Source organism: Petromyzon marinus, chromosome 39, assembly GCF_048934315.1.
Source record: "Petromyzon marinus isolate PM22_M1 ecotype Great Lakes invasive population chromosome 39, UKy_Petmar_22M1.pri1.0, whole genome shotgun sequence".
NCBI lineage: Eukaryota > Metazoa > Chordata > Hyperoartia > Petromyzontiformes > Petromyzontidae > Petromyzon > Petromyzon marinus.
In genome coordinates, this window is record NC_133705.1 from 5,057,019 (window position 1) to 5,201,197 (window position 144,179).

General features: G+C 49.0%; 2 protein-coding genes across 3 annotated transcripts; both read right to left on the minus strand.

Annotated features, from left to right (window-relative positions):
- Positions 1-22,957: 22,957 nt before the first annotated feature.
- On the minus strand, positions 22,958-118,093 carry LOC116950553 (segment polarity protein dishevelled homolog DVL-3-like). Of its 2 annotated transcripts, none has more exons than XM_032968430.2 (15): positions 117,627-118,093; positions 100,419-100,488; positions 77,346-77,461; positions 76,078-76,196; positions 74,950-75,187; positions 73,018-73,111; positions 35,589-35,658; positions 33,754-33,893; positions 32,997-33,073; positions 31,350-31,417; positions 29,382-29,531; positions 28,306-28,437; positions 27,492-27,659; positions 24,645-24,899; positions 22,958-23,934 (listed from the first exon to the last, which is right to left on the minus strand). In XM_032968430.2, the coding sequence occupies exons 1-15, from the start codon at positions 117,785-117,787 to the stop codon at positions 23,288-23,290; spliced, it is 2,505 nt and encodes an 834-aa protein (XP_032824321.1). In that variant the 5' UTR covers positions 117,788-118,093; the 3' UTR covers positions 22,958-23,287. The 2 variants fall into 2 exon arrangements, with proteins under 2 accessions (XP_032824321.1, XP_032824320.1); XM_032968429.2 differs by having other exon boundaries at positions 29,367-29,531.
- A 2,809-nt stretch (positions 118,094-120,902) lies between these two features.
- PDE6D (phosphodiesterase 6D) lies at positions 120,903-144,098 on the minus strand. The gene is made up of 5 exons (XM_032968428.2): positions 143,786-144,098; positions 133,773-133,861; positions 132,639-132,764; positions 132,074-132,179; positions 120,903-126,413 (listed from the first exon to the last, which is right to left on the minus strand). Exons 1-5 carry the CDS (start codon positions 143,833-143,835, stop codon positions 126,332-126,334), a joined length of 453 nt encoding a protein of 150 aa, XP_032824319.1. The 5' UTR covers positions 143,836-144,098; the 3' UTR covers positions 120,903-126,331.
- Positions 144,099-144,179: the final 81 nt, after the last annotated feature.

Here is a 144,179-nt window from a genome sequence, read left to right on the forward strand (position 1 = left end):
AGAGTGTGTGTATAACTCTCATGTGGTAGAGTGTGTGTGTATAACTCGCATGTGGTAGTGTGTGTGTGTAACTCACACGTGGTAGTGTGTGTGTATAACTCACATGTAGAGTGTGTGTGTATAACTCACAAGTGGTAGAGTGTGTGTATAACTCACATGTGGTAGAGTGTGTGTATAACTCACATGTGGTAGAGTGTGTGTATAACTCACATGTAGAGTGTGTGTATAACTCACATGTGGTAGAGTGTGTGTATAACTCGCATGTGGTAGAGTGTGTGTATAACTCACATGTGGTAGAGTGTGTGTAACTCACATGTGGTAGAGTGTGTGTGTAACTCACATGTGGTAGAGTGTGTGTATAGCTCACATGTGGTAGAGAGTGTGTATAACTCGCATGTGGTAGAGTGTGTGTATAACTCTCATGTGGTAGAGTGTGTGTGTATAACTCGCATGTGGTAGAGTGTGTGTATAACTCTCATGTGGTAGAATGTGTGTGTAGTGTAGCGGTTAGCGCGCTGCGCTATAAACCTGGCGACCCGGGTTCGATTCCCGCTCACGGCCAACACCAGTGACGATTATCTGAACCGGTCCCGGGCCTCCCCTAGGTCGACTCAGCCTCAAATTACTACCATTAGGGAGACAAAGGCGGTCGGGCGTGGTGCTGGCCACCCACCCCCTCGTGTACTGTTCCGGCCTTCATAGGTGCTCGCTAACAACACTTGCCCTTACAGTCTGTTAAGGCTATATGGGGGATCTTTATCTTTGTGTATAACCCACGTGGTAGAGTGTGTGGGTATAACTCTGGCAAAACAACCCCCTACCTCTTGGTTTGTGCCAGACGGTAACGCTGTAGAGAGGCAGTGCCATGGGGGGAGGGCCAATTTCAATTCGCCATTCCCCTCATGGGGTGGTAAACCCTCCACCTTCAATCTAAGTACCACTAAACCACGGAATAAAAATCGAATTAAGCTTGTGCCGGAGGCCCCAGGGGAACAGGCATCCATGACGTTTCCTGGCCAAACCCCAGGAGAAATAGCAAAAAGCCAGGTGGCCATGTGGAATTTCGGGAGCTGGACCAGTACCGCCTGGATCTCTGTGGTATTCAGGAGGTCCGGTGGACCGGCTCTGGCTCCTGCCACCATGACGGGTGAACAGTCCTCTACTCGGGGCAGGAGACTCCCAAACAACAGGGAGTGGCTCTTCTTCTGAACAAAAGAATGAAGGGGGCATGGGAGCATTGCGGTGAGGTTTAGGAAGCTTTAAGCCCCAGGCTACTTTGGGCTCGCCTTCCCATCAACCAGAGGTGAGGAGTGGTGGTCGTGGTTACTTATGCCCCCACCAAAGACGAACATCCGCGGAGGGATGAAGGCAAGGTCCATGAGTCAGATGCCTTCTATGACCTGTCACAAGTGCTAGCTAAAGTGGCCCCTCGGGATAGTCATCTTATTGGGTGACTTTAATGCCCGAGTTGGTCATGATGCTTGCACCTGTTTTGGAGTGATTGGAAGGCATGGGGCAGATCAGCTCAATAACAATGGTAGGAAGCTGCTAGACTTTTGTGCAGCCCATGGGGCTTGTAATTACCAACACGCTGTTGTGGCATCGGCGCATCCACACAACATAATGGATGCATGCCCGGGTCCAAGCAAGAACATCTGCTGGACCATATAGTGATGGAACAGCGGATGCGGGCACATGCCCTTGACACCAAGACCTGCTGTGGAGCTGATCTGCCCACTGACCATAGACTTGTCATCTGTAAGAAACGCCTGCCATTTTCTCCACTCCGGTGGTGGGTGTACACCCAGGACCCCATTCAAACCCATAGTGGCCTGGTCTCAGCTAGCTGATGAAAGTTGCAAGCGAGAATGTCATCATCACTTGCGGCTAGGGTTGGCATTGTCCCCCACTCCTGATGTCGAGGGGAAATGGAAGAAGTTTAGGACTGTGGCTCATGCAGCTGCAATGGCTGCGTTGGATACATGGTCCAGACTCTGGCTGATAGAGGAGGTGTTCAGGCTGGCTGAGAAAAAGCGACAGGCCCACTCTCATCGTTTACAGCAGCGGTCCCCAACCTTTTTAGCACCAGGGACCGGTTTCGTGGAAGACAATTTTTTCACGGACCGGGGGGGGGGGGGGGGGGGGCGGTTCATCATTGGGTCTTTCCCCCTTTTCAATGAAGCTCTCCAGCGATGTTTGTTTTTTACTCATTTTGACTACTAGGGGTTAGCTTGTAGGCTTACCAAAACTGTGACTGAGACAAATGCTCAGTGCGGGAAAGAGGCGTGGACGGAAGTGGTAAATAAAATAATGGGCGGGCCACGCGCAGACTCACCGTTCACCTCCTGCTGTGCGACCTGGTTCCTAACAGGCCACGGACCGGTACCGTTTTGCAGCCCGGGGGTTGGGGACCCCTGGTCTATAGCATCCCACGTCAGATAATAAGGCTTACCGCAGCCTTTGCTCGGAGGTTCGGAGAGCCGTGGGGCGCTGCAAGGAAGGGTGGTGATCGCGGGTTGCTGAGGAGATGGAATCTGCTTCAGTGGCCCGTGATCACAAATCGCTCAATTCCATCAAAAAAGTAACTTGCAACGCCAGACCTATTACCATCATTAGGGGAAAGAATGATAATACAATCTCCGACCCCCCAGGAATGGGTTTGCAGATTTTTTAAGCATTTCTGTGAGGATACACTTGGGCTACGCCCATCCCCAAACCCTTATAAACAGTTTGCCTTTAGAGGCACCCCTTTGCCTGATGACGACCGCTTGTGTTGCGATCGAAACGTTGCGGTTTGTTTTATTGTATTTTATTTCTAACTACGTGACTTTACCGAAAGAACCAAAGAGTATGGATTCCTGCAGTCACGAAAGCTTCAAATCAAGATTGAACCACCTTTACGGGGAGGGTTTTCACACATCTGTTAGAGCTTTAACAGACTACGAGACAAGAAGGCTCACATGATCGAGTCTCTCACCTTTCTGAAGAGATGCCGAGACAACAAAGTAATACCGACCATATTTACACTCACATCTGCTTCTGCCACTTCTAACGCCAAACGGATCTTACTCAGAGCTAGCCTTTCTCTAATCTCAGAGAGAATAATACTACTCCGTCTTGAACTTGATAATTTAGACAAATGTCTCCTACAATCACACTTAACATTAACAGATAAAATGTCCGCATCTGATTGGAACCTTGTAGATAACATGACTGCTTCTTCTGCCGCAACAATGTCCTCCAAATGTAAGGTTAACCTTATTGCTAAAGTCAATAACTTGTCAAAAAAGAAACCAGAAACCAGACATTAAAAAGATAGATGTTAACAAGACTGTTATCAATCAGAGTAGCAGCACAATCTCCGATAGCCTAAAATCGGTACTAGCTAGAGGGCTGAATTTTCCTGTCACCCCCAAACACATCCCAGTGGATGATATAATTGCCCAGGTAGGTGTAACCCTCAAAGGCTTGGGACACATCCAGGCAGACGTGGCAATATCTGAAATTGCCACCATCATTAAAAATGCTAAGAAACCCATTAGTAACATCAGCAAAGACGAGCGCTCTGAACTCACAAAATTGAAAAAGAGATGACATCATCATCCTCTCAGCTGACAAGGGCAATGCTACTGTCATCATTGATAAAACCACATACAACAACATAATCCAGGAACTTCTTAATGATGGCAATTACACCAAAATCAACAAAGATCCTACCAACCGCCTGGCTACAAAAACCAACAATATAATTACCAGTTCGACTTCTCTGATCGAACCATGCAAACGGCTCTCCCTAAAACCTTCTGCTACTAGACCACCCAGATTATATGGTCTTCCAAAAATCCATAAAGAAAGCACTCCACTTCGGCCCATCGTTTCCACTATCAACTCACCTATCTACAAACTGGCCCGTTTTCTGTCTGATACCTTGCTTCCATTCACGGGCAAGACTATCTCAGCAGTACGTAACTCAGCTCACTTGGTCTGTCTAATCAAGGGAATCTCACTGTCTCCAGATGATTTGCTTGTCAGCTTTGATGTAGTTTCTCTGTTCACCAAGGTTCCTATACCTGACACCTTAGCAATAATTGAAGATTTAGTCCAATATGGACTGAATCCTGATGTGCCTACTCTGATTAGGCACTGCCTTACCAACACTTACTTCACCTGGAATTGTACTTTCTACAAACAAAATCCGTGATCTAATCCCATCTGTGAAGGATGTCATTCCTGACATGCAATATTCTGGAGTCTACAAACTGAGTTGTACCTGTGATAGCGAATGTTGTCATGGAGAAATTTGAAACGGATGCCATCCAGACATCCACCCTACATCCTTCATTGTGAAAGAGATATGTGGATGACACTTTTGTCATTTGGCCACATGGCCTGCCAGCATTGAACCAATTCCTCAACCACATCAATACCATACACCCATCCATCAAATTCGCCATGGAAGTGGAGAAGGATAGTAAGCTACCATTCCTGGGACACACAGTCTACAGGAAAACCACCCACACAGATTCCTATCTGAAACCTGATTCCCACCACCATCCGGCACAGAAGAATTCCCTCATCAAAACACTACACCATAGGGCCCACTGCATCTCCGACCAACACCACCTAGCCAGTGAACTGGAACACGTACACCAGGCCCTCAAGATGAATGGGTACTCGGACCGCATTATTCGCAAAGTTGTTTCTCCATGGTTGGAGAAACAGCTCCAACCATGGAGAAACAATCCCCTGAGAAGCCGATCAAAACCATCACGTTACCATACATAGCACATGTTACCAAAAATATGTCTTAAATCTTAAACAAACACAAGATCCAGGTCCGATTCAATACAGTACACAAAATCCGTGATCTAATCCCATATGTGAAGAATGTCATTCCTGACATGCAATATTCTGGAGTCTACAAACTGAGTTGTACAGTGAGGGAAAAAAATATTTGATCCCCTGCTGATTTTATACGTTTGCCCACAGACAAAGAAATGATCAGTCTATAATTTTAATGGTAGGTTTATTTGAACAGTGAGAGACAGAGTAACAATAACAAAATCCAGAAAAACGCATGTCAAAAATGTTATACATTTATTTGCATTTTAATGAGGGAAATAAGTATTTGACCCCCTCTCAATCAGAAAGATTTCTGGCTCCCAGGTGTCTTTTATACAGGTAACGAGCTGAGATTTGGTGCACACTCTTAAAGGGAGTGCTCCTAATCTCAGCTTGTTACCTGTATAAAAGACACCTGTCCACAGAAACAATCAATCAATCAGATTCCAAACTCTCCACCATGGCCAAGACCAAAGAGCTCTCCAATGATGTCAGGGACAAGAGTGTAAACCTACACAAGGCTGGAATGGGCTACAAGACCATTGCCAAGCAGCTTGGTGAGAAGGTGACAACATATTCTTAGTTTTTTCGGTAAAGTCACGTTGAAGAGAAACAACAAAATAATGAAATATATATAAAACAATAAAAAATTCTCACGACGTTTCGACCATAACTCAAACGGTCATCTTCAGGTGTGTTGGTTTGCATAAATTTATTTTTAAACGGCGCATTTATTTATTTAAAAAAAACGTTGGCGCCACGCGCAGCGATTTGGCAGTTTACCCAGGACTAGTCCATCTATATTCTGAAAAGAGGAGGGGGGAGACGAATTTTTTTTATAATGTATGCTGTCTGAAAGCCACTGTAAGCGTGAACAATCAATTAAGAACTGAAATGGTTTATCAAATCTTTCCAATGATTGCTAAGATAGAATCCATCTTCTCGGTTGAAATTGTTTCTGTGCTTGTATATGTGGATAGCCTCATGAACGAATCTCTCATGGAAGCCAGATGGCTTACAAAGAACCTCTGTCTTGGAAAAGTCAATGGCATGTGAGCCTACTGAATTAGAACAATGATCTGCTACGGCCGAGGTGTTGGTCCTACCGTGTTTAAGGTCTGCTTTGTGTTCACGAATGCGTCCCGAGACATGGCGTTTGGTTTCTCCAATGTAACTACTACCACAGAGGCAACTTAGTTTGTAGACACCAGGGTATTGTATGTCCGGAATCACATCTTTTACAGACGGAACCAGATCACGGATTTTATGTAATGTGTTGAAACGGACCTGGATCTTGTGTTTATTCAAGATTTTGGAGATCTTTTTTGTGATCCCAGCAATGTAGGGTAAAGTGATGGTTTTGAAAGGCTCCTCAAGAGGGTTCTTCTTCATGGTTTGAGTGATAGCTTTGCGGATTGTATAGTCGGAGTAACCATTAGCCCTAAGAGCTTGGTGTACGTGCTTGAGTTCACTGCTTATGTGTTCCTGGTCGGATATGCATTGGGCTCTATGATACAGAGTCTTGATGAGATAATTCTTCTGTGATGGATGGTGGTGGGAATCCGGTTTCAGATAAGCATCCGTATGGGTAGCTTTCCTGTAGACAGAGTGGCTCATTGAACCATCAGGTCTCTTTTTAATTAGGACATCCAAAAAAGGTATCTTGCCATCTATTTCGACTTCCATGGTAAATCTGATGGCTGGGTGTATGGAATTGATGTGGTCGAAGAATTGGTCTAGAGCAGGCCGGCCATGTGGCCAGATGACAAAAGTGTCATCCACGTACCTCTTCCATAAGGTTGGGCGCAGAGTGGCAGTCTGGATGGCGTCAGTCTCAAATTTCTCCATGAAAATGTTAGCTATAACTGGAGAAAGGGGGGAGCCCATTGGGGTGCCCTCAGTTTGTTTGTAGAAAGTTCCATTCCAAGTGAAGTATGTATTGGTTAAACAGTGTCTCACCAGGGGGGGTACCTCAGTGTTTAGTCCTTGATGAACCAAGTCTTCAATGATTGCAATGGTGTCAGGTACAGGAACCTTGGTGAATAAGGAAACTACATCAAAACTGACAAGCAGGTCGTCTGGGGACAGGGAAATACCCTTGATTGTCGATACCAGGTGAGTAGAATTTTGTACCGCAGAGGTGGTCTTTCCAGTGAAAGGACGCAGGATTTCAGATAAAAAACGAGCTAGTTTGTAGGTGGGGGAGCTGATAGTAGAGACTATGGGACGAAGAGGTGTATCTACTTTATGTATTTTTGGTAAGCCGTATAATCTTGGTGGCCTGGCAGCAGAAGGTTTCAACGAAAACTGTTTAGATTGATCAATTAATGCGGTTGAATCAGAAATTATTTTGTTGGTTTGTGTGACGAGGCTGTTGGTGGGATCTCTTTTTATTTTTGTATAACTACCATCGTCGAGTAATTCTTTAATTTTGTTGTTGTATTCTATTTTATCCATGATGACAGTAGCATTGCCTTTGTCAGCTGAGAGGACTACAATATCATTCCTCTTTTTTAATTTATATAATTCAAAACGCTCATCTTTGCTGAGGTTGCTAGCTGGCATCTTAGCGTTTTTGAGGGTTGCAGCGATTTCAGATCTTGCTACGTCTGCAGCGATGTGACCCAGGCCCCTGAGAGCAACGTCTACTTGGGCAATTCTATCATTAACTGGTATGTGTTTAGGTGTGACTGCAAAGTTTAGACCTTTAGCTAAAACGGATTTCAGACCATCGGAAATAGAACTGTTACTGCGATTAATTACGACTTTATTAACGTCTAACTTTTTGGTGTGTGGGTCCGGTCTTTTGTTGAAGAGGAGGTTAAATTTGGAAATCAGGTTTTCCTTACATTTTGTCGACATAGTAGCAGCTGAAGAGGCAGTCATATTGTCTACATGTTCCCAATCCGATGTGGACATTATTGCCGTCAATGATAAGTGTGATTTGTAGAGTGTCTTGTCTAACTGATCTAGTTCTGTGCGCATAAGTCTGATTTTTTCTGAGATAAGAGCTAAGCTAGTTTTGAAAAGAATTCGTTTCGCATTAGAAGAAGTTACAGCAGCAGAGGTCAGTGTAAATGCGATTGGTATTACCCCAGAGTCGCGGCATATCTTCAGGAAGGTGAGAGACTCGATCAGCTGAGCTTTCTTATCCCGGAGTTTGTTGAAGGATCTTAAAGTTATGTGAAAACCCTCCCCGTAGAGGCGATTAAATTTTGATTTAAAGCTTTCGTGACTGCAGTAATTCATATTCTTAGTTTTTTCGGTAAAGTCACGTTGAAGAGAAACAACAAAATAATAATATATATAAAACAATAAAAAATGCTCACGACGTTTCGACCATAACTCAAACGGTCATCTTCAGGTGTGTTGGTTTGCATAAATTTATTTTTAAACGGCGCATTTATTTATTTATAAAAAAACGTTAGCGCCACGCGCAGCGATTTGGCAGTTTACCCAGGACTAGTCCATCTATATTTTGAAAAGAGGAGGGGGGAGACGAAATTTTTTATAATGTATGCTGTCTGAAAGCCACTGTAAGTGTGAACAATCAATTAAGAACTGAAATGGTTTATCAAATCTTTCCAATGATTGCTAAGATAGAATCCATCTTCTCGGTTGAAATTGTTTCTGTGCTTGTATATGTGGATAGCCTCATGAACGAATCTCTCATGGAAGCCAGATGGCTTACAAAGAACCTCTGTCTTGGAAAAGTCAATGGCATGTGAGCCTACTGAATTAGAACAATGATCTACTACGGCCGAGGTGTTGGTCCTACCGTGTTTAAGGTCTGCTTTGTGTTCACGAATGCGGTCCGAGACATGGCGTTTGGTTTCTCCAATGTAACTACAACCACAGAGGCAACTTAGTTTGTAGACACCAGGGTATTGTAGACCAATTCTTCGACCACATCAATTCCATACACCCAGCCATCAGATTTACCATGGAAGTCGAAATAGATGGCAAGATACCTTTTTTGGATGTCCTAATTAAAAAGAGACCTGATGGTTCAATGAGCCACTCTGTCTACAGGAAAGCTACCCATACGGATGCTTATCTGAAACCGGATTCCCACCACCATCCATCACAGAAGAATTATCTCATCAAGACTCTGTATCATAGAGCCCAATGCATATCCGACCAGGAACACATAAGCAGTGAACTCAAGCACGTACACCAAGCTCTTAGGGCTAATGGTTACTCCGACTATACAATCCGCAAAGCTATCACTCAAACCATGAAGAAGAACCCTCTTGAGGAGCCTTTCAAAACCATCACTTTACCCTACATTGCTGGGATCACAAAAAAAATCTCCAAAATCTTGAATAAACACAAGATCCAGGTCCGTTTCAACATATTACATAAAATCCGTGATCTGGTTCCGTCTGTAAAAGATGTGATTCCGGACATACAATACCCTGGTGTCTACAAACTAAGTTGCCTCTGTGGTAGTAGTTACATTGGAGAAACCAAACGCCATGTCTCGGACCGCATTCGTGAACACAAAGCAGACCTTAAACACGGTAGGACCAACACCTCGGCCGTAGCAGATCATTGTTCTAATTCAGTAGGCTCACATGCCATTGACTTTTCCAAGACAGAGGTTCTTTGTAAGCCATCTGGCTTCCATGAGAGATTCGTTCATGAGGCTATCCACATATACAAGCACAGAAACAATTTCAACCGAGAAGATGGATTCTATCTTAGCAATCATTGGAAAGATTTGATAAACCATTTCAGTTCTTAATTGATTGTTCACGCTTACAGTGGCTTTCAGACAGCATACATTATAAAAAATTTCGTCTCCCCCCTCCTCTTTTCAAAATATAGATGGACTAGTCCTGGGTAAACTGCCAAATCGCTGCGCGTGGCGCTAACGTTTTTTTATAACTAAATAAATGCGCCGTTTAAAAATAAATTTATGCAAACCAACACACCTGAAGATGACCGTTTGAGTTATGGTCGAAACGTCGTGAGAATTTTTTTATTGTTTTATATATATATTTTATTATTTTGTTGTTTCTCTTCAACGTGACTTTACCGAAAAAACTAAGAATATGAATTACTGCAGTCACGAAAGCTTTAAATCAAAATTTAATCGCCTCTACGGGGAGGGTTTTCACATAACTTTAAGATCCTTCAACAAACTCCGGGATAAGAAAGCTCAGCTGATCGAGTCTCTCACCTTCCTGAAGAGATGCCGCGACTCTGGGGTAATACCAATCGCATTTACACTGACCTCTGCTGCTGTAACTTCTTCTAATGCGAAACAAATTCTTTTCAAAACTAGCTTAGCTCTTATCTCAGAAAAAATCAGACTTATACGCACAGAACTAGATCAGTTAGACAAGACACTCTACAAATCACACTTATCATTGACGGCAATAATGTCCACATCGGATTGGGAACATGTAGACAATATGACTGCCTCTTCAGCTGCTACTATGTCGACCAAATGTAAGGAAAACCTGATTTCCAAATTTAACCTCCTCTTCAACAAAAGACCGGACCCACACACCAAAAAGTTAGACGTTAATAAAGTCGTAATTAATCGCAGTAACAGTTCTATTTCCGATGGTCTGAAATCCGTTTTAGCTAAAGGTCTAAACTTTGCAGTCACACCTAAACACATACCAGTTAATGATAGAATTGCCCAAGTAGACGTTGCTCTCAGGGGCCTGGGTCACATCGCTGCAGACGTAGCAAGATCTGAAATCGCTGCAACCCTCAAAAACGCTAAGATGCCAGCTAGCAACCTCAGCAAAGATGAGCGTTTTGAATTATATAAATTAAAAAAGAGGAATGATATTGTAGTCCTCTCAGCTGATAAAGGCAATGCTACTGTCATCGTGGATAAAATAGAATACAACAACAAAATTAAAGAATTACTCGACGATGGTAGTTATACAAAAATAAAAAGAGATCCCACCAACAGCCTCGTCACACAAACCAACAAAATAATTTCTGATTCAACCGCATTAATTGATCAATCTAAACAGTTTTCGTTGAAACCTTCTGCTGCCAGGCCACCAAGATTATACGGCTTACCAAAAATACATAAAGTAGATACACCTCTTCGTCCCATAGTCTCTACTATCAGCTCCCCCACCTACAAACTAGCTCGTTTTTTGTCTGAAATCCTGCGTCCTTTCACTGGAAAGACCACCTCTGCGGTACAAAATTCTACTCACCTGGTATCGACAATCAAGGGTATTTCCCTGTCCCCAGACAACCTGCTTGTCAGTTTTGATGTAGTTTCCTTATTCACCAAGGTTCCTGTACCTGACACCATTGCAATCATTGAAGACTTGGTTCATCAAGGACTAAACACTGAGGTACCCCCCCTGGTGAGACACTGTTTAACCAATACATACTTCACTTGGAATGGAACTTTCTACAAACAAACTGAGGGCACCCCAATGGGCTCCCCCCTTTCTCCAGTTATAGCTAACATTTTCATGGAGAAATTTGAGACTGACGCCATCCAGACTGCCACTCTGCGCCCAACCTTATGGAAGAGGTACGTGGATGACACTTTTGTCATCTGGCCACATGGCCGGCCTGCTCTAGACCAATTCTTCGACCACATCAATTCCATACACCCAGCCATCAGATTTACCATGGAAGTCGAAATAGATGGCAAGATACCTTTTTTGGATGTCCTAATTAAAAAGAGACCTGATGGTTCAATGAGCCACTCTGTCTACAGGAAAGCTACCCATACGGATGCTTATCTGAAACCGGATTCCCACCACCATCCATCACAGAAGAATTATCTCATCAAGACTCTGTATCATAGAGCCCAATGCATATCCGACCAGGAACACATAAGCAGTGAACTCAAGCACGTACACCAAGCTCTTAGGGCTAATGGTTACTCCGACTATACAATCCGCAAAGCTATCACTCAAACCATGAAGAAGAACCCTCTTGAGGAGCCTTTCAAAACCATCACTTTACCCTACATTGCTGGGATCACAAAAAAAGATCTCCAAAATCTTGAATAAACACAAGATCCAGGTCCGTTTCAACATATTACATAAAATCCGTGATCTGGTTCCGTCTGTAAAAGATGTGATTCCGGACATACAATACCCTGGTGTCTACAAACTAAGTTGCCTCTGTGGTAGTAGTTACATTGGAGAAACCAAACGCCATGTCTCGGGACGCATTCGTGAACACAAAGCAGACCTTAAACACGGTAGGACCAACACCTCGGCCGTAGCAGATCATTGTTCTAATTCAGTAGGCTCACATGCCATTGACTTTTCCAAGACAGAGGTTCTTTGTAAGCCATCTGGCTTCCATGAGAGATTCGTTCATGAGGCTATCCACATATACAAGCACAGAAACAATTTCAACCGAGAAGATGGATTCTATCTTAGCAATCATTGGAAAGATTTGATAAACCATTTCAGTTCTTAATTGATTGTTCACGCTTACAGTGGCTTTCAGACAGCGTACATTATAAAAAAATTTCGTCTCGCCCCTCCTCTTTTCAGAATATAGATGGACTAGTCCTGGGTAAACTGCCAAATCGCTGCGCGTGGCGCTAACGTTTTTTATAAATAAATAAATGCGGCGTTTAAAAATAAATTTATGCAAACCAACACACCTGAAGATGACCGTTTGAGTTATGGTCGAAACGTCGTGAGAATTTTTTATTGTTTTATATATATTTTATTATTTTGTTGTTTCTCTTCAACGTGACTTTACCGAAAAAACTAAGAATATGAATTACTGCAGTAAGGAAAGCTTTAAATCAAAATTTAAGGTGACAACAGTTGGTGCGATTATTCGCAAATGGAAGAAACACAACAGAACTGTCAATCTCCCTCGGCCTGGGGCTCCATGCAAGATCTCACCTCGTGGAGTTGCAATGATCATGAGAACGGTGAGGAATCAGCCCAGAACTACACGGGAGGATCTTGTCAATGATCTCAAGGCAGCTAGGACCATAGTCACCAAGAAAACAATTGGTAACACACTACGCCGTGAAGGACTGAAATCCTGCAGCGCCCGCAAGGTCCCCCTGCTCAAGAAAGCACATATACATGCCCGTCTGAAGTTTGCAAATGAGCATCTGAATGATTCAGAGGACAACTGGGTGAAAGTGTTGTGGTCAGATGAGACCAAAATTGAGCTCTTTGGCATCAACTCAACTCGCCGTGTTTGGAGGAGGAGGAATGCTGCCTATGACCCCAAGAACACCATCCCCACCGTCAAACACGGAGGTGGAAACATTATGCTTTGGGGGTGTTTTTCTGCTAACGGGACAGGACAACTTCACCGCATCAAAGGGACGATGGACGGGGCCATTTACCATTAAATCTTGGGTGAGAACCTCCTTCGCTCAGCCAGGGCATTGAAAATGGGTCGTGGATGGGTATTCCAGCATGACAATGACCAAAAATACACGGCCAAGGCAACAAAGGAGTGGCTCAAGAAGAAGCACATTAACATCCTGGAGTGGCCTAGCCAGTCTACAGATCTCAATCCCATAGAAAATCTGTGGAGGGAGCTGAAGGTTCGAGTTGCCAAACGTCAGCCTCGAAACCTTAATGACTTGGAGAAGATCTGCAAAGAGGAGTGGGACAAAATCCCTCCTGAGATGTGTGCAAACCTGGTGGCCAATTACAACAAACGTCTGACCTCTGTGATTGCCAACAAGGGTTTTGCCACCAAGTAATAAGTCATATTTTGCAGAGGGGTCAAATACTTATTTCCCTAATTAAAATGCAAATCAATTTATAACATTTTTGACATGGGTTTTTCTGGATTTTTGTTGTTGTTATTCTGTCTCTCACTGTTCAAATAAACCTACCATTGAAATTATAGACTGATGATTTCTTTGTCAGTGGGCAAACGTACAAAATCAGCAGGGGATCAAATACTTTTTTCCCTCACTCTACCTGTGGTAGCAGTTGCATTGGGGAAACGAAACGATATGTCTCGGACCGTGTTCGCGAACACAAGGCAGATCTGAAACACGGCAGAACCAATACCTCTGCCGTGGCTGATCATTGTTATAACGCTGTGGGCTCGCATGATATTGTTTTTTTCCGAGACAAAGGTGCTCTGCAAGCCTTCGGGCTACTATCAAAGGTTTGTTCATGAAGCCATCCAGATATATAAACATAGACATAACTTCAACCGAGAAGATGGGTACAAATTGAGCAATCATTGGAAGGATTTTTAAATTTTGATTTAAAGCTTTCGTGACTGCAGGGATTCATATTCTTGGTTCTTTCAGTAAAGTCACGTAGAAGAGAAACAATAAAATAATAAGGTTTTACCTGGTTAATAACATCCTTCCAATGTATTCTTGGTTCTTTCGGTAAAGTCACGTAGAAGGGAAGCAATAAAATAAAAAAATATATTATTGTTTCCCTTCTACGTGATTTTACCGAAAGAACCAAGAATACATTAGAAGGATGTTATTATTAAAATAATAAAAAATATTATTTTATTGTTTCCCTTCTACGTGACTTTACCGAAAGAACCAACAATACATTGGAAGGATGTTATTAACCAGGTAAAACCTTAACTGTTTATGGTTGTTCCATCATATCTGCCAGGTACCCGTCTATTTTTTCGAGTTAATTTCCCCCCGCATCCCTAGAGTTTAGCATTGCTGCTGCATAGGCATTATTGCTTCATTGGCATTGCTGCTGCATTGGCATTGTTGCTGCATTGACACTCGTGCACCGCCCATGCTCCTGGTACTGTGATACACTTGGTCTACGCCCATCCCCAAACCTTTATAAACAGTTTGCCATTAGAGGCTGACCCATTTGCCTGATGACGACCGCTTGTGTTGCGATCGAAACGTCGTGATTTATTATATTTGATTTTATTTCTAACTACGTGACTTCACCGAAAGAACCAAAGAGTAACAAAAGAGTAATGATTATAAGGTGACGTCCTCCAAATGGACACCCCCCCCATTAATATTAATTAGCGGGTGACGTCACTCCACATGGGGGGCCGAGGCGCCTCCTCTCCTCTCCTCGGCGTCAACTTACAGCCCTCACTACGAAGGCAGAACCCTCACGTCACGCGATCTCCGTAACGCTGTTGAGATATCAAAGTAAAAAGGACGTCATGATGAACACGCAATTATAACCTTAAAATGAAATAGGCCTGTGTCACCACGCCCTTACAAATTGCACGCGAATTGATGCAATGAATATCACGTCGCGGTCTGATTTTCACTTGCAAGTTTCAGATTTACTGCAATATACCCGTACCTTGGACGGGCAAAAGGCTAGTGGTAAAGATACACTTAATTAATTTCTAAATCATCTCATTTCACAAAACCCGGCCATCCAGTTCACCATGGAAATGGAGGTGAATAACACACTCCCTTTCCTAGAAATTTTGCTCAAACGCGGCCTAAATAGTAAAATAACACGGCATTCGAAAGCAAACGCACACTGATGCCTACATGAATGCAGATTCGCATCATCACCCTGCACAGAAACCCTCTCTCATCATACATCGGGCTAAAACAGTGTCAGATGGTGAAAGTCTGAGGAGAGAGATTAAACATGTTAAAGAAGCACTACAATTTAATGGCTACAATAATGCACAAATTGACAGAGCATTGAATGCCAAACCAGCAATACTGCTGAAAGCGATCAGATTGTTAAAATGATTATAATACCATATATATCGCGGGAGTCACTGACAAATTAGCTTTAGTTTTGCAAAAGCAGAACATCAAATTACGATTTCGCACGGTACACAAATAAAAAAAAACTAGTATCTTGTACTAAAGAAACATTGCCTAAGTTCTTGGTTCTTTCGGTAAAGTCACGAAGAAGGGAAATAATAAAATAATAAAAATAAAACAATAACATTCTCACGACGTTTCGATTGCAACACAAGCAATCATCATCAGGTGTGAAAACCACAGCAATCTATGCATTGTCTTTGAAACTGATTGGTCCACACCAGAGACAGCTTTCTTTTGAGCCTAGTCTCAAACGTTGTTAGACCAGAGGACGCGTCTCTGGTGAGGACCAATCAGTTTCAAAGACAATGCATATATTATATATTATCACTGTGTTTTTTGTTTGCATTCTGACCACAAGTATTGTGGTTAATGCAGACATGATTCCTTGTAAAAGGTTTCAGTTTGGTGTTTTAACATCTTAACACCTGTTTTGTTGCCATAAAAAGGGGAAAACCTATTCTCATAATTATTACTGGCCAAGACGAATTCGAGAATCCATTGATATTGAGAGAAATAAAAAATATTTTCTACCGCTCTGACAGCTACAGGCTTAGTGCAGCCCGGAAGCATATTATTAAGTAATACATCTTACAATTCCTTAAAGAGGAAACACATACTAATTAACTGATTACTAATTTATTATGTAATTGCAATACCCCCCCCCCCTTCCTCCGCCTCTGATCTCTGCACCTGATGGGTTCAATGATGACGTCGTCCTGCTGCTCTATTTAAGACCGGAAGCAGATGGATTGCTTCACTAATCTGGCAAATCGCCCGATGATGCTGGATGTAATTACCAGCGAAATGTTGTGGATTTACTCTTAAACACACCGGTGGGCTGAAGTAGTAACTAATTAGCGTTTTGTTAACATGACAAATCCCTTACTAATTGGCTGTGTCGGGTGGTGGAGGGTTACGACACATTTATACTTCGCATAAAACCTTTATTATGAAGCCTTCGATGGCTGTACCGGAGGAATTTTCATCTGGTACAGATACAATGGGAGGCTGATCGATGCCCGGGTGCGGTCAAGGGATGGCTCCCTATTGGTCAATCATGTTATGTATGCCGATGATCTGGTAATTACTGCTCACTCAGAGGAGGAGTTGGAGGCGCTGCTGCTGAACCTGTAGCATGCCACGAAGCAGAGGTCTCACTCCGAATCAGTCGAGCGGCAATATCTTTTCATCGGTTGCATAAGTGTGTGGAAGCTACCTGGTCTGTCGCTCCGCACGAAGCTTCAGGTCTTCTCGGCCACAGTCATTCCCTCCCTTCTCTACGCTTGCGAAACATGGACCCCCCTAATAAAACATCTTCGCCAGTTAGAAACATTTAGGCTGGACTGCCTACGATCCATCCTGGGTTCAACCAGGCTGGATTGTGTGAGGAGTTGAAAAATCCTTGAAAGATCTGGACAAAGTCCCATCGGTGAGCTCCTCCAGCACGCAAGGCTTTGTTGGCTGGGTCATGTAGCCCGCATGCCCAGCCACCGCATGCTGAAACAGCTTTTGTTTGGAATAAAACGGGCGCGGCACGGGCTAGAGAAGAGATGGAGTGATGTGGTACAGGAGGACGTGGAGCTGAGTGGACTTGCCGATGACTGGTACCAGCAGTGTCAAGATCGGCCTCTGTGGAGGAGGCTCATAAAGGACGCTACTGGGCAGTTGGACGCAGTCGCCCTCCAACAACAAAGCGACGCTCACAACAATGAGCGGAGCTGTGCCCCCTTACTGTGCCACATTAAATTGGCACAGTAGGGGGCACAGGTGGTGCAACAGCCAGTCGTCTCAGTCAGTCGACCCGTGGCACCTGGGTCTGCCCCGTGACCTCCTGCCGGCGGGCGTTCGACACTTCACGTGGCCTCAACGTGCACATGGCCTGGCACAAGCGTCGTGGTGACGTCACCGCCACTTAGTGGCGAATGGCGGTTGTTGTTGTGTGTGTAACCCATAGTGTGTAACCCATAGTTAGTGTGTAACCCAAAGTGAGTGTGTAACCCATAGTGTGTGTGTGTAACACATAGTGAGTGTGTGTGTAACACATAGTGAGTGTGTAACTCAGTGTGTGTGTGTAACCCAGTGTGTGTGTAACCCATAGTAAGTGTGTAACCCATAGTGTGTGTAACCCATAGTGAGTGTGTAACCCATAGTGTGTAACCCATAGTGTGTGTGTAACCCATAGTGAGTGTGTAACCCATAGTAAGTGTGTAACCCATAGTGTGTGTGTAACCCATAGTGTGTGTGTAACCCATAGTGTGTAACCCATAGTGAGTAACCCATAGTGTGTAACCCATAGTAAGTGTGTAACCCATAGTGAGTGTGTAACCCTTAGTGTGCGTGTAACCCATAGTGAGTGTGTAACCCATAGTGAGTGTGTAACCCATAGTGTGTAACCCATAGTGAGTGTGTAACCCTTAGTGTGTAACCCAGTGTGTGTGTGTAACCCATAATGAGTGTGTGTAACCCAGTGAGTGTGTAACCCATAGTGTGCGTGAAACCCATAGTGTGTGTGTGTAACCCATAGTGAGTGTGTAACCCATAGTGTGTAACTCAGTGTGTGTGTATAACCCATAGTGAGTGTGTAACCCATATTGAGTGTGTGTGTAACCCATACTGAGTGTGTAACCCAGTGTGTGTGTGTAACCTATAGTGTGCGTGTAACCCATAGTGTGTGTGTGTGTGTAACCCAGTGTGTGTGTGTAATCCAGTGTGTGTAATCCATAGTGTGTATCCCATAGTGTTTGTGTAACCCATAGTGAGTGTGTAACCCATAATGAGTGTGTAACCCATAGTGTGTGTGTAACCCATAGTGAGTGTGTAACTCATAGTGTATGTGTGTAATCCATAGTGAGTAACTCATAGTGTGTAACCCATGGTGTGTGCGTAACTCAGTGTGTGTGTAACACAGTGTGTGTGTAACCCAGTGACTGTGTAACTCATAGTGAGTGTGTAACCCATGGTGTGTGTGTAACTCAGTGTGTGTGTAACACATAGTGAGTGTGTGTGTAACCCAGTGTGTGTAACACACAGTGTGTAACTCAGTGTGTAACTCAGTGTGTGTGTGTAACCCATAGTGAGTGTGTAACCCATAGTGTGTAACTCAGTGTGTGTGTATAACCCATAGTGAGTGTGTAACCCATATTGAGTGTGTGTGTAACCCATAGTGTGTGTGTAACCCATAGTGTGTGTAACCCAGTGTGTGTGTGTAACCCAGAGTGTGTGTGTAACCTATAGTGTGCGTGTAACCCATAGTGTGTGTGTGTAACCCAGTGTGTGTGTAATCCATAGTGTGTATCCCATAGTGTTTGTGTAACCCATAGTGAGTGTGTAACCCATAGTGAGTGTGTAACCCATAGTGTGTGTGTAACCCATAGTGAGTGTGTAACTCATAGTGTATGTGTGTAATCCAGTGAGTAACTCATAGTGTGTAACCCATGGTGTGTGCGTAACTCAGTGTGTGTGTAACACAGTGTGTGTGTAACCCAGTGACTGTGTAACTCATAGTGAGTGTGCTACCCATGGTGTGTGTGTAACTCAGTGTGTGTGTAACACATAGTGTGTGTGTAACCCAGTGTGTGTAACACAGTGTGCAACTCAGTGTGTAACTCAGTGTGTGTGTGTAACCCATAGTGAGTGTGTAACACAGTGTAACCCATAGTGTGTGTGTGTAACTCGGTGTGTGAGTGTGTAACTTAGTGTGTGTGTAACTCAGTGCGTGTGTAACACATAGTGAGTGTGTGTGTAACACATAGTGAGTGTGTGTGTAACCCAGTGTGTGTGTAACACACACTGTATGTAACTCAGTGTGTGTGTGTAACCCATAGTGTGTGTGTAACCCATAGTGAGTGTGTAACACAGTGTGTGTAACCCATAGTGTGTGTGTAACCCATAGTGTGTGTGTAACTCGGTGTGAGTGTGTAACTCAGTGTGTGTAACTCAGTGTGTGTGTAACACATAGTGTGTGTGTAACCCATAGTGTGTAACTCGGTGTGTGAGTGTGTAACTAAGTGTGTGTGTGTAACCCATAGTGTGTGTGTAACCCATAGTGAGTGTGTAACCCAGTGAGTGTGTAACACAGTGTGTGTAACCCATAGTGTGTGTGTAACTCAGTGTGTGAGTGTGTAACTCAGTGTGTGTGTGTGTAACCCACATCTGGACGGGATTAACCACACGGCCTTCGGTCGTCCAGCGGGGGCCCGAGTCGGCCTCGTCTCGGCAGTGCGTGCCAATTGAGGAGTGCGAAAGCTTCCGCTCTTCCGCTGTCCACGTGACACCGCACGAGGCCGAGTGTCCGAATGAGAACCTTCATTCAGGCTGGAAGAATCCGATGATCTATGAAGCTCTTTTCGCGTCAGATGTCCGGTTGTCGGTGCCCCCCCCCCCCGCCGAAGTGTCGTGCCCACAGCGACCAAATCACTCTTCTGATCGTAAACTAATCAACAGCATCGTCGTGGAAATACATTTATCTAACAGAGCGACAGCACGACTTGCACTGCCCGCCTGGGAGCGACTACATTTGGTGGTTTCAAGACGAGGAAACGCTGCACCGGTTGTTGCGACTCGCCGATGAGGGACTGCGAGAGCGAGGTTTGAATCGTCAATGCTAGCGAGCTGCCGATGGGTTTCTCGAGACGTCGCGGTACAATGGATCCACCGTGCCAGAATCCGGCCCGTGGCCAAAATCACCCCGAAAGCCAAGCAGGAGCTGAGCCTGGACAGGACAGGCGGTGTAGAGGGCGGTTTCAGCAAAACCCATTGTGCACTTTCCCCGTCACCACCAACCATTGGGCATTAATTGGCGTGGTGTGAACCACGTGGAGGTGTGAAGCGGTGGGGGCGCGTGGTGTGGACCACGTGGTGGGGTGGTGCGTGGTGTGTGCCACGTGGTGGTGTCGACCACGTGGTGGTGTGGTTCTTGTAATCACAAGAACCACCCCACCACCGTCACGGCCCACTCTTGCACGACCATTCACGCCAGCACAAATCGCTGCTTACTGAATTTTTTTTTAATAATCTGACATAAAATACATTTCTTTGCGAGAGAGAAAAACGAAAGCTAAATTTACTTAAGTTCTAAAAAAAGAAAGTTTGTTACGCATGTACCAACAAAACAAAATACAAAACGATAACGAAGGGGAAGCCGTCAACAACGGCCGAACATCACGGAGCGGAGAGAGCACATTTAGTGTTCACGAGACGGCGCCCGAGGCCAAAATGTAGACGTTTCAAACCGTTTATTAACAGATTAAAAAATATAATAAAGTAAATCAGCTCGGACCTTTGTCATTTATGTTAGCGAGCACCTATTAAGGCCAGCAGTGGTGCCAGTAATAGACCGTTTACGCTCTTGTAGAAAGAAATATCCCAGTCATTAAAAAAGGTGAATTGCGATGTCTCACCAACTCCGCCTTGCAGCGGTAAATTCCAAATGACCATTTGGCAGATGTCTTGTGCAGCCCTCCGATGTGTGTTGGGTTGCGGTGCACCGACGACGTTTCGTGTACTTGAGCTTCTCCGGGTGAACCGAAACATTCGCTACAAAACCACGGACGGGGCGGAGAGCCATCGGACCGTGGACGTCGGCGCCCATGGAAGTGTTTGGGGTCTTTGTCTCCGGGGGCACTCCCACTCTGTCCTCTCACACGAAACCACTCCTCGATGAATGGTCTTAAACCATCTCAAGGTTGCAAGGGCACCCTTAGCAATGTCTCAAGACTCTGGGAGGATTTCCAGAGTTAAATCAACTCATCTCATTTTTTCCACCGACCATGCCAAACGGGAATCGAACCATGATATGCTGGTTCGGGGGGCCAAGCAGGGCCAGGGATGGAGGGGGAAGGCGAACAACAAGTTAATTGCAGTGTGAGAAGAAAACGCATCTGTAAACTCCTTTCAGCAATGGATGTGCCACAAATGCACTCACGAACGTGCCACTCTATTGCTCGACTTCTATAGCTGCATAATTTTAGCTGCACTTGCGCCAGGGGGCCGCGTGCCGTTGTCGGCGAGCCCCAAAGGGAACATCGGAGCAGAGACCCCCTTGCTTCTAACAGCACCTTGACGACGTCGTCATTGTTAAGACCTCGGCGAGCCACGCTCGAGTGGGGCCTCCTCGGGTTTACACCGCAGATCCTCAGTCCCTCCTCGCGTCTGTTCATCTCCCCCCCCACCCTCCCCCCCACCCTCTACCCCCCACCCTCTACTCCCCCCCCCCCCCCAGTTTCTAGCAAAATGAGCATTCGTCGGGCAGTGAAGGCAGCGGAGTGGATTGTCTGAGCGAAGCGCCACCCGCCCAAGGCCTTCAAGCGGTGGAGCCCGTTGCCCTCCTCCATTGGGCTACGACGTTCGGTTGTCACCTATTTCTATTTTTGTTCTCCACGCGCGGGCAGGAGCGTGGTTGCACGCCCGCACGCGTAACTTCTTTCGCACCGTACGTAGCCAACCGTGCTAATCGTCGGGAGGCGCTTTAAACCGGGCACGGCAGTGACTGCCCCTGAGCGGAGCCTCAACCGTTCGCCACACTCCCCCCCCCCCCCCCCTCCTTGACGGCCGCGCGAGCCTCGCGCCTCCGTGCGGCGAGTTCAAGCGTCGAGTTTAGAACGCGTGGGTTCCTCCCCGGCGAGCGAACCGCACGGTAACGCGCTTCACACGGCGGCTCGCGCCCTGGTGGCAGCGGTCCGTGGTCGGCAGCCGACTTGCTCCGTTGACCCCAAACGCACGTGGAGGGCTTCGCACCGCGACCGCTCCCGAGCGAGCGGCGCCACCGCCGCTGACGATTCGAGCCTCTTGCGGCATCCCAACAACGAACTTGAGGAGCGATCGCCGGTGACGGGCCGGCCACGCCGCAAGCTCTGTAGCCTCTCCCGAGTGTTGTCTGTCACGTGCTTGTAGCGTCTCCCCAGTGCACCGCATCTCATTAGTTCCAAGTTAGCCTTTACTTACATGTTGCAGAAATGGCGAACGACCTATTCCTACAGGCACGCTCCCTACGCGTGTAACGATGGCGCGAGTCTAATTCGACGGATCACGAGGGGCGTATCGTTTCGCGGCTTACGCGTGAGTGTTAGGGCACTGGGGTAATGCTCAAGGGGTTCTGGATACGGTGAAGGGGGTGAGGGAAATATCTCTTAGAGGAAGCAGAATTGCACGCCGCATTAATCTCCAACACCGCCAATGGGGAATGGTGACCTGGGCTTAGTGGACAGGGTCGAGGTTACGACGATTGTCGGCACGACTCCACAGCAGCATTGTTGCCGAGGATTTCCACCACACCACCACCAACAACACCACCACAGTCCAGCCACGCCAATCCACTAGCCACAGCGAACGCAGCCCAGGACAGAACGGGGGCTTCCGCTGTGCGTCTCTCTCTATTGCTTTGTTTTGTTCTGTAAGCTTCCAACAGGAAGCATTCTTTGACACCTTAAGGCACTTCGATAGGCCAGCCATGGACGATGGCACCAACCCCAGCGCACTGAGCGAGAGAAAAATCTACGACTGCTGGTGATTAAAAAACTCGCGCGACAAGGCAGCGCTGCCCCGTCGCAGCCACACGTTGAACCCCGAGTCTCCGGTGATGACACCGTAACCCGGTCACCAGATCGTCATTAACCCCCCCCCCCGATCCCCCAAATCCCCCCAACCCCCCCCACCTCGCACGCAAACTCTACTTTGACCTCTGACTGCGGCAGGCGCGTGACGCCGCCGTCACATGACGTCGACGAAGAACTCGCACGGGTTTCCCATGGCCATGTGGAACGACTGGCGGCTGCCCATCAACTCGGGCGGCACAGACCCCAAGTCCCGCACGGGGGGGGCGCCTGGTGGGGGGGGGCCCCCCCCTCCGACCGCGGAGGGGGGCCCCGAGCCCCCGCCCACGCCGCCGGGCATCATCTGCGGCTGCTGCTGGTGCAGCTGGTGCACGTGAATGGGGCCCGGCACGGCGATCATCCCGGGCGGCACCGCGTAGGGCGGCGGGATCCCCGGCGGGCCGTACGCGTGGTGGTAGAACGGGGGGGGCGGCGGGGGCGGCGGGGGGGGCCCCGGCGGGTGGTGGTGGTGGTGCTGGTGGTGCGAGGAGCCGGCGGCGGACGACCCGGCGGAGCTGCGGCGCGCGGAGTGCGCCGAGTGCGCCTCGCTGCCGGGGAAGGAGCGGACGCTGTCGGCGCGCTCGCGCCGCTGCGCCGTGCCGGCGCTGGACACGCCGCTGCGCGTGGACGCGCGGTCCGACTCGCTGCCGCTGCCGGCGCTCGAGCGGCCCTCGTTCGCGCCGCCGCCCGCGGAACCGCTGCCGCCGATGCGGCGGTGGTCACGCTCCTTGCCTCCGCTGCGGTTTGAGCCGCTGCTGTGGCTTCCTGGTGGAGGAGAGCGCGGGAGAGAGAGGAGTAGCGGGGTGGGGAGAGGGTAGGGGGTGGAGAGAGTGGAGGGGCGGGGAGAGAGTGGGGGGGGTGGGGAGAGAATGGGGGGGGAGAGAGTGGGGGGGGCGGTGAGAGAAAGGGGGGGGGCGAGGAAGGCGAGTGCTTAAAATAATGTACAGCTGGTGAGGATCTGGCTCATTTGTTTGAGCGGAAAAGACTCCCAATGAAGGCCCTCATCCAGCAACGGATGGACCACGGCCTGCACAGTTACACGGACGGTGCGCGTGTACTCTCATCACGTTCCCTACAAGGGATAGAAAACCGAGCCCGAATCGAGTCCACGTTTACGCCTCCCACCCCCTCCCGTCCACACAGCGGAAGGGACTGGGCACAACCGGTGTTAGAGTGGGAATAATTGTTCGTGCTGGAGGAATCGGATGAGCTACAAAGCTCTTCTTCACACACGTCCAGTAGGGGGCAGGTCACGCACGGTGGGGTAAATTGTGGGTAAGCCGACCTCTCACAAACCGTACACCGGCAAGCGTGGCCAAGGAGGCTGCCAAATAAAATACCCTCTCCTCTCCCTCTTCTTTCCCTCTCTCTTCTCTCCCTCCCTTGCTCTCTTCTCTCTCTTCTCTTGCGCTCCTTCGCACCAGCGGTGGAGCGAGCAAATCAATCGCCGCGGGCCGGCACCGCCGCCGACTCACCCTCGCTGTGCTGGCTGGGCGCGGCGGCCACGGCATAGGCATATCCGGTGACCTCGTGGTAGCCGGGCGGGTAGGGAGAGTAGGCGTGCGGGTGGGCGGGCACGGCCGGGGGTGGGTAGTGGTGGAACGCGGCGCCGTAAGGGTGGCTCAGAGTGGCCCAGGGACCGCCCGCCGCCAGCGGGAGCGGCGCCAGCGTGTCCTGGTCCGACGAGATGCTGGCGCAGTCGGGCTCCTGCAGGGTCAGCTTGCTGAGGTCTGATGGTGGGGGGGGGGGGGAGGAGACAATGGGGAGGGAGTCGACAGGGGCGGAATGACGTGGTGGCTAGGAGATGTTAACCACCTCGCCTGGTATGCAGGTCGTGAATTCGATCTCGACCCTGACGCCTGCTGTATAATTGGAGTTTGCGTGTTCTCCCCGTGGTCGTGTGGATTTTTCTCCAGGCCCTCCGGTTTTCCCCTCCATATTTAGAAACATGTGTTTAACAGTATTTGGCTAATATAAATTTCGACACTTCAAGCCACTTTGTTGAGCTATCATTTGTGGGCAGGTCGCTTCTAAAAAGAGCTGCGTAGCTCGGTGGGCCTTACTTGGGAAAATAAAAATAGTTATGGCGAGAGCTGAAGTGTCAGGGTTTTGGGGTGTGGGTTTGGTTGGTGAGGACGTGCTGCGTTCAGGGGTAAAGAGGGAGGGGGTTGGTGCAGTGAGAGTCGGCAGTGAGCAATTAAGGATAAGCGGTGAGCGTCACCGGGCTAGAGAAGTACGTCTGTTGAACTTCTTCGGAAGGTACGTTCGCCACTCGCGCTGACCGGAGGTGCGGGGGAAGGACAACAAAACTAAACACAACAAGCAGTTCTAAATACATGAGCAGCGAGGTCACACAAAAACAACCGCCGTTCACCACTAAGTGGCAGTGATGTCACCATAGCGCTTGTGCCATGCTAGGTGCACTTTGAGGCCACGTGAAGTGTCGAAGGCCCACTGGCGGTAGGTCACGGTACAGACCCATGGGATTTAACGACGGTTGAGGCAAGTGCTGTTAGCGAGCACCTGTGAAGGCCGGAACGGCACACGAGAGTGTGGGTGGCCAGCACCACGCCTGGCTGCCTTTGTCTCCCTAGTGGCGAAGTTTTTTACACATCGCACCAGGTACTCATTTGAGGCTAAGTCGACCTAGGGGAGGCCCAGGACTGGTTCAGATAATCGCCACTGACGTTGGTGGCCATAAGCAGGAATTGAACTTGGGTCGCCGGATTCACAGCATAGCACCCTAACCGCTGCACCACTGCTCCCACGACAACACCACGTGCACACAAACACACACACACCACGTGCACACAAACACAAACGCACCACGTGCACACAAACACACCACGTGCACACAAACACACCACGTGCACACAAACACACCACGTGCACACAAACACACCACGTGCACACAAACACACCACGTGCACACAAACACACACACACCACGTGCACACAAACACACACACCACGTGCACACAAACACACACACCACGTGCACACAAACACACCACGTGCACACAAACACACACACACCACGTGCACACAAACACACACACACCACGTGCAAACACACACACACCACGTGCAAACAAACACACACACCACGTGCACAAAAACACATACACACCACGTGCACACAAACACACACACCACGTGCACACAAACACACACCACGTGCACACAAACACAAACACCACGTGCACACAAACACACACACCACGTGCACACAAACACACCACGTGCACACAAACACACACACCACGTGCACACAACCACACAAACACCAAGTGCACACAAACACCACGTGCACACAAACACATACACACCACGTGCACACAAACACACACACACACCACGTGCACACAAACACACACCACGTGCACATAAACACAAACACACACACACACCACGTGCACACAAACACACACCACGTGCACACAAACACACACACACCACGTGCACACAAACACATACACACCACGTGCACACAAACACACACATGCACACCACGTGCACATAAACACACACACATACCACGTGCACGCAAACACACACACACACAAACACACACCACGTGCACACAAACACACCATGTGCACACAAACACACACAACGTGCACACAAACACACACACACAACGTGCACACAAACACACACACACCACGTGCACACAAACACACACACACCACGTGCACACAAACACACACCACGTGCACACAAACACACACCACGTGCACACAAACACACACACACCACGTGCACACAAACACACACACACCACGTGCACACAAACACATACACACCACGTGCACACAAACACATACACACCACGTGCACACAAACACATACACACCACGTGCACACAAACACACACACCACGTGCACACAAACACATACACACCACGTGCACACAAACACATACACACCACGTGCACACAAACACATACACACCACGGGCACACAAACACACACACCACGGGCACACAAACACACACACACCACGGGCACACAAACACACACACACCACGTGCACACAAACACACCACGTGCACACAAACACACCACGTGCACACAAACACACACACACCACGTGCACACAAACACACACCACGTGCACACAAACACACACCACGTGCACACAAACACACACACCACGTGCACACAAACACACACACACACCACGTGCACACAAACACACACACACCACGTGCACACAAACACACACACACACACCACGTGCACACAAACACACACACACACACCACGTGCACACAAACACACACACACACCACGTGCACACAAACACACACACTCGGTACCTGCGGTGAGGTCTCCAAAGATGTAGTAGCACTGCTCCGAGAAGGTGATCTTGTTGACCGTGTGCCGGATGAGGCCAGCCTGCAGCAGGCGAGAGGCAAACTTCCTGGCGTCGCGCCGATCGGCAAAGCCCTCCACGTGGCTGAAGAGCCAGTCCACCACATCCGAGCCTACACACGCGCGCGTGCGCGCGCGCGCACACACACACACACCATCATCATCATCAGCAGCCGTCATCAATCCACCGCTGGGTTTACACGCCCACCGAGCTGTCGCCATCACTCACGGTCCTGAAAAGTATCACTCCACCCGGCACACACGAGCTGATTTTATCACTCCATCCCCACAGTGGACGTCATCTTGTGCCAGGGGTAAGTGTACTTTTGAGGTCACCTGAACTACCAAAAGCTCGCAGATGTAAGGTAAAGAGACAGAATCAGGTGTTTTGGATGAACTGAGATGACTGGCAGATGCACCAGCTGTGATCCACACTTTACAAATTTACTGCGTTTCAGCCATCCGGCACTCTGCTCGTTGTGAGCGTCGCTCCTCTGCCCTCCGCCGTTGCTGGATGGAGACTGCCTCCAATTGCCCAACAGCGTCATTCACAAGCCTCGTCCACGGAGACCAATCTTGACGCCGCTGGTACCGGTCATCGGCAAGTCCACTCAGCTCCATCTCTTCTCCAGTCCATCCCGCGCCAGTTTATCCCCCTCTATCCGGCCAAACACAAGCAGCTTGGGGCACGCGGTGGTTGGGCAGTGTGGACCACGAGACCCGACCACGCGACTCGGCCACCCATACGCTGGGACTCACCGATGAAGGCGTTCTGGATTTTGATCTTGAGCCACATGCGGTCGCGCACCTCCAGGCCGGACTCGGGCGCTGACATGGCCTTGGTGATGGTCACCATGTCGGTGTGCACGCTCAGCTGGTACTCGTCATAGCCTGCCGGGAGAGGGGATTGGCGGGCACGGAGGGTCACGGATGGCCACTGGTCACTAGCAGAGCCTTCAACGGAGCGGGGGGGGGGGGCGGTAACACGTTCACAATTTGTTGTGGAGGTTCACGGTTCGAATCCGGCAGGCCGCCCCTTATTGCAGCGCTTGCGTGTGAACTGTGAAGTCCGACTCGCCGTTTGCTTGGCGGGGGAACGTTTAAAAGTTTAAGATCCCCGTGACGCCGCCGGCAAGGGCAGGGATAACACACAGTAGCACGGCAGGCTAATGCCCACTCGCAGGCCAGTGCTGGGTATCTTGCCGCAGAGGGACAGCTGCCACCAAGGGTGCCCCTTTTGAATGTATAGTGATGAGGCGCTTTGAGTGGCCAACACATTTAAATGCCAAACAAAATTCCACAAACCCCATACCACGCCCATACCTAACCCACATTAAACCTGCGCCACTGTAAACCCAACAGTAACCCCAGAGTGATGTGTAGTAGTCCCAGGGTAAGCCCCGTAGTGACCCCAGGGTGACTTGTGTAGTGTCCCCAGGGTGAGCCCCGTAGTGACCCCAGGGTGACGTGTAGTAGCCCCAGGGTGAGCCCCGTAATAAGCCCAGACTGACTTGTGTAGTAGCCCCAGGGTGAGCCCCATAGTGACCCCAGGGTGACGTGTAGTAGTCCCAGGGTGAGCCCCGAAATAAACCCAGAGTGAGCCCTGTAGTAAGCCCAGGGTGACTTGTGTAGTAGTCCCAGGGTAAGCCCCGTAATAAGCCCAGAGTGAGCCCTGTAGTAAGCCCAGGGTAAGCCCCGTAGTGACCCCAGGGTGACTTGTGTAGTAGTCCCAGGGTAAGCCCCGTAGTGACCCCAGGGTGAACCGTGCAGAGACCCCTGAGTGACCCGTGCAGTGACCCCAGGGTGAGAGCTGTAGTGACCTCTTGGGGACTCACGCTCGGACTCAGGCACAGAGGAGGTGAGCGAGGAGCTGCCGGAGGTCACGGTGCTCATCGAGTGGCTGGGCGGGTAGCGAGGGAACGTGCCCGTCATGGCCGCCGCCTGGGACACCCACACGGCCGGGTCGATGGGGCGCACCGGCTCGTCTGGACACGCGCACACACACACACGCACATTAACACACACAGCATGCTAACATTAACATACACGCACGCAAGTACACGCACGCACGTTAACATACACGCACGCAAGTACACACACGCATGTTAACACACGCACGCAAGTACACGCACGTTAACATACACGCACGCAAGTACACACACGCACGTTAACATACACGCACACAAGTACACACACGCATGTTAACACACACACATGCACATTAACACACATGCATGCTAACATTAACATACACGCACGCAAGTACACACACGCACGTTAACATACACGCACGCAAGTACACACACGCATGTTAACACACACACGCACATTAACACACACGCATGCTAACATTAACATACACGCACGCAAGTACACACACGCACGTTAACATACACGCACGCAAGTACACACACGCATGTTAACATACACGCACGCAAGTACACACACGCACGTTAACACACACGCACGTTAACACACGCACGCACGTTAACACACGCACGCACGTTAACACACACACGCACGTTAACATACACGCACGCAAGTACACACACGCACGTTAACATACATGCACGCAAGTACACACACGCACGTTAACACACACGCACGCAAGTACACACACGCACGTTAACATACACGCACGCAAGTACACACATGCACATTAACACACACGCACGCAAGTACACACACGCACGTTAACACACACGCACGCAAGTACACACACGCACGTTAACATACACGCACGCAAGTACACACACGCACGTTAACACACACGCACGCAAGTACACACACGCACGTTAACATACACGCACGCAAGTACACACACGCACATTAACATACACGCACGCAAGTACACATACGCACATTAACACACACGCACGCAAGTACACACATGCACGTTAACATACATGCACGCAAGTACACACACGCACATTAACATACACGCATGCAAGTACACACACGCACGTTAACATACACGCACGCAAATACGCACGTTAACATACACGCACGCAAGTACACACATGCACGTTAACACACACACACGTTAACATACACGCACGCAAGTAAACACACGCACGTTAACACACACACACGTTAACATACACGCACGCAAGTACACACACGCACGTTAACATACACACATGCAAGTACATACACGCACGTTAACACACACGCATGTTGACACACACGCACGCAAGTACACACACGCACGTTAACACACACGCACGTTAACACACACGCACACAAGTACACACACGCACGTTAACATACACGCCCGCAAGTACACACACGCACATTAACATACACGCACACAAGTACACACACGCGTGCGAGTAATAACACACACACGTGTACGTATGTGTACACACACACACAAACCTGTATAAAAAAGACAAAGATCCCCAGTTTAGTCTTAACAGACTGTTAGGGCAAGTGCTGTTAGCGAGTAGCGCCTACGAAGGCCGGCACGGCGCACGAAGGGGTGGGTGCCTTTGACTCCCCAGCGGTCTGTGTGTGTACGTGTCGACTCACTCCATCTGTGTGTGTGTCGACTCACTCCGTCTGTGTGTGTACATGTCGACTCACTCCGTCTGTGTGTGTACATGTCGACTCACTCAGTCTGTGTGTGTGTCGACTCACTCCGTCTGTGTGTGTGTGTGTCGACTCACTCCTTCTGTGAGTGTACGTGTCGACTCACACGGTCTGTGTGTGTGTCGACTCACTCAGTCTGTGTGTGTGTGTCGACTCACTCCGTCTGTGTGTGCGTGTCGACTCACTCAGTCTGTGTGTGCGTGTCGACTTACTGCGTGGGATGGTGAAGTAGCTGCGGGGAGTTGGGTCCCAGCACTTGGCCACGGTGAGGCTGATGGGCCTGGCGACACCACGGGTTTGTCCGTTCAGACACAAACACACACAATTGTAAATGCACATGGCATGGGTAAGTGTGTGTGTGCGTGCGGGCATGGGGAGCGGTAGCGTAGCTGTCGGCGCGCTGCGCTACGAACCCGGCGACCCAAGTTCGATTCTCGCTCATGGCCACCAACACCGGTGACGATTATCTGAACCGGTCCTGGGCCTCCCCTAGGTCGACTCAGCCTCAAATGAGCACCCGGTGCAGTGTGTAAACATCGCCACGAAGGAGACAAAGGCCGCCGGGCGTGGTGCTGGCCACCCACCCCCTGGTGTGCAGCAGCGCCTTACTTCATAGGTGCTCGCAAACAGCACTTGCCCCTACAGTCTGTTATGGGCTACACGGGGGGAGCTTTGTCGTTTGCGGGCGTGTGTACGAGGCAAGCTTGTCTGTGCGGATGTATGCGTTTGTGAGTGGAGGACACGCACAAGCAACTAATTTGTTGTCCATCCCCCCGCACCTCCGATAAGGACGGCTGGCTACGTACGGTGCGAAAGAAATTCAACGTCCGTACATAGTTTGTTCAATCAGTGATTTCCCGTCCATTGTACCTACTTGGCAGCTCCGATGACCGCCGCTAGACCCACGAGCTAGCCTGGTGTGCGGGGGGCATCGTCTGCGCCGTGTTCCGGGCCTCGTTGGTGCCCCCTCCCCCCACCAATTCTCTGAAGCTGTTCGGCCATCTCCTGCAGGTGGCCTGGCACCACGCGGTTCTCCTGAGGCCAGATGGAAGAGTCTCCGCTACTCGGGGTCTCATCCCCTTAGCAGCCATATATGACCCGAGTCTACTGAGTGCATGACCTGAGTCTACTGAGTGCATGACCTGAGTCTACTGACAGCAAGTGCATGACCTGAGTCTACTGGCAGCAAGTGCATGACCTGATTCTACTGAGTGCATGGCCTGGTTCTACTGGCAGCAAGTGCATGACCTGAGTCTACTGAGTGCATGACCTGAGTCTACTGGCAGCAAGTGTATGACCTGAGTCTACTGAGTGTATGACCTGAGTCTACTGAGTGCTTGACCTGAGTCTACTGGCAGCAAGTGCATGACCTGAGTCTACTGGCAGCAAGTGCTTGACCTGAGTCTACTGGCAGCAAGTGCATGACCTGAGTCTACTGGCAGCAAGTGCATGACCTGAGTCTACTGGCAGCAAGTGCATGACCTGAGTCTACTGAGCACATGACCTGAGTCTACTGAGTGCATGGCCTGGTTCTACTGGCAGCAAGTGCATGACCTGAGTCTACTGGCAGCAAGTGTATGACCTGAGTCTACTGAGTGCATGACCTGAGTCTAGTGAGTGCATGGCCTGAGTCTACTGGCAGCAAGTGCATGACCTGAGTCTACTGAGTGCATGGCCTGGTTCTACTGGCAGCAAGTGCATGACCCGAGTCTACTGAGTGCATGGCTCGAGTCTACTGGCGACTACCAGTCTCATCTTGGCAGCCACCGATGTGGCACGCAGTCATGTGGTGGAGTGCTGCTGTGCCGTGCTGGCGCGTGCGTGTAACACGGTACACGCGTGTAAACGCCGTCACTCACCCGGGCTTGTGCACCACTTCCCGAAGCACACGGACCGCATCGTCATTGCTCAGGTTCTCAAAACTGACCTCGTTAACCTGTGCAGAGAGAAACACATAATCGCCGTGAGCCACGGACAACCCACCGCTGCGCGGCCAAAGGGGCCCTAAGTCATTAAGCATTGCTTTTAAAAGGGTGGTGCAGTGAGGAGGATGATGAGGTCGCACGAGCCTGGTGACGATTTACGAACGGGAATCCCGAGCGCCCGCGTCGATCAGCGCGTGGACCGAGCGACAATTTGGAGTCGACACAAATTGAGGGCAAACATTGCCTTGCGAGGCAACGGGGCGGAAGCGGGCAGTACGAACGTCGTCGACAAACACAAATCAGACGGGCAGCAAAATAAATTTACGACGCAGGCCGATCCGTGAGGTTTGTCACGTGAACACAACGTGGCCAATTGGTTACTACTCCAGCACGCCAGTGTGTGGGAGAGTAGTGAATCATAATTTAAATGTGTAAAGCGAACCTTAAACAATCGTTCTATGTAAACCTCCAACGTTTGCAATTCGAGCATGGACACAATCACATTTACGCGATTTAACCCCAAAAAAAAACTTTATTATGGACACCTATTGGTGGCGAAAGCCTCCTGACAACTCTTACGACGTGTTAAATAGTTTAAATTTAATTATCGTCGGCCTCCCGGCCTGGCTAGCCATGGCAGACTCTGCCCACCCCACCTTCCCCCCAACCTCCCTCCGCCCCCCCACCGCACCTGCAGCAGCATGTCGCCGGGCTCGATGCGCCCGTCGGCTGCAACAGCGCCGCCTTTCATGATGGAGCCGATGTAGATGCCGCCGTCTCCGCGCTCGTTGCTCTGCCCCACGATGCTGATGCCCAGGAAGTTGTACTTCTCTGCAAACGACACGAGGAGTGGGAGGCGGGGGTTGGGTCCCTCGTTCACTGGTGGAGGCAGGGGACTCGTACGACGTGACAAGGCAGCAGTAGCAGCAGTAGGAGCAGCAGCAGTAGCAGCAGTAGGAGCAGCAGCAGTAGCAGCAGGAGTAGCAGCAGTAGCAGAAGAAGCAGTATCAGCAGTAACAGCAGCAGAAGAAACAGTATCAGCAGAAGCAGCTGCAAGAAAAGAAGCAGTAGCAGCAGAAGCAGCTGTAGCAGCAGATGCAGCAGAAGCAAGCAGATGCAGCAGAAACAGTAGCAGCAGAAGCAGCAGTAGTAGCAGAAACAGCAGCAGTATCAGCAGCAGCAGAAACAGCAGCAGCAGTAGCAGAAGAAGCAGTAGCAGCAACTGCAGCAGAAGCAGCAGCAGATGCAGCAGAAGAAGCAGTAGATGCAGCAAAAGAAGAAGCAGCAGCAGATGCAGCAGCAGATGCAGCAGCTTGTGGGCGGCAGGGTTCATGGCGGCGGCGCAGTGCCCACGCAGCAACAAGCGGCCTGCGTTCGATTCCCGACTCGGGCGACTTTCTCCGCGGAGTTTGTATGTCTGTATGTATCTTTGTATGTTCTCCCCCTGTTCTGCGAGGGGTTTTCCTCCGAGTTAGTCCCATTGGCAAAGACAAAACACAACGCGATAGGTATTAGACCAAAAAACCTGGCGGTGCTGAAATAAAAAAAACACTGCCTGGAAACAACTCAATTGGGATCACACAAATCAGCAGAAGCAGCACTCCCCACCCCCTCCTACTGCAGAATGAAAACTTGGCAGATAAAGAGGAATGAGACTCAGTGAGGCTCTCCTGGACAAATTAGCGAAGTAGTAGGAGTAATAATCACAAAAAATACATCACATCCCAATCCCATTGCCCTGCTGCAGTCTCGTACCAAGGTGTACACATTTAGAAACGTGCACTGACACTATTTTAGGATTATTTTGCTGCTATGTAATTGTACAAATGATGAGCCACTTTTGTTGAGATTTTATTTGTGATAGCCAGGCCGCTTCTGAACAATACGTTAATACCTTCAGTGGGATTTGCCTGATGCGATGGGAATGGTTTGTTGTTGTTTTTTTTGTGTTTGGGCGATTTGTTGACCTTTCTTGTACTTTACACTCCTATCACGTGTTTTTCTACTGTTTGTTGTTGTAACATTCTTACTCCGTGCCCCTACTGGACATATGTGAAAAATAGTTTTATAGCTTAGATTCCTCCCGCAGTATAAATATTCTGATTGCGATAGTGATAGTTCTGTCAGCAGGGGGCGATGTTTGCCATGCCAGTTTTTTTTCACCAAATTCCGTAACTCGAGAGCACATTTATGGGATTTGGCAAAAAAATGTGTACCGTGGCGACTCCAACCCACAAGGCCTACGGCCCTTGATCGAATAATCTCCACTCTGAAGCAGCCAAGGCGTCTGTTAACCATGATTCCCGCAGTGTTAACCGGACCAGTCACTGGCCTTGAACCCATAAGCAGCGTACGTGCCACAGAGGGTGGCTTCATGGCTCGACTTGAGAACCCCGTTTAGCCACGGGCAGCTGCTAAGGCGCCAGACTGGAACCGCCCCCCCCCCACCCGGCCAACCCCCCACCCTATACCCCACCACCCGGGGTTCTGGGTCACTTCTCGCGTCCTCCCTCTCTGCCAACGCACCCATGTTGAGGGTCACGGTGATGATGTTGAGCGACATGGTGGAGTCCGTGATGCTGCTGAACGAAGAAGCCTGGGGAAACAGACGCACGGCGGCACGGGGTGGGGGGCACACAAGGCGGTAAATGTAAGAATCCGGGACAGCCCTAGACTCAGATACTGCATTAGTGTTTACCCAAGACTCAGACACAACCCTAGCCCAGACTCAGACACTCCCTGGACTGCCCGAGCCCAGACTCAGACAGAGCCCTAGCCACTACCCTAGACTTAACCCTGGACTCAAGACACTGCCCTAGCCCAGACTCAGACACTGCCCTAGCCCAGACTCAGACACTGCCCTAGCCCAGACTCAGACACTGCCCTAGCCCAGACTCAGACACTGCCCTAGCCAGACTCAGACACTGCCCTAGCCCAGACTCAGACACTGCCCTAGCCTGGACTCAGACACTGCCCTAGCCCAGACTCAGACACTGCCCTAGCCCAGACTCAGACACTGCCCTAGCCCAGACTTAGACACTGCCCTAGCCCAGACTCAGACACTGCCCCAGCCCAGACTCAGACACTGCCCCAGCCCAGACTCAGACACTGCCCCAGCCCAGACTCAGACACTGCCCTAGCCCACACTCAGACACTGCCCTAGCCCAGACTCAGACACTGCCTCAGCCCCGACTCAGACACTGCCCTAGCCTAGACTTAGACACTGCCCTAGCCCAGACTCAGACACTGCCCTAGCCCAGACTCAGACACTGCCCTAGCCCAGACTCAGACACTGCCCTAGCCCAGACTCAGACACTGCCCTAGCCCAGACTCAGACACTGCCCTAGCCCAGACTCAGACACTGCCCTAGCCTAGACTCAGACACTGCCCTAGCCCACACTCAGACACTGCCCTAGCCCAGACTCAGACACTGCCCTAGCCCAGACTCAGACACTGCCCTAGCCCAGACTCAGACACTGCCCCAGCCCAGACTCAGACACTGCCCTAGCCCAGACTCAGACACTGCCCTAGCCCAGACTCAGACACTGCCCTAGCCCAGACTCAGACACTGCCCTAGCCCAGACTCAGACACTGCCCTAGCCCAGACTCAGACACTGCCCTAGCCCAGTCTCAGACACTGCCCTAGCCCAGACTCATACAGAGCCCAAGCCACTGCCCTAGACTTAACCCTGGACTCAAGACACAGCCCTAACCCAGACACAGACAGAGCCCTAGTCTTAACCTGGCAATCAGGCACAACCCAAGGCCAGGGTCAGACACAGCCCTAGTCTTAAACGCGCGGTGAAATGTATCAAAACATGGAATAGCAATGAGACAAAGAGTGTTCTCGTGCGCTCGAGACACAAACAAAACGCTGGGAAGTAAGACCAATGACCTCCCATCTAGACCAGGGGTGAGTGGGGGGAAACCTCTTCGTTCATGAGAGTCACGTAGCAACGGGCAGTGTGAGATGAAGTCGTGGGCCCTGTGAAATGGAGTCCTGGGATACATAAAATGGAGTCCTGGGATACATAAAATGGAGTCATGGGACACGTGAAATGGAGTCATGGGATACGTGAAATGGAGTCATGGGACACGTGAAATGCAGTCCTGGGATACATAAAATGGAGATATGGGACACATGAAATGCAGTCATGGGACACATGAAATGGAGTCGTGGAATACAAAAAATTGAGTCATGGGATACGTGAAATGGAGTCGTGGGATACATGGAATGGAGCCATGGGATACAAAAAATGGAGCCATGGGAAACATAAAATGGAGTCTTGGAACATGAAATGGAGTTGTGGGACACATGAAATGGGGTCATGGGACACGAAATGGAGTCGAGGCATACGTAAAATGGAGTCATGGGATACATGAAATGGAGGCATGGGGCACGTGAAATGCAGTCCTGGGATACATAAAATGGAGTCATGGGACACATGAAATGGAGTCTTGGAATACATGAAATGGAGTCATGGGTCACATGAAATGGAGTCGTGGGATACATAAAATGGAGTCGTGGGACACATGAAATGGAGTCATTTGACACGTGAAATGTTGTAATGGGATACATGAAATGGAGTCCTGGGGTACATAAAATTGAGTCGTTGGACGTGAAATGGATTCATGGGACATGTAATGGAGTCATGTAATCCATGAAATTAAGTCATAGGATACATGAAATGGAGTCCTGAGAAATGTAAAATGGAGTAATGGGAAACATAAAATGGAGTCGTGGGATGTGTAATGGCATCATGGAATCCATGAAATGGAGCCATGGGACACATGAAATGGAGTCCTGGGATACATGAAATGGAGTCATTGGAAACATGAAATGGAGTCGTGGAATACATGAAATGGAGCCATGGGATACGTGAAATGGAGGCATGGGACACGTGAAATGCAGTCCTGGGATTCATAAAATGGAGTTATGGGATACATGAAATGGAGTCGTGGGACACATGAAATGGAGTCGTGGGACACATGAAATGCAGTCATGGGATACGTGAAATGCAGTCATGGGATACATGAAATGGAGTCCTGGTACACATGAAATGGAGTCCTGAGAAGCGTAAAATGGAGTCATGGGATGTAAAAAATGGAGTCGTGGGATGCGTAATGGCATCATGGAATCCATGAAGTGGAGCCATGGGAAACATGAAATGGAGTCGTGGGATACGTAAAATGGAGTCATGGGATATGTGAAATGGAGTTATGGGACACATGAAATGGAGTCATGGAATCCATGAAATGGAGCCATGGGGCACATTAAATGGAGTCCTGGGATACATGAAATGGAGATATGGGACACATGAAATGGAGTCGTAGGATACATGAAATGGAGTCATGGGACACACTCAATGGGGTCGTGGGATACATAAAATGGAGTCATGGGATACATGAAATGGAGTCGTGGGATACATGAAATGGAGTCATGGGTCACATGAAATGGAGTACTGGGATACATAAAATGGAGTCGTGGGACACATGAAATGGAGTCATTTGACACGTGAAATGTTGTCGTGGGATACATGAAATGGTGTCATGGGCACATTAAATGGGGTCATTGGAAACATACACTTGAGTCATGGGATACATGAAATGGAGTCCTGGGGTACATAAAATTGAGTCGTTGGACGTGAAATGGAGTCATGGGACGTGTAATGGAGTCATGTAATTCATGAAATTAAGTCATAGGAAACATGAAATGGAGTCCTGGGAAACGTAAAATGGAGTAATGGGAAACATAAAATGGAGTCGTGGGATGTGTAATGGCATCATGGAATCCATGAAATGGAGCCATGGGACACATGAAATGGAGTCATGGGATACATGAAATTGAGTCATCGGTCACATGAAATGGAGTCCTGGGATACATGAAATGGAGGCATGGGGCACGTGAAATGCGTTCCTGGGATACATAAAATGGACTAATGGGATACATGAAATGGATTCATGGGACACATGAAATGGAGTTCTGGGACACATGAAATGGATTCCTGAGAAACGTAAAATGGAGTCATGGCATACATAAAATGGAGTCGTGGGATGTATAATGGTATCATGGAATCCATGAAGTGGAGCCATGGGACACATGAAATGGAATCGTGGGATACGTAAAATGGAGTCATGGGATACGTGAAATGGAATCATGGGATACATGAAATGGAGTCGTGGGATACATGAAATGGAGTCGTGGGATACATGAAATGGAGGCATGGGACACGTGAAATGCAGTCCAGGGATACATAAAATGGAGTTATGGGACACATAAAATGGAGTTGTGGGACACATGAAATGGAGTCATGAGATACATGAAACGGAGTCATGGGGCACGTGAAATGGAGTCCTGGGATACTTGAAATGGAGTCGTGGGACACATAAAATGGAGTCATAGGATACATGAAATGGAGTCATGGGAGATGAAATGGAGTCGTGGGACACGTGAAATGGGAATTGTGGGATACATGAAATGGAGCCGTGAAACACATTAAATGGAGTCATGGGGGGATACATGAAATGGAGTCATGGGGCACATGAAATGGAGTCCTGGGATACATGAAATGGAGTCATGGGACACATGAAATGGAGTCATGGGGTACATGAACTGGAGTCATGGGATGTGAAATGCAGTCGTGGGACACGTGAAATGGAGTCGTGGGACACGTGAAATGAGTCCTGGGATACATGAAATGGAGTCGTGGGTCACATGAAATGGAGACGTGGGATACATGAAATGGAGTCCTGGGATACATGAAATGGAGTCGTGGGATACATGAAATGGCGTCGTGGGATACATGAAATGGAGGCATGGGGCACGTGAAATGCTGTCCTAGGATACATGAAATGGAGTCGTGGGACACATGAAATGGGAGTTGTGGGACACATGAATTGGAGCTGTGAAACACATTAAGTGGAGTCATTTGACACGTGAAATGTTGTGGGATACATGAAATGGAGTCGTGGGACATGAAATGGAGTCGTGGGACATGAAATGGAGTCGTGGGACATGAAATGGAGTCGTGGGACATGAAATGGACTCGTGGGATACATTAAATGAAGTCGTGGGATACATGAAATGGAGGCATGGGGCACGTGAAATGGAGTCGTGGGATACATAAAATGGAGTTATGGGACACATGAAATGGAGTAATGGGGTACATGAAATGGAGTCATGGGACATGAAATGGAGTCATGGGATACATAAAATGGAGCTGTGGGACACATGAAATGGAGTCATGGGACGTGAAATGGAGTCCTGGGACACATGAAATGGAGTCGTGAGAAACGTAAAATGGAGTCATGGCATACATAAAATGGAGTCGTGGGATGTATAATGGCATCATGGAATCCATGAAGTGGAGCCATGGGACACATGAAATGGAGTCGTGGGATATGTAAAATGGAGTCACGGAATACGTGAAATGGAGTCATGGGATACATGAAATGGAGTCGTGGGATACGTGACATGGAGTCATGGGAAACATGAAATGGAGTCTTGGGAGATGAAATGGAGTCATGGGAGATTAAATGGAGTCGTGGTACACATGAAATGGAGTCATGGGACAAATTCAATGGGGTCATGGGATACATAAAATGGAGTCATGTGATACATAAAATGGAGTCGTGGGATACATGAAATGGAGTCAGGGAACACGTGAAATGGAGTCATGGGATACATGAAATGGAGTCGTGGGATACGTGACATGGAGTCATGGGAAACATGAAATGGAGTCATGGGATAGATGAAATGGAGTCATGGGAGATGAAATGGAGATGTGGTACACATGAAATGGAGTCATGGGACTAATTCAATGGGGTCGTGGGATACATAAAATGGAGTCATGTGATACATGAAATGGAGTCGTGGGATACATGAAATGGAGTCAGGGAACAGGTGAAATGGAGTCATGGGGCACATGAAATGGAGTCATGGGATACATGAAATGGAGTCATGGGACACGTGAAATGGAGTCATGGGACACATGAAATGGAGTCATGGGATACATGAACTGGAGTCATGGGACACGTGAAATGGAGTCATGGGATACATGAAATGGAGTCGTGGGACGTGAAATGGAGTCATGGGACACATGAAATGGAGTCATTGGACACATGAAATGGAGCCGTGGAACACATGAAATGGAGTCATGGGATACATGAAATGGAGTCGTGGGACGTGAAATGGAGTCATGGGATACGTGAAATTAAGTCATGGGATCCATGAAATGGAGTCGTGGGATACGTGAAATGGAGTTGTGAAATGGAGTTGTGGGTCACATGAAATGGAGTCGTGGGATACATGAAATGGAGTCGTGGGATACATGAAATGGAGTCGTGGGATACATGAAATGGAGTCCTGGGATACGTGAAATGGAGTCATGGGATACATGAAATGGAGTCATGGGATACATGAAATGGAGTCGTGGGATACATGAAATGGAGTTATGGGATACGTGAAATGGAGTCCTGGGACACATAAAATGGAGTCATGGGATACATGAAATGGAGTCGTGGGACATGTAATGGAGTCATGGGGTATATGAACTGGAGTCATGGGACATGAAACGGAGTCGTGGGATACATGAAATGGAGTCATGGGATAGGTGAAATGGAGTCATGGGACACATGAAATGGAATCATGGAATCCATGAAATGGAGCCATGGGGCACGTGAACTGCAGTCCTGGGATACATAAAATGGAGTGCTGCGATACATAAAATGGAGTCATAGGACACATGAAATTGAGTCATGGGATACATGAAATGGAGTCGTGGGATACATGAAATGGAGTCCTGGGATACATGAAATGGAGGCATGGGATACATAAAATGGAGCAGTGGGACACATGAAATGGAGTCCTGGGACACATGAAATGGAGTCCTGAGAAACGTAAAATGGAGTCACAGGATACATAAAATGGAGTCGTGGGATGTATAATGGCATCATGGAATCCATGAAGTGGAGCCATGGGACACATGAAATGGAGTCGTGGTATACGTAAAATGGAGTCATGATATACGTGAAATGGAGTCATGGGATACATGAAATGGAGTCGTGGGAAACATGAAATGGAGTCATGGGACATGTGAAATGGAGTCATGGGAAATATGAAATGGACTTGTGGGATGCATGAAATGGAGTCATGGGATACATGACATGGAGTCATGGGAAACATGAAATGGAGTCTTGGAACATGAAATGGAGTTGTGGGACACATGAAATGGGGTCATGGGACATGAAATGGAGTCGAGGCATACGTAAAATGGAGTCATGGGATACATGAAATGGAGTCGTGGGACACATGAAATGGAGTCGTGGGATGGGAAATGGAGTCATGGGATACATGAAATGGAGTCATGGGAGATGAAATGGAGTCGTGGGACACGTGAAATGGAGTCATGGGGCACGTCAAATGGAGTTGTGGGATACATGAAATAGACTTGTGGGTCACATGAAATGGAGTCGTGGGATACGTAAAATGGAGTCATGGGATACATGAAATGGAGTCGTGGGATACATGAAATGGAGTCATGAGGCACATAAAATGGAGTTATGGGACACATGAAATGGAGTCGTGGGACATGAAATGGAAGTCATGGGATACATGAAATGGAGTCATGGGGCACGTGAAATGGAGTCATAGGATACATGAAATGGAGTCATGGGAGATTAAATAGAGTCGTGGGACACATGAAATGGGAGTTGTGGGACACATGAAATGGAGCCATGAAACACATTAAATGGAGTCAAGGGGGGATACATGAAATGGAGTCCTGGGATACATGAAATGGAGTCCTGGGATAAATGAAATGGAGTCGTGGGTCACATGAAATGGAGACGTGGGATACATGAAATGCAGTCCTGGGATACATGAAATGGAGTCGTGGGATACATGAAATGGAGGCATGGGGCACGTGAAATGCTGTCCTAGGATACATGAAATGGAGTCGTGGGACATATGAAATGGGAGTTGTGGGGCACAGGAAATGGAGCTGTGAAACACGTTAAATGGAGTCATTTGACACGTGAAATGTTGTTGTGGAATACATGAAATGGAGTCGTGGGACATGGAATGGAGTCATGGGACACGTTAAATGGAGTCATGGCACATGAAATGGAGTCATGGAATACATGAAATGGAGTCGTGGGACATGAAATGGAGTCAAGGGATACATGAAATGGAGTCATGGGACATGAAATAGAGTCATGGGACATGAAATGGAGTCATGGCACACGTGAAATGGAGTCATGGCACACGTGAAATGGAGTCATGAATTACATGAAATTAAGTCATGGGATACATGAAATGGAGTCGTGATACATGGAATGGAGTCATGGGACACGTTAAATGGAGTCATGGCGCATGAAATGGAGTCATGGGACACATAAAATGGAGTCATTGGAAACATGAAATGGAGTCGTGGGATACATGAAATGGAGCCATGGGATACGTAAAATGGAGGCATGGGGCACGTGACATGCAGTCCTGTGATTCATAAAATGGAGTCGTGGGATACATGAAATGGAGTCATGGGATACATGAACTCGAGTCATGGGACATGAAATGGAGTCGTGGGACACGTGAAATGGAGTCGTGGGGCACGTCAAATGGAGTTGTGGGACACATGAAATAGAGTTGTGGGTCATATGAAATGGAGTCGTGGGATACGTAAAATGGAGTCATGGATACATGAAATGGAGTCGTGGATACATGAAATGGAGTCATGAGGCGCATGAAATGGAGGTATGGGGCAAGTGAAATGCAGTCCTGGGATACATAAAATGGAGTTATGGGAGACATGAAATGGAGTCGTGGGACACGTGAAATGGAGTCATAGGATACATGAAATGGAGTCATGGGAGATTAAATGGAGTCGTGGGACACATGAAATGGGAGTTGTGGGACACATGAAATGGAGCCATGAAACACATTAAATGGAGTCAAGGGGGGATACATGAAATGGAGTCATGGGGCACATGAAATGGAGACGTGGGATACGTGGGATACATGAAATGCAGTCCTGGGATAGATGAAATGGAGTCGTGGGATACATGAAATGGAGGCATGGGGCACGTGGAATGCTGTCCTAGGATACATGAAATGGAGTCGTGGGACACATGAAATGGGAGTTGTGGGGCACAGTAAATGGAGCTGTGAAACACGTTAAATGGAGTCATTTGACACGTGAAATGTTGTTGTGGAATACATGAAATGGAGTCATGGGATACATGAAATGGAGTCGTGGGACATGGAATGGAGTCATGGGACACGTTAAATGGAGTCATGGCACATGAAATGGAGTCATGGGACACATGAAATGGAGTCATGGAATACATGAAATGGAGTCGTGGGACATGAAATGGAGTCGTGGGACATGAAATAGAGTCATGGGATACATGAAATGGAGTCATGGGACATGAAATGGAGACATGGGACACGTGAAATGGAGTCATGGCACACGTGAAATGGAGTCATGGGATACATGAAATTAAGTCATGGGATACATGAAATGGAGTCGTGGGACATGGAATGGAGTCATGGGACACGTTAAATGGAGTCATGGCACATGAAATGGAGTCATGAGACACGTAAAATGGAGTCATTGGAAACATGAAATGGAGTCGTGGGAAACATGAAATGGAGTCATGGGATACATGAAATGGAGCCATCGGATACGTAAAATGGAGGCATGGGGCATGTGATATGCAGTCCTGGGATTCATAAAATGGAGTCATGGGATAAATGAAATGGAGTCATGAGATACGTGAAATGGAGTCATGGGATACATGAACTCGAGTCATGGGACATGAAATGGAGTCGTGGGACACGTGAAATGGAGTCATGGGACACGTGAAATGGAGTCATGGGACACATGAAATGGAGTCATGGGACACATGAAATGGAGTCATTGGACACATGAAATTAAGTCATTTGACACGTGAAATGTTGTCGTGGGATACATGAAATGGAGCCATGGGACAAATTCAATGGGGTCGTGGGATACATAAAATGGAGTCATGTGATACATGAAATGGAGTCGTGGGATACATGAAATGGAGTCAGGGAACACGTGAAATGGAGTCGTGGGAAACATTAAATGGAGTCATGGGACATGAAATGGAGTCATGGGACACATGAAATGGAGTCATGGGACGTGAAATGGAGTCATGGGACACGTGAAATGGAGTCATGGAACACGTGAAATGGAGTCATGGGACACGTGAAATGGAGTCATGGGATACATTCAATGAGGTCGTGGGACACATAAAATGGAGTCATGGGATACATGAAATGGAGTCATGGGATACATAAAATGGAGCCATGGGAAACATAAAATGGAGTCATGGGATACATGAAATGGAGGCATGGGGCAAGTGAAATGCAGTCCTGGGATACATGAAATGGAGTCATGGGATACATGAAATTGAGTCGTGGGACATGGAATGGAGTCAGGGGACACGTTAAATGGAGTCATGGCACATGAAATGGAATCATTGCACATGAAATGGAGTGATGGGACACGTGAAATGGAGTCATGGGATACAAGAAATGGAGTCGTGGGACATGAAATGGAGTCATGGGACATATGAAATGGAGTAATGGGATACATGCAATGGAGTCATGGGACACGTGAAATGGAGTCATGGGATACATGAACTTAAGTCATGGGATACATGAAATGGAGTCATGGGGCACGTGAAATGGAGTCGTGGGAAACATGAAATGGAGTCATTTGACACGTGAAATGTTGTTGTGGAATACATGAAATGGAGTCGTGGGACATGGAATGGAGTCATGGGACACGTTAAATGGAGTCATGGCACATGAAATGGAGTCATGGAATACATGAAATGGAGTCGTGGGACATGAAATGGAGTCATGGGATACATGAAATGGAGTCATGGGACATGAAATAGAGTCATGGGACATGAAATGGAGTCATGGCACACGTGAAATGGAGTCATGGCACACGTGAAATGGAGTCATGAATTACATGAAATTAAGTCATGGGATACATGAAATGGAGTCGTGATACATGGAATGGAGTCATGGGACACGTTAAATGGAGTCATGGCGCATGAAATGGAGTCATGGGACACATAAAATGGAGTCATTGGAAACATGAAATGGAGTCGTGGGATACATGAAATGGAGCCATGGGATACGTAAAATGGAGGCATGGGGCACGTGACATGCAGTCCTGTGATTCATAAAATGGAGTCGTGGGATACATGAAATGGAGTCATGGGATACATGAACTCGAGTCATGGGACATGAAATGGAGTCGTGGGACACGTGAAATGGAGTCGTGGGGCACGTCAAATGGAGTCGTGGGACACATGAAATAGAGTTGTGGGTCATATGAAATGGAGTCGTGGGATACGTAAAATGGAGTCATGGATACATGAAATGGAGTCGTGGATACATGAAATGGAGTCATGAGGCGCATGAAATGGAGGTATGGGGCAAGTGAAATGCAGTCCTGGGATACATAAAATGGAGTTATGGGAGACATGAAATGGAGTCGTGGGACACGTGAAATGGAGTCATAGGATACATGAAATGGAGTCATGGGAGATTAAATGGAGTCGTGGGACACATAAAATGGGAGTTGTGGGACACATGAAATGGAGCCATGAAACACATTAAATGGAGTCAAGGGGGGATACATGAAATGGAGTCATGGGGCACATGAAATGGAGACGTGGGATACATGAAATGCAGTCCTGGGATAGATGAAATGGAGTCGTGGGATACATGAAATGGAGGCATGGGGCACGTGGAATGCTGTCCTAGGATACATGAAATGGAGTCGTGGGACACATGAAATGGGAGTTGTGGGGCACAGTAAATGGAGCTGTGAAACACGTTAAATGGAGTCATTTGACACGTGAAATGTTGTTGTGGAATACATGAAATGGAGTCATGGGATACATGAAATGGAGTCGTGGGACATGGAATGGAGTCATGGGACACGTTAAATGGAGTCATGGCACATGAAATGGAGTCATGGGACACATGAAATGGAGTCATGGAATACATGAAATGGAGTCGTGGGACATGAAATGGAGTCGTGGGACATGAAATAGAGTCATGGGATACATGAAATGGAGTCATGGGACATGAAATGGAGACATGGGACACGTGAAATGGAGTCATGGCACACGTGAAATGGAGTCATGGGATACATGAAATTAAGTCATGGGATACATGAAATGGAGTCGTGGGACATGGAATGGAGTCATGGGACACGTTAAATGGAGTCATGGCACATGAAATGGAGTCATGAGACACGTAAAATGGAGTCATTGGAAACATGAAATGGAGTCGTGGGAAACATGAAATGGAGTCATGGGATACATGAAATGGAGCCATCGGATACGTAAAATGGAGGCATGGGGCATGTGATATGCAGTCCTGGGATTCATAAAATGGAGTCATGGGATAAATGAAATGGAGTCATGAGATACGTGAAATGGAGTCATGGGATACATGAACTCGAGTCATGGGACATGAAATGGAGTCGTGGGACAAGTGAAATGGAGTCATGGGACACGTGAAATGGAGTCATGGGACACATGAAATGGAGTCATGGGACACATGAAATGGAGTCATTGGACACATGAAATTAAGTCATTTGACACGTGAAATGTTGTCGTGGGATACATGAAATGGAGCCATGGGACAAATTCAATGGGGTCGTGGGATACATAAAATGGAGTCATGTGATACATGAAATGGAGTCGTGGGATACATGAAATGGAGTCAGGGAACACGTGAAATGGAGTCGTGGGAAACATTAAATGGAGTCATGGGACACATGAAATGGAGTCATGGGACGTGAAATGGAGTCATGGGACACGTGAAATGGAGTCATGGAACACGTGAAATGGAGTCATGGGATACATGAAATGGAGTCATGGGATACATAAAATGGAGCCATGGGAAACATAAAATGGAGTCATGGGATACATGAAATGGAGGCATGGGGCAAGTGAAATGCAGTCCTGGGATACATGAAATGGAGTCATGGGATACATGAAATTGAGTCGTGGGACATGGAATGGAGTCAGGGGACACGTTAAATGGAGTCATGGCACATGAAATGGAATCATTGCACATGAAATGGAGTGATGGGACACGTGAAATGGAGTCATGGGATACAAGAAATGGAGTCGTGGGACATGAAATGGAGTCATGGGACATATGAAATGGAGTAATGGGATACATGCAATGGAGTCATGGGACACGTGAAATGGAGTCATGGGATACATGAACTTAAGTCATGGGATACATGAAATGGAGTCATGGGGCACGTGAAATGGAGTCGTGGGAAACATGAAATGGAGTCGAAGGTCACATGAAATGGAGTCGTGGGATACGTAAAATGGAGTCATTGCAAACATGAAATGGAGTCGTGGGATACATGAAATGGAGCCATGGGATACGTGAAATGGAGGCATGGGCACGTGAAATGCAGTCCTGGGATTCATAAAATGGAGTTATGGGACACATGAAATGGAGTCGTGGGACACATGAAATGGAGTCCTGGTACACATGAAATGGAGTCCTGAGAAGCGTAAAATGGAGTCATGGGATATATAAAATGGAGTCGTGGGATGTGTAATGGCATCATGGAATCCATGAAGTTGAGCCATGGGACACATGAAATGGAGTCATGGGATATGTAAAATGGAGTCATGGGATACGTGAAATGGAGTCATGGGACACATGAAATGGAGTCATGGAATCCATGAAATGGAGTCATGGGACACATGAAATGGAGTCATGGGACACATGAAATGGAGTCATGGGACGTGAAATGGAGTCATGGGACACGTGAAATGGAGTCATGGGACATGTGAAATGGAGTCATGGGACACGTGAAATGGAGTCATGGGATACATTCAATGAGGTCGTGGGACACATAAAATGGAGTCATGGGATACATGAAATGGAGTCATGGGATACATAAAATGGAGCCATGGGAAACATAAAATGGAGTCATGGGAAACATGAAATGGAGGCATGGGGCAAGTGAAATGCAGTCCTGGGATACATGAAATGGAGTCATGGGATACATGAAATTGAGTCGTGGGACATGGAATGGAGTCAGGGGACACGTTAAATGGAGTCATGGCACATGAAATGGAATCATTGCACATGAAATGGAGTGATGGGACACGTGAAATGGAGTCATGGGATACAAGAAATGGAGTCGTGGGACATGAAATGGAGTCATGGGACATATGAAATGGAGTAATGGGATACATGCAATGGAGTCATGGGACACGTGAAATGGAGTCATGGGATACATGAACTTAAGCCATGGGATACATGAAATGGAGTCATGGGGCACGTGAAATGGAGTCGTGGGAAACATGAAATGGAGTCGAAGGTCACATGAAATGGAGTCGTGGGATACGTAAAATGGAGTCATTGCAAACATGAAATGGAGTCGTGGGATACATGAAATGGAGCCATGGGATACGTGAAATGGAGGCATGGGCACGTGAAATGCAGTCCTGGGATTCATAAAATGGAGTAATGGGACACATGAAATGGAGTCGTGGGACACATGAAATGGAGTCCTGGTACACATGAAATGGAGTCCTGAGAAGCGTAAAATGGAGTCATGGGATATATAAAATGGAGTCGTGGGATGTGTAATGGCATCATGGAATCCATGAAGTTGAGCCATGGGACACATGAAATGGAGTCATGGGATATGTAAAATGGAGTCATGGGATACGTGAAATGGAGTCATGGGACACATGAAATGGAGTCATGGAATCCATGAAATGGAGTCATGGGACACATGAAATGGAGTCATGGGATACATGAAATGGAGTCATGGGACACATTAAATGGAGTCCTGGGATACATGAAATGGAGATATGGGACACATGAAATGGAGTCGTAGGATACATGAAATGGAGTCATGGGAAACACGCAATGGGGTCGTGGGATACATAAAATGGAGTCGTGGGATACATGAAATGGAGTCGTGGAATACATGAAATGGAGCCATGGGATACAAAAGATGGAGCCATGGGAAACATAAAATGGAGACATGGGATACATGAAATGGAGGCATGAGGCACGTGAAATGCAGTCCTGGGATACATAAAATGGAGTCATGGGACACATGAAATGGAGTCCTGGGATACATGAAATTGAGTCATCGGTCACATGAAATGGAGTCCTGGGATACATAAAATGGAGTCGTGGGACACATGAAATGGAGTCATTTGACACGTGAAATGTTGTCGTGGGATACATGAAATGGAGTCATGGGCACATTAAATGGGGTCATTGGAAACGTACAATGGAGTCATGGGATACATGAAATGGAGTCCTGGGGTACATAAAATTGAGTCGCTGGACGTGTAATGGAGTCATGTAATCCATGAAATTAAGTCATAGGATACATGAAATGGAGTCTTGAGAAACGTAAAATGGAGTAATGGGAAACATAAAATGGAGTCGTGGGATGTGTAATGGCATCATGGAATCCATGAAATGGAGCCATGGGACACATGAAATGGAGTCATGGGGCACGTGAAATAGAGTCCTGGGATACATGAAATGGAGTCGTGGGATACATGAAATTGAGTCGTGGGATACATGAAATGGAGTCCTCGGATACATGAAATGGAGGCATGGGATACATAAAATGGAGTCATGGGATACATAAAATGGAGTCATGGGATACATAAAATGGAGTCGTGGGATGTATAATGGCATCATGGAATCCATGAAGTGGAGTCATGGGACACATGAAATGGAGTCGTGAGATACGTAAAATGGAGTCATGGGATACGTGAAATGGAGTCATGGGATACATGAAATGGAGTCGTGGGAAACCTGAAATAGAGTCCTGAGAAATGTAAAATGGAGTCATGGGATACATAAAATGGAGTCATGGGATACATAAAATGGAGTCATGGGATACATAAAATGGAGTCGTGGGATGTATAATGGCATCATGGAATCCATGAAGTGGAGTCATGGGACACATGAAATGGAGTCATTTGACACGTGAAATGTTGTCGTGGGATACATGAAATGGAGTCATGGGCACATTAAATGGGGTCATTGGAAACGTACAATGGAGTCATGGGATACATGAAATGGAGTCCTGGGGTACATAAAATTGAGTCGCTGGACGTGTAATGGAGTCATGTAATCCATGAAATTAAGTCATAGGATACATTAAATGGAGTCTTGAGAAACGTAAAATGGAGTAATGGGAAACATAAAATGGAGTCGTGGGATGTGTAATGGCATCATGGAATCCATGAAATGGAGCCATGGGACACATGAAATGGAGTCATGGGGCACGTGAAATAGAGTCCTGGGATACATGAAATGGAGTCGTGGGATACATGAAATTGAGTCGTGGGATACATGAAATGGAGTCCTCGGATACATGAAATGGAGGCATGGGATACATAAAATGGAGTCATGGGATACATAAAATGGAGTCATGGGATACATAAAATAGAGTCGTGGGATGTATAATGGCATCATGGAATCCATGAAGTGGAGTCATGGGACACATGAAATGGAGTCGTGAGATACGTAAAATGGAGTCATGGGATACGTGAAATGGAGTCATGGGATACATGAAATGGAGTCGTGGGAAACCTGAAATGGAGTCCTGAGAAATGTAAAATGGAGTCATGGGATACATAAAATGGAGTCATGGGATACATAAAATGGAGTCATGGGATACATAAAATGGAGTCGTGGGATGTATAATGGCATCATGGAATCCATGAAGTGGAGTCATGGGACACATGAAATGGAGTCGTGAGATACGTAAAATGGAGTCATGGGATACGTGAAATGGAGTCATGGGATACATGAAATGGAGTCGTGGGAAACCTGAAATGGAGTCATGGGACATGTGAAATGGAGTCATGGGAAATATGAAATGGAGTTGTGGGATACATGAAATAGAGTCATGGGATACATGACATGGAGTCATGGGAAACATGAAATGGAGTCTTGGAACATGAAATGGAGTTGTGGGACACATGAAATGGGGTCATGGGACATGAAATGGAGTCGTGGGATACATGAAATGGAGTCATGGCACATGAAATGGAGTCATGGAACACATGAAATGGAGTCATGGGATACATGAAATGGAGTCGTGGGACATGAAATGGAGTCGTGGAACATGAAATGGAGTCATGGGATACATGAAATGGAGTCATGGGACATGAAATGGAGTCATGGGACACGTGAAATGGAGTCATGGGATACATGAAATGGAGCCATGGGATACGTAAAATTGAGTCATGGGATACATGAAATGGAGGCATGGGGCACGTGAAATGCAGTCCTGGGATTCATAAAATGGAGTCGTGGGACACATGAAATGGACTCGTGGGACACATGAAATGTAGTCATAGGATACATGAAATGGAGTCGTGGGATACATGAAATGGAGTCATGAGAAACGTGAAATGGAGTCATGGGAAACATGAACTCGAGTCATGGGACATGAAATGGAGTCGTGGGACACGTGAAATGGAGTCGTGGGACACGTGAAATGGAGTCATGGGACACATGAAATGGAGTCATTGGACACATGAAATGGAGCCGGGGAACACATGAAATGGAGTCATTTGACACGTGAAATGTTGTCGTGGGATACATGAAATGGAGCCATGGGACAAATTCAATGGGGTCGTGGGATACATAAAATGGAATCATGTGATACATGAAATGGAGTCGTGGGATACATGAAATGGAGTCAGGGAACACGTGAAATGGAGTCGTGGGAAACTGGAGCCATGGGAAACATAAAATGGAGCCATGGGAAACATAAAATGGAGGCATGGGGCAAGTGAAATGCAGTCCTGGGATATATGAAATGGAGTCATGGGATACATGAAATGGAGTCGTGGGACATGGAATGGAGTCATGGGACACGTTAAATGGAGTCATGGCACATGAAATGGAGTCATTGCGCATGAAATGGAGTCATGGGACACATGAAATGGAGTCATGGGATACATGAAATGGAGTCGTGGGACACGTGAAATGGAGTCGTGGGAAATATGAAATGGAGTCGTGGGAAATATGAAATGGAGTCGTAGGTCACATGAAATGGAGTCGTGGGATACGTAAAATGGAGTCATTGCATACATGAAATGGAGTCGTGGGATACGTGAAATGGAGGCATGGGGCACGTGCAATGCAGTCCTGGGATTCATAAAATGGAGTTATGGGACACATGAAATGGAGCCATGGGATACGTGAAATGGAGGCATGGGGCACGTGAAATGCAGTCCTGGGATTCATAAAATGGAGTTATGGGACACATGAAATGGAGTCATGGGACACATGAAATGGAGTCCTGGTACACATGAAATGGAGTCCTGAGAACCGTAAAATGGAGTCATGGGTAATATAAAATGGAGTCGTAGGATGTGTAATGGCATCATGGAATCCATGAAGTTGAGCCATGGGACACATGAAATGGAGTCGTGGGATACGTAAAATGGAGTCATGGGATACATGAAATGGAGTCATGGGACACATGAAATGGAGTCATGGAACCCATGATATGGAAACATGGGACACATGAAATGGAGTCATGGGATACATGAAATTAAGTCATGGGATACATGAAATGGAGTCATGGGGCACGTGAAATGGAGTCTTGGGAAACATGAAATGGAGTCGTAGGTCACATGAAATGGAGTCGTGGGATACGTAAAATGGAGTCATTGGAAACATGAAATGGAGTCGTGGGATACATGAAAAGGAGCCATGGGATACGTAAAATTGAGTCATGGGATACATGAAATGGAGGCATGGGGCACGTGAAATGCAGTCCTGGGATTCATAAAATGGAGTCGTGGGACACATGAAATGGACTCGTGGGACACATGAAATGCAGTCATAGGATACATGAAATGGAGTCGTGGGATACATGAAATGGAGTCATGAGATACGTGAAATGGAGTCATGGGAAACATGAACTCAAGTCATGGGACATGAAATGGAGTCGTGGGACACGTGAAATGGAGTCGTGGGACACGTGAAATGGAGTCATGGGACACATGAAATGGAGTCATGGGACACATGAAATGGAGTCATTGGACACATGAAATGGAGCCGGGGAACACATGAAATGGAGTCATTTGACACGTGAAATGTTGTCGTGGGATACATGAAATGGAGCCATGGGACAAATTCAATGGGGTCGTGGGATACATAAAATGGAATCATGTGATACATGAAATGGAGTCGTGGGATACATGAAATGGAGTCGTGGGAAACATGAAATGGAGTCATGGGACATGAAATGGAGTCATGGGATACATGAAATGGAGTCATGGGACGTGAAATGGAGTCATGGGACACGTGAAATGGAGTCATGGGACACGAGAAATGGAGTCATGTGATACATTCAATGGGGTCGTGGGATACATAAAATGGAGTCATGGGATACATGAAATGGAGTCATGGGATACATAAAATGGAGCCATGGGAAACATAAAATGGAGCCATGGGAAACATAAAATGGAGTCATGGGACACATGAAATGGAGGCATTGGGCAAGTGAAATGCAGTCCTGGGATACATGAAATGGAGTCATGGGATATATGAAATGGAGTCGTGGGACATGGAATGGAGTCATGGGACACGTTAAATGGAGTCATGGCACATGAAATGGAGTCATTGCGCATGAAATGGAGTCATGGGACACGTGAAATGGAGTCATGGGATACATGAAATGGAGTCGTGGGACGTGAAATGGAGTCGTGGGACAAGAAATGGAGTCATGGGACATATGACATGGAGTCATGGGATACATGAAATGGAGTCATGGGACACGTGAAATGGAGTCATGGGATACATGAAATTAAGTCATGGGATACATGAAATGGAGTCATGGGGCACGTGAAATGGAGTCGTGGGAAATATGAAATGGAGTCGTAGGTCACATGAAATGGAGTCGTGGGATACGTAAAATGGAGTCATTGCAAACATGAAATGGAGTCGTGGGATACATGAAATGGAGCCATGGGATACGTGAAATGGAGGCATGGGGCACGTGAAATGCAGTCCTGGGATTCATAAAATGGAGTTATGGGACACATGAAATGGAGTCATGGGACACATGAAATGGAGTCCTGCTACACATGAAATGGAGTCCTGAGAAGCGTAAAATGGAGTCATGGGTTATATAAAATGGAGTCGTGGGATACATGAAATGGAGTCGTGGGATACATGAAATGGAGCCATGGGATACAAAAAATGGAGCAATGGGAAACATAAAATGGAGACATAGGATACATAAAATGGAGTCATGGGAAACATGAAATGGAGTCCTGGGATACATGAAATGGAGTCATCGGTCACATGAAATGGAGTCCTGGGATACATAAATTGGAGTCGTGGGACACATGAAATGGAGTCATTTGACACGTGAAATGTTGTCGTGGGATACATTAAATGGGGTCATGGGATACATGAAATGGAGTCCTGGGGTACATAAAATTGAGTCATTGGACGTGTAATGGAGTCATGTAATCCATTAAATTAAGTCATAGGATACATTAAATGGAGTCTTGAGAAACGTAAAATGGAGTAATGGGAAACATAAAATGGAGTCGTGGGATGTGTAATGGCATCATGGAATCCATTAAATGGAGCCATGGGACACATGAAATGGAGTCATGGGGCATGTGAAATGGAGTCCTGGGATACATGAAATGGAGCCGTGGGATACATGAAATGGAGTCGGGGGATACATGAAATGGAGTCATGGGACACATGAAATGGAATCGTAGGATACATGAAATGGAGTCATGGGACACATGCAATGGGGTCGTGGGAAACATAAAATGGAGTCGTGGGATACATGAAATGGAGTCGTGGGATACATGAAATGGAGCCATGGGATACAAAAAATGGAGCAATGGGAAACATAAAATGGAGACATAGGATACATAAAATGGAGTCATGGGAAACATGAAATGGAGTCCTGGGATACATGAAATGGAGTCATCGGTCACATGAAATGGAGTCCTGGGATACATAAATTGGAGTCGTGGGACACATGAAATGGAGTCATTTGACACGTGAACTGTTGTCGTGGGATACATGAAATGGAGTCATGGGCACATTAAATGGGGTCATTGGAAACATACAATGGAGTCATGGGATACATGAAATGGAGTCCTGGGGTACATAAAATTGAGTCGTTGGACGTGTAATGGAGTCATGTAATCCATTAAATTAAGTCATAGGATACATGAAATGGAGTCTTGAAAAATGTAAAATGGAGTAATGGGAAACATAAAATGGAGTCGTGGGATGTGTAATGGCATCATAGAATCCATTAAATGGAGCCATGGGACACATGAAATGGAGTCATGGGGCATGTGAAATGGAGTCCTGGGATACATGAAATGGAGCCGTGGGATACATGAAATGGAGTCGTGGGATACATGAAATGAAGGCATGGGATACATAAAATGGAGCTGGGGACACATGAAATGGAGTCCTGGAACATGAAATGGAGATGTGGGAAACATGAAATGGGGTCATGGGACATGAAATGGAGTCGTGGGATACATGAAATGGAGTCGTGGGATACATGAAATGGAGGCATGGGGCATGTGAAATGCTATCCTAGGATACATGAAATGGAGTCGTGGGACACATGAAATGGGAGTTGTGGGGCACATGAAATGGAGCTGTGAAACATGTTAAATGGAGTCATTTGACATGTGAAATGTTGTTGTGGGATACATTAAATGGAGTCATGGGATACATGAAAGGGAGTCATGGCACATGAAATGGAGTCATGGGACACATGAAATGGAGTCATGGGATACATGAAATGGAGTCGTGGGACACGAAATGGAGTCGTGGGACATGAAATGGAGTCATGGGATACATGAAATGGAGTCATGGGACACGTGAAACGGAGTCATGGGATACATGAAATTAAGTCATGGGATACATGAAATGGAGTCATGGGGCACGTGAAATGGAGTCGTGGTAAACATGAAATGGATTCGTAGGTCACATGAAATGGAGTCGTGGGATACATGAAATGGAGTCATTGGAAACATGAAATGGAGTCGTGGGATACATGAAATGGAGCCATAGGATACGTAAAATTGAGTCATGGGATACATGAAATGGAGGCATGGGGCACGTGAAATGCAGTCCTGGGATTCATAAAATGGAGTCGTGGGACACATGAAATGGACTCGTGGGACACATGAAATGCAGTCATAGGATACATGAAATGGAGTCGTGGGATACATTAAATGGAGTCATGAGATACGTGAAATGGAGTCATGGGAAACATGAACTCGAGTCATGGGACATGAAATGGAGTCATGGGACATGAAATGGAGTCGTGGGACACGTGAAATGGAGTCGTGGGACACATGAAATGGAGTCATGGGACACATGAAATGGAGTCATTGGACACATGAAATGGAGCCGTGGAACACATGAAATGGAGTCATTTGACACGTGAAATGTTGTCGTGGGATACATGAAATGGAACCATGGGACAAATTCAATGGGGTCGTGGGATACATAAAATGGAGTCATGTGATACATGAAATGGAGTTGTGGGATACATGAAATGGAGTCAGGGAACACGTGAAATGGAGTCGTGGGAAACATGAAATGGAGTCATGGGACATGAAATGGAGTCATGGGACACATGAAATGGAGTCATGGGACGTGAAATGGAGTTGTGGGACACATGAAATGGGGTCATGGGACATGAAATGGAGTCGTGGGATACATGAAATGGAGTCGTGGGATACATGAAATGGAGGCATGGGGCATGTGAAATGCTATCCTAGGATACATGAAATGGAGTCGTGGGACACATGAAATGGGAGTTGTGGGGCACATGAAATGGAGCTGTAAAACATGATAATTGGAGTCATTTGACATGTGAAATGTTGTTGTGGGATACATGAAATGGAGTCATGGGATACATGAAAGGGAGTCATGGCACATGAAATGGAGTCATGGGACACATGAAATGGAGTCATGGGATACATGAAATGGAGTCGTGGGACACCAAATGGAGTCGTGGGACATGAAATGGAGTCATGGGATACATGAAATGGAGTCATGGGACACGTGAAACGGAGTCATGGAATACATGAAATTAAGTCATGGGATACATGAAATGGAGTCATGGGGCACGTGAAATGGAGTCGTGGTAAACATGAAATGGAGTCGTAGGTCACATGAAATGGAGTCGTGGGATACATGAAATGGAGTCATTGGAAACATGAAATGGAGTCGTGGGATACATGAAATGGAGCCATAGGATACGTAAAATTGAGTCATGGGATACATGAAATGGAGGCATGGGGCACGTGAAATGCAATCCTGGGATTCATAAAATGGAGTCGTGGGACACATGAAATGGACTCGTGGGACACATGAAATGCAGTCATAGGATACATGAAATGGAGTTGTGGAATACATTAAATGGAGTCATGAGATACGTGAAATGGAGTCATGGGAAACATGAACTCGAGTCATGGGACATGAAATGGAGTCGTGGGACACGTGAAATGGAGTCGTGGGACACATGAAATGGAGTCATGGGACACATGAAATGGAGTCATTGGACACATGAAATGGAGCCGTGGAACACATGAAATGGAGTCATTTGACACGTGAAATGTTGTCGTGGGATACATGAAATGGAACCATGGGACAAATTCAATGGGGTCGTGGGATACATAAAATGGAGTCATGTGATACATGAAATGGAGTTGTGGGATACATGAAATGGAGTCAGGGAACACGTGAAATGGAGTCGTGGGAAACATGAAATGGAGTCATGGGACATGAAATGGAGTCATGGGACACATGAAATGGAGTCATGGGACGTGAAATGGAGTTGTGGGACACATGAAATGGGGTCATGGGACATGAAATGGAGTCGTGGGATACATGAAATGGAGTCGTGGGATACATGAAATGGAGGCATGGGGCATGTGAAATGCTATCCTAGGATACATGAAATGGAGTCGTGGGACACATGAAATGGGAGTTGTGGGGCACATGAAATGGAGCTGTGAAACATGTTAAATGGAGTCATTTGACATGTGAAATGTTGTTGTGGGATACATGAAATGGAGTCATGGGATACATGAAAGGGAGTCATGGCACATGAAATGGAGTCATGGGACACATGAAATGGAGTCATGGGATACATGAAATGGAGTCGTGGGACACCAAATGGAGTCGTGGGACATGAAATGGAGTCATGGGATACATGAAATGGAGTCATGGGACACGTGAAACGGAGTCATGGGATACATGAAATTAAGTCATGGGATACATGAAATGGAGTCATGGGGCACGTGAAATGGAGTCGTGGTAAACATGAAATAGAGTCGTAGGTCACATGAAATGGAGTCGTGGGATACATGAAATGGAGTCATTGGAAACATGAAATGGAGTCGTGGGATACATGAAATGGAGCCATAGGATACGTAAAATTGAGTCATGGGATACATGAAATGGAGGCATGGGGCACGTGAAATGCAGTCCTGGGATTCATAAAATGGAGTCGTGGGACACATGAAATGGACTCGTGGGACACATGAAATGCAGTCATAGGATACATGAAATGGAGTCGTGGGATACATTAAATGGAGTCATGAGATACGTGAAATGGAGTCATGGGAAACATGAACTCGAGTCATGGGACATGAAATGGAGTCGTGGGACACGTGAAATGGAGTCGTGGGACACGTGAAATGGAGTCATGGGACACATGAAATGGAGTCATGGGACACATGAAATGGAGTCATTGGACACATGAAATGGAGCCGTGGAACACATGAAATGGAGTCATTTGACACGTGAAATGTTGTCGTGGGATACATGAAATGGAACCATGGGACAAATTCAATGGGGTCGTGGGATACATAAAATGGAGTCACGTGATACATGAAATGGAGTTGTGGGATACATGAAATGGAGTCAGGGAACACGTGAAATGGAGTCGTGGGAAACATGAAATGGAGTCATGGGACATGAAATGGAGTCATGGGACACATGAAATGGAGTCATGGGACGTGAAATGGAGTCATGGGACATGTGAAATGGAGTCATGGGATACATTCAATGGGGTCGTGGGATACATAAAATGGAGTCATGGGAGACATGAAATGGAGTCATGGGATACATAAAATGGAGCCATGGGAAACATAAAATGGAGCCATGGGAAACATAAAATGGAGTCATGGGGCAAGTGAAATGCAGTCCTGGGATACATGAAATGGAGTCATGGGATACATGAAATGGAGTCATGGGACATGTGAAATGGAGTCATGGGAAATATTAAATGGAGTTGTGGGACACATGAAATGGAGTCCTGGGATACATGAAATGGAGTCATGGGATACATGAAATGGAGTCTTGGAACATGAAATGGAGTCATGGGAAATATTAAATGGAGTCGTGGGATACGTAAAATGGAGTCATGGGATACATGAAATGGAGTCGTGGGACACATGAAATGGAGTCGTGGGACACGTGAAATTAAGTCATGGGATACATGAAATGGAGTCATGGGGCACGTGAAATGGAGTCGTGGTAAACATGAAATAGAGTCGTAGGTCACATGAAATGGAGTCGTGGGATACATGAAATGGAGCCATAGGATACGTAAAATTGAGTCATGGGATACATGAAATGGAGGCATGGGGCACGTGAAATGCAGTCCTGGGATTCATAAAATGGAGTCGTGGGACACATGAAATGGACTCGTGGGACACATGAAATGCAGTCATAGGATACATGAAATGGAGTCGTGGGATACATTAAATGGAGTCATGAGATACGTGAAATGGAGTCATGGGAAACATGAACTCGAGTCATGGGACATGAAATGGAGTCGTGGGACACGTGAAATGGAGTCGTGGGACACGTGAAATGGAGTCATGGGACACATGAAATGGAGTCATGGGACACATGAAATGGAGTCATTGGACACATGAAATGGAGCCGTGGAACACATGAAATGGAGTCGTGGGACACGTGAAATTAAGTCATGGGATACATGAAATGGAGTCATGGGGCACGTGAAATGGAGTCGTGGTAAACATGAAATGGAGTCATTGGAAACATGAAATGGAGTCGTGGGATACATGAAATGGAGCCATAGGATACGTAAAATTGAGTCATGGGATACATGAAATGGAGGCATGGGGCACGTGAAATGCAGTCCTGGGATTCATAAAATGGAGTCGTGGGACACATGAAATGGACTCGTGGGACACATGAAATGCAGTCATAGGATACATGAAATGGAGTCGTGGGATACATTAAATGGAGTCATGAGATACGTGAAATGGAGTCATGGGAAACATGAACTCGAGTAATGGGACATGAAATGGAGTCGTGGGACACGTGAAATGGAGTCGTGGGACACGTGAAATGGAGTCATGGGACACATGAAATGGAGTCATGGGACACATGAAATGGAGTCATTGGACACATGAAATGGAGCCGTGGAACACATGAAATGGAGTCATTTGACACGTGAAATGTTGTCGTGGGATACATGAAATGGAACCATGGGACAAATTCAATGGGGTCGTGGGATACATAAAATGGAGTCACGTGATACATGAAATGGAGTTGTGGGATACGTGAAATGGAGTCGTGGGAAACATGAAATGGAGTCATGGGACATGAAATGGAGTCATGGGACACATGAAATGGAGTCATGGGACGTGAAATGGAGTCATGGGACATGTGAAATGGAGTCATGGGATACATTCAATGGGGTCGTGGGATACATAAAATGGAGTCATGGGAGACATGAAATGGAGTCATGGGATACATAAAATGGAGCCATGGGAAACATAAAATGGAGCCATGGGAAACATAAAATGGAGTCATGGGGCAAGTGAAATGCAGTCCTGGGATACATGAAATGGAGTCATGGGATACATGAAATGGAGTCATGGGACATGTGAAATGGAGTCATGGGAAATATTAAATGGAGTTGTGGGACACATGAAATGGAGTCCTGGGATACATGAAATGGAGTCATGGGATACATGAAATGGAGTCTTGGAACATGAAATGGAGTCATGGGAAATATTAAATGGAGTCGTGGGATACGTAAAATGGAGTCATGGGATACATGAAATGGAGTCGTGGGACACATGAAATGGAGTCGTGGGACACGTGAAATGGAGTCATGGGGCACGTCAAATGGAGTTGTGGGACACATGAAATAGAGTTGTGGGTCACATGAAATGGAGTCGTGGGATACGCAAAATGGAGTCATGGGATACATGAAATGGAGTCGTGGGGTACATGAAATGGAGTCATGAGGCACATGAAATGGAGGCATGGGGCACGTGAAATACAGTCCTGGGATACATAAAATGCAGTCCTGGAATACATAAATGGAATCATGGGGCACGTGAAATGGAAGTTGTGGGACACATGAAATGGAGCCATGAAACACATTAAATGGAGTCATGGGGGGATACATGAAATGGAGTCATGGGGCACATGAAATGGAGTCCTGGGATACATAAAATGGAGTCCTGGGCTACATGAAATGGAGTCGTGGGTCACATGAAATGGAGACGTGGGATACATGAAATGCAGTCCTGGGATACATGAAATTGAGTCGTGGGATACATGAAATGGAGTCGTGGGATACATGAAATGGAGTCGTGGGACACATGAAATGGAGGCATGGGGCACGTGAAATGCTGTCCTAGGATACATGAAATGGAGTCGTGGGACACATGAAATGGGAGTTGTGGGGCACATGAAATGGAGCTGTGAAACACGTTAAATGGAGTCATTTGACACGTGAAATGTTATTGTGGGATACATGAAATGGAGTCATGGGATACATGAAATGGAGTCGTGGGACATGGAATGGAGTCATGGGACATGTTAAATGGAGTCATGGGACACATAAAATGGAGTCATGGGATACATGAAATGGAGTCGTTGGACATGAAATGGAGTCGAGGGACATGAAATGGAGTCATGGGATACATGAAATGGAGTCATGGGACATGAAATGGAGTCATGGGACACGTGAAATGGAGTCATGGGAAACGTGAAATGGAGTCATGGGATACATGAAATGGAGTCATGGGGCACGTGAAATGTAGTCGCGGGAAACATGAAATGGAGCTGTAGTTCACATGAAATGGAGTCGTGGGATACGTAAAATGGAGCCATGGGATACGTAAAATTGAGTCATGGGATACATGAAATGGAGGCATGGGGCACGTGAAATGCAGTCCTGGGATTCATAAAATGGAGTCGTGGGAAACATGAAATGGACTCGTGGGACACATGAAATGCAGTCATAGGATACATGAAATGGAGTCGTGGGATACATGAAATGGAGTCATGAGATACGTGAAATGGAGTCATGGGATACATGAACTCGAGTCATGGGAGATGAAATGGAGTCGTGGGACACGTGAAATGGAGTCGTGGGACACGTGAAATGGAGTCATGGGACACATGAAATGGAGTCATTGGACACATGAAATGGAGACGTGGAACACATGAAATGGAGTCATTTGACACGTGAAATGTTGTCGTGGGATACATGAAATGGAGCCATGGGACAAATTCAATGGGGTCGTGGGATACATAAAATGGAGTCATGTGATACATGAAATGGAGTCGTGGGATACATCAAATGAAGTCAGGGAACACGTGAAATGGAGTCGTGGGAAACATGAAATGGAGTCGTGGGAAACATGAAATGGAGTCATGGGATACATGAAATGGAGTCGTGGGACATGAAATGGAGTCGTGGGACATGAAATGGAGTCATGGGACACATGAAATGGAGTCATGGGATACATGAAATGGAGTCATGGGATACATGAAATGGAGTCATGGGACGTGAAATGGAGTCATGGGACGTGAAATGGAGTCATGGGATACATGAAATTAAGTCATGGGATACATGAAATGGAGTCATGGGGCACGTGAAATGGAGTCGTGGGAAACATGAAATGGAGTCGTGGGAAACATGAAATGGAGTCGTAGGTCACATGATATGGAGTCGTGGGATACGTAAAATGGAGTCAATGGAAACATGAAATGGAGTCGTGGGACACATGAAATGGAGTCATGGGATACATGAAATGGAGTCGTGGGACATGAAATGGAGTCGTTGGACATGAAATGGAGTCGTGGGACATGAAATGGATTCATGGGACACATGAAAAGGAGTCATGGGATACGTAAAATGGTTTTATACTATACATGAAATGGAGTCCTGGGATACATGAAATGGAGTCGTGGGACACATGAAATGGAGTCATGGGACACATGAAATGGAGTCGTGGGATATGTAAAATGGAGTCATTGGAAGCATGAAATGGAGTCGTGGGATACATGAAATGGAGCCATGGGATACGTAAAACTGAGTCATGGGATACATGAAATGGAGGCATGGGGCACGTGAAATGCAGTCCTGGGATTCATAAAATGGAGTCGTGGGACACATGAAATGGACTCGTGGGACACATGAAATGCAGTCATAGGATACATGAAATGGAGTCGTGGGATACATGAAATGGAGTCGTGGGATACATGAAATGGAGTCATGAGATACGTGAAATAGAGTCATGGGACACATGAAATGGAGTCATGTGACACATGAAATGGAGTCATTTGACACGTGAAATGTTGTCGTGGGATACATGAAATGGAGTCGTGGGACATGGAATGGAGTCATGGGATACGTAAAATGGAGTAATTGGAAACATGAAATGGAGTCGTGGGATACATGAAATGGAGCCATGGGATACGTAAAATTGAGTCATGGGATACATGAAATGGAGGCATGGGGCACGTGAAATGCAGTCCTGGGATTCATAAAATGGAGTCGTGGGACACATGAAATGGACTCGTGGGACACATGAAATGCAGTCATAGGATACATGAAATGGAGTCGTGGGATACATGAAATGGAGTCGTGGGATACATGAAATGGAGTCATGAGATACGTGAAATAGAGTCATGGGACACATGAAATGGAGTCATGTGACACATGAAATGGAGTCATTTGACACGTGAAATGTTGTCGTGGGATACATGAAATGGAGCCATGGGACAAATTCAATGGGGCCATGGGATACATAAAATGGAGTCATGGGAAACATGAAATGGAGTCATGGGATACATGAAATGGAGTCGTGGGACATGAAATGGAGTCGTGGGACATGAAATGGAGTCATGGGACACATGAAATGGAGTCATGGGATACATGAAATGGAGTCATGGGATACATGAAATGGAGTCATGGGATGTGAAATGGAGTCATAGGATACATGAAATTAAGTCATGGGATACATGAAATGGAGGCCTGGGGCACGTGAAATGGAGTCGTGGGAAACATGAATTGGAGTCGTAGGTCACATGAAATGGAGTCGTGGGATACGTAAAATGGAGTCATTGGAAACATGAAATGGAGTCGTGGGACACATGAAATGGAGTCATGGGATACATGAAATGGAGTCGTGGGATACATGAAATGGAGTCGTGGGACATGAAATGGAGTCGTGGGACATGAAATGGAGTTGTGGGACACATGAAATGGAGTCATGGGATACGTAAAATGGTTTTATACTATACATGAAATGGAGTCCTGGGATACATGAAATGGAGTCGTGGGACACATGAAATGGAGTCATGGGATACATGAAATGGAGTCATGGGGCACATGAAATGGAGCCGTGAAACACATTAAATGGAGTCATTTGACACGTGAAATGTTGTCGTGGGATACATGAAATGGAGTCATGGGATACATGAAATGGAGTCGTGGGACATGGAATGGAGTCATGGGACACGTTAAATGGAGTCATGGGATACATGAAGTGCAGTCATGGGACATGAAATGGAGTCGTGGGACATGAAATGGAGTCGTGGGACATGAAATGGAGTCATGGGATACATGAAATGGAGTCATGGGATATGAAATGGAGTCATGGGATATGAAATGGAGTCATGGGACACGTGAAATGGAGTCATGGGACACGTGAAGTGGAGTCATGGGATACATGAAATTAAGTCATGGGATACATGAAATGGAGTCATGGGGCACGTGAAATGGAGTCGTGGGAAACATGAAATGGAGTCGTGGGATATGTAAAATGGAGTCATTGGAAGCATGAAATGGAGTCGTGGGATACATGAAATGGAGCCATGGGATACGTAAAACTGAGTCATGGGATACATGAAATGGAGGCATGGGGCACGTGAAATGCAGTCCTGGGATTCATAAAATGGAGTCGTGGGACACATGAAATGGACTCGTGGGACACATGAAATGCAGTCATAGGATACATGAAATGGAGTCGTGGGATACATGAAGTGCAGTCATGGGACATGAAATGGAGTCCTGGAACACATGAAAGGTAGTCGTGGGACACATGAAATGGAGTCATGGTATACATAAAATGGAGTCATGGGATACGTGAAATGGAGTCCTGGGATACATTAACTCGAGTCATGGGACATGAAATGGAGTCGTGGGACACGTGAAATGGAGTCGTGGGACACGTGAACTGGAGTCATGGGACACATGAAATGGAGTCATGGGACACATGAAATGGAGTCATTGGACACATGAAATGGAGCCGTGGAACACATGAAATGGAGTCATTTGACACGTGAAATGTTGTCGTGGGATACATGAAATGGAGCCATGGGACAAATTCAATGGGGTCGTGGGATACATAAAATGGAGTCATGTGATACATGAAATGGAGTCGTCGGATACATGAAATGGAGTCAGGGAACACGTGAAATGGAGTCGTGGAAAACATGAAATGGAGTCATGGGATACATGAAATGGAGTCGTGGGACATGAAATGGAGTCGTGCGACATGAAATGTAGTCGTGGGACATGAAATGGATTCATGGGACACATGAAATGGAGTCATGGGATACATGAAATGGAGTCGTGGGACATGAAATGGAGTCGTGGGACATGAAATGGAGTCATGGGACACATGAAATGGAGTCATGGGACGTGAAATGAAGTCATGGGGCACGTGAAATGGAGTCGTGGGAAACATGAAATGGAGTCGTAGGTCACATGAAATGGAGTCGTGGGATACGTAAAATGGTGTCATTGGAAACATGAAATGGAGTCGTGGGACACGTGAAATGCAGTCATGGGATACATGAAATGGAGTCGTGGGACATGAAATGGAGGCGTGGGACATGAAATGGAGTCGTGGGACATGAAATGGATTCATGGGACACATGAAATGGAGTCATGGGACACATGAAATGGAGTCATTGGACACATCAAATGGAGCCATGGAACACATCAAATGGAGTCATTTGACACGTGAAATGTTGTCGTGGGATCCATGAATTGGAGCCATGGGATACATGAAATGGAGTCCTGGGATACGTAAAATGGTTTTAAACTATACATGAAATGGAGTCATGGGATACATGAAATGGAGTCCTGGGATACATGAAATGGAGTCGTGGGACACATGAAATGGAGTCATGGGATACATGAAATGGATTCATGGGGCACATGAAATGGAGTCGTGAAACACATTAAATGGAGTCATTTGACACGTGAAATGTTGTCGTGGGATACATGAAATGGAGTCTTGGGACACATTAAATGGGGTCGTGGGATACATAAAATGGAGTCATGTGATACATGAAATGGAGTCGTGGGATACATGAAATGGAGTCGTGGGGTACATGAACTGGAGTCATGGGACATGACATGGAGTAGTGGGACGTGAAATGGAGTAGTGGGACACGTGAAATGGAGTCATGGGAAACATGAACTGGAGTCGTGGGAGATGAAGTGGAGTCGTGGGATACGTGAAAATAAGTAATGGGATGCATGAAATGGAGTAGTGAGACACATGAAATGGAGCAATGGGATACATGAAATGGAGTCCTGGGATACATGAAATGGAGTTCTGGGATACATGAAATGGAGTTCTGGGATACATGAAATGGAGTTCTGGGATACATGAAATGGGAGTAGTGGGACACATGAAATGGAGTCATTTGACACGTGAAATGTTGTCGTGGGATACATGAAATGGAGTCATGGGATACATGAAATGGAGTCATGGGGCACATGAAATGGAGCCGTGAAACACATTAAATGGAGTCATGGGATACATGAAATGGAGTCGTGGGATACATGAAATGGAGTCATGAGATACGTGAAATAGAGTCATGGGACACATGAAATGGAGTCATGTGACACATGAAATGGAGTCATTTGACACGTGAAATGTTGTCGTGGGATACATGAAATGGAGTCGTGGGACATGGAATGGAGTCATGGGATACGTAAAATGGAGTAATTGGAAACATGAAATGGAGTCGTGGGATACATGAAATGGAGCCATGGGATACGTAAAATTGAGTCATGGGATACATGAAATGGAGGCATGGGGCACGTGAAATGCAGTCCTGGGATTCATAAAATGGAGTCGTGGGACACATGAAATGGACTCGTGGGACACATGAAATGCAGTCATAGGATACATGAAATGGAGTCGTGGGATACATGAAATGGAGTCGTGGGATACATGAAATGGAGTCATGAGATACGTGAAATAGAGTCATGGGACACATGAAATGGAGTCATGTGACACATGAAATGGAGTCATTTGACACGTGAAATGTTGTCGTGGGATACATGAAATGGAGTCGTGGGACATGGAATGGAGTCATGGGATACGTAAAATGGAGTAATTGGAAACATGAAATGGAGTCGTGGGATACATGAAATGGAGCCATGGGATACGTAAAATTGAGTCATGGGATACATGAAATGGAGGCATGGGGCACGTGAAATGCAGTCCTGGGATTCATAAAATGGAGTCGTGGGACACATGAAATGGACTCGTGGGACACATGAAATGCAGTCATAGGATACATGAAATGGAGTCGTGGGATACATGAAATGGAGTCGTGGGATACATGAAATGGAGTCATGAGATACGTGAAATAGAGTCATGGGACACATGAAATGGAGTCATGTGACACATGAAATGGAGTCATTTGACACGTGAAATGTTGTCGTGGGATACATGAAATGGAGCCATGGGACAAATTCAATGGGGCCATGGGATACATAAAATGGAGTCATGGGAAACATGAAATGGAGTCATGGGATACATGAAATGGAGTCGTGGGACATGAAATGGAGTCGTGGGACATGAAATGGAGTCATGGGACACATGAAATGGAGTCATGGGATACATGAAATGGAGTCATGGGATACATGAAATGGAGTCATGGGATGTGAAATGGAGTCATAGGATACATGAAATTAAGTCATGGGATACATGAAATGGAGGCCTGGGGCACGTGAAATGGAGTCGTGGGAAACATGAATTGGAGTCGTAGGTCACATGAAATGGAGTCGTGGGATACGTAAAATGGAGTCATTGGAAACATGAAATGGAGTCGTGGGACACATGAAATGGAGTCATGGGATACATGAAATGGAGTCGTGGGATACATGAAATGGAGTCGTGGGACATGAAATGGAGTCGTGGGACATGAAATGGAGTTGTGGGACACATGAAATGGAGTCATGGGATACGTAAAATGGTTTTATACTATACATGAAATGGAGTCCTGGGATACATGAAATGGAGTCGTGGGACACATGAAATGGAGTCATGGGATACATGAAATGGAGTCATGGGGCACATGAAATGGAGCCGTGAAACACATTAAATGGAGTCATTTGACACGTGAAATGTTGTCGTGGGATACATGAAATGGAGTCATGGGATACATGAAATGGAGTCGTGGGACATAGAATGGAGTCATGGGACACGTTAAATGGAGTCATGGGATACATGAAGTGCAGTCATGGGACATGAAATGGAGTCGTGGGACATGAAATGGAGTCGTGGGACATGAAATGGAGTCATGGGATACATGAAATGGAGTCATGGGATATGAAATGGAGTCATGGGATATGAAATGGAGTCATGGGACACGTGAAATGGAGTCATGGGACACGTGAAGTGGAGTCATGGGATACATGAAATTAAGTCATGGGATACATGAAATGGAGTCATGGGGCACGTGAAATGGAGTCGTGGGAAACATGAAATGGAGTCGTGGGATATGTAAAATGGAGTCATTGGAAGCATGAAATGGAGTCGTGGGATACATGAAATGGAGCCATGGTATACGTAAAACTGAGTCATGGGATACATGAAATGGAGGCATGGGGCACGTGAAATGCAGTCCTGGGATTCATAAAATGGAGTCGTGGGACACATGAAATGGACTCGTGGGACACATGAAATGCAGTCATAGGATACATGAAATGGAGTCGTGGGATACATGAAGTGCAGTCATGGGACATGAAATGGAGTCCTGGAACACATGAAAGGTAGTCGTGGGACACATGAAATGGAGTCATGGTATACATAAAATGGAGTCATGGGATACGTGAAATGGAGTCCTGAGATACATTAACTCGAGTCATGGGACATGAAATGGAGTCGTGGGACACGTGAAATGGAGTCGTGGGACACGTGAACTGGAGTCATGGGACACATGAAATGGAGTCATGGGACACATGAAATGGAGTCATTGGACACATGAAATGGAGCCGTGGAACACATGAAATGGAGTCATTTGACACGTGAAATGTTGTCGTGGGATACATGAAATGGAGCCATGGGACAAATTCAATGGGGTCGTGGGATACATAAAATGGAGTCATGTGATACATGAAATGGAGTCGTCGGATACATGAAATGGAGTCAGGGAACACGTGAAATGGAGTCGTGGAAAACATGAAATGGAGTCATGGGATACATGAAATGGAGTCGTGGGACATGAAATGGAGTCGTGGGACATGAAATGGAGTCATGGGACACATGAAATGGAGTCATGGGACGTGAAATGAAGTCATGGGGCACGTGAAATGGAGTCGTGGGAAACATGAAATGGAGTCGTAGGTCACATGAAATGGAGTCGTGGGATACGTAAAATGGTGTCATTGGAAACATGAAATGGAGTCGTGGGACACGTGAAATGCAGTCATGGGATACATGAAATGGAGTCGTGGGACATGAAATGGAGGCGTGGGACATGAAATGGAGTCGTGGGACATGAAATGGATTCATGGGACACATGAAATGGAGTCATGGGACACATGAAATGGAGTCATTGGACACATCAAATGGAGCCATGGAACACATCAAATGGAGTCATTTGACACGTGAAATGTTGTCGTGGGATCCATGAATTGGAGCCATGGGATACATGAAATGGAGTCCTGGGATACGTAAAATGGTTTTAAACTATACATGAAATGGAGTCATGGGATACATGAAATGGAGTCCTGGGATACATGAAATGGAGTCGTGGGACACATGAAATGGAGTCATGGGATACATGAAATGGATTCATGGGGCACATGAAATGGAGTCGTGAAACACATTAAATGGAGTCATTTGACACGTGAAATGTTGTCGTGGGATACATGAAATGGAGTCTTGGGACACATTAAATGGGGTCGTGGGATACATAAAATGGAGTCATGTGATACATGAAATGGAGTCGTGGGATACATGAAATGGAGTCGTGGGGTACATGAACTGGAGTCATGGGACTTGACATGGAGTAGTGGGACGTGAAATGGAGTAGTGGGACACGTGAAATGGAGTAGTGGGACACGTGAAATGGAGTCATGGGAAACATGAACTGGAGTCGTGGGAGATGAAGTGCAGTCGTGGGATACGTGAAAATAAGTAATGGGATGCATGAAATGGAGTAGTGAGACACATGAAATGGAGCAATGGGATACATGAAATGGAGTCCTGGGATACATGAAATGGAGTTCTGGGATACATGAAATGGAGTTCTGGGATACATGAAATGGAGTTCTGGGATACATGAAATGGGAGTAGTGGGACACATGAAATGGAGTAATGGGATACGTGAAATGGAGTCCTGGGATACATGAAATGGAGTAGTGGGACACGTGAAATGGAGTCATGGGATACGTGAAATGGAGTCCTGGGATACATGAAATGGAGTAGTGGGACACATGAAATGGAGTCGTGGGATACATGAAATCGAGTCATGGAATACATGAAATGGAGGCATGGGGCACGTGAAATGGAGACCTGGACTACATAATATGGAGACCTGGGATACAAAAAAATGCAGTCGTGGGATACATTAAATGGAGTCGTGGGGCATGAAATGGAGTCGTGGGACATGAAATAGAGTCATGGGACACGTGAAATGGAGTCATGGGATACATGAAATGGAGTTGTGGGACACATGAAATGGAGTCATTTGACATGTGAAATGGAGTCATGGGACACATGAAATGGAGTCATGGGATACATAAAATGGAGTCGTTGGATGTGAAATGGTGTCATGGGAAACATGAAATGCAGTTTTGGAACATGAAATGGAGTTGTGGGACACATTAAATGGAGTCATGGGACACGTGAAATGGAGTCATGGGACACGTGAAATGGAGTCATGGGACACATTAAATGGGGTCGTGGGATACATGAAATGGAGTCGTGGGATACATGAAATGGAGTCGTGGGATACATGAAATGGAGTCGTGGGGTACATGAACTGGAGTCATGGGACATGAAATGGAGTCGTGGGACACATGAAATGGAGTCATGGGATACGTGAAATGGAGTCGTGGGATACATAAAATGGAGTCGTGGGACATGTAATGGAGTCATGCGACACATGAAATGGAGTCGTGGGATACATGAAATAGAGTCGTTGGACACAAGAAATGAAACCGTGTGATATGAAATCGCGGTTGGCTTGCGTCCCGCGTGCTTCTGCCGGGCCTGTTGGAAGCCTGGCTGAGACAGGGGAGAGAGAGCCACCCACCCGGTCCATCTCCTGCATGCGGTGCTTCCTCCGCCGGCGGCGGTGGCGCTTGAGAAGCCGCGAGGAGCCCGTCTGCTCGGTGGACGTGCTGAACCTAGATGGAGCACGCACGCAGGCGCGGGCCGGCGGTTACACGGACACAGCAGCAGCAGCAGTCATCACGATGGGAGCAGGGTGGCCAGCAGGGTGGCCAGCAGGCAAGAGCCGCGGCTCCTGGACAGTCATCTAGATAGATGGATGCAGTTACGTGCTATGAACGAGGGACAAAGCCCGAAACGTTGCCTGTTACATATATTTACTTTGAAGGCCACGGTGTCATTGACGAATGCGCTGAATTAAAAAAAAAATCATAATATATACGTGGCATCTCTCGCCTGGTTTGACACACGGCTCAGAGACGGGGAGATTAACGAAGGAAATGGAACAAGTGCTGAACGGCTCACGAAGAAGGACGGAGAGTGGTCCGCTCGGAACGACTCGGAGAATCAGAGAGAGGGAACGCGTGAATTGCGCAGCAGGTCGATCACGTACGTTTAACTCAAGAAACGTTGAGGGTCGCCGCGGTGGCTAGGAGATGTTAACTACCTCGCCTGGTATACACCGGAGGTCGTGGGGTTCCATCGCGACCCTGACGCCTGCAGAATATTTGGTGTTTGCATTCGGCAACTGCCACTGGGGGGTACCCTTGGAATGTTTGAGATGAAAGGTAAAAGTATTATTTTATTCATAATAAAGGTTTTTGGGTTAGATCGCGTTATTTATAAATGTGGCGTGACCCTCCACCACCCGACACGGCCATCAGCAAAAAAAGTGTCACGTTGACAAACGACCATTGTCTTTTGTCAACGTGACACTTTTTTTGCGATCTAACCCAAAAACCTTATGAATAATATTGGTCGCGAAAGCCTACGTGTTAAACTGAGTATTTTTTTAGTTGGAATATCATTATTATTGTTATTATTAATGCTCATAAGAGGGCAAACACGTGGTTGGAAAGCGTGACGATCTCCAGGCATACACACAATGACTACACTTTGTTTGTTAGCTATCTCGCCTGGAGCCTTACCTGGTAAAAATGCACAACAATAGTTTAGTTTTTATAGTTTATAGTTTTAAGTGGCCTGCAAGGGTTGAGGCCCGATGGTGGAGATTAGCGGTAAGAGTGGCAGTTGAGCGAAGGACGTCGGCCGTGGAAACTGAGCGATTAAGTCGTCTCGCGTGCAGGTGCTGGGTGGATTGTCGCTTCGCGGGATCGTGAGAGATACTCGGCATCTTGGGGAGGGGCCTTCATCCAGCAGTGGATTGATAACAGTTGATGGCGATTATTAACTTGTTGGAGGCCCAAAACTTCAAGTGACCAGCAACAAACTATTTTTTTTTATGTTTTATTTTACCAGGTAAGGGCCACTGAGATGCACAGCTCCTTTTCAGAAACGACCGGGCCATCACAAACGACAGCCCAACGAAGTGGCTTATCACGTGGAAATGTATTGCAGCCAAATACTCTAAACGCGTGACGTTCTAAATGCGGAGGTGAAAACCGGGGGAACTGGAGAAATATCCTCGCGACCACGGGGAGACATGCAAATACCAAATATATAGAAGGCGTCAGGATCGGGGATCAAACCCACGACTTCCTGCATACCAGGCGAGGGAGTTACATCTCACCACCATGGCAGAAAACAGCACCACCCACGTTGTATTGGATAAAAGAATGCAAAAAGGGACGGCGGGAGTAAATTCTTCAGTGGAACCGAAGACATCCAGCCGAGTTGACGAACAAGAGCGATTGGCCGGCCGTGTTACATCGGGCCAACGTCATCGGTCACAGCCCCGCACGCCGACGTCGGCCCAACGTTGCGGTGCGCGTGTGTGTGTGTGTATGCGTGCTGGTGCTGGGGCGAGCAGGGGCCCCTCCCGGGCATCGCTCACCGGCTGGCGTTGTCGTCATCCTCGTCCTCCTCCGAGTCGAAGGCGCTCGTCTCCTCCAGCTCGCTGCTCACCACGCTCGACGCGTCGTACGCGTGCTGGTGAGGCGCCGCTGGCGCCGCGTGGTGGTGATGGTGGTGGGGAGCCGCCACTGCATGGTGAGGTGGGGCGTGGTGAGGGTGCTGCGGCGCATGCAGCGGCCGGCCTGGCACGGGCTTCACCAGCCCATTCGGCCTTGGTCCTGTGGCGAAAACATCAACAGCGTCATCGACGACAATGTCAAAGATGACGACGATAATTCTGGTTGTTTTAGGTTAGGCCACGATGATCTGGCATTAATTTGTGTTGTAAAGGCCCTCCACCACCCGACACGGCCAAACATCGGAGGGTCTCAATGACACGGATTGTTTCCAGATCGTTACGTGACCTAACCAAAAAATCTCTTGCAATATTGGCTGCGGTGCGTTATCTTAAAACCTGTTTTCGTTTTCTCCAGGTTTTCATCCCGATTGTGCAATCAGCTTCGCGTCACGAGATGGATCCATTCGGAAAATCTCGCAGAGCAGCGCGACCCCCCCCCCCCAATTATTGTTCAGAGAACAGCCCACGGAAGCGGATATCGCAGCTCTACCTTCAAAGTGCAGTGCAGCGAACCCCCCCCCCCCCCCCGCTGTTCTGTACTTGTACATTCCTACGTCTACGCTCCCCCGCCTTCACCAACCCGGACACAGAGATACGGACGGACGGATGGAGCTAATGCAGCAACGCTGTCACCCTGAGCAGGAAAGGCGCCGCGATCCGACGCTGCCGCTAATCCTGCGCCTGCTGCGGCGTCCCACGAGGCCGCTCTGAGCCTGCGGGCGCACGCGGGCCAGAGCGGCACGGTGGGGGTGGGGGTTTGGTGGAACAGCTGTTGAGCGTGACCGCCAGCGTGACCCCAGTGACGGGGAGGAGGGTGGCGGTGGGCGGCGGCTGCTCACGTTGGAGCATCCTCCAACGATCCGCCCGTCCATCCCTGCCCGGAGTAACCCGGCAGTTCTGAATGAATGCAGTGGTGTCGGTGGCGTTGTGGGGGGGGGGGGGGGGGGCGGGAATTGGCGGGACGGCTCGAGATGGGAGATTCCCGCGCACCTGTGTGCTCATGCCGAGGATCCCGGTCTCTCCGCGACCGTCTCTCGCTCCGCGCCGACAGCACCGACTCCGTGTCTGTGGCCCGGTCCAGGCTTTCCTGGCTGCCGGCAGGGTTGGGGCTGAGACATGCAAACAAGAACAACTGAGATCTGTCGTGTAACCCTTTAACAGGCTGTTGGTGAGCACCTGTGAAGGCCGACACGGAACGCAGGAGGGTGGTGTGGCCGACACCACAAGAGATTTTGGCGACGATGATGATGATAATAATCATGGTGAAGGTGACGCTAATGATGAAGTTGAGAGGTACAGTGGATGTGGTGTGCTGGGTGCAGAAACGTTTAAAAGGGTCGATAGTAAACCCAAGTGGCATGTGACTAGCATCCACAGCTCACTGCAAAAGGTATACTGGATGTGGTGTGCTGAGTGTGGAAATATGTCACAGACATGAACAGACCTGGCTGAAATTAAGCCCTGGTCTCACAGAGACACCCACTGGCTGACACAGAGACCCACAGATACCATAAAAGACTTAAATAAACTCACACAAGAGACACAATCTTATAGAGACCCTGTGGACTCACGGAGAGATGCAGTCTCACGCCGGGGCTTAAATCAGTCACTGAATACAGATGAATATTTTCTGGGTTGCTGGAATAGCCTGCAGCGGTGGTTCTCAACCTTATTTGGCTACTGTTGCACTTCCCATTGTTGAATTTTAATTAAACCGAGCAACCCCCTTGGCCTGACCCAACATGGTCCTGAGGAAATAAATGTACAAATAATGAACATCAACATTTTGACCATCTTGAGACGTATCATCCTAACAAGTTATTAACTGCAAGCGAATAAATAAAAAAAATATCAACGGACACTCTGCGTGCGTGATGTTATTTGTCCGCGCACGCTGGTTGCTCTTGGAAACCAACATTGCTTACAATCAACGAGTTCAGAAAGGTCTTTTATATCCTTCTAGGTTACCGAATGGATTAAAAATGTTATCGTAGTTATTTTATCCTGGCAGATTAATACGTGATCGCTCACCAAATGCCTTTCACGTACAATAAAATTTCGCAGGTTTATAAATCACCTCGCGTAACCCCCCCCCCCCCCCCGGGACATTTCCAGGTACCCCCCAACCCCGCCGGGTCCCCACATACCCCTCCTGGTTGAGAAACCACCGGCTTAGACTACGTGAGCGGAATGACTAGGCTCCTCAGCCTAACAGCCAGAGTGTATACTGGACGCGGTGTGCCAGGTGGGGGTCTTACTGGAAGGAGGGCGGCCGCGAGTCTCCGATGCCGCCTGTCCGCTCCAGCGGCGGGGGCAGCTCCGCCTTGGGCTCCGAGCACTGTGAGCCGGTCTCCGAGGGGTCGGCGGCCACCAGCTGATGAGCACAAGACAAAGGTGACGCAAGCAGTTTAATTCACGAGGTTTGACGATTTTAAAACAAACAAAAAGACTACGCAATTTTTTGTTACCGAGCTGCTACGGCGCTACGGTGCTCTTTTTCAGAAGCGGAACCTTGGCTATCACAAGTGACAGCTCAACGAAGTGGCTTATCACGTGGACATTTATAGCAGCCAAATACTCTTAAACACGTGATGTTGATTCTAAATGTGGAGGGGAAAACCGGAGGACCCGGAGAAGAATCGACGCAACCACGGGGAGAACATGCAAAATCCAAATATACAGCAGGCGTAATGGTTGGGATCGAACCCACGGCCGCCTGTATACCAGGCGAGGTAGTTAACAAACAAACACGAGGTGCAATCATTGCGCGTACACGTGGACGCATCTGCCCTCTTATGAGTATTAATAATAGTGGCTTATCGTCAAGTGGAAATTTAAAGCAGCCAAATAATCTAAACGCGTGACGTTGATTCTAAATGTGGAGGGAAAAACCAGAGGACCCAGAGTAAAATCCACACGACCATGGGGAGAGGGACACCGCAAACTCCAAATAACAGCAGGCAGTAGGTTCGGGATCGAACCCACGACCTCCTGTATACCAGGCAAGGTAGTTAACAAACACAAGGTGCAATCATGGTGTGTAAGCCTGGACATTGTTACGCTTTCCAACCACGAGTTTGCCCTCTTATGAGCATTAATAACAACATTGATATGCCAACTCAAAAAATGCTTTTAGATCGCACCTCAAAACATTCCAAGGGCACCCCCCCGTGGCAACTGTCCCCGTGCGGCACGAGGTACACAGCACCTGGCCTGCAAGTGGCCATTGGTCTGCCGGGAGTGAAGGGACAGAGGCGATTGCTGCTTTGTGTAATCCCAATCGAGGGGATTTGCTAGATTTTTCAAAATTTCTTCTAAACGTGGCTAAACTTGGACCGCGCGACGCCGGCAAGCGCAGTGATTTGACGGTCACAGGACCAACGCGACGTTCACTATGAAGCAGACGGCCCATAGTATTTTATGGTGAATACGCCACAGTGTGAGGGATATTATAACCAGGGTGCATTGCCTGCCGGATTCGAACCGCCGTGGAAAAGTGACGACCGCTCCGCCGCCGTGCAGTGTTTCGTGGCAGTGGGACAGCGATAATAATGTTGTCCTTTCCTAGGGGCCGTCCATAAATGACGTCACGTGATTTTGGACAATTTTGACCCCCCCCCTCTCGTCACACGGTGTCACAAAAAGTCAGACCCTCCCTCAAATATGACGTCACGAAGCTCTGCCCCCCCCCACAAAAAAAACATATTTCCATTTTGAAAATAAAACATGCTTAAAATCGCTTTAAACTATTGTCATTGTAGTGCGTATTTAATGTGGCGCTGCACTCTGATGTTGTAGGAGAAAACATTTATAAAAAGTCAGCTTAATTAAGTAGAACGTGTTGTCTATATTTATTTAAAGTTGTGCATTTTGATGTGACGTCACACTTCTAAACCTCCCCCCCCTCGTCACACATCGTCACAAATGTCTGACCCCCCCCCCCCCAAGGTGCATGACGTCATTTATGGACGGCCCCCTAGGCGCACAACGGCGCCGGATGGCGTTCCAGCGATTCCACTAGGATAGCAATTCGGGCTGCGAATTAGTTGTGTTTAAAAACAAAAACTAAAATAACGGCCTTTTGTTAAGAAGAGGGATATCCCGGAGATAACGTACCGCTGAATTATAAAACCTGGCAACTCGAGGGCTCCCCGTGGAAATGTCGCCGCACGTGACCTCGTTATGCGTGGTAGCCGGTTTTGCATCGCCGCGTGTTCGAGCCCACCGGGCCTACCTCACGGCACCACCCTCAATATTATCCGTGGCAAGCATCTGTTCCAGCAAGCACACTCCCCGAGCGGATTCCAAAATACATGGCGGGTGGGGGGGTGGGGAGAGCAATAGATGCTGCTGGGATACGAGAACGCGTGTTTGTGTGCGCAGACGTAGACCGGGGCTCTGTTACGTGGATGTGCTTGCACCTCTGATTGGCAAGGTTGGCTACGTACGGTGCAAAAGAAGTTCAACTCACACACAGTACATATGTACATCATGAGCTGCAGGGCTGAGCAGCAACTTAGTAAACATTGGGAGCAGGGGGTGGGGGGTAAATCCAGCGCCCATCTCCACATGCCATGACAATTCGCTTAATTATTCAGAGCTGCAATTACAAACTGAACTACTCCCTTTGTGCTATGTCGTCTTGTTTGCATTGTTACTAATCAACTAATTAATCTACGCATTGTCACAGCTACCCGTAAACAGGAAGGCGGGGGGGGGGGCTTGGTCTCGTCCCACCCCCCATCCCATCAACACGATAACAACGGACTCCGAGGGGCTCTCATCCGTGTCGCGAGCCTTTCGCGACGAGCTGGGAGGGAGGGTTTTCGACGGGTCGTCTGCAGTCATGCGGCTCGGCCGCTCCAAGGTGCACCCCTTCGGAAGGGATTGAGATAGGGGAGAGAGATGTAATCGGAAGAGAGATACGGGAAGTGACAGCAAGGGAGGTGCAGATTCTCATCTTCACAGCAGCAGCAGCAGCGGCGGCGGCTTTCGAGTGGCCATCGTACAAAGACGGTGGTCACCGCACCGCGCGCCTTAAGATGCGCTTCTGCGGCCGTCTGAAATACTGCTCGCTCTTCCTTCCGATATAAGGCAGCCACTGGGATCGATGCGCATTTAAGTTTAGATTGAAGAGTCATTTCTATACAACCGCTTTTTGTTTTTAATATGCTGTCCTTATTCGGCACCTCCGAGGAGCACGGTTGGCTAACGTACGGCGCAAAAGAAGTTCAACATACGTACACACGTTCAGAAGTGTGGCGGGAGAGACGTGCAGCAGGGGACACCTAATCACCGCCACGCTGTGTGTGTGTGTAGCAGAGGAGACTGGGTGGGGGGGGGAGGTCACGGGACATTCCCAGGTGCTACGGGTTCTCAGGGGAGGGAAGCCCACTAATGGCAACAGCTGCCTTCTCTTCTGCACACAACGGCGGCCGCACGGCGCGCATTCCCGTACAAACACTTTCCGCCACGTCGCCCCCCCACCGAGCCACAGCAGCGGTGAGCGAACAGCTGTTTAAGGCCGGCACGTCGCACACGCGCACCAACGTGGGGGGGGGGGGGGGTGTGGAGGCAGTGTGGCCTTGCAACTATCTTTACATCCTTCAGCTGCACACACGAATCTAAGATAATAATACACTTTTTATTTATTTTTATTTTACCAGGCAAGGCCCCACCGAGCAATGCAGGTGTTTTTCAGAAGCGACCTTGGCCGCAATGGAGTGGCTTATCACGTGGAAATATAGCAGCCAAATAATCTAAAAGTGTATTTCTAGATGTGGAGGGGAAAACCTGAGGACCTGGAGAAAAATCCACGCGACCATGGAGAGAACATGCAGGCGTCAGGGTCGGGATCGAACCCACGACCTCCTGTATACCAGGCGAGGTAGTTAACATCTCCTAGCCACCACTAGATTTTAACTTGACCGGGAAACGTGAAAGTGTCACGATTCCTGGTCAAGATTCCATACGACGAGATGCTGATGATAATAATAATAATAAAATCAGTTTTATAAAGCGCCTTTCAAGCTGGTAATCTCAAAGCACTGTACAGTCGAGGTAAAACTTTTAAACAAAAAACTGACCACACCAGTAGAAACCCAATCACAAGACAATAAAACCCAAATAAAAAATATCCAACTGAGTATCGGTGGATGTCAGGGAAGCAACTTATAAAACCCAGCTAGAAATGCAATCGAGTTGAGTAAATCGTGCACGGCAGTGGAAGAGTAGGCCAAATACCAGCGTAGAAGAGCGCCCCTCTCTCATGGAGGTTCCTACGTGTCACACCTCGAGCAAAACACTGCAGCCCTGCACCTTTACCCTTATACATAATTAGCACACGGAGGTGTTTGGTAATTGCGTTAAACCCGGTTATCACAGCTACGTTATTACCTTGTGGGGTGACTCGTTGGATGCCCATGAGAGCCATAACAGTGTGAGCCGTGCCCACTGTTCATCGATCTTTCCTGGCAGTGACCGTGAACGAGGACACCGGGGTGGTTGCTCATCAATACACGATGGAATAACGTTTCGGTAGTAACGCTCGCGTTGTTTCCCTTGCTTCCACTGGCACGATCCTCCATTTGTCGTCAACTGCGACACGACTCGCTCTTGCTCCCAACACCAGCCGACGCGCGCACGCACCATCGCACGCACGCGAGGACTTTGAGGGGGTGACGAGGTTGCAGAACGGCATCCGATTATCTGTACACCTCCATGTACACGGTGAGCATAAGAATCAAATCTGACTGTCGCCTGATGAAGCTAGTTGAAATTACTGGCGAAACGTCATACTCAGATTGTAAATGTTGTGGCTTTACTCTCCCAACACACCGGTGTGCTGCACTAGTAACGAATTGGCATGTTCCGTTTACGTGACAAACCTTACTAATTGGCTGTGTTGGGTGGTGGCAGGTTGAACGACACATTTATATAATTAAGTGATCTAACCTAAAAAAACCTGTATTCTATAAGAATCACAATTGGTTCGAGTTGGTGATCCATTGTTATAATAATCAATATTTTAACCATTGTTTTCTTTTGGTTTGGTCACGTAAATATAAATGTGTCGTTAAACCCGCCACCACCCGACACAGCCAATTAGTAAGGTTTGTCACGTGAATAGGTTTATTACGTCGGGTGGCGGCGGGTTCAACCACACATTTAGATTTACATGATCTAACCCAAAAAAAAACAACCCTATATTACGGACAATATTGGCCGCGAAAGCCTACGGACTTGGTAAACGGGGGCAAAAATGTCCGCGTGTTGGCCGGGAAACCGCCCGTTCACAAGAATCCCTCCCAGCACAAAAAGCGGCAGCAGGCAATGGTGGCCGTAAGCGCAACGACAAGTCCTAAGAGAGGATGAAACCGCCACGCGGCTCTCTCACAGTCCCTCTGTTCCCGCCGTCTAAGACGACACGGCCACGGTTTAGATTTCTCCGCGCGCTGGGCACCTAAGACAAATAGTAACCGTGCGGGTTACCACACCCAGTGGCGGTGGGGTCACGTGACGTCGTTTGTGCGAGGCATGATGGTAGAGGCCCCTATCCTACGGGTCACACTATCCCCCTGTGCGCGCTTTCCGTCCAGGAATCACCGTCTGCGTGTATTGGTGTCGTTCAACGATGCGCGATGAATAAGAAGGTCCAGGGCCCAAAATGTCGCCTGTTACATATTACTTTCCCTTTAAGGCATCGGTTCTTAACTTGGGGTGCATCACGCACCCCCTGGGCATGCGAAATGCCCTTTCTGGGGGTGCGAGACGTGGCCAGATTTGTTTTAGAAGGTAAATCACTGAAAACACAAATTTAGTACGGGCACGCAAGTACAACAGCTACTTTGTTTCATCAAACGCTATGTATTTATTAACATTACACATTTTTTGTTTTACAATTGGGAACCATAGGGGCGCAAAGGCTGCAGTAAAGGCGAAGAACCACTGCTTCAAAGCCACACGGTGTTAATGGCAAATGTGTCGAGTGGTCTTGTTAGCAGCTGCGCTTGTGCACCACACTGCCAATGCAGCAGCGCTTGTGCACTACACTGGCAATGCAGCAGCAGAATCGCCAAATAATGCTTACATTTGAATGACTAAATCACTGCCTCGTTTAACGGCTAGTGATGAGCACCAACAAAGACACAGTTCCCCCGTACAGTCTACGCAGGCTGTTGGGGCAAGTGCCGCGAACGAGGACCTACGAAGGCACACGAGGGAGTGGTGCGGCCGGTACGACGCTCGGCCAACCAGTGCTGATATTTTACACACTGGTTGAGTCGACCTAGGGGAGGCCCAGGACGGTTCAAATATTTTTCCCCACCGATATTGGCCGCGAGCGAGAACCGAACTCGGCTCGCGAGGTTCGTGGCGCAGCACGCTAACCGCTGCGCCACTGCTCCCCGTGAGCGCCAGACAGGCACAAATCCAAACCGTGTCTCCCCTTTTGCTTTTGCTCGCAAACCACGACCGCTCTTGGGATCTCGAGATGAAAATTGACACTGATGTCAGCCTTCGGCCGGGCATCAAATCACAAATCACCGGGTTGGTAACATAGTTCGCTAACCACACACAGCTTTTGCACGCGCACGCATACATACAGTGAGGGAAAAAATATTTGATCCCCTGCTGATTTTGTATGTTTGCCCACTGACAAAGAAATGATCAGTCTATAATTTTAATGGTAGGTTTATTTGACCAGTGAGAGAGAATAAGAACAAAAAAATCCAGAAAAACGTGTGTCAAAAATGTTATAAATTGATTTACATTTTAATGAGGGAAATAAGTATTTGACCTCTCTGCAAAACATGACTTAGTACTTGGTGGCAAAACCCTTGTTGGCAATCACAGAGGTCAGACGTTTCTTGTAGTTGGCCACCAGGTTTGCACACATCTCAGGAAGGATTTTGTCCCACTCCTCTTTGCAGATCTTCTCCAAGTCATTAAGGTTTCGAGGCTGACGTTTGGCAACTCGAACCTTCAGCTCCTTACACAGATTTTCTATGGGATTAAGGTCTGGAGACTGGCTAGGCCACTCCAGGACCTTAATGTGCTTCTTCTTGAGCCACTCCTTTGTTGCCTTGGCCGTGTGTTTTGGGTCATTGTCATGCTGGAATACCCATCCACGACCCATTTTAAATGCCCTGGCTGAGGGAAGGAGGTTCTCACCTAAGATTTGACGGTACATGCCCTGTCCATCATCCCTTTGATGCGGTGAAGTTGTCCTGTCCCCTTAGCAGAAAAACACCCCCAAAGCATAATGTTTCCACCTCCATGTTTGACGGTGGGGATGGTGTTCTTGGGGTCATAGGCAGCATTCCTCCTCCTCCAAACATGGCGAGTTGAGTTGATGCCAGAGAGCTCCATTTTGGTCTCATCTGACCACAACACTTTTACCCAGTTGTTCTCTGAATCATTCAGATGTTCATTGGCAAACTTCAGACAGGCATGTATATGTGCTTTCTTGAGCAGTGGGACCTTTGCGGGCGCTGCAGGATTTCAGTCCTTCACGGCGTAGTGTGTTACCAATTGTTTTCTTGGTGACTTTGGTCCCAGCTGCCTTGAGACCATTGACAAGATCCTCCCGTGTAGTTATGGGCTGATTCCTCACCGTTCTCATGATCATTGCAACTCCACGAGGTGAGATCTTGCATGGACCCCCAGGCCGAGGAAGATTGACAGTTCTTTTGTGTTTCTTCCATTTGCGAATAATCGCACCAACTGTTGTCACCTTCTCACCAAGCTGCTTGGCAATGGTCTTGTAGCCCATTCCAGCCTTGTGTAGGTCTACAATCTTGTCCCTGACATCTTTGGAGAGCTCTTTGGTCTTGGCCATGGTGGAGAGTTTGGAATCTGATTGATTGATTGCTTCCGTGGGCAGGTGTCTTTTATACGGGTAACAAGGTGAGATTAGGAGCACTCCCTTTAAGAGTGTGCTTCCTAATCTCAGCTCGTTACCTGTATAAAAGACACCTGGGGGCCAGAAATCTTTCTGATTGAGAGGGGGTCAAATACTTATTTCCCTCATTAAAATGCAAATCAATTTATAACATTTTTGACATGCGTTTTTCTGGATTTTCTTGTTGTTATTCTGTCTCTCACTGTTCAAATAAACCTACCATTAAAATTATAGACTGATCATTTCTTTGTCAGTGGGCAAACGTACAAAATCAGCAAAGGATCAAATACTTTTTTCCCTCACTGTATATATGCATGTACAACAAAGACAAAGATATCCGGTGTAGCCTTAACAGACTGTTGGGTAAAGTGCTGTTAGAGAGTAGCACCTACGAAGGCCGACATGGCACGCGAGGGAGTGGGTGGCCAGCACCATGCCTGGCCGCCTTTGTCTTTCCGGGGCCAATCTTTACTAGACGCACAGCACCAAGGGAGGGCCCAGGCTCAGCTCAGATTTCATTTGCCACTGATGATGGCCGTGGCTGGGAATCACATTCGGGTCACTGGGCTCAGAGCTCAATGTGCCCCCATCCACGCGCAGTCATACAACAACAGCAGCGGTGGCAACAGCAGCAACAGCCGCCATTCACCACTAAGTGGCGGTGACGTCACCACGGCAATTTGTGCCAGGCCAGGTGCACTCCGACGCCACGTTGCATCGCAGTCGTACAAAGACAAAGATCCCCCGTGTAGCCTGTAACACACTGTTGGGGCAAGTGCTCTTAGCGAGCACCTACAAAGGCCGGTACAGCGCACGAGTGGGTGGGTGGCAAGCACCTCGCCCGGTCGCCTTTGTCTCCCTAATGGCGATGTTTACACGCCATGCCAGGTAGTCATTTGAGGCTGAGTCGATCTAGGGGAGGCCCAGGATCGGTTCAGATAATTGTCACTGGTGGCCTTGAGCGGGAATCAAACTCGGGAAGCCGGGTTTGTGGCACAGCGCGCTAACCGCTACAATACTGCTCCCCACGCAGAGTTATATACAACAACAACCGCCATTCGCCACTAAGTGGTGGTGACGTCACCACGACGCTTGTGCCAGGCCATGTGCACCTTGAGGCCATATAAGCAGGGAGACACCCACACACGGAGATACAGGGTGCCCAAAAATGTATATACCAAAAAGGAAGTTGAATAGGTTTATTGTTATTCAAGATACTTCCGTGAATATACGCGCTAAACTTATACATTTTAGTTTGTTGTGATTATTGATCGGGAGAAACCTCATTCACTCGACTTTACACCATTAACATTATTTTTTATCTCTGGGGTTGAAAAAGAAAGTCTAGATTTAGCAAACCAAAAGACCCTTGAAGAACGCCAACGTTGAGTCACCATCCATCCCGACAGCTGTTGGAAAATCTTTTCTCAGAGTTGGAACGCCGAATCAGATTGATCATAGTGAATTATGGGAAGACATGTAGAGATTCATTGATCATTCAAGAATATCTAATCAATACCATAACCAATTAAATAAACTAAAACTTCTAAGTCTATTACACGTATTCATGTTAAATTTACGTCAGCATCTCAAATAACCATTCAACGTTCTTATTGGCACGTTCATTTTCGGACACCCTTTAAGTGTATGCATATATACATTAACACGCGTACAAAAACAAAGATCCCCCGTACAGCCTTCAACAGAGTACTCGGGCAGGGGCTGTTCATGAGCGAGCACATTACATTCAGGCACACGTACACAACGACATGCACACACCGAGACAAAGACGTACACACACAAGGCAACGTCTCGAATGTTGTTTTCTTTAAACTACGCCAGTCTCCGTGGCTCCGTCTCCTTAATATCCTCCTCTTCGCTACAAACCTCTAGGGCGAAGACCGCTCTCTCCCCCCTCTTTTCTCCCTCTCCCAGCCCCCCCTCGTCCCCTCCCACCCCCCTCTCCCAGCCCCCTCCACCTCCTCTCCCTCTCCCAGCCCCCTCCACCTCCTCTCCCAGCCCCCCCTCTTTTCTCCCTCTCCCAGCCCCCCCTCGTCCCCTCCCACCTCCCTCTCCCAGCCCCCTCCACCTCCTCTCCCTCTCCCAGCCCCCTCCACCTCCTCTCCCAGCCCCCCTCTTCCCTCTCCCACAGCCCCCCCTCGCCCCCACCTCCTCTCCCTCTCCCAGCCCCCCCTCTTCCCTCTCCCAGCCCCCCTCCTCCCCTCCCACAGCCCCCCCTCGCCCCCACCTCCTCTCCCTCTCCCAGCCCCCCCGTTCTGCGGTCCTGCACTGCTGTGTAAACAACGGCGCTTCCCGTGCCCCGGGACACTCGGCTGGACCAGCCAGACTCAAGGCGCAGCGCGGGGGACCCCTGGGAGACGCAGAGCGAGGCCCGGGGTGGTGGGCAGTGGTGGTGGTGCTGGGTGGGTGGGTGGTGGGGTTGAGAAATGGTGGTGCTGGGTGGGTGGTGGTGCTGGGTGGGTGGTGGGGTTGAGAAAAGGTGGTGAATGGGTGGGTGGTGGTGCTGGGTGGGTGGGTGGTGGGGTTGAGGGTGGTGCTGGGTGGGTGGGTAAATGGTGGTGGAGTTTAAGCAGTGGTGATGCTGGGTGGGTGGGTAGGTGGTGGTGGGGTTGAAGTAATATTGGCGGTGGTACTGGGTGGGTGGGTGATGGTGGGTTGAAGTAATAGTGGTGGTGGTACTGGGTGGGTGGGTAGGTGGTGGTGGGTTGGCGTAATGGTGGTGGTGGTGTGCAGTGGTTGGAGATTGGTGGTTGTTGAATGTGGTGGTGCTGGGTAGGTGGTGGGGTTGGATCCTGCTGGTGAAGCCATGGTCAATACCGTCATGCTGTTGTTCATGGTGGACATGGTGGTAGTGGCGAAGATGATGAACTTGTGCTGGCGGTGTTAGTGATGGTTGGGGTCACAAAGCTGTTGGTAGTTGTGATGGTCACCATTGTGCTGATGCTAGTGGACGCCATGGTGGTGGTAATCATGATGAACGTGCTGGTTGCGTCGGTGTCGGTGACTTTGGCGGTATAGTGGCAGTGGCAGTGGTGAATGTGGCGGTGGCGATGATGAACGCGGTGGTAGCACTGGTGGTGGTGATGGCAGTGGTGATTGTTGGTAGTGGTGATGGTGATTGGGTGGGAGCAGATATGTCGGTGGTGGCGGTGGCGGTGATGAATGTGGCAGTGCTGGTGATGAACATGGTGATAGGGGTGGTGGTGATGAAGTTGATGATGGCGATAATGGTGGTGATGAACTTGGTGGTAGCGGCGACCGTGATGTCGGCGGCGGTGGTGTTGATGATGGCAGTGGCGACGATGGAAAATGCTGATGATGGTGACAATGACCACCTTAGCAGTGGCCGCAGTAACGGCGATGCTGATGATAGTGACACTGCTGACGCTACTATTATCATCCGCAACGATGACGACGATAATGACAATAGCAGAAGCAGAATTCGCAGCTCCTTTCCTAGTTGCTACGCTGCACGTGCCATGGCGCAGAAGAGAAATCCCATTTTAACACACGTGCACTGTACATTCCTCAATTCCACAGAGGGAGAGTGTGTGGGGGGTGTGTGGGGGGGTGTGTGGGGGGGTGTGTGGGGGGATGTGTGGGGGGGTGTGTGGGTGGATTCGTCAGGGTGGGTGGGCTCGTGCGTGGAAGGAGTGGAGGAGGCTCTTGAAGAACGCTACTGGGCAATTGGAGGCAGTTGCCCTCCAACATCAGTGGAGAGCAGAGCAGTGATGCTCAACAACAATGAGCAGAGTGCCAGGCGGCTAAAACGCAGCAAAAGATTGGCACAGTGGGGAGCAGCACAGGTGGTGCATCTGCCAGTTATGTGTCCGTCAACCCACAACACCTTCGTCTGTCCCGTGATCTCCTGCCTCACTTCATGTGGCCTCAGGGTGCACCTAGCCTGGCACAAGTCCCATGGTGACACAACCACCACTTAGTGTCGAATGGCGGCTGTTGTGGCTGTGCGGGCATGTGAGAGTGAAGGTGTGTTGGTTGCAGTGCGGGTGGGTGTGGAGGTAGGATTAACAGCAGGTGCACGGGCGAGTGTGTGGAGCGGTGGCGCAATGATTAGCGCACTGCATTACAAAACCCGATGGACACCAGTTCGACTCCCACTCACAGTCGTCAACATCAGTTAGGAAAATCTCAACCGGTCGTGGGCCTCTCCTAAGTCGACGCAACCTTAAAATAACTACCTGGAGCTGTGTGCAAACCATCAGCACTGGGGAGACAAAGGCAGCCACGCACGGTACTGTCCACACCACCTCCTGGAATGTGCGCCGTGTCAGCCTTCATAGGTGCTCGCTAACAGCACTTTGCCCCAACGGTCTGTTAAAGGCTAAACGGGGGGATCTTTGTGTAAGGTGGGGTGTGTGTGGGTGAAGTAAGACCCAGGCTTTGTGCGTGCCCGTTCTGCCGATTGTTGGCAGTCGGAGACGCCTCGAGTTTGCTTGCCTTCTGATTTAACTTTGGTTTGCCGTATGTATGTACGTACGTACGATGAACTTCTCTCGCACCGTACATAGCCAACCGTGCTTCTCGGAGGAGGTGCCAAGGGGTTTGTCGGAGCAGTTCCGAGCCGACATTTCGCCGACCCAAGTGGCAACCACCTTTTAGGCGATGATGGATTTTCGTTGTGCAGTCGCCGATCACACAAGAAGAAGAAGATCGGTGGCTGGGGCCGAGACCACCAGCGCCCTCCACAGCAAGAGCCGAGAGAGCGCCGCGGTGGATTTTAGTTTTGCACGTGCACGGTTCACTGCTGGATGAGCAGACTCTCCACACCGTGTGGGTGCCATGGGCGCGCGGGGAGGGGGGAGCGGTGGGAGGCGTTACTTGACCATACTTCGCCATGCTGGTCAGTGGCGGGCTGGAGCGGCCGAAGCTGGATATTTGAACCCGCGAGTTCAGCAGTGCCGACTCTGTGTGTGTCAGACACGGCCATCTATGAGGCCAATGAATGAGGACTGCATTCTATTCAAATGTGTCCGTGTGTTTTGTCTGCGTGCATTTTTTTTTTTGTCACCGCGAGCGAGCGGGTGAATGTGCGCCAGCCATCTCATTCAGTCAACCCACGGGCACCCTGGGCTCTGTTCCGTGACCTCCTGCCAGCAAGCCTTCGACACTGCACGCCGCCTCAAAGTGCACCAAGATTGGCACAAGCGCCTTGGTGACGTCACCGACACTTAGCGGTGAGCGGCGGGCGTTGCTGTGTGCGCATGTATGCCTGTGTGTGGGGCAGTGGTGACGTAGAGTTGGGCGCATTCCACGACAAACCCGGTGATCAGAGTTCAATTCCTGACCACGACCACCATCAAGTGGTGTGTGATATCAAGACCCCGTCCTGTGCCTCCCCGCACCTGCCGCGTCCAGGTCGACTCAGCCGTAAACGAGCAGCAGCTGCTTTGCGTGAAACTGCGGCAACGGGGGAAGCAAAGATGACCCGCGCGCGATTCTCTCCACTCGTGGCCCGTACCGGCCTTAATAGGTGCTCGCCGGCAGCACTTGCGCCGACAGTCCATGAGGTTTCAAGGGTTCGGGGGGATTTGTGTCTCTGCACGTCCGAGTTGGTGCGCTGGGTGATGTGGCAGAGCGGCTACCGCATTCGCCACTTGCTGTACAGAGGTTCGCGGTTTGAGCCCCAATGGCCTCCCCCAGTGAGAAGTTCATTGCAAAAACGAGCAGGCCATGAGCATGTGTGCGTGCCGGAAAAATCCGCCACGTTTGAAAACAATCGCCAACTGTGCCCCATTGGCCAAAGACACTTTCCACCATCACCCCCCATTGCCTCTGATAATACAACATCAGAATCTTTAGAGCAGTGGTTGTTAACCTGCGGGTGCGAGATGCCCTTTGTGCGGGTGCGAGGCATGGCCACATTTTTTTAGAAGGTAAATCATCGAAACACCAATTAAGCACGGGCACATAAGCACTTAGTTTCATCAAACCTATGCAATGTTTTAACATGACACTTTTTTTTCGATTGAGAACCAAAGGGGTGCAAGGCTGCAGTACAGGTTAAGAACCACTGCTCTAGACCTACTTAAATCTGCCCTGAAAACTCAGCTCTTTAAAAATGGCCTTTTCCCCATAGTTTTGGTCGTTTCCCTGCTCTCCACACACGGTGGTGGCACATTGGCATCCTTGGATGCAATGCGTCTTACAAATGTAAATTATTATAATTATTGTGTGCGACATTGAATGCCTTCGCGGTATCCTGGCACTACCAGCGCCGCTGCTCAAACTCCAGGAATTTGCCGCGTTACCACCGGCTTAGGGCCATCAACGCGGGCCCTCACGAGCCAAAACCGCGACCGGCCCTTCGCGTAACGCCAGCGGTGGCGTCAACGTTGCTGAACGAGAAAACAGAGGCACTGGGGGGGGGGGGGGGGGTAAAAGTCACGCAAATTAAATATGGCCTGGCCTTCCCGCACAATAAGGGAAGGGGTGGCGGCGGTGGTGTGCGTGCGTGCGTCTGTGTGTCTGTGTGCACGAGTGAGCGAGTGGATGTCTATTGGTGGTGTAACAGTAGTCGTAGTAATCGAGTGCACGTGGTATTCTGGCGCGATTGTTATAAGAGCGTGGGGGCGGTCACCACGAAGGGAGGCGCCGCTGTGTGTCACGGACACAGTCTGCGGTAGTTTGACTGCAGGGGAAGATGCTGCCGCTGTGTGGTCTAGCCTAGGGCACCCCCAGCGGCAGCTGTCCCTGTGTGGAACGAGGCGATCATCACGAAGCGAGGCGCCGCCGTGTGGCACAGACAGCCTGCAGTAGCCTGACAGTCGGGGACAATGTTGCAGATGTGTGGTCTAGCCTAGGTCACCCCAGCGGCAACTGTCCGTGTGTGGCACTAGGGCGATCATCACGAAGCGAGGCGCCGCTGCGTTTCACGGACGCGGTCTGTAGCGGTTTCGCAATGGGGGAGGGGGGGGCGATGTGACTGCCGTGCGTGACTTGCGGCGTAACTTTTTGGATGTCGCCAAATTTGTAACCGTGACGCCGGCGCACAGCGGCCTTGCTACTTCGTGACGAACGCCCTCACGGGACCTTTGACATCCACCGCAGAGCTTCCGGCACGTAGCATTTCATGGTTAACGCACACACCACGGTAACCACCAGGGCGGCTTGTCGGATTCCAACCACGAACCTCTGCAACAGGCGGTGAGAACGCGCCACCGGTTATAACAGATCCCCTGCCCCGGGGGTGTTTATAAATTGTCCCGACAGCGATTGGGTTAAGCCACAAAGGCAACATCGTCCGCTATCGTGAAACTACTGCGGACTGTCTGTGCAGCAGCAGCAGCAGCAGGGCCTTACTTCATGATAGCCTTGCGCTGTACGAATCATGACGCCGAATGTACCCAGGACGACATTTGCACAACGTCGCAGTGAACGTGGCGGGGCCTCTCGTGGCTGCAGGCGTCAACACGTTGCGAACGGCAAGTGCACCTGCACGTGCCGCCCCTCGTGCCAATCCACCGCTGGATGAGGATACTGCCGACACCGTGCGGGTTCGCGGGGGATGTAAGAGCACACTTCGCCGCGCCGGTCAGCGCAGGTCGGTGAAGTCGGAGTGCTCCGAGGCGTGGACACGGAGGTAGAGTACAATAACGGGATGCCGTCATACTGCACTTCGCTGCCCTACGAAGCAGCCTCACGGCCGCCTCTAAGCGTGTGGAGGCGCCCTTCCGAGCCATTTTCCAGGCTCAAACCCGCCGAGCTTGCGAGACCTGGCGAGGCAGCACGCATTGCGGGCGGTCCGCCGCCCACAGGCTACGTGGTGCGCAGCACGCGGAAAAACATCGATCCTTATCGCACAACTCAGCGAGTGTGATCATGCGGTTAGGGATCGATATTACTCAGTGCATTGCGAGACTGCACGTACGCATGCGTGTGCGTGCGTGCGGAAAGATAGGGAGCGGCGGTGCAGCGGTTAGCGCACTGCGCTACGATGAACCCGCCAACCCGAGCTTGATTACCCGCTCACGGCCAACGCCAGTGACGGTTATCTGAACCGGTCGTGGGCATCCCCTAGGCCGACTCAGCCTGAAATGAGTACCTGGTGCGGTGTATAGTAAAAACCACCACTGGGGAGACAAAGGTGGCCGGGCGCAGTGCTGGCCACCCACCCCCTCGTGTGCCGTGCCGACCGAAGGAGGCTGCTACTCACGAGCAGCACTTTCCCCGACCCCCTGTTAAAGCCTACACGGGGGACCTTTGTCTTTCCGACCACCGAGCGGGTGAGGGGCATGACCGCGAGGGTCTTTGTGCGAGGAGTCAACACGGCGCGCGCGGTTAATTACCGCGCGCGCCGCCCTCCTGCCGCCGTGTGAACGTGCAAACAGAAGCCGCGGTGGTGGACTTTACCGCCCGCACCTTCAGCCCCGGCAGCACGCGTGCTGTGTGGCAGTGCACACGCGCGCTGTGTGGCAGAGCACACGCGTATTTGCGTGCGTATGCATGCGTTGAGGACGCTGCGTGTGCGCGTGCGAAGATGGGGAGCGGCAGGGCAGCGATGAGCGCACTGCGCTGTGATGAACTCGTCGACTCGAATTCGATTACCCGCTCACGGCCAACATCGGTGACGAAAATCTGAACCGCTCATGGGCCTCCCCCCTAGATCGACTCAGCCTCAAATGAGTGCCTGCTGCGGTGTGTAAACATCGCCTCTGGGGAGACAAAGACGGTCGGGCATGGTTCTGGCTACCCACCCCCCGAGTGTGCCGTGCCGGCCTTCGTAGGTGCTATTCGCTAACAGAACTTGCTCCAAGAGACTCTAAAAGGCCATACACGGGGGATCTTTGTTGTTGTGTGCGGATGCGGGAAGTGGTGGTGCAGCGGTTTGCGCGCTGCACTACGAGCCCGGCGACCCGAGTTCAATTTACTCGCTCACGGCCCAACATTGGTGACGAACATCTGAACCGCTCCTGGGCCTCCTCAGCCTCAAATGAGAACCTGATGCGGTGTGTAAACAGCACTGGGGAGACAAAGGCAGCCAGGGGTAGTTCTGGCCACACCACCATCCTTGGTGTACTGTACCGGCCTCCATTAGGTGCTCACTCGCAGAACTTGCCCCAAGTCTGGTAAAAGCTATACGGGAGATCTTTGTTTTAGTTCCGTATGCGTGTGTACGTCTGTGTGTAGGTATGTGGGGAGCGGTAGTGTAGCGGTTAGCGTGCTACGCTACAAACCCGGCGATCCAGGTTCCATTCGATTCCCGTTCACAGCCAATGACGATTATCTGAACCGGTCCTGGACCTCCCCTAGGTCGACTAGGCCTCAAATGAGTATCTCGTGCAGTGCGTAAACATCGCCACTAGGGTGACAAAAGGCGGCCAGGCGTGGTGATGGCCACTCATCCCCTCTTGTGCCGTTCCGGCCTTCATAGGTGCTTGCATATAGCACTTGCCCCAACAGTCTGTTAAGGCTATACGGGGGATCTTTGTCATGGTCTTTGTTCTGGATGCATGTGTATGTGTGTGTAGGTATTTCAGTCATGGCACCTGGGTCTGTCCTGTGACCTGCCACTTCATGTGGCCTTAAAGCGCACATGGCCTGGCACAAGCGCCATGGTGACGTCACCGCCACTTACTGGCAAAAGGCGGTTGTTGTTGTCAGTCATCGCAGTCCATTAACCCGTAACGCCTGGTTCGGTTCGGGATCATTCGACGAACACCCGCTCAACTCTCGTTTTAACGTACCGGGGGAAGCGTGTCTCACGGTCCGGAGAATACGGTAATCTCCGATGGAACTACCAATCCCATTAGGCGGTGACATCATCGCTGCCCCTAGTGGCGTCCACCATAAACCCGTTAAAGGGTTCCCCACAGCTTTTCCTTCCTGCAAGCAGTAATCCTCGCTTAAGATAATTACAGGCTGCACACTCTCGCTCCGAGTGTGTTAACCGTCATGGGCGCGCCGCACGGCCCCCCGACCACAAGCTCACACGTCTCTTAAGCGTCGTTGTAGCGTCACTCGGGGGAGGGGGCAGAATGGACACACTACACAGTTAAAATAAATATTTTTTTCTCCACTTGCCAGTCTCATCCCGCAGACAGGGCTCAACCACCACGACCACCGCAGTCACTGACCTACCCACTCACTCACTCACCCACTCACCCACACACTCAACCTATCCAAAGATCCCCCCCATATAGCCTTAACAGACTGTACGGGCAAGTGCTGTTAGCGAGCACCTACGAAGGCCGGAACGGTACACAAGGGGGTGGGTGACCAGCACCACGCCCGGCCGCCTTTGTCTCCCCAGTGGCGATGTTTACACACCGCACCAGGTGACTCATTTGAGGCTGAGTCGACCTAAGGAAGGCCGAGTTCCGGTTCAGATAATCGTCACCGGCGTTGGCCGTGAGCGGGAATCGAACTCGGGTCGCCGGGTTCATAGTGCAGCGAGCTAACCACTACACTACCGCTCCCCACCCTACCCACCCACTCACTAAAGTATTCACCAACTCCCCCAGTCACTCACTAATTCAGCCAATACCAATACCCGCCATTCACCACGAAGTGACGGTGACGTCACCACGGTGCCAGGCCATGTGTACTAATTCACCCACACACTCACCCACATACTCACCCAAACTCACCTAATTACTCACCTACCCTACCACTCACTCACTAATCCACCCACAAACTCACTCACTCATTCACATACCCACGCACTCACTCACCAACTCACTCAGACACTCATCAATTCACCCAGACACTCAGTAATTCACCTACACACTCTCCTACCCACCCCACTCACGCACTCACTAATTCAACCAAACACTCACCCGCTCACCTACTCACCCATTAACTAACCAACTTACCCATCAACGGACCCACTCACCCACTCACTCACCCACACACCCGCCCACTTGCTCGCCCACTCACCACAGGTCACAAACACTTCTCCCTTTAGCTCCACTTTGCAATTCCTCCCCCTCCCGTTGCCTCCCTTAATCCCCCCAGGCTCTTAAACAATAACCTCGCTCAATTTTGAGAACCGCGTAAGCACGCTCCTCGTCCGTTACAGCTGCGACAGCGGCCGTCCGTTGCGAGCACGCTTGGCTTCTGCGGATCCCGTGCCCAGCAATCGCAATTTCATATTAAACATTCGCCAGGCACCCACCGCTTCCAGACGGGCCACCGCATAAACGTCACCTAGCCGTCGCCGCGACGAGCATCTCGGCCTCACTAATTGGGAACTAGAAGGGCTCAGGCGGACGAGCTGGTGGGGCGGGGTGGTTATGGGGGGGGGACTATTTTCGAACGGTCGCTCAGCCACCCTGCTGTCCTGCAACTGATGGACACGGTCCGAGCGCGATCGAAGTTCAATATTGACTAGCGTGTGTGCCGCGTGCGTGCTCACGTGAGCACGCGAGCGGCACACCAAGGGTGTTTGATAGTTCTCTTTGGGCCCTCGTTGGGGATTATAACGCACGCAAGGGAGCGTGCGCATGGAAACGCGCCGATGCCCGCACAGACGCGCGCGCAGAAACACGCGACGGACGGGCCGCCCACACCCCGACACGTGCGCGGTCTCGACGCGCGCCAAGCTTCGCTTCGCACGCGATGCGAAGTTACGCGCCGAGCGTGCGCACAACACGAAACGCGTTCGTCAAAAGAGCGTTTTAATTGCCGGGGCGCTGGCGCCGGCGGGATCCGTCCCAGTTCTATGCAGGGGCGCTCTTTCTGTGCGAGGCGTTGCCATCGTGAGAGGGCGACAAACGTAGCGCCCCCACGCGCTCTCAGCTTCTACCGCCTCCTCCTCCGGCCCTAGCTCCGTAGAGAACCAGCGGAAACGAAAACACCTAGCAATGTCACTCGTATTGGCTGAACATTCCCAAAGTTAATAAAATTACGCCGCAGAGTTTGTACGCCCTTAGCCATGTTCTGCAGAGTATGAACGTGAGCGAGAGTGAGCGAAAGTGAGCGAGAGTGGAGAGTCTATATGTTTGTACGCCCTTAACCATGTTCTGCAGAGTATGAACGTGAGCGAGAGTGAGTGACGGTGAGTGAGAGTGGAGAGTCTATATGTTTGTACGCCCTTAACCATGTTCTGCAGAGTATGAACGTGAGCGAGAGTGAGTGACGGTGAGTGAGAGTGGAGAGTCTATATGTTTGTACGCCCTTAACCATGTTCTGCAGAGTATGAACTTGAGTGAGAGTGAGCGACAGTGAGCGAGAGTGGAGAGTCTATGTTTGTACGTAATTAACCATATTCTGCAGAGCGAGCGTGTGCGTGTTCACGTGGGATTAAGTGGAAAGCAACACCCCCCCCACCCACCCCAGGCCCTGACTGTGAAAAACTTGGCAGGACCCTCTTGAACGACGCGTCGTCTTGGGACTCAGCCGAGATGCTCTCTCGGGTAAACGTGCCCCATGCTATGCTAGCCCTCCGCCAAGGTGTGGATCAATCATTATGATTTTTCTAAAAATGCATCTCGAGAACCCAACTCCTTCTAGCGGCAACTCTTTGTAACCACCAAAGGACCTTCAAAAGCGAGCGCCCTCTACTTCCACCTCCACCACCGGCTGTCACGACGATAAGCAGGCCCCCGAGAATGAATGTTTAAGGGCGCTTTGCTACTTTAGATTATTATTAAATTATCATAACGACGCCGTCACCTCGGGACGGTTCGTGGTTTTCACCCACATCAGTCACGTTGCGCCTCGATTTCTCCCGCCCCGATATTTGCGCATACGGGAAAATGACCCGTGATAGTTTTTTTATTTGTTTGGGTTAGATCGCGTAAATTTAAATGTCGTCTCGTTAAACCCGTTAAACTCGCCACCCACCCCGCACACAGCCAATCCAGTAAGGTTGGTCACGTGAACATAACGTGCCAATTCGTTAACCCACGACATTTACAATTCGACAACCGTGACGTTTCGCCGGCAATTACAACAACCAGCCTCATCAGGCCCCTTCTCCCCGCCCGCCCGCCCGCCCGCCCACCGCCGATGGGAAAAATAGCAACAACAAAAAAGCATCCCGATGCCTGAAATGAGCAAACCAGATGAGAAGGCCGGGGAGATGGGGACCGCTGGGAGGGCCTGACATGAGTCCCCCGCGGGGCCCCAACGGGAGTGATGCTCGGCCTCGCGGCGGGAGGAAATCGTGCGGCGAGCGCCGTCCGCGCTGCTCATGTCTTGTTGATTTGGGGGGGGGGGGGAGTAACCCCCCCCGGCTTACCCTCCACACTCCTCTCCCCCCCCCCCTCACATCCCCCACCATGCAAACCGGTGGACTCCTCCTCACCCGTAGATTAAACACATCCCCGCTCCCCATTTTCTTTCTCCCTACATTGTAAAAAGAAAAACGAGTGATCTACCGCCACGATGTTTTCTATGTAAAGGAGAAAGTAGATTCTCTCCCAGCCCACCCTTCCCCGGGTAGTCTGTTCCCCCCACCACGAATCGCAACACGCAGGGTACGTGGAGGCAGGGCAGGTATTTGCGTACGGTTATTTTCTGCGACCCAACGTTCTGCTACGGGCCTTTGTTACTCTGTACAGAAAGTCCCCGGGTTGGAGAACACCCGACTTACGGAAATCCGACTTTACGGAAATGCTCCCAGAATAAATGTTGTTGAAAAAAATTAAGCCAACACGCGGAAATGTTTGCGTTTGTTACGCGAGCCAAAGTAGTGCAGCGCGGTGAGGTTTCGGATGAATGCCGCGGAGCGAGGTGTAAGGCAGCCGCCCGCCCGCCCGCCTTGCACCTCGCTCCGGCAAAACGCCGCCTTCACCGAGCCTCGCCAGGATTAAGGTCAATGTGAATTGTTTGTAGAGTTACGTAATTCTTTTCCGTTTGTAGCATTACTTGTTTGTTTTATATGCTTAGGACTCTCTTTTTTCTCCTGTTTTTCGATTGCTAGTTTTCTGTAGTTTAAAATTATTTATTTCGGTGTGTACTTTATTCAAACACAATTACACTTCCATCGCTCATGGTCTTAGCCGACAGGGAACGGAGAAGCCTAGGCCTAGCCTAATGCACGGTAAACGAACATTGGGACGTACCTGCTTCCTGTTAATAATTAACAATAAAATGTTTTTGGTATTCATAAACAATTGGATACAGTATATGCTCCATTAGTTTAATTGAGGGTAGCACGTTAGGGTCCATATTCGATTAAATTAAAGAATCATAGCGTATATACAGCGATTAGATGCAGTACTGAGAGAAAACGGCAGGGAAGGCACAACTATTTCCGGCTCTGGGGTTTTATCGTTGATATTGGGGGGAAATGGTGCAGTTTCCCGACATACGGAAAAAATTCGGGTTACAGATCGTTCTCAGGAACCTAACCCTTCCGTAACCCGGGGACTGCCTGTACAGCCAAAAATCTAACTTTTTTTTAAAACATTCCGTTGGTTTGATGGATGTTCCTACTGGGGGCTGCGATGGGTGGCGGTGGTGAATGCGAGCGAACGGTAGAAGTGGTCAAGACACAAACAACCCGTGGAGAAATGAACAGGGGTCTCCCGCTTGAGCGAACAGCGGCGCCGGAATTGGGGAGAGGCGACGTTGGGCCCCAGCGGTGGCGCGCTCAGTCGCTTGTTGCTTGGGGTTCGCGGTTCCAATCCGGCAGGCCGCCCCCACCCCCCCCCCCGCGGTTAACACCGCCGCAACGGTCGGGCACTAATGGCGTAAACACACTACACTCCTCGATCGCCGCCCGCTTCGCACACGGCGGACTTCGGAGACGCCGTGACGTGTCACGCGCATCGTTGCGTACCGGCAATCGCGGTCCACGTTTGCCAAATTCGAAGATGACACCGCTAAACTACACAAGCGGGATTACACGCGCACGCACAGCAGACTTACGCTCGCCAGGTCGACTCGTACAAAACGAGCCTATCCTGAGCTCTAACTTCGTTGAACAAAACAAAACCAGAAACTTTTAACGCCCGCATCTCAACGGTCGTGGAGATGCCCTCGAGCAGACTTTCCCCCCCGTGGTAACGGAGGTCACGGAGACTTAAGTCAACACACATCGCCGTGCGAGTGAATGGATGTTGCCTTCAACAGGCAGACAGTCCCCCTATCAAAGTGAGCGTAGGTTGCTTGGGGCAACATCTCTCTGGGAGTGAATGGCAGTTGCTTTGACAGGTCTCTCTACGAGCCTCAGGGGGTTTAACACCGACCCTTTGAAATCCTAAGTGCCGCAGTGCGGGCTCACCGAGCCTCAAGTGCATCCACAGCCTCCGTTGTCAATCCACTGCTGGATGAGGGCCACTGCTGGTCGCGGGGTCTATTGTACCATACTTCGCCGCGACGGTCTGTGCAGGTTGGGTGAATGCGACACAACAACAATGGCACAACAATAGGAGCTGTTTATCTGCGTGACCCTCGACTCTTGGGAGACCGCAGGGCGACGTGACGAAGACAGGCCACTCACCCAGGAGACCACGCGCCCGTTGAAGCAGGGCAGTCGCGCCGCGTCGTCAGATATCTCCTCTTTCACCACCCTGCGTGGGGGGCGGCGGGGGGGGGAGATGAGATATAGACACCGTCATTATCGTTAGAGTCATGGTCGTCGCACCATCATCGTCGTCATCGTCATGACGACGACGGTGATCATCATCGTCGTCATCATCATCGTCCCAATTGTAATCATTGTTATCGCCATCGTCGGCATCTTCGTTATCATTGTTATCGTCATCATAATGAAACGTTTCCGGAAGGCTTTTCACTTCCGAAGACTGTGCCCATGCATGGGCAAACACGAAAGAGTTAAAATTCATAATCATGGTTGATCCACTGCTACATGAAGGCCTCCCAAACCACCGCCGGCCTCTATCCATCCTGCGATGCAACAAACCGCCCATCATCCTGCACGCAAACTAAAAACGTAACTATTTTGTATATTACCAGGTAAAGCCCCACTGAGCCACGTGGCTCTTTTTCAGAAGCGACCTGGCCACAAACGATAGCTCGATGAAGTAGCTTATCACGTGGAAATGTGTAGCAGCCAAATACACTAAAGCAGTGGTTCTTAACCTGGGGTGCATGCACACCATGGGGGTGCGAGATGCCCTGAGAACCAAAGGGGTGCAAGGCTGCAATAAAGGTTAAGAACCGCCGCTCTAAAGGCGCGATGTTGATTCTAAGTGTGGAGAGAAAAACCCGAAGTACCCCGAGAAATATCCACCGCTCACTGGGAGAACATGCAAACTCCGTACATTATATGCAGGCATCGGTGTCGGGATTGAACCCACGACCCTCCTGCAGACTGGGAGAGGGAGTTAACATCTCGGCGCCTCGACGCCCCCCCTCTCATCTTCGCTCCGACACCTAGGTGGACGTTCCCCTCGCAGGACGCGTTCCGTTCCATCGCCCACGGATCCGGATTCTAGCCGTGATGCGTCTTAGCCCGGCTGTGGATCTCCGCCAGCGCGGGAGGGAAGGAAACAGATAATCCACAGTCCCAAGACGGCGCCAAGTCTGGCCGTGCGCGTTGAAGCGTAGAAGACAAGTTTCATTTCGGCGAGAGGTAAGCAAAACAACGCAGTCCGATCGATCCATCGACCGACCGGGAGACGAGGAGAGGTGTGGTGCCCGTACGCCGCGACTGAACGCGCCAAAGCAGGCCCGGCACTCTCCCTCTCGACCGGATAACTAAAGGACAGAGGCTATTGTGTGGAATTGAACAACCGGCAGTCAACTCCAACTTCTCTTGTCCACTCCTCCCAACCTCCACCACCCCCCCCTAATCACCCCTCTTCCTCCGGCACCGCTCACTACCCCCAGCAGAGCCACCACACAAGGCAGAGAGGGACAGCTGTGTGTAACATGCTGTACTAATTACCCCCCCCCCAAACACCCCACCACCTCTCTCCTGCTGTCCCCACAGCTACAGCTGTGTGGGGGTGGGGTGCTGTTGTGGGGGTTGGGTTGGGAGGGGATACGGGAGGGGGGCTGGCCAAGGGAAGGGAGCATTGGGACTTCACATCAAAGCCGGTCTACCCTGGCCATGCTAAAGCCTCCTCGCAACCGAAGCAATGTCACCCAAAGCCCATCCCTGAGCCCACCATTCTCCCCCTGCCCCACCAACACCCACCACCCCCTGCCCCACCAACACCCACCCCCCCAACCCCCCCAGCTAGCGCCCTCTGTTCAAACCACTACTGCCCAGCGGCGGCTCCTTTCACATTCACATTCTCCTTTCAAATCAAACATCCTCACACCCTGCACGTGTCTGATGATTGGCAAACGCGTTTCGCGTGACGAGAGGTGTTCCGAGTGTGTGCAGTTGTGCCGTGTGTGTTGTGGGGAGCAGTAGCGTAGTGGTTGTGTGTGTTGTGGGGAGCGGTAATGTAGTGGTTGTGTGTTGTGGGGAGCAGTTGTGCGTGTTGTGGGGAGCGGTAGCTTAGTGGTTGTGTGCCCGATGATGCTGGAAGTATTTACCAGCGAAACGTCGTACTCAAACTGTAAATGTGGATTAACTCTTCAACACACCGGTGGGCTGAAGTAGTGAATTATTTGTCTTTTGTCAACGTGACACTTTTTTGCTGATTGGCCGTGTCGGGTGGTGGAGGGTTATGACACATTTATAAATAAACGCGATCTAACCCAAAAACCTTTATTATGAATGTGATTGTGTGTGTTGTGGGAAGCGGTAGTGTAGTGATTGTGTGTTGTGGGCAGCGGTAGTGTAGCGGTTGTGTGTTGTGGGGAGCGGTTGTGCGTGTTGTAGGGAGCGGTTGTGCGTGTTGTGGGGAGCGGTAGCGTAGTGATTGTGTGTGTTGTGGGGAGCGGTAGTGTAGTGGTTGTCGCCCTACGTTGCGAAGTCGGCAACGAGAGTTCGATTCCCCACCTTGCGACCAATATCAGTGACTAACATTCGAACTGGTTTCGGGCCTCCCTTAAATCATGAGCACCCGGTGCATTGTGTAAGCAACAGCACTAGGAAGACAAAGGCGGCCGGGCGCAGTGCTGGCCTACCCCCCACCACCACCCTTTGTGCCACGCCAGCCACCACGGGGGGGGCCTTTTGTCTTTGTCCCACATCTCTCCGCATTATACAGAGCACTGATCCCAATGCAAATTAACGCAGAGATCCCCAGTGTTGATTTGCCTGCGTGTGAGCGCGCATACCACCGTGCGTGCGGTATCTTAAAATTGAATCAGCACTCGCTCAAGTCATGTGGGGCTAATGAAGCGTGTGATGACTGCACTTATTTTTCATTTTTGTTTCCATTCTGCTTCTTTACCCATTAAAGCCTCGCTCGAGTCTCGATACACTTTTGTCAAGAGGGTCCTGCGCTGTTTTGGCAGCAGTGGTTGGTGATGGTGATGCTGCTGCTGTTTGGGATCCAAATTGAAACATTTGCAGGTAAATGTACAGCATTTTAACGTTTTTTTGGCCAATACCAAATGCATTTTACGGGATATTTTTATTCATAGCTATGGGAGAAAAAACACGTAGACCAGGGGGAGAACATACACACGTGTGTTGAACTTCTTTCTCACCGTACGTAGCCAACCGTGCTAATCGGAGGTGCGGGGGAAGGACAACAAACCAAACACAAAAAGCAGCTCGAAAGAAATGAGTTTGGAACCTAGATTTAAAAGTGCACAGCTCCAGTGGCTTCCTAATATCGGAAGGAAGAGCGTTCCTGACGGGCACAGAAGCGCATCCGAAAGCGTGGGTAGCCAAAAGCCGTCGCCTCTGCTGCTGCTGCGATGATGGCCGAGAGTTCGCGCAATGATGCCAGTTCATGCCCCTTGACAAAACTCTGCACAGAAAGGCACCCGAGTTGAGAGTCGCGTCCAGGCACTTCTCACTGTGAGGCACAAGCGGTTCCACTACGCCACCTCGCCGCCCAATAAAGAACCGTGGGAAGCACGACGTTGTGGTGGTGGTGCTGCTGGTGCCGGCAAGTGCTGGTTGCGGCCTGCGGGTGCTGGTGGCGACACTTCACGTGGCCTTAAAAGTGCATATCGCCTGGCACAGGCGCCGTGGTGACGTCACCGCCGCTTAGTGGCGAATGGCGGTTGTTGTTGTGGTGTCAGCACTGGTGGTCCTGGGCCGTAAGGGCCGGAAAGTTGGGGAAACCAATCCTGACGCTCAGCCGGTCACCCCCCCCGTGCCGTCTCCCTCATTTCCTGCCTCGTTCATCCTGACCGCCGGCGGCAGCGGCAAAGGTGCAGCCCTGCGATCGCTTTCTCACAGAAGGGCCCGTCCCACTACAGGGAGTTACAGACAGCCGCTTGAAGTGGTATTTGGCCTACTCTTCCACCCTGACTCGAGATCCTTGAAGAGGGTCGAAGTCTACCCCCACCCACCCACAACAATTCACCCTTGCCCGAGCGTACGTAGGAACCAAACTGCGATGCACCCGTTTACAAACCGCTGGGAGAAACCGAGAGGCTGGGGATGGACTTGAGAACCTCGCGACGTTGCTGCAACTGCCGCCGGGAGATCGAGGATCGAACCAGCGACCCCTGGAGATCGATCCTGACCCCGTTCACCTTTCGGAAGAATGGCAACACGTCGCGGAACGACGGGTGGGTTTCGATATCCAGTCGAGAGCTAGACGAGGCACAACTGAAATTCATGGAAGTTTCGGGGGAAGCTCCCCGTGGTTTAACAGTCGGCACGTGCTGGAGTCGTGAGCCACATGCCGCCTGCTCCATTAGATCTCCCGGCGCGGCAGGGGGATGTTTTTTTCCATGGCATTGCTAAAAAATAACGAGCTGGCTTAGCGTTATATCGACAACAATAATAGCCGAAGACGTTTGTTATTCGTGCTATTCTTACAGAGCAGGGCGATCGTCACGAAGGAAGCCGCTGCTCATGTTTCACAGACACGCTCTGCAGTAACTTCATAGTGGGGGGGAGGGGGGGGCGATGTCGCTGTTGTGCGAGATCCCAATTGAGCGATTTGCGGTGTAATTTTTCGAATTTGGCAAATTTGGATCACGCCAGGGCCTGCTCATTTAGAATGACGTCTTGGGATCTTTAACATCATCCACCGTGAAGCGGACGCCGTGCGGTATTGTTACGGTTTTTATACACACACACACACAACCCCGGCGGTAATAACAAGGGAGGCCTCCAGTAGTCGAACAGCGAACCTCCACAAAACAAAGCGGCGGACGCGCCACCGCCGGGCCAACCGCGTCACCGTACCAGTGAGCGAGAGCACTGCCGGGATTTCCCCGCTTCCCGCCGGCTTTGGCGGCACGCTCCGCGGGCAGGGAGCCGATGCACTCGGTTCGCTAAAGCGTCGAGGATTGGAGAACTTCAAGCGACGCGCGGGTGGTGAGGGGGAGAGCGGTCGGACCACTACGCAGAGTTCCCCCCCACCCCGAAAGCCATCATTCAGTGCCGAGACAACAGGTGGGTAAAGGCCTGAGTGAGGGCCCTTCCTTCTCAAGAGGCCTCGGACTCCCAAAGGAAAATAAAAACAAATATAGGTCACCCGGCATCTCCCCCTACGAAGAAGTGTTTTAGTTTAGCGCAGCGCTTCCCCCCTCCCCCCCAACTGCAGTGCCGCCACGACCATTAGAGATAAGGTCACGGGCTCGAGAGACGACAACAAGCGAGGCTAAAGTAGGGGGTTTTAACACGTAGGCTTTCGCGACCAATATCATCCATAATACAGGTGTTTTTGGGTTAGATCGCGTAAATATGTGTCGTTGAACACGCCACCGCCCGACACAGCCGATTTAGAAAGGTTCGTCACGTAAACAACGTGCCAATTCGTTACAAGTGGAGCACACCGGTGTATCGGAGAGCAAATCCACAAAATTTACGATCTGAGTACGACGTTTTGCCAGTAATTACAACTAGCTCCATCAGGTGACACAGCCAGATTTGCGATAGCCAGGGTGGTGGCGGGTTTAACGACATTTATATATTTACACGATCTAACCCAAAAAAAGAACCTGTACTACAATAGGGGGTATGCGAGTTTCATTTTTTACACGATTGCCGGGCACCACGGCCGAAAAGGCCTAGCGGCCAGCCACAAACTGCATCATTACCGAAGCGGTAATCGGAGCAAAAGGAAGGCACACTTTAGGCGTTTTTTTAAAACTGAGCGAGGTTATTATTGTGAGAGCTTGGGGAAAAAAAGAGAGGCTGACGATGATGATGGAAGGGAATTCCAGAGCGGAGCAATTGTGATGGAACAAGGCGGACGAGAGAGTAGTGTTGTGACCTGCGGTGGAGTGGCGGCTGTGCGCAGTGCGGATGAGAGACCAAACAGGCAGTCAGGAATGCGTCCGTTTGGTCGGCTAAAAACGCGAGAAAGGAAAATTGGGGTTGCTGGGTTTTTGTTTTTAAAGCACTAAAACCACACGCTCGCTCACCGATCTCACACGCACCAATCGTGTCGGTTATGCGGCGTTAACGCAACGTTGCGTTCGTCACGCTTTGCGACCGAGGCCGGCAGTGTCCGTGCGTCAGCTCTGTCCGTCGGTGTGTAACGTGAAGGTGGGGGGGGTGTGGAGGGGGGGCGCCGTGACGCTGGTGACTATGATCCGGCGTCAACGTAGCAGTGCATCCGTAATAGATGTTTTTTTGGGGTTGAATCGCGTGACTATAAATGTGTCGTGAATCCCAACACCACCCGACACGGCCAATAAGTAAGGTTTGTCACGTAAACAAACCGTGCCAATTCGTTACTAGTACAGCACTAACCGGTTGTATGTTGGAGAGTAAACCCACAACATTTACAATTCCCAGTAATGTGACATTTCGCCGGTAATTACAACAGCAACCCGCATCAGCAGGCTACGGCCAGGGTTGTGGATGTGACGTCGTCACTTGTGAGCCAATCAGGTGCGAAGGCCAGAGGGGTAGGGGTTAATGTGTGCATATAAATTACAATGGATTCCCATTACCGGTTGGGTTATTCACATGGCAATTAACATACATCATGCATGCAGATTACGCACGCACACCACGCATGTACATCCTGCCATTTTTGTGTTTTAAGAAATCGCAGGCCCTGTTATTGTCTGTTCGTAGTTAATCACCATCGACGTATGGTGACCTGTATAGGCATGCAGTTAAAACGGTGTATTACTTGGCAGTCAAAATTATTTTTAGTTCTCTCAATTTCGACAGTGCAGTATAACGTCATGCTGCGTCTAGCAAGGGCGGAGCCACAGGGGGGGATGGGGGGGGGGGCTCAGCCCCCCCTGAAATTTTGAGAAAGTCGGTAATCGGGATAACCGGATATCCGGCTGCTGCAATATGCTGGCTGCCACCTTGTGTGCTGCCCTGCAGGCTGCCACCTTGTGTGCTGCCCTGCAGGCTGCTTGAGCGGCAGCCTTTCGAACTTATCAGCCACATCAGCGGCTCCGACCTATTAATAAACTCCGTGTTCAAATCCAATCAAATTTGTTTCATACATATGCGGCGCCCATTGGAAAACATTACACCTGATATCTCAGAATATTGAAGTCAGCCCCCCCAAAGTCAAAATCCTGGCTCTGCCCCTGGCCACTAGGGACTCTCCCGACCAGAAACCGGCCACATCGATACAAAGCATTGCCCAACGTTTGGAGACCAAAACCTGAGCAACGTCAAAACTTTTATAACGGTCCATGGGTCCACACGTGCTATCTCACTTGCCGGTGCCACCCATTGGTGGCGTCACTTTTAGCGGGGTGCCACTTTCTCTACGTGGCCAAAAAAACCGTGAGAACCACTGCAAATGAGTGGGGTTCTTCTCAAGGAACTCACTCTCGTTGGAGGTGTAAATAAATCTGTACCGTTAAAAAGTTAACCGTAGGCATTCGCGACCAATATCCATAATTGGGTTTACTCTCTAACTAACACTCTGAACGAGTAGCAAATTGGCATGTTATGTTCACATGACAAACCTTACTAATTGGCTGTCGGGTGGTGGCGTGATCTAACCCCAAAAAAAAACCTCTATTGTGGATTAAAAGTTTGGTTACATTAGATGATACTGATTTCTGCTCCGTCCCATGGGCTATATGCCAATATTAAAATTCAACGTGGCAATGTGCCAAAATAAGACACCGTTCGAACCTACCAGCTATGAACGCGTGGATCGTAAACACGGAGGGTGGCAGATAAAATGGAACAAACTCTGAAGGGTGCACAAAGAAAGAGGAGCGGCGTAGAAGCGCACCTGGAAGTACACCGAGAGACAGAAAGCGGAACACGTGGTTCGGAGAACGTGAAGAGCAAGCGGACTTGAGCAGGAGACGTAGCAGTGAGAGCGAAGGGAGCTGCCACCACGGTGGCACTAACGGTTCACCAGAGTACTAACGAACCGGTGAACCGGTTAGATTCTGTCTCCGAGTGCGGCAGTTGACACAATGGCGGGGGGGGGGGTTGCCACATTTCTTGGGGCACTCGTGACTAAAATTCCACTGGAATCGGTGTCCAGATCCTGATGAAAACGGTCACCCCGGCTTCGCCGATTATTTTTTTTCCTTATCGGTCACTAAAAATGCAATAAGAATGGCAAAACACAACCACAAACCTTGTGGGAAGTTGGTAATCGTCACACGGTGAAAATGGATGATTATTGCCAATGTCTCAAAAAGACAAAATAAACGTTTTCATCGCATCGTGAACGTCCGAATCGTAAACTTGCCAGACAATCGGTTCAACGTTGGCCGACACCGCGGTAAACTATCACGGCGGCAACCCCAATTAGCAAGCGACGTCACCGTTGTCGTCTGAACGCGGGTTACTCGGCAACCCCCGGCCCCGCGGAGGTTCAGACGTGGTGGTGGTGGCGGCATATCGCATGCGAGCAAACAAAACCCGTTGCGAAAATCCTTATCTCACTCACTCCCTTAGACAACACAATTAGCACCCGCGCGAGTACCGACAGAAATACGCACGGACACGTATACGGAATCGCGGTAATGGCGCTGGGGGTGGGGGATTATATAGCGGCACGGGCATGATGCGTCGACCTTCGCACTTAAAATTGGTTCAATCATCGTGGTTTGTCTCATCATCGGCGCGTTTCAAGTGCAGTTTTTTATGTAACCAATCGGATGCGTTCTCTGCGGCCATCTGAAGCGCTCTTCCTTCCGATATAAGGAAGCCAGACTCATCTATATTGAAAACTAATTTCTTTCGGATTGCTATCTGTGTTTAGTTTGTTGTCCTTCCCCCGCACCTCCGATCAGCGCGGTTCGCCACGTAACGGCGCGAATGAAGTTCAACGTACATCTTCGTCTTTCTATTTGGTCGGCTGTCCGTGGCGAATTATGACGACCACGGAGGAGAGCCAGTAGCATTTCCCGGCGCGCTTGTGGAATGAGAGGCCGGCCCTCGAGCGCAAGGATCGGACACATCGTGGGCAAGAGTTGCTGCTCGTCTGCTGGACGGGACTTGCAGTCGTGCCGTTGCTGGTGTTGATGCTGATAGGCCTTTCTCTTCAACATACGTAAAGGTGAATAAGAGTTAAAGCACGGCGGTGGAGACGGAGGCCCTAGAGCAGTGGCGCTTAACCCAGGGGGTGCGCGCACCCCCTGGATTAGGCACCACTGTGTGCACCCCCAGGGGGTGCAAGATGCCCTTTCTGGGGGCACGAGACATAGCCAGATTTTGTTAGGAGTTAAATCATCGAAAACACAAATTGAGCACAGGCACGTAAGTGCAACTACTTTATTTCATCGGACCCTATGTATTCACGTGATACTTTTTTTTTTACAATTGAGATTAAAAAAAAAGGTGCAAGGCTGCAGTCGAGGTTAAGGAGCCACTTCCCCAGAGAGGTGGTTCGAATAAAAGTGATGCGAAGTCCTGCACAGCGGAAGTGGAGATGGTAGCTCCACCTCCCTCCGCTGCTCAGGAACACGGGGGGGGGGGGGTGTGGGGGGGTTCGGGGTTGCCACCTTCCCGGGTTTGATGCACACAGCCCAGGAATTGGCATCTCTGCGTTCAGTTGGCAGGGGTCGATTTGCACCATCACTTTCACCGAGTCGTAGGAATTAAAGAGCGCACTTGGTGCAGTACAACGTCACGCATCTCTGACCGTTGCATATACATGCCCCCGGTCAATTAACCGCACCCCCCCCACACCCAGCGCAGAAAGCGTGCACGGGTGGTGTGGCTATCATTTGCGAGCGATGTTCACAAATGCGACCTTGGCACAGGCGGTAGTAAAGTGCTGTTAACCTCAACTCACGTTCACTCACAGCTAAAGGGCATGGACGCGTTCCCCCCCACCCTTCGTGTTTAAGACAGCGTGCTCTTCATGTCTGGTCACCTACGATGGTGGAACTGTTCACATTGTTTTATAGACGTTCACATATCCGCCTATCCCCAAGTCCGCAGCCAAACGGGATATGCGACGACGCACTGTAATTCATTCACATAAACACAAAAATGCAATGCACACTTCCTACACAACCCACAGAGCAACGCATCCTACTGGACATCTGTGAAAGAGAGCTTCGGAAGCTCATCGCATTTCTCCAGGATATAAACAGACTTTAATCAAGTATTCTAATCAAGTATTCTGATCGAGATGATAAGCAGCGATTGGATCACCATCACCAGCCATCACCAATCTGCTTCTGGATGGAAGCCCCCCCCCTTCCCCGCCAACAATTCACCCGGGTGGCCAACACCGTGCCTCCCCTTGTGCTGATGTTTACACGTGGCATGCGGTACTCATTTGAGGCTGAGTCGACATAGGGGAGGCCCAGGACCCGTTCAGATATCTCAGCTAGAGACACAGAACCGGCAATACAGTACTGTGGACGCACACAACTGTGTGTACAAACGCAAACATACAGAAACAAGTTTAACACAAAAGTGTGAATAAACAAACTTTAATACACACCTCTTCCCTTAAACTCTGGTTAAAGTCAGAATAATGACTTTATTAATAATAAGCGTACAACTTGGATCAACTCCTACTCAGTGACCCAAGTTACATGCAACATTAATACTGAGTATATTTGATTACTTGAAGTGTTGAACACCACTACTCCCATAATCACACGACTCACATCACCATCACTACTCCCACAATCACACAACTCCAATAACGCTATGTAACACAATTTTTGTTCCTGGGTAGTAAGTGTTATTTCGTAATTGCTTATGCCTAAAAAGTACAGGAAATGGCTATTATTCCCACAAACTTTGCTTTTGTGACCAGGACAGTGATATTTTGAAATTTACCTATTTTCAATGACAAAACGGGCGAATTTGTGTCTTTTCATTCACATAAGTCAGAAAAAAACTATGAATCAAAATTAACATGTATTTATACTAAAGTAATACAAAAATGACTACAAAAGATTTAGAAGTGAGTAGTTTTTCGAGATTAACGATTATACTGAAAATGACTTTCACGAATCAGCCCCAAAATGTAGTCTCCCATCATGTTCTCGTTATACTGTCCTTGGTAGCGGCGTTCAAAGTCCAGTATATCCTGGTGGAAGCGCTCGCCTTGTTCCTCCGAGTATGCTCCCATGTCCTCCTTGACTTTATCATAAGCATCAAGGATATGGAGTTTGAGGAACATCCTACAGCCCATTGTGCCATAGTTCTTCACCAGTCTCAACCAGCCCCAGTTTTCGACCTTGTGATTGCCCAGGAAGCCACGAACCACTGCGATATAGCTGTTCCAAGCCGCTTTCTCATTACTAGTGAGCTTCTTGGGGTATTCATTGCACTCCAGGATTATCTTTATCTGTGGTCTGACGAAGACACGGCCGGCTTTGACCTTTGCCTCAGACAGCTTAGGGAAGAAGTCTTGAAGGTACTTGAAGGCTGCCGACTCCTTATCTACAGCTCTGACAAATTGTTTCATAAGGCCAAATTTAATGTGCAGTGGTGGCATCAGCACCTTCCGGGGGTCCACCAGTGGCTCCAACTTGACGTTGTTCCTCCCCACAGAGAACTCGATCCGCTGTGGCCAGTCCCCCCTGTGGAAGTGCGCCTTGGTGTTTAAATCTTTTGTAGTAATTGTTTAATTACTTTAGTATAAATACAAGTTAATTTTGATTCATTATGTTTTTTTCTGACTTATGTGAATGAAAAGGCACAAATTCGCCCGTTTTCTCATTGAAAATAGGTAAATTTCAAAATATGACTGTCTTGGTCACAAACAGCAAAGTTTGTGGGGAATAATAGCCATTTTCTGTACTTTTTAGGCATAAACAATTAGGAAATAACACTTCCTACCCAATCTTAACTTAAAGCTTTCGTGACTGCAGGAATTCAGATTCTTTGGGTCTTTCAGTAAAGTCACGTTGATAGGTTCAAGGGAACAAAAAACAATTGTTACACAGTGTGATCACACTACTCACACATCACACCACTCACACATCACACTACTCACACATCACACTACTCACACATTCACACTACTCACACATCACACTACTCACACCTCACACTACTCACACATCACACTACTCACACATCACACTACTCACACATCACACCATTACCACTACTCACACATCACACTACTCACACATCACACCATTACCACTACTCCCACAGTCACACTACTCCCACAGTCACACTACTCACACATCACACTACTCACACATCACACTACTCACACATCACACTACTCACACATCACACTACTCACACATCACACTACTCACACATCACACCATTACCACTACTCACACATCACACTACTCACACCTCACACTACTCACACATCACACTACTCACACATCACACTACTCACACATCACACCATTACCACTACTCACACATCACACTACTCACACATCACACCATTACCACTACTCCCACAGTCACACTACTCCCACATCACACTACTCACACATCACACTACTCCCACAGTCACACTACTCCCACATCACACTACTCACACATCACACTACTCACACATCACACCATTACCACTACTCACACATCACACCATTACCACTACTCCCACAGTCACACTACTCCCACAGTCACACTACTCACACTTCACACTACTCCCACAGTCACACTACTCCCAGATCACACTACTCACACATCACACTACTCACACATCACACTACTCACACATCACACTACTCACACATCACACTACTCACACATCACACCATTACCACTACTCACACATCACACTACTCACACATCACACTACTCACACATCACACTACTCACACATCACACTACTCACACTACTCACACATCACACTACTCACACATCACACTACTCACACATCACACTACCCACACATCACACTACTCACACATCACACCATTACCACTACTCCCACAATCACACTACTCACACATCACCATTACCACTACTCACACATCACACTACTCACACATCACACCATTACCACTACTCCCACAATCACACTACTCACATCACCATTACCACTACTCCCATAATCACACTACTCACACATCACACTACTCACACATCACACTACTCACACATCACACCATTACCACTACTCCCACAATCACACTACTCACACATCACCATTACCACTACTCACACATCACACTACTCACACATCACACTACTCACACATCACACTACTCACACATCACACCATTACCACTACTCCCACAATCACACTACTCACATCACCATTACCACTACTTCCACAATCACACTACTCACATCACCATTACCACTACCCCCACAATCACACTACTCACATCACCATTACCACTACTCCCATAATCACACTACTCACATCACCATCACTACTACTCCCACGATCACACTACTCACACATCACCATTACCACTACTCCCACAATCACACTACTTACACATCACCATCACTACTCCCACAATCACACTACTCACATCACCATCACTACTCCCGTAATCACACTACTCACATCACTACTCCCACAATCACACGACTCACATCACTACTCCCACAATCACACTACTCACATCACCATCACCACAATCACACTACTCACATCACTACTCCCACAATCACACTACTCACATCACTACTCCCATAATCACACTACTCACATCACTACTCCCACAATCACACTACTCACATCACCATCACCACTACTCCCATAATCACACCACTCACATCACTACTCCCACAATCACACTACTCACATCACCATCACCACTACTCCCATAATCACACTACTCACATCACTACTCCCACAATCACACTACTCACATCACCATAATCACACTACTCACATCACCATCACCACAATCACACTACTCACATCACCATCATCACTACTCCCACAATCACACTACTCACATCACTACTCCCACAATCACACTACTCACATCAACACCGCTACTCCCACAATCACACTACTCACATCACTACTCCCACAATCACACTACTCACATCACTACTCCCACAATCACACTACTCACATCACCACCGAACATGAGCCAAAAGCCTGGGATTCAGTGGCACGTATGAATCAGACACAGACACGCATCCGACTATTGCGCTTTCAATAAACACAATATAGCCACCACGAACATAGCCACCATCGCCAACTCAAGCCTTGGGAGCACAAACAACACAACAAAGATCCCCCATGAAGCCTCAACAGGCTGTTTGGGGTAAGGTGCTGTTACCGTGTAGCGCCTACGAAGGCCGGCACATTAGGGAGTGGGGGCACCACGCCCGACCGCCTTTGTCTCACCCAGTAGCGATGTTCGCACACCACACCAGGTACTCCTTTGAGGCTGAGTAGACCTAGTGGATGGCTCGGGATCAATCCAGATAATCGTCACTGGCGATGGTCGTAAGCGAGGATCGAACATTGCTCACCGGTGTGGTAGCACAGCGCGCTAACCGCTACACCATCATCATCGTCGTCACCGTTATCAATATCACCACCATCACTAACTACCACAATTATCGGCAACACCATCACCATCAAATTTCAAAGATCATCAACTCGAGGCTGGATTTCAGGAGCACAAAGAAGCTGAACCACAGCGCCCATCCTCCAACATTAAGATCACCACCCCCCACCCATCATCATCACTACCACCAACCACCACAATCATTATCATACCTGCCATCCTCACCATCCACACACCCAGCATCACCCCCCACCATTCTCACCATCATCCCTACCATCCTCATCCCCATCATCACCATCACTCCCGCCATCCTCACCATCATCACCCCCACCCATTCTCACCACAATCATCAACACCACCACCATCATCACCCTCACACCCCCATCACCTCGATGATCATCACCCTCACCACCATCATCACCCTCACCACCATCATCACCCTCACACCCCCATCACCACGATGGTCATCACCCTCACCACCATCATCACCCTCACACCCCCATCACCACCATCATCACCCTCACCACCATCATCACCCTCACCACCATCATCACTCTCACACCCCCATCACCACGATGGTCATCACCCTCACCACCATCATCACCTTCACACCCCCATCACCACGATGATCATCAACCTCACCACCATCATCACCCTCACCACCATCATCACCCTCACATCCCCATCACCACGATGATCATCAACCTCACCACCCCCATCACCCTCACACCCCCATCACCACGATGATTATCACCCCCATCACCACGATGATCATCACCCTTACCACCATCATCACCCTCACACCCCCATCACCACGATCATCATCACCCTCACCACCACCATCACCCTCACACCCCCATCACCACGATGATTATCACCCCCATCACCATGATGATCATCACCCTCACCACCATCATCACCCTCACACCATCACCACGATCATCATCACCCTCACCACCACCATCACCCTCACACCCCCATCACCACGATGGTCATGACCCTCACCACCATCATCACCCTCACACTCCCATCACCACGATGATCATCACCCTCACCACCATCATCACCCTCACCACCATCATCACCCTCACCACCATCATCACCCTCACCACCATCATCACCCTCACCACCATCATCACCCTCACCACCATCATCACCCTCACAACCATCATCACCCTCACCACCATCATCACCCTCACACCCCCATCACCACGATGGTCATCACCCTCACCACCATCATCACCCTCACCACCATCATCACCCACACACCCCCATCACCACGATGATCATGGAGGAGTTTGCGCTACTCGAGACGACACAGAACTGGGAACAGGCGCCGTGCTGGAGTAGACATCCCCACTGCTCGTGGTTAACTTGCAGGAGACACACACGAGAGTGAACACACACACACAACGAGAGTAAACACACACACCACGAGAGTAAACACACACACGAGTGAACACACACACACGAGAGTGAACACACACACACGAGAGTGAACACACACACACGAGAGTGAACACACACACACGAGAGTGAACACACACACACGAGAATGAACACACACACACACGAGAGTGAACACACACACACGAGAGTGAACACACACACACGAGAGTGAACACACACACACGAGAGTGAACACACACACACGAGAGTGAACACACACACGAGAGTGAACACACACACGAGAGTGAACACACACACGAGAGTAAACACACACACGAGAGTGAACACACACACAACGAGTGAACACACACACAACGAGTGAACACACACACGAGAGTGAACACACACACACGAGAGTGAACACACACACACACACGAGAGTGAACACACACACACGAGAGTGAACACACACACACACGAGAGTGAACACACACACACACGAGAGTGAACACACACACACACGAGAGTGAACACACACACACACGAGAGTGAACACACACACACACACGAGTGAACACACACACACGAGAGTGAACACACACACACGAGAGTGAACACACACACACACGAGAGTGAACACACACACACACACGAGAGTGAACACACACACACACACGAGAGTGAACACACACACACACGAGAGTGAACACACACACACGAGTGAACACACACACACACGAGAGTGAACACACACACCACGAGAGTGAAAGTTTCGGCTATCGCGGTTCTCCTGAGAGAGAGAGAGACACAGAGACACACAGACACAGAGAGACACAGACAGAGACAGACACACACAGAGACACACAGACAGAGACACACAGACAGAGACACACAGACACAGAGAGACACAGAGACACACAGACAGAGACACAAACAGAGACACAGACACACACAGACAGAGAGATACAGAGACACACAGACAGACACACACAGAGAGACACAGAGACACACAGACACAGAGAGACACAGAGAGAGAGACAAAGACACACAGACAGAGAGAGACGGAGACACAGATACAGAGAGAGACACAGACAGACACACAGACACACACAGACAGAGACACAGACAGAGAGAGACACAGAGAGAGGTGAAATCCGCGTGACTCCCAGCGTTGTTTGTGACTGCTGGAGACTGAGAATGGAGAAGGGGAGGAAGGCTGCGCCACGCTCATGGACAACAATAGCGGGAGACTAGCGAGGCGGCCGCGGCGGAGGATCGCTCCTCGTGGCTTCAAGCGGCGAATGGAGGAGCTGGGGGGGGAGAATGTTTGGTGGATGATGGTGGTGGAGGTGGTGGTGGTGATAGAGGTGGTGGTGGTGATGGAGGTGGTGATGGAGGTGATGGTGGTGGTGATGGAGGTGGTGGTGAAGGCGGCGGAGTACTCGCCCGAAGTCGGCGTCCATCGACTTGAAGTAGAACTTGCAGTGCGGCTTGTTGAGCACCGCCTTGAAGTCGGCCAGCGTCACGAGCTCGGCGGGCACCGCCACCTTCACCAGGTACGGCGTCTCCTCCTCGTCGATGTGGTAGATGATCTTCGTCTCCCCCATGGTGGACCACAAGAAAGGCAACAACCCGCCGGCCGGCCCGCCCGCTCTCACCCCCTCCCCCCCTTACCACCACCGCCGCCGCCTCCTCCTCCTCTCTTGCGCGCTGGACAAGTGAGTGAGTTAGTGAGTGAGCCGAGTTGTTGAGGAGTTTGTGGCGGCGGAGAGCGAGCGAGGTGAGGTGAGGAGGTGGTGAATCGTTGTCGCTCTCACCACGGAGCGCCGCGCTCCCTGCCCGCTCACTGCGTCCCCAGCAGAGCCGCGCGGTGCCCCGCCCCCTACCACACATAGCCCCACCCCCAACGGTGACATCACGTCCGATGTATCCAACACGCCCCGCCCCCCGGATGTGACATCGTAAATCTGGTAGGGTTTTCACTGGGCACCCCCCCACATGCCACCAACTAAAATCACCTCGGAGTGGCCGTGATGTCACATCCGCTAGTTTTGGTGGACCCCACTACTCGCAGGCCGTGACGTCATAAAGTTATGTTGGGCCCTGTTGAGCAACGCGCCTTTGGGGGACTGAGTATGCGGACATGACGTCACGCAACAGCTGTCTCGTGCCGGATGCGATGTCATAAGATTTTGTGGTAGATCTCGGGGGGGGGGCCCGACTTACCGGTGGATGTGACGTCACGTGCGTTGGGGAGCGGTGGTGCAGCTGTTAGCGCGCCACGCTACCAACCTGGCGACCCGAGTTTGTTTCCCGCTCACGGCCAACGCCGGTGACGATTATTTGAACCGGTCCTGGGCCTCCCCTAGGTCGACTCGGCCTCAAATAAGTATCCGGTGCGGTGTAAACATCGCCACTGGGGAGACAAAGGCGGCTGGACGTGGTGCTGGACACCCACCCCCTCGTGTGCCTTTCCAGCCTTCACAGGTGCTGCCCGCTAACAGCACTTGCCCCTACAGTCTGTTACAGGCTAAACGGGGGGGGGGGTTGCGTGGCCGAACGGATACAAAATGGGTCATTGCCCCGAAACGTTGCCTCATTTGTATTCCACACAGCAGGTAAAGGTCCCGCAGGGCTGGGCAGCTCTTGTTTCAGAGGCCACTTGCCCACAGATGACGGCTCAACGAAGAGGCTCATCACATAGACATTTACAGCGGCCACAATACTCTGAGCACGAGGTGGTGGTGGTGTGGATTCTAAATGTGGAGAAAAGCCCACGCGACCACGGGGAGAGACACGCAGACTTTGCCAAATATATGGACTTCCGTGGTAAACTCAACTTCCATGGTAAACTAAACTTCCATGGTAAACTGGACTTCCGTGGTAAACTCAACTTCCGTGGTAAACTGGACTCCCATGGTAAACTGGACTCCCACGGTAAACTGGACTCCCACGGTAAACTGGACTTCCACGGTAAACTGGACTCCCATGGTAAACTGGACTCCCGTGGTAAACTGGACTTCCGTGGTAAACTGGACTCCCGTGGTAAACTGGACTCCCGTGGTAAACTGGACTCCCACGGTAAACTGGACTCCCACGGAAAACTGAACTCTCATGGTAAACTGGAGTTCCATGGTAAACTGGACTCCCACGGTAAACTGGACTTCCGTGGTAAACTGAACTCTCATGGTAAACTGGACTTCCATGGTAAAATGGACTCCCGTGGTAAACTGGACTTCCATGGTAAACTGGACTTCCACGGTAAACTGGACTCCCACGGTAAACTGGACTTCCATGGTAAACTGGACTCCCATTGTAAAATTGACTCCCGTGGTAAACTGGACTTCCATGGTAAACTGGACTCCCACAGTAAACTGGACTTCCATGGTAAACTGAACTCCCGTGGTAAACTTGGCTCCCATGGTAAACTGGACTCCCACGGTAAACTGGACTTCCGTGGTAAACTGGACTTCCGTGGTAAACTGGACTCCCACGGTAAACTGGACTCCCACGGTAAACTGGACTCCCACGGTAAACTGAACTCCTGTGGTAAACTTGGCACCCGTGGTAAACTGGACTCCCACGGTAAACTGGACTCCCACGGTAAACTGGACTTCCATGGTAAACTTGGCACCCGTGGTAAACTGGAATCCCGTGGTAAACTGGACTCCCACGGTAAACTGGACTCCCACGGAAAACTGAACTCTCATGGTAAACTGGACTTCCATGGTAAACTGGACTCCCACGGTAAACTGGACTTCCGTGATAAACTGAACTCTCATGGTAAATTGGACTTCCATGGTAAAATGGACTCCCGTGGTAAACTGGACTTCCATGGTAAACTGGACTTCCACGGTAAACTGGACTCCCACGGTAAACTGGACTTCCATGGTAAACTGGACTCCCATGGTAAAATTGACTCCCGTGGTAAACTGGACTTCCATGGTAAACTGGACTCCCACAGTAAACTGGACTCCCGTGGTAAACTGGACTCCCACGGTAAACTGGACTCCCGTGGTAAACTGGACTTCCATGGTAAACTGGACTTCCGTGGTAAACTGGACTTCCATGGTAAACTGGACTTCCATGGTAAACTGGACTTCCGTGGTAAACTGGACTCCCACGGTAAACTGGACTCCCACGGTAAACTGGACTCCCGTGGTAAACTTGGCTCCCGTGGTAAACTGGACTCCCACGGTAAACTGGACTCTCACGGTAAACTGGACTTCCGTGGTAAACTGGACTCCCACGGTAAACTGGACTCCCGTGGTAAACTGGACTCCCGTGGTAAACTGAACTCCCATGGTAAACTGGACTTCCATGGTAAACTGGACTCCCGTGGTAAACTGGACTTCCATGGTAAACTGGACTCCCACGGTAAACTGGACTCCCACGGTAAACTGGACTCCCATGGTAAACATCAAAGAGCCGCACTGCAGCTGCTGCGGCTACGCAGCAGGCTGCCGGCCGCGGAGTGCGTGGTGCAGTGACGTGTGGGTACCCGCATCGCTTCCATCTGGGCAGCGTGGAAGAGTAGACCAAACACTCTCTAGACTAGCGAGTAGTTACTGCGCGCCCTCTAGGGAGCGAGCCAGCAACTGCAGGGCTGCACCTTTACCCTAGTGTAACTGTAATAAAAGTATTTTAAACTACAAGCTCAGATCTGTGTTTTCTGGAGCGGTCCCTGTCCCTTTGACCTGCAAACAAAACAACCAGCACGTCTTGAAACGCAACAATTTATTACGTTAAAACTACATAATTCAATCGGAATAATTAACAATATGAGCCATGAGAATTACACTCCGCGTCGCGACTCAAAAAGTTAAGGAGAGACTGGGGGACCTGTGGTGGTGTTTGGAGGGGGGCAGGGAGTCCTGGGCACCCCTGGGGAGCCCTGGGCAGTCCTGGGCACCCCTGGGGAGTCCTGGGCACCCCTGGGCAGTCCTGGGCACCCCTGGGGAGTCCTGGGAAGCCCTGGGGAGTCCTGGGGAGCCCTGGGCACCCCTGGGCAGTCCTGGGGAGCCCTGGGGAGTCCTGGGGAGCCCTGGGCACCCCTGGGGAGTCCTGGGGAGCCCTGGGCACCCCTGGGCAGTCCTGGGGAGCCCTGGGGAGTCCTGGGGAGCCCTGGGCAGTCCTGGGCACCCCTGGGGAGTCCTGGGCAGTTTTGGGGAGCCACGTGTAAGGAGATGGCAATGCTTCAACAAGCGAGGCTGCGAGTGAAGCCTCGATCGCAACTCCACACGGAGAGGGCCCAATTCGGGGCCCCCTTCTTGGCGCTAAACCCGAGGGAAGCCAGTGCGACACCCCGCCACCCTGTTGCGAGCAAGTTGTGCACAACGGAGAGATACAACGATCCACCGTGGCTAAGAGATGTTAACTACCTCGCCTCGTATGCAGGCGATCGTGGGACCCTGGCGCCTGCTGTACATTTGGAGTTTGCGTGTCTCTCCCCGTGGTCGTGTGGATTTTTCTCAGGGTCCTCCGGTTTTCCCTCCACATATAGAAACACGCGTTTAGGAGTATTTGACCGCTATCAATTTCCACATCGCGATAAGCCACTTCATTGAGCTGGCATTTGTGGTCAGGGCCGCTCCTGAAAAAGAGCTCGATATCGCTGTGAGCCTTACCTGGTAAAATTTTTAAAAAATAGTCAAGTTTATCAATCAATTCTCCCCTCAACGGTTTCTGTGCCTGCGTATGCCGTCGTGTCAGCGGGGGAATGCCACGCCAATGATGGCTACGATGAACTGCACTGCTGCAGTCGAAGCGACTCGCTTGATGATGAAAGCGAGTCACTCATTTTCGTGCGATGTACAGCACTGTCGTTCTGCCGTAAAACTGGGACCCACATCTAGCGCAGAGAGGTTCTTACCTATGAACACCCATCGGCCGTTCAGCACTGATTCGAGCAAGTCTGGCCTGCTGATGAGACTGAACGCCGAACCGGTCCAGAGCCTGCACGTGTTGAGCCAATGCTGCTGAAATCAGGCGCTCGCATAAGATCATGTGGCTGATGGGACGTGTACTGAATAGTTGACATTTTATACGTGGAGGGAAAGATATGGAGAGGTTACTGTATTCTCCACCGAGACCGATGATTATTGTGTCAGGTGCTAAAATCTCATGAGGATTCATGTTTCCAGTTGCCATCCATGTGCTCACACCCAGTTAATGCCGTGTTCAAACCATGTTATCAAAATCAAATCGCACATTTGGTATTCGCGTCGTTCTTACAGCACAGGGCTATCACAGGAAGGTGCTACGTTTCATAGACGGGCATAAGTCCTCGGTAGTTTCACGGCGGTGGCCAATGTTGCTCCATGGCCTTTTACCCAATCGAGCGATCCATTCGGTCGGCAACGGAAATCAAACAGGCGACTGTTGTCATCGGTGACCGGGTAGAGACCGTCAACCCACTGCGCTTGAGAACCCCGGTTTGAATCGCAAGGCGGGTGCCGTAACCTGCTTTTGAACCCAAGGTCTCGGGGCGCTCTGACCTCTGAGCCACCCTGCCACCGCGCCGATAGGAAGGATTTTTTGTTGTCGTTTAAAACATTCCAATTATTTTTGCCCATTTGTGCCGCTGTCATCGCCGCGTTGTCGGGAGGTGGAGGAATTTCGGATCGAGCTCTCACGGTGTCAAAAATGTGCATTCCTTCCCGTAGCAGCATAATGTTGCATTTTTTTTTAAATAACATGAAATAGATTTTTTTTTTTACATTTTCGCTGCCAATCTGGGCCAAAAATTCTTCCCTGAATTGCCAGGGACGCGCTGGTTTGCTGGTGAGCTGCGTGGTTGCAATACCATTTTAATTTTCAAAATATGCCGATCGTCACAAGATCTGTTGACCATAACTTTGCAAGTGTATTTCACATTTTTCACGGCCTAGTTTGTTGCGCATTGCCATACTTTTTAGGAGCAATAAAATAAAACTACTTCAAACATTCCTCAACTGCAGTTTCACTCAACACAAGCCTGCCACGAGTCTTCTTGGCATTACAATCTATAACGCTTAAAACGCACACACGCTGCCAGTTACGCTCGAATAATTAAATAACTGTATTAACCACTATGATGTCATGACCGCTATGCCATCAAATAACATGGAAAAAAACATTTCGCGAAGCGCTAATTTAACGGACAATAGCTCTTAATTTACAGCTTTAAATTGTTGATAGTCCCTAAAATATATTTTCTCGGGAAACAAAATATTTCCGAGGGATCAAACGGCCGCAGCGATAATCGCGATGCGGCAATATTTTCCAAAACGGACGGTGCCATCATGGTGCGCGCCTTGCGTCGTGTGTGCCGTAGTACCGCCACGTTGCGGCAACTCTCCCGGTAAGGCCAGTAGCGACTGGATTTAGTGTTTGTTAAAACATGACTGGAAAAGATGCTATGTTAATTATAAACCGAACAGCTTCGCAGATGGACGGACGGTAGACATAACGGGCTGACATTTTTCACGGCCGGAGCAAAAAAAGTCCCTTATCAGCCACCTGAAAAGTTCAACAAATATTGTTCAAACGAGACGGGGGCTCGGAGCGATCGCCGGTGATTGACCAGTTCCATTGGATGCACTTGGCCAAGGAAACGTTGCATTCACCGCTGCGTAGATTTTTCATGGTTGTGCCGCGTGCTTTGGGTTTGTACCCCGTGTAGTACGGCACGGCGTCCGATGTTTTTCTCCATGTGCCGGAAACTTATTCAAAATACCAACTGGGAATACGGTTCCTCAAGAAGCTCCCAGCACGTGGAGCGAAACGTCGGGCATCAGGACACGCGGCACAACCCGAAAGCACAAGACGCGGAGCGCTGAATTCAGACTTTGCCAAGCAAATGACGGCAGACGCTATCGCTGCCTCAAGCCGAAATCACAATATCTAAACAATCATCACGTACAAAATTATTTTTTTTCCTTTTGTTTTTAAATTACTGTATATATTTTGTTTTTACAGCGCACGCGCGCAGACGTGCAAAATGTACACACACAGGAACCATGTACACCGACTACAACTCATCTGTTACGGTGCGTCATGAACCTCAAAAGCTTTCGGGTGCAATACCTCAACAGGCAGACCGACAACGCGGCCGCTGGCACCGAGCCAGTGATGGAAATTCCATGCGGTGATGACAATGGTCGTGTGTATGATGATGCTGATGATGGTTGTGATTCGGTAATAAAAAAATGTTCAGATATTGGTGGTGAAAGCCTACGTGTTAAATTGGTAATGCTGGTAATGCTAAAAATGGTGTTGTAATGATGATGATTGGCAAAGATGTTGATGGGAATGATAGTTTATGACCGCGACGCTGAGATCCTGCGTATGACGAATGATCAGCATCATCAACATAATGATGATAACTTGGATGGGGAATGATGTTTGTTCATGACAATGAGGGGTGATGCTGGTGATACTGAGTTTTCCTTCAATGGACGATGTTACTGAATGTGATTAATATAATCATGTTTAGTTTTATGTGTCGCGTCGTCCATGCAAATTGCATCTCTCACAATCGCTGAGGAACTAGAGGAGAGCTAGAAGGCAGCAGCCAGGCACGGAGCCGGTGCCAACAATTTCCCACGCTCTGCAGTCCTCTATATAGTAAGATGTTTTTAGCCAATTAATAAGTCTTTATGCACATGGAGTGAACCCACGAATGGTAATGTTAATGGGAATTAGAGGTTATGATGGTGATGCTAAGATTCTATACATGACTATGATCGGGGTAATTATCACCTCAATGATAACTTCAACTAGTAATCATATTATTGGCGATCCTGATGATGGCGCGGTGAATGATGACAGCCTTGATGTTGGTGATAGTGACGACGAGCGGAGTCGGACTCTGAACAGGAATTGAACTTGCAAACCTTCCGACTGTGAGTTAAGCACCGTAGCCAATGAACCACCTGAACCGATCACCCCACACAGCAACCCCACACCCCGCACACCGTAACAAACCTACTGGATGCGGTCTCGCTCGGACAGCGATTGACGGAGCCGGAAATGGAGACAAGCGGCGATGTCGCGTCACTCCGAAAGAAAATCTTTAATCCACCGCTCCTCACGACAGCGCAGGAGGTGGTGGAGGAGGTGTGTGTTTGGTGTAGGAGGTGTGTGTGTGTGTGGACGAGGAGGTGTGTGCGTGTGAGAGGAGGTGTGTGTGTGTGGACAAGGAGGTGTGTGTGTGTGGTGGAGGAGGTGTGTGGAGGAGGAGGTGTGTGTGGAGGTGTGTGTGGAGGTGTGTGTGGACGAGATGTGTGTGGAGGAGGAGGTGTGTGTGGAGGTGTGTGTGTGCGTCCCAGTGGGGAGCGATAGTGTAGCGGTTGGCGCTACGCTGCGCTATGAACCCGGCGACCCGAGTTCGATTCCCGCTCACGGCCAACACCAGTGACGATAATCTGAACCGGTCCTGGGCCTCCCCTAGGTCGACTCAGCCTCAAATGAGTACCTGGTGCGGTGGATAAAAACATTGCCACTGGGGAGACAAAGGCGGTCGGGCGTGATGCTGGCCACCCACCCCCTCGTGTGCCGTTCCGGCTTTCATAGGTGCTCGCTAACAGCACTTGCACCGACAGTCTGTTAAGGCTATATGGGGGATCTTTGTTTTGTTTTGTGTGCGTCCCAAAGCAGTGGGCGGGAAGGAAGTCCACCTCACCTGGCGCGAATGTCACGGCCACAGTCGCAACTTAAAAGTGTTAAATTGCGACTGCTGCCGATGCTGCTGCCGATGCTGCTGCTGCTGCTGCGACGTGGGGGACAGGGGTTGTGTTTGGTGGTTGAGTGGATGGGTGGGTTTCTAGTTGGGTGGGTTTCTGGTTGGATGGGTGGGTGTGCGGATGAGTGGGTGGATTTGAGCAAGTGTTGGTGTGTGGCGAGGAAGTTCATTCGTTGATGTGTGAGTGTGTGGGTCAGTGTGAATGTGTCGGCAAGCACATATGTGAAGGTGTGAGTGGATGGGTGAGCGAGTGAGGGCGTTAGTGGCTGGGTGAGTCAATGAGTTAGTGGCTGAGAGGGTTAACATGCGAGCGGGTGAACAGATGTATAAGTAATTAAGTGAACGAGCGTGCGAGTGAATGAATGAATGAGTGCAGAGGTGTGTAAATAAGTGAGCAAGCGAGTGGTGAGCGACGCCCAACGTGAGCTCACACGTAGAAGAGCCGCACCTTGGAGGTGCTGACGAGGACTTCGTCGTCGAAAAAATTAGTCTCTATTACGACATTTCCACTGTGGAGAGAGACACAGAGACTCAGAGGAGCGAGTGCGCGGGAAAGTGGGTGGGTCAATGAGTGTGTGGATGAGTGGGTGTGCAGGTGTGTGGGCGAGTGTGCAAGTGAGTGGATGGTTTCGTGGGCAAGTGGTTTTGCGGTTGAGTGGGTGGGTTTGTGGGCGCGCGGGTGGGCGAGTAAGTGTGTGGATGAGTGGGTGTGCAGGTGTGTGGGCGAGTGGGTGTGTAGGTGAGTGTGTGAGTGTGCAAGTGAGTGGATAGTTACATGGGTGAACGGTTGTGTGGATGAGTGGATGGGTTTGTGGATGCACGGGTGAGTGGGTGGGCGAGTAAGTATGCGGGTGAGTGGGTGGGCGAGTAAGTGTGCGGCCAAGTGGATGGGTTTGTGGCAATGAGGTGCGGGTTAATGGGTGTGGGTGTGTAAGCATGCGGGCGAGTGGGTAGGTCTGTGGGTGAGTGAGTCGGCTTGTGTCATCAGCACACTTATCGTGTCATCGTCTGTCACCAACGTGTCATCCCATCAGTGTTATTTCACTTTCTAGTCATTATATCATCATTATCACTGTGCGATATATGTCACTGCGGAGTATCGTGTCGTGTGTTATCGTGTGTTTAACTGCATGTTATCATGTCAAGTTATTGTGTTCTCATGTCACGTGTTATTCCACGTAGTTGCATCTCAGTGTGTTAGCGACGTGTGATATTGTATTATTACGTCATATTATGTCACTTGTAACTGTGTTATCACGTGTTGTTACATGTCACTGCGTGTTATCGCGTCAACTTGTATTATGTTGTTGAATGTCACTTTGTGTTATAGTCACGGATCATGTGTTGCCGTGTCTTATTGCATGTCGCTACGTTGGCATATGCTACAGTGTCGTGTGTTGTAGTGTGTTGTCGTGGTGTTGCTATGTTAGTGCATGTCACCGTGTTATAGTGTTGTGTGTTGTCGTGGTGTTGCTATGTTAGTGTATGTCACTGTGTTATAGTGTTGTGTGTTGTCATGTGTTATTGTGGCGTTGCTATGTTAGTGCATGTCACTGTGTTATAGTGTTGTGTGTTGTTATGTGTTATTGTGGTGTTGCTATGTTAGTGTATGTCACTGTGTTATAGTGTTGTGTGTTGTCGTGGTGTTGCTATGTTAGTGCATGTCACTGTGTTATAGTGTAGTGTGTTGTCATGTGTTATTGTGGCGTTGCTATGTTAGTGCATGTCACTGTATTATAGTGTAGTGTGTTGTCGTGGTGTTGCTATGTTAGTGTATGTCACTGTGTTATAGTGTTGTGTGTTGTCGTGGTGTTGCTATGTTAATGCATGTCACTGTGTTATAGTGCAGTGTGTTGTCGTGGTGTTGCTATGTTAGTGTATGTCACTGTGTTATAGTGTTGTGTGTTATGGTGGCGTTGCTATGTTAATGTATGTCACTGTGTTATAGTGTTGTGGTGGCGTTGCTATGTTAGTGTATGTCACTGTGTTATAGTGTTGTGTGTTGTCATGTGTTATTGTGGCGTTGCTATGTTAGTGCATGTCACTGTGTTATAGTGTTGTGTGTTGTCATGTGTTATTGTGGTGTTGCTATGTTAGTGCATGTCACTGTGTTATAGTGTTGTGGTGGCGTTGCTATGTTAGTGTATGTCACTGTGTTATAGCGTTTTATGTTGTGGTGGCGTTGCTATGTTAGTGTATGTCACTGTGTTATAGTGTTGTGTGTTGTCATGTGTTATTGTGGCGTTGCTATGTTAGTGCATGTCACTGTGTTATAGTGTTGTGTGTTGTCGTGGTGTTGCTATGTTAGTGTATGTCACTGTGTTATAGTGTTGTGTGTTGTGGTGGCGTTGCTATGTTAGTGTATGTCACTGTGTTATAGTGTTGTGTGTTGTCATGTGTTATTGTGGTGTTGCTATGTTAGTGCATGTCACTGTGTTATAGTGTTGTGGTGGCGTTGCTATGTTAGTGTATGTCACTGTGTTATAGCTTTGTGTGTTGTGGTGGCGTTGCTATGTTAGTGTATGTCACTGTGTTATAGTGTTGTGTTGTGGTGGCGTTGCTATGTTAGTGTATGTCACTGTGTTATAGTGTTGTCATGTGTTATTGTGGTGTTGCTATGTTAGTGCATGTCACTGTGTTATAGTGTTGTGGTGGCGTTGCTATGTTAGTGTATGTCACTGTGTTATAGTGTTGTGTGTTGTCATGTGTTATTGTGGTGTTGCTATGTTAGTGTATGTCACTGTGTTATAGTGTTGTGTGTTGTCATGTGTTATTGTGGTGTTGCTATGTTAGTGTATGTCACTGTGTTATAGTGTTGTGTGTTGTCATGTGTTATTGTGGCGTTGCTATGTTAGTGTATGTCACTGTGTTATAGTGTTGTGTTTTGTCACGTGTTGTCGTGGTGTTGCTATGTTAGTGCATGTCACTGTGTTAAAGTGTTGTGTGTTGTCGTGGTGTTGCTATGTTAGTGTATGTCACTGTGTTATAGTGTTGTGGTGACGTTGCTATGTTAGTGTATGTCACTGTGTTATAGTGTTGTGTGTTGTCATGTGTTATTGTGGCGTTGCTATGTTAGTGCATGTCACTGTGTTATAGTGTTGTGTGTTGTCATGTGTTATTGTGGTGTTGCTATGTTAGTGCATGTCACTGTGTTATAGTGTTGTGGTGGCGTTGCTATGTTAGTGTATGTCACTGTGTTATAGCGTTTTATGTTGTGGTGGCGTTGCTATGTTAGTGTATGTCACTGTGTTATAGTGTTGTGTGTTGTCATGTGTTATTGTGGCGTTGCTATGTTAGTGCATGTCACTGTGTTATAGTGTTGTGTGTTGTCGTGGTGTTGCTATGTTAGTGTATGTCACTGTGTTATAGTGTTGTGTGTTGTGGTGGCGTTGCTATGTTAGTGTATGTCACTGTGTTATAGTGTTGTGTGTTGTCATGTGTTATTGTGGTGTTGCTATGTTAGTGCATGTCACTGTGTTATAGTGTTGTGGTGGCGTTGCTATGTTAGTGTATGTCACTGTGTTATAGCTTTGTGTGTTGTGGTGGCGTTGCTATGTTAGTGTATGTCACTGTGTTATAGTGTTGTGTTGTGGTGGCGTTGCTATGTTAGTGTATGTCACTGTGTTATAGTGTTGTCATGTGTTATTGTGGTGTTGCTATGTTAGTGCATGTCACTGTGTTATAGTGTTGTGGTGGCGTTGCTATGTTAGTGTATGTCACTGTGTTATAGTGTTGTGTGTTGTCATGTGTTATTGTGGTGTTGCTATGTTAGTGTATGTCACTGTGTTATAGTGTTGTGTGTTGTCATGTGTTATTGTGGTGTTGCTATGTTAGTGTATGTCACTGTGTTATAGTGTTGTGTGTTGTCATGTGTTATTGTGGCATTGCTATGTTAGTGTATGTCACTGTGTTATAGTGTTGTGTGTTGTCACGTGTTGTCGTGGTGTTGCTATGTTAGTGCATGTCACTGTGTTAAAGTGTTGTGTGTTGTCGTGGTGTTGCTATGTTAGTGTATGTCACTGTGTTATAGTGTTGTGGTGACGTTGCTATGTTAGTGTATGTCACTGTGTTATAGTGTTGTGTGTTGTCATGTGTTATTGTGGTGTTGCTATGTTAGTGCATGTCACTGTGTTATAGTGTTGTGTGTTGTCATGTGTTATTGTGGTGTTGCTATGTTAGTGCATGTCACTGTGTTATAGTGTTGTGGTGGCGTTGCTATGTTAGTGTATGTCACTGTGTTATAGTGTTGTGTGTTGTCATGTGTTATTGTGGTGTTGCTATGTTAGTGTATGTCACTGTGTTATAGTGTTGTGTGTTGTCATGTGTTATTGTGGTGTTGCTATGTTAGTGCATGTCACTGTGTTATAGTGTTGTCGTGGTGTTGCTATGTTAGTGTATGTCACTGTGTTATAGTGTTGTCGTGGTGTTGCTATGTTAGTGTATGTCACTGTATTAGTGTTGTGTGTTGTCATGTGTTATTGTGGCGTTGCTATGTTAGTGCATGTCACTGTGTTATAGCGTTGTCGTGGTGTTGCTATGTTAGTGTATGTCACTGTGTTAGTGTTGTGTGTTGTCATGTGTTATTGTGGCGTTGCTATGTTAGTGTATGTCACTGTGTTATAGTGTTGTGTGTTGTCACGTGTTGTCGTGGTGTTGCTATGTTAGTGCATGTCACTGTGTTATAGTGTTGTGTGTTGTCGTGGTGTTGCTATGTTAGTGCATGTCACTGTGTTATAGTGTTGTGTGTTGCCGTGGTGTTGCTATGTTAGTGCATGTCACTGTGTTATAGTGTTGTGTCGCGTCATGTCACTGTGATGTCGCGTCATGTCACGTCATGTCATGTCATGTCACGTCATGTCGCGTCATGTCACTGTGATGTCACGTCATGTCACGTCATGTCTCGTCATGTCACGTCATGTCACTGTGATGTCGCGTCATGTCACGTCATGTCACGTCATGTCACTGTGATGTCGCGTCATGTCGCGTCATGTCACGTCATGTCACTGTGATGTCACGTCATGTCACGTCATGTCTCGTCATGTCATGTCATATCACTGTGATATCGCGTCATGTCGCGTCATGTCACGTCATGTCACGTCATGTCACTGTGATGTCGCGTCATGTCGCGCCATGTCACGTCATGTCACTGTGATGTCACGTCATGTCACGTCATGTCGCGTCATGTCACGTCATGTCACTGTGATGTCACGTCATGTCACGTCATGTCTCGTCATGTCACGTCATATCACTGTGATATCGCGTCATGTCGCGTCATGTCACGTCATGTCACGTCATGTCACTGTGATGTCGCGTCATGTCGCGTCATGTCACGTCATGTCACTGTGATGTCGCGTCATGTCATGTCACGTCACGTCATGTCACTGTGATGTCGCGTCATGTCGCGTCATGTCACGTCATGTCACTGTGATGTCACGTCATGTCACTGTGATGTCACGTCATGTCACGTCATGTCTCGTCATGTCACGTCATATCACTGTGATATCGCGTCATGTCGCGTCATGTCACATCATGTCACGTCATGTCACTGTGATGTCGCGTCATGTCACGTCATGTCACGTCATGTCACTGTGATGTCGCGTCATGTCGCGTCATGTCACGTCATGTCACTGTGATGTCGCGTCATGTCAGTGTGATGTCGCGTCATGTCGCGTCATATCACTGTGATATCGCGTCATGTCACGTCATGTCACTGTGATATCGCGTCATGTCACGTCATGTCTCGTCATGTCGCGTCATGTCACTGTGATGTCGCGTCATGTCACGTCATGTCTCATCATGTCGCGTCATGTCACGTCATGTCACTGTGATATCGCGTCATGTCACGTCATGTCTCGTCATGTCGCGTCATGTCACGTCATGTCACTGTGATGTCGCGTCATGTCACTGTGATGTCTCGTCATGTTGCGTCATGTCACTGTGATGTCGCGTCATGTCACGTCATGTCACGTCATGTCTCGTCATGTCACGTCATGTCACTGTGATATCGCGTCATGTCGCGTCATGTCACGTCATGTCTCGTCATGTCACGTCATGTCACTGTGATATCGCGTCATGTCTCGTCATGTCACGTCATGTCACTGTGATATCGCGTCATGTCGCGTCATGTCATGCATCACGTCGAGTCACGTCTCGTGCGTGTCATGCGTACTTGAGCACGTTGGCCGGCATCATCTGCGACTCGGGCGCGGCTTCGATGAGCGACTGCCAGGTGTTGGTCGAGTTGGGGATCACAAACCCAAACTCAAAGTACCACTCTGCCGCGAGAGGACAACCACGCGCACCTCGTCACTCCTCGCCGCACACTCGTCGCACACACTCGTCGCACACACTCGTACTCTTAACGAACACGTGCATCCGCTGTGCATGTAGCGCGAGCAACAGATTGGGAGGTGAGTTGAGCGGCCAAGGGACGGGCGAGCAAGACGGGCGATGAGCGGGCAGGCGAGTGATCGAGCGAGTTGGGGGCGAGTGGGCCGGTGAGCCGATGGATGGGTGAGCAAGATGGGAGTTGAGTGGGCAGGTGAGCGAGCGAGTGAGTTGGGAAGTGGGCGGGCAGGCGGCCGGGTGAGCGAGTTGGGAGATCAGCGGTCGGGTCGGCCAGTGAGTTGGTGGTGGAGTAAGGAAAATTAGTTGGTGAGCAAGTGGACGAGCAAGCGAGCGAATTGGTGGGCGAGCAGGCAAGAGAGTTGGGAGGGAATTGGGTGGACACACACCTTCCAGACACTGTCCCTTGAAGAACACCTTCTGCTCCAGGCGAAACTTGTCCATCTGTTCGGCGGATGAGAAGTTGATTTCTCGAGACACCGCGCGGCATTTTAGAATCTTCTTGGGCACGCGTGCTGTGGGTGGTGGGGGCGGAGGAAGGGATTGGGGGGGGGAGGTGGGGGGGGGTTTGCAGGCACATGAGCCCACACATGGGTGAGTAGGATTTGGCAAAAAAACGGTTACGCTGGGTGGGATGCGTGCATAGAATGGGGGGGGGGGGGGGGGGCGGCCAATTGCCCAGTCGGGCATTGAAGCGAACTCCACAAGTTCAGCAACCAAGGGAAAGAAAAGACCTGACGGCAGACAGTGGGAGACTTTGAAGCAGATCTAGAGGGTCTCTTTGTGAGTTTGTGGGGTCTCTGGCCAAGAGCAGATGGTGAGATATTGTCAGGGTGGATCCTGCCTGGTTATAACGGAACTCCACTAACCTGGCCAACCATGGAAAAACAAAACTAAAAGGTTTGGAGGCTAACCATGCACAGCCACTATAACTTTCGCACACACGTACACGCACACTCGTACACACTCGTAAACACACCCAAACACGCCAATACACAAAAAGGCAAAGATCTCCCGTATTGCCTTAACAAACTGTTGGGGCAAGTGCTGTTCGTGAGCACACTCGGTGTATGGGTGGACAGCACCACGCCTGGCCGCATTTGTCTCCCTAATTGCGATGTTTACACACCGCACCAGGCCCTCATTTGACGGTCAGTCAACCTAGGGGAGGCCGAGGACTGGTTCAGATAATCGTCACCGGTGTTGGACGTGAGCAGGAATCTGCTAACCGCTACAATACCGCTCCCCGACTGTAATACGCACACAATGATCGCCATTCGCCACTAAGTGGCGGTGACGTCACCACGGCGCCTGTGCCAGGCTATGTGCACTTCAAGGCCACGTGAAGTGTTGAACGCCCGCTGGCAGGTCACGGGACAGTCCCAGCTGCCATGCGTTGACTGAGATGACTGGCCGATGCACCACCTGTGCCCCCTACTGTGCCAACTTGCTGTGTTTTAACCGCCCGGCGCTCAGCTCGTTGTTGTGAGCACACACTCACACACACTCAGAAACACACGCACCTTCGTGCTCCACCCCGGGCACCGACAGGTCCTCCGTGCCCTGCCACAGCACCTTGCCACTCTCCGCATCCCGCAGGTTCATCCAGTTGCTGATGCGAGGGAAAGTCAAGGAATGAACATGGACCGCCGCGTGTGTTTGCGTGCGCGTGCGTGCGTGCGCGCACGCCTGTGTGCAAGCCTTGTGCTTGCAGGTGTGCTCACATTGGTGTTTGTGGAGAAGGCTCGTGGAGGAAACGACTGGGTAGTTGGGAGGCAGTCGCCCTCCAGCAACAGCGGAGGATGGAGATGGGAGGAGCGGCGCTCACAACGTACGAGCTAAGCGCCGGGCAGATACAAGGCAACAAGTTGGTAGAGTGGGCAGCACAGGCAGCTCAGTCAACCCATGGACCCCTGCTGGCGAGCCTTTCACATTTCACGTGACGGCCTCAAAGTGCACCTCGCCCGGCACAGGCACTTGTGGTGACGTCACCGCCCGCTTTGTGACGAACGGCGGGTGTTGTTGTCACCGTTTAATCCCACTGCTTGCGGATGCGTGCACGTGAGCTATTGTGTGTGCGTGTCACCCTACACGAAGCTCACACGGGTCTTATTTTGGCCACAGTTAGGCCTCATCTTCTCTCCGCTTGTGCCACACAGACCCCGTTTACAAGGACATCTGCACCGGTTTGAAACATTCGGACCGGCCTGGGTTTAGCCAGGCTGGTACACAGTTGCGAGCAGTTCATAGGCACGGAGCGTTGTACTCGGGAGCAAATGCATAAACACGTTCCGACCTCGGTTGGAAAGCATTACCAAAGGAATGTTTTGCTTAACGAGGGAAGAATTCCGAGTAGCTGGAGAAAACCCACCACCACGCACACGAGTGGGACAGCACTCAGAGAGTCGACGCAGGAAGTACACTTGCAATGCTGCAATGTGGCACCCGCCCCCTTGCCCTCTAGCCCACCTTCTCTAGGAATTTAATTAGCAGTAATGACCATCACTAAGTGCATAATCCACAGGCGGCCAGGCCAGGCAGCGACTTGCAAAGGCCGCTGCACGCGTGCCCTCCGAGCACAGCGAGCACATTAATATTTAAGTTTTTGACATTAGAACTCGGAGTGCGAAGGTCACGAGTCAAAATCCCAGTAGGGGGTCCACTCAGCTCATCATCAGATCACCACCACCATGTATGTTTGTATGTGGAACTTCGTTCACACGGGACGTAGCTAACCATGCTAATCGGAGAAGTGTGGGGAGGGAAGGAAAATAAAACTAAACACAGAAAGCAGCTATTACTGAGATCGAAGACAAAGATCTCTCGTATGTCCTTAACACACTATTAGGGGCAAGTGCTGTTCGCGAGTCAAACCACCATCGTCAAAATCGCCGCACGCAATCGTCCACCATCATTAAACCATCGCAGTCATTTTTCGATTTAAAGCTTTCGTGACTGCAGGGATTCATATTCTTGGTTCTTTACCGAAAGAACCAACATCACAGCCATTGTTACTATCAACATCGACGTGCAATAGTCTGAATGCTATGGTGGCTGTGTGCCAAGGATGCGTTTCCTTACTTTGCAATAGCACTTGAGCGAGCTTGTCAAGTGCACGGAGTACAGTAGGCATGAGCATTGGCAAAGGCTAGAGGGCTTTGCTGCAGGCGAGCGGACACCCCACGGAATGATGGCATGGTCAGAATCACGGCATTCCGTGGTGGGAACGCAAAACGAATCACTCGCCGTCGTTGAAAGAATACAAGCGAACAACATAAATAAGCAAGACAATATGCCTCCTACCCATATCTGTGCCTCCACATGAAAAGAATCGAGTTTTTTTTATATATATGCTATCGGCCACACGGCCGTGTGGGAGCGTATATCGGAAGCATTGGTTCAATGCAAGCAAAACTCAGGAGCGGATTAGACGTGCACTCTCTCACCAATTATTTGGAGCAGTGCGATAAGATTATTTTGCATCGATCAAGGGCCCATAACTCAGCCTGGCTATGTTGATGAGACACTGCACGTTGACACCGTTCTCAAGAATTTGCTTGTATTGAAACAAATGCTGGCGAACGTCAGGCACTCCCAGAAGGTCGTGTGGTCAATGGGATGTGTAGGAAATACCTTCTATATTTGTATATTATTATTACTATAAGCCAGGAATGTGTCCCGTGCGTGACGTCACTCCACGAGGCCCACCCCCCCCCCGCGTGACGTCACTCCACAGGAGGCCCACCTCCCTCAAAAATATTTATGAGTGGGTGGATTTTTACACTAACGCAGAGGAAGGTCGAGCCGAATGAAATAATGAATTTCGCAAAGTCGCTTCAGATATGACGTTTCTTTACAGAAAGTGACGATAAAAAATAAATCTAAGCAGCACGGTGCTTGACTTAAAACTTTCGTGACTGCAGGAATTCATATTCTTGGGTCTTTTGGTCAAGTCACGTGACTTTACCAAAAGACCCAATAATACAGCACAGTGCTACATGCGTGTGTGACGTCACTGCAAAAGAGCCCCCCCCCCTTCATTAATATTCATGCCCGTGTGGAAATTTACACTAACGCACAAGGTCGCGCACTCCACATGCCGCACCCCTCCCCTCATTAATAATCATGAGCGGGTGACGTCACTCCACATGCCGCACCCCTCCACAATAACCATGAGGGGGTGACGTCACTCCACATGCCGCACCCCTCCACAATAACCATGAGGGGGTGACGTCACTCCACATGCCGCACCCCTCCACAATAACCATTAATGGGTGACATCACTCCAGATTGAGCAAACCCCTCCCCCCCCCCTCATTAATAATCATGAGCTGAACAATTTTTTCTATTGAATATTTCAGATTTACTGCAATATACACCCGTCCTTGGACGGGCAAAACAGCTCGTAACGTAATAATTTACTTATTTCTCCAGTAAAGGCAACTCGAGTCGTAGGACTCTTTTCCAGCAAGGTCCTCCTTGGTTTTTATGTTGAGATGTTTTCAGCCGATTAACGATGGTGATACCAGAGCACCCGGAGAAAACCCACGCCTTGCGTGAGGACGAAGTGGGGTGGGGGGGGGCAACACTCAATCCTCGTAGAGATGAAAACCAATGGCGATTAGTCCACAGCTTTCTGCAATGCCTTCTCCCGGCGAGCCACAGTGATGGCGCCTCCTCGACACCAACATCTGTGCGGTGATCCACCACCAATCGCCAACCCCGGGCAGCCTCCAGTGGCGTGTTACCGGCGTGCGCCACCACCGCCCGGGCCTCACGTGGAGGGCGGGGAAAAGTGGAGTCGACGCTTCGTCCGCTCGTTCGTGTCGCCGCAGGGGCAGGAACGAGCGCACGTTCAAAGTGAGCTCAATTGCAGTTGAGCACCTTTAGAACAGGTGTCGCCTTCCTATCCGAAAGGGGAATGCGAGTAGGCACCCCCCCCGCCCAACACCTCCCCGACTTTTCACTCCTCTCGCCGCTCGATGCCAAAGTGGGGTCGTGTTCCATAGCCAGGAGGGACAACGGCCCGCGGGCGCTGCGGTGATAAAGCGACGCCGTGGCCAATCAAAAGCCTTGGTCGTGAGTTTCAAACGGGACGAGACAACACGGCGTGGGAAGCGCACGGCCCGTGAGGCATGTGTAAAAGAAAAACGAACCATCAGCGTATCACGACCCAGGCCATTGTGGTCCTCTTGTCTTAGAATCAGATTTTCTTCAGGATATGCCGACGGTTTTCTGCACATACGCAATGGCCGTGTGCCTTTTTACACCTCCGTGTGTGCCTCGTCTGAAGCTTCCGGTTTTCCAAGCGGCACTCTTATTCGGTAATGATGATGATGGGGGACTCTTCCCGTCATTTACAGATTTCGTGAGGAGTGGGTCACCGACCGGCCGGTGTGGCAACTGGCGCTTTCATGGATTACAGACGCAGGGTTTGTCGAGGTGGTGCGGTAGTGCAGTGGCCAAGAGCACTGCACTACGAAAACCGGCGACCCGGGTTTGATTCCCGCTCATGACCAATAGCAGTGGTGAACATCTGAACAGGTCCTGGGCCCCCGCCTAGGTCGACTCGGCCTTAAAATGAGTACCTGGTGGAGCGTGTAAGCGTCACCACTGGAGAGACAGAAGGCCACCGATTTAACCTGCACTGTGCCAGCCTTCATAGGTGCTCGCTAACAGCACCTGCCCTAAGAATCTGGTAAAGGCTATAGTCGGGAGCTTAGTCTTTGACGTACAACTCCCGAGCGTGCTTTCCGGCTGTACCGCACGTCGTTCGGCGGGGTGAACAACACATTTTATGATCGTAACATCCCGTGTCCGACGTTTCGCTCCATCAGGAAAACGCTGCCAAACGCGCGGAGCGCCGAGGCGTCGTGCGGAACAACATGTGGCACAGCCCGAACGGACGACGTGGAGAGCGACGGCGTAAACAGTGCGCAAGCGATAGGGAAACGTCACGATTCATAGCACAATTCTCAAGCTCACTTTACGTGACGAGAAAATGTCGGCTGTGAAAATCGGTTGCGGACAACCTGTGCAAGTAATATTTAAATGTTAAAAAAGGTTTTTGTTTACAAATCCCATCAGCCACACGCCCTTCTGGGAGCGTATATCGACACCGTTGGTTCAATGGGAGAAAATGTCACAAGACGCTACAATAGTCACAACAAATGGGAATACACCAAGCAGTTAAAATACTAACAAGACAACGGAGATAAAACGTACGAGACAAACAGTAGAAATGAGGCCAGATGAACGGCAGCGAATATACTGGATCGACGACACTAACACGACAATAATGCGATGGAACAAAACGAGACTGACAATACAAACAGGGCAGAATGGGATGAACAAATACAAACGAGACTGCCAAGAAATGTTGACAGAACTAGAGAGAACGGGCCATACAGAGAGACAAACGAGATGCAGAATCGTGACCCCCCCACCCCCCAAGATCATGGCAATTAATCTCAATGTTTCCAGGAGCACAAGGCTATTAATAAAGTTGTGCGATAATAAAGTTGTTTAAAAATGTAACTCATTGGCTGTGTCGGGTGGTGGCGGGTTTAACGACGCACGCGATCGAACCCAAAAAAAAAACAATTATGGATACTTCACCCCCCACTGAAGGAGGGGATTGGAGGGATCCAGGACCAGTGCAGATACCACTCCGTGCCACCGATGTTATCCCAAGGCCAGGAATCAAAACTCGGATCGCCAGGTTCTTCAGCGCAATGCGCTAACCACTGCACCGGCCCGGTAGAGTCATGCGTCCCCCCTCGTATTTGTAAGAAGTTTGCGTTGCCTTCGGACAGGTCAGCAACCTGTGGCTTCAGAGCAGCGTGCGGCCCTTTAAGGACCGCCACATCGTGACGTCATTTATTAAGGACCCACCGTCTTGTGTTCGCGCACATCGTGGCTTTTCAAATACCGAGCTATGTTTTTTGTTTTTACCTAATTCCAAATAAATGGCTCTTCTTGTTATTTTGGTTGCCAACCCCTGGCTTAGGATATCAAACACCCGCCAAGTGGTGTTTCGGTCTTTCATCGGTTACAGACTGGCCCTGTATTTATGTAGGCCTGCATGTGAGCATATTATGTACGCTAGATGGTAAGAAACCATAAACTACTGATCCATCAAATAAACACATTCCTGCGGAGGGGGCTGGTAGGAACGTTGGTTGCTCGGCCAGTGGCCAGAGTCAACGGCGGCGTGGTGTATTCCGCAAATATGCCCGACTGTGAGGGCGGGCACAAGCCAGCGTGAGTAGGTTAAACGTTGAGTTTTATAATCCCGGTTGGGCTTCCAGTCCACTACGTTTCCTACCAGTAATGCCCACTAGGAGCGCATTTGTTATATATCCGGGTGTCCGGATACACGTGGACAGACATCCACAGACATACACAATTAACCCCCTGCCTCCTGTGAATTAATCCCGGTTGGGCTTCCAGTCCACTGCGTTTCCTACCAGTAAAATGTCACCGATATTAGCTAAACATCCCAATACAGGCACTCCTTGACATAAGCGATAGATGCGTTCCTGGAATAGCGCACGTTTTACCTCAAAATCGCGTATGTCGAAAGCAGTTTTCTCATAGGGAAAAATGGTAACGGAGGGGGTTAGGGGATTTCACTCGAACTCGCAGACATAATCGCCTATATTATCCTAGCCTATGTCAATACAAGCACACGCAATATTATACTCGGTCATCAATTCTTAACGACCTGTGTTCTCTTGCTACAGTACCCTCTCATTAATAACCATCCTTCCTCTCCGGATGTCAGCCATCCGGCCACCTGCGTTCTTCATTATCACTTCACGCTTCGTCATCGCCCGGCACCGGCTGCTGGCAACGCCATTGGTTCGCGGTGCCAGGCTAGGGGCGGGGCGTACGCCGCGTTGCTGGTGACGTTATTCCGAAAATCGCCTCGTGTACGTCAATAAAATGTCTAAAATATATACGGAGCGTCGCCGCGTTACTCCAAAATAGTGACAACAATAGCTGCAGTTTACTCGAATTTACTCCATTGGGATTACACCTTACAACATCGCCCCCCACCCTCCTCGAATGTACTATAACGCAGTGTGTAATGTTACACGGTTATGTAACCTGTTATAATATAGCGTCATATAATGTATTGTATCAAAACGTTAATAATACATTTTTTCATACGATGTCATAATACAACATCGCATAATGCATTATGTGATGGATATGCATTGTCTTAATATTATCAAAGTATGTTTTTGTTTGCATTCTGACCACAAGTATTGTGGTCAATGCAGACAAGATTCCTTGTAAAAGGTTTCAGTTTGGTGTTTTAACATCTAAACACCTACATTTTTATTTAAAGCTTTCGTGACTGCAGGGATTCATATTCTTGGTTCTTTCGGTAAAGTCACCACGTAGAAGGGAGACAATAAAATAATAAAAATATAAAACAATAAAATTATCACGACGTTTCGACTGCAACACAAGCAACCATCATCAGGTGTGAAAACCACAGCAAGAAAATTTGAAAAAAGTGGCGTTTTTTTAATTTTCTTGCTGTGGTTTTCACACCTGATGATGGTTGCTTGTGTTGCGGTCGAAACGTCGTGAGAATTTTATTGTTTAATATTTTTATTATTTTATTGTTTCCATTCTACGTGACTACCGAAAGAACCAAGAATATATATTAACAGATGTTTTGTTGCCAGAAAAAAGAGGAAAACCTATTCTCAATGTAATGGATTTCATGACATTGTATACTTTACCGTGTTATAACGTAATAAAACATTATACAATGGTATAATATAACATATATTGTATACCACAATATCACACTGTTATAACATTATACCATGACACAGTATATGTTATTATATAACATATACATATAACATATACAGGGTGGCCCAAAAGTCAGGACACACAGGGTTATTTAACAAATCATATAGCATACTTAATTTATTTTAACAAATGTTCAAACTGACTCCCATTAACATCCAATGCTTGCATGAATTATCTTTTAAAATAAGTGTAGGATTACAGCTGTAAACCTTGAACATTCATCAAATAAGTTTTGTCTCAATACACTCAAGAGTTCTTGGTCGAGCTTGCAGTGACCGCACACGAAGAAGACGTGAAATAGATATCAACAACGATAATGGATAAATTATTAACTTAAATAATATACAATTAAAATGTCTTAATGCCACTGTTAAAATAAATGTAATGACCCTGTGTTCTGACTTTATAATCTAATGCCACAGATTCAGTCACAACAGAATGTCAAACGGAAATGCAGTGTTACAATATGAAGCGTCACACTGTAATGTATTACAATGCCACACGTTATCATGTAAAGTCTCATACACAATGCAATGTATAAGTCAATGTGTTATACATATAACGATAAGTTATCGCCGCTATATTGTGTGATACAATGTCACGTTATATATAATGCATTACAATGCCACGTACAGCACCGTCAAATGTGAGAATATGTCATGCATAAGGAAACTTCAAGAGTCGTTATCACCACACTGCAATGCATAAACGCAATGTGTTATTACAATGTAACAAGTAATATTGCACCTGCAATGTATTCGCAAGGCCAAGGCGTGCAATGCGTTACAATGGCACGCGCCATCTCGCACACGGTGCAAAACATAACGCAACGTGTCCTAAAGCGACAACAGTTACCACTATTACCACCACATGTTGTTCTATTATTCTACACGTAAGTATGAATGTGTCGTCAACCCGCCCACCACCCAACGCAGTCCAGTAAGGTTCGTCACACGTTCTGGTAAAATCGCCCGCTGCTGCTGCTGATTGATTGATGTAATCGCATAGCTGTCAACCCCTTATCAGTGCCCTACCTTATTACAAACCAATTCGGACCTTATTGGTCACCCCGTGCCCCTTATAAATCTCAACGTTCATCCTACAAAGTCCCATCACAAGAAGAGAAACACAAACAAATAGAAACAAAATAGTTTTTTGTTGCCCTTTTTGAAACGGCTGTACTCCGTACGGACCTGAAAACTCAATTTGGCTGCACAAGAATACGTGGTTAGACCGTGTGATGTTGACACGTGGTTAGACCGTGTGGTGTTGACACGTGGTTAGACCATGTGATGTTGACACGTGCGGGTTGACACGTGTGGATTGACACGGGGTTAGACCATGTGATGTTGACACGTGTGGGTTGACACGTGTGGGTTGACACGTGTGATGTTGACACGTGTGGGTTGACACGTGTGGGTTGACACGTGTGATGTTGACACGTGTGGGTTGACACGTGTGATGTTGACACGTGTGGGTTGACACGTGTGGGTTGACACGTGTGGGTTGACACGTGTGGGTTAACACGTGTGATGTTGACACGTGTGGGTTGACACGTGTGGGTTGACACGTGTGATGTTGACACGTGCGGGTTGACACGGGGTTAGTCCGTGTGATGTTGACACGGGGTTAGTCCGTGCGGGTTGACACGTGGTTAGACCGTGTGATGTTGACACGTGTGGGTTGACACGTGTGATGTTGACACGTGTGGATTGACACGGGGTTAGACCATGTGATGTTGACACGTGTGATGTTGACACGTGTGGGTTGACACGTGTGATGTTGACACGTGTGGATTGACACGGGGTTAGACCATGTGATGTTGACACGTGTGATGTTGACACGTGTGGGTTGACACGTGTGGGTTGACACGTGTGATGTTGACACGTGTGGGTTGACACGTGTGGGTTGACACAGGGTTAGACCATGTGATGTTGACACGTGTGATGTTGACACGTGTGGGTTGACACAGGGTTAGACCATGTGATGTTGACACGTGTGATGTTGACACGTGTGATGTTGACACGTGTGGGTTGACACGTGTGGGTTGACACGTGTGGGTTGACACAGGGTTAGACCATGTGATGTTGACACGTGTGGGTTGACACGTGTGATGTTGACACGTGTGGGTTGACACGTGTGATGTTGACACGTGTGGGTTGACACGTGTGGGTTGACACAGGGTTAGACCGTGTGATGTTGACACGTGTGATGTTGACACGTGTGGGTTGACGTGTGGGTTGACACGTGTGATGTTGACACGTGTAATGTTGACACGTGTGATGTTGACACGTGTGGGTTGACACGTGTGGGTTGACACGTGTGATGTTGACACGTGTGATGTTGACACGTGTGGGTTGACACGTATGGGTTGACACGGTCTATAACCAGCGAAACGTCGCCGTACTCGGATAGTAGTTGTTGTTGTTGTGTTTAACTCTCCAGCACACAACCGCTGTACGCGCCGTGCCAGTCACACGATCGGCACGTTCTGTTTACGAAACAAATCCCCACCCCAGCCCCTCACCTCCTACTGATTTGGCCTTGACGGGTGGCGGCGGATTCAACGACACACAATTTATATTTAGCCCCCACACCAAAAAACCAACCCTCTGCATAGTGAAAGCGCTCGCCTTGTGGGAGGAGCACGGCGCGATGATGATGCTGCTGATGATGCTGCTGATGATGATGAGGAGGATACAGGGTGAAGCCTTTGAGGATGGACTCAGCTTTGTCGCACTTCTCCGTCATGCCGCCGGGGAGATTCTCGCTTCTCTCTCTCTCTCTTCGTCTGAGGCTGGCTTGGGGCTTTCTTCCTCTCAACAACAACACGCACCTGCCCTACCCGTTTACAACGTAATTATCGACAAACGACGTCGATTAATAATAATAATTGACGGTAACGATCGCGATCAACGCTGGGCCCAGGTCGACAAAAACCCTGGCGGCGTCCCAAGGCGATTGAGCGGCGTCGTGACGTCACGCGGCGATCAGTGACGCGCTCCTTAGCAACCGCGGCGATGACGTCACCGGAAGTCGCCTTCCGCGTTGGCACCGCGCCTGGCACACAAGCGGGGCGGTGACGTCCGTCGCCG

Excerpts from the sequence above, each read along its gene's own strand:
- LOC116950553 (XM_032968429.2), bottom strand. The coding sequence starts at position 117,787 with ATGGGGGAGACGAAGATCATCTACCACATCGACGAGGAGGAGACGCCG. Across the intron at positions 75,188-76,077 it reads TCCTCGGCATGAGCACACAG|GACCAAGGCCGAATGGGCTG; the intron begins GTGCGCGGGAAT and ends TTTTCGCCACAG. Across the intron at positions 33,074-33,753 it reads CCGGCGACATGCTGCTGCAG|GTTAACGAGGTCAGTTTTGA; the intron begins GTGCGGTGGGGG and ends CTCTCTGCACAG.
- PDE6D (XM_032968428.2), bottom strand. The coding sequence starts at position 143,835 with ATGACGGAGAAGTGCGACAAAGCTGAGTCCATCCTCAAAGGCTTCACC. Across the intron at positions 133,862-143,785 it reads ATCCTCAAAGGCTTCACCCT|CAACTGGATGAACCTGCGGG; the intron begins GTATCCTCCTCA and ends CCCTCGCATCAG. Across the intron at positions 132,180-132,638 it reads CAAGGGACAGTGTCTGGAAG|AGTGGTACTTTGAGTTTGGG; the intron begins GTGTGTGTCCAC and ends CTCTCGCGGCAG.